The following is a 120,000-nucleotide window of genomic DNA, read 5'->3' as shown; positions in this document are numbered from 1 at the left end:
TCATTCAGAGACTGCCAACGTTACGAAGTGGCCCGCTAGAAGGTTCGTTCGGGTCGCACTCGAGGAGATCGAGGTTCTTTCGAAATAGGCAAACCTTGAATGGGTCTGGGGTTACGGTGACACCTGCGTTACCGCGCAAACTCGGCAACGAGGCGCCCTCAGGTAGCCTAAGATCGAATGTATGTAAGAGCGAACTGAAGAATAGGAAGAGTTCCATGCGCGCTAGCACGTCGCCGAGACACATCCGCCTACCGACACCAAACGGCATGAAATACTCCGGTTTACAGACCTTTCCTTCGGCGGAAAGGAAACGAGTAGGACGAAACTCCTCTGGTTCATTCCATAATTCCGGATCCATGTGTACTGCATGCAATAGTGGTACAACTTGAGAGCCAGCCGGTATCGTGTAACCATTCAATGTTACATCCCTGTAAGATAAATTTAACAAGGTGGGTGATTAAGAAGAGAAGAGAGTCTTTTGAATAAATAATATATATATATATATATATATATATATAAAACAAAACAAAAAACAGCAAACGAAAACAAAAGAAAAGGAAAAATAAACAAGTCGGTATATAATCGTCTAACGAGAGATTAATGGTGAGGCGTGATATCTTTGTCGTTTCTAATGGCGGACACGTGTACACTTAAGTAAGTTAATAATGTAGTTTCTCACTTTCGAGCAATGAAACACGACCGCACGATACGTCTCTTGGATTTCTTGGCTCCTTTGTTCGCGCACACGATGGAAACGGTGTCGTCGACCTCGAACCAACCAAGCCCGAGTAAAGGTGGGCCCGGCCGAAAAGCAGACAGGGGGCCACGCACCTTTGCTTTCACTTTTGCTTGCCGAATAATCGGCAATCGCGAACGAACGAGATTCCGACATTATAGCAGACTACACGCGGAACGCCTTCGTAGAAGGAAGACCGAGTGGTCAGTTGTGAAATCCCGATTCGAATTCCCGCCCAATCGAACGGACACGCCGATTAAACTTTTACTCTTCTTCTTCTTCTTTTTTTTTCCTTTCTTTCTCTCTCTCTCTCTCTCTCTCTCTCTCTTTCTTTTTTTTTTGTATCGATATCAAGACAAGACAATGAAAAAAAATGTTCTGAACTGTTCGCTCACCTTGTGGTAGCATGAGTCGTTCCCAACGGGACGATGCTCGATCTTCTTAAGACTTCGAGTATCGTTGCCTCGGTCACCGGAAGAAACGGTAGATCTTCCAATGCCGGCATTCTCGATCTTCCGACTACCTGATCCAATTCTTCCTGTACCGCTTTAGCAGCCTCGGGGTGGTGCAACATGAGAATCACTGCCCATTCCAATGTGGTCTTGACCGTTTCCATGCCGGCGGAGAAAAGATCCCCGAGAATCTGTTGCATTTGACGATCTGCGAAAGGGTAAATGAGAAACGGAGTTTTTAGAGGCAAAAAAATAAAAATAAAAATAAAAAAAACAAACAAACAAACAAAAAGAAAAGAAAAAGAAGAAACGAGTAAAACAGAACAATGAAAGCAGAACATGAAAGAAAAAAAAAAAAAAAAGAAGAAAAAAATTACACCGGAAATAATATGCATTGATTTTGTCTTTTCTTTATTTCTTCTTTATTTATTTTTTTTTCTCTTTTTCTTCTCTCTCTCTCTCTCTCTCTCTCTCTCTTTCTCTCTATCTTTTCAGAACAAACGATCTCGATTACTCACCGTGATTCTTGCCTTGAAACAGCAGTGCCTCGCGTCCTTCGGCCTTAGCCTTCTGGATTTCCAAGAGATAAGCGTCGACGAGATCGCGAATGTTGTTCTCGTCGAAGGTGACTCGATGCTGGTCGACCGTTTCTTGAAAGAAATCAGCCATTTCGGCACGATTCTGCGAGATCTTGTTTTGAACTTTTTGAAGACAAGGAAGATAACGCATAATCGGTATAAAATTAACAGCCGCTATACTGCCGAATAATTTGAATCCTTCTTCGATCAGATCCATGAACCTTTTGAATCTTGAATCACCGTGATGGAAGCGAACTCCCATGATGATCGAACAGATCACATTGCTGATCGACATACCGAGGGAAGGTGATACGTCCGTCGGTGCTCCTTGTCTCGACAATAAACCTTGGATAAAAGTATCGACCTCTCTCTGTAATCAAATCGCGATCGCGTTTCGTTCGTTATTTTAACATTTCACGGTCATCGACACCGATATATATATATATATATATATATATATATATATATATATATATGTATATAAAATTCGTTTCTTGCACGATCGAGATAACGATAATCAAAATGAAGAGAGGGGTGAAAAAAAAGAAAAGATAAAATGAATAATGGATAATGAAAATTTTGATCGATCGATAACTAAGACTCACCATAATTCTAGACTCCATGATCTTCTTTCCAGCACCCATGTAAGTCATTCCAAAACTACGAAGTTTCTCGTGGAGGAACCTTCTTTGATCCTTCCACATAGCGCCCTCGGTATTAATGACACCTATGAAAAAGAATAAAGAGATCCTAAGCCGTGCGAACTCACGTATGCGGTACACGCGGATACTCGTTTCGTTTTCGCGACATCAGTGCCGATCAGTCCGACCTATCGCGCGGACGATCGATTACAACATCGCATAGTACGAGTTAGCATTGACCGAGAAGTTGAAACGAGAGAGGTGTGGAAACGATGCGCTAAAATAGACTGTGATCGATCCATCGATCTATCGCGATCTATCGCGATCGATATTCGCGAAGTCTCAGAAGTAAGAGTAAGAAGTAAAAAAAAAAAAAAAAAAGAAAAGGAAAAATGGAAAAACAGAAAGAAAAAGAAAGAAAGAAAATAGAAAAGAAGAATTCAAAAGGACGATTTTTACGAAACTAACGAATGATATCTCGGATTAGTTAAAAACTTATCGATGATATATAATGATCGTTTGTACACTCACCGTATCCACCGAGGATGTTGATGAATTCTGTGTGCGGTCTACCGCTGAACTCCTCGCGACGGAAAGTATCGCGGATAACCCGATAATCGCTTAAAACAACGACGAGTTGTGTTCCGAGGCGTGCGCTAAACATCGAGCCGTACTTCTTTGCCAGCTCGCCGTACTGTAGGTGGACGTCCCCTTTGAGGAAAGGTAGGTAGCCAAAGACTGGCACGCCCCACGGGCCGGGCGGTAGGGTACGGATGTACCTCAGCCACTGAATGCACCTCACAATCAGGAGTACACCCAAGAACACGAGGAGGGTGTATAGAGCCTCGATCCTGGTGCCGCCCATCGCTTTCCAGATCCACTGTGCCGCGTGTTCCACCAACATATTGTCGAGTTCGTCTTTTTCTTGTCGATAAATAGATCCCGGTTGTAGTGTGAACGATAGTCGATAACTAATACTCGATACAATCGATCGGTACCGTAACGATATACACTCAAGTGTTTGTTGCTTCGCGGTATCACCAATTTTATATATATATATATATATGTTGTGTGTATATATATATATTTTTTATATATGTGTATATATATATATATATATATATATATGTATCTATATATATATCGTTGAATGGGGTAAGGGACCCCTCTCTTTTTCTCAAAGACGAATGAAGAGAAAAAAGAGAAAAAAGTAAAAAAAAGAAAAAAAAGCGAAAAAAAAAATAAGAAACAACAACAACAAAAAAGATAAGAAATGGAAAAGGCCGATTCCCGATATATCGCTCTAGCACGCGACTCTTCTCTCTTTCGGTCGATCCTCGAAAGCGTGCGCGTGCGTTTCGGAGGATCGCAATCCGTGATACTACTCTCTCAACTACCGATCCTCGTCGGCGGGCGACTCGCTCGCCACTCTCGCGTGAAACGATCAGGAGTACGCCAAACGAAAAGAGAGGATATATGGAGTTGGTTAAAAGGGAGGGGGAGAGAGCTCTTGATAGAGATTGATAGGAGCGAGCGAGAGAGACGGAGAGAGGAATAGGTGATATGAGACTAAGATTGAGAGAGAGAGAGAGAGAAAGAGAAAGAGATAGGAAGAGGGAAAAGAGAGGAGAAAAGGAAAAAGAGAGAAAGGGAGGAGAAGAAGAGATAGATAGATAGATAGAGAGAGAGAGAGAGAGAGAGAGAGAAAAAAGTCGGTCACAGCCGCAGCCGAATTCGCCGGCGCTCGTCACGTCGGGAGTCGTGCGAGCCACGGGAGGATTGAGTGTGTACTAACATACACCTTCTTGTCCTTGCCTGTCTTATATAGTGACTCATCAGGCAGCGGCCCCACGGCGGCCCCTCTGTGCGGCGGGGTGGGGGCGCCCCGTAGATCAGCGGCGGCAGCAGCAGCAGCAGCAGCAGCAGCAGCAGCAGCAGGAGCACAGAACGGCACAGCATAGCATAACACAGTACAACAGAACAGATCACAGAACAGTACGGCAAAGTACAGTACACATGGCACAATATACAATAGAAAAGTACGGCACGACGGAGAAGAGGCACGATAGAACGCAGAATACCTTAGCGTAGCATAGTACAAAAGTAACAGAAAGAGTAACAGTTACAACAGCAACAGCAGCAGCAACAGCAACGTTTGCAGTAGCACACGTTGAGAAGATCATTCGGACTTCGTCACCTCGTACAGTGGTGAGGGCTCAAAAGGGGAGGGGAGAAAGGGGCAGAGAGTACGATCGTCAGCCACGAGGGTGGTGGGCAGAACACGAGCGAGGGTGCGAGGGCGGACCAAACCCTCGGGCCCCCCGCAACGGACCCCGCAAAGTCCGGAGAGAGTCCCTCTGCTGAATGGTGGGGGTAAATGTGGCTTCTCGCCACGGAGAGCCGCTTCGAGCACTCAGACGGCGCGATGCGGCGCTAGTGAGCGCGTCGTCCGCTCCGATAATATTTTCGTATATTAAAATCCTCATGCCATATAATGGCAATATATCTTCCGCCTTTTTATTACGACGTTATTATCGCATATTTCTCGCATTTAATTATAGTGCGGATTGTCAAAAGGAAGTGTGCAAATTTTGAGTTCCATTTCTATTTCTATTATTGATTGTTATTTAACTCGAAAGAGGCGTCGACGATTGGTTCATCGGTAACGTCGAACGTCCTGATATCGAGCGATCGCTTCGTTCGTGTAATTTCGTAATCCCGATGTGTCAAATGTTTAATATTTCAACCAATGATCTCTCTCATGCACGTTTTATAACTTACGAAGTCAAATCATACGGTACGACACACGAGTACGTACGTACGTATGTTACGTATGTATATATATGTATGTATTAATATATGTATATATGTACGTAAAAAAAGAAAAAAAGAAAAAAAAATTTTTGTGCGGATACATTTATAAGTGTTGAGATAACGAAAATAATAATATTTTATTAAAGAAACGACGAACGTATTTAAAGATTTCCGTCGATCGTCGTTCTTAATCATCGTAGACGTTTTTTTTTTTTTCTTTCTTCTTTTCCTTTTTCTTTTTTATTTAATGATTTAGACGTGGTATCAACGCGTAAATAAACGATAACGAGGTATCACTTTAACGAATCGTAAAATACGAATGGACGAAAATTTTCGGTACTAACCATGCACGAGAGAAGCACGTTACGAAGAACGTCTGACCTATTTGTGTATATTTATTCGTCCGGTACGGTGCAACCTGTCCAAATAAGGGGAACCGCATTCGGACAAACGATACCGGCCTACAGGCCGTGCAAAATGCTCGTCCATCCTCGCCATAACTGGCGAAAAGCGCGCTCTCCTTCCGTTCCCTACCTGTTTCTCCTCTAAGGGTGAGTGAGTCACTTCGTTCGTGGATATTATGATTTAAAAAGAGAGAAAAGAAAAGGAAAAAAAAAAGAAGAAGAAGGAAAAAAAGAAAAAAGCACAGAAAAGGGAAGAAAGAAGAGGAACAAAAGAAATACAAAAAAAAAAAGAAAGAAAAGAAAAGAACAATAATAAATAATTAATTAACTCATTAATTGTTGTATCTATTCTCTCAATTAAATATACTGCTTTTTTTTTGAATTCTCTAAACGACGTTTAACCGGTAGCCACTCGATAAATCTCTCTCTCTCTCTCTCTCTCTCTCTCTGTCTCTGTCTCTGTCTTTGTCTCTGTCTCTCTCTCTCTCTCGGTCATTGGTGCCGTCGATAACCGATTTACATCGCATGCGACTTATCATTATCCTTCGTTTTACTCGGCACGTACTTACTTACTTACTTACTCGCGCTTCAACGAAAAAAAAAGAAAGAGAAAAAAAAAGAAGAAAAAAAGAAACATTTTATTGCGATTCGATAGCGATGTCGTCATCGCTACGGTCGTTCTGGACGTTCGTATACGTATGATCCTTGAAAGATTATTATTGCGATTGAGAAGAACGGCAATGATTTTATTCGGAGCAACGACACCTTCTTATCGGTGTTGTAACAGCAACGAGTGAGCGATGATGACCCGAAGGCCATTCGCTATTCTCGAAAACTTTTTATAATCCAGGAACCACCAGATTAATGTCCAAATTAATGCTCGAATTAATCTCCAATATAAGTTCTTGTTTACACGTGCTCATCTCTAAATGATTTGAACGAATTCATTCTAAATCTAATCCAATCATTTCCTGTTCTTCTACGATTGATCGATCGATCGATCGATCAATCAATCAATTTTTCAATGTTTATATATATATATATATATATATATTATGTATATATGTATGCATGTGTATACACACATATATGTATATAATATAATATAATCATTCCATCAGACACTCGAAACACCTACAGAATCGGATTACAATGGTATTCGTACGTTACGCAGAAAGTCGATTCTCGGACGGAAATCATTATAAAAAAAAAAAAAAAATGAGAGAGAGAGAGAGAGAGAGAGAGAAAGAGAAAAAAAGCAATGAAAAGAAAAAAAATCTGAGAAACGCGAACATATTCGAAATAATGGATCTAGGGATAATGCGCTTTTAACTTTAATCGTAGGCGTAGCCAAGCAAATAATCATGGCGATGGCGATACCAGAGCACACGAGCTTACTCTCTAAGAATGCAACACACGTTTTCGAGATTGCATTCCTCGGTCGTTGATCCAAAACGACGTCGACGTGACGATTCTTCTTCGTTGATACTTCATTGTCGTTTTCTTCGTCGATTTCTTCGTACCACGGGAAAGAGGTATCGATTCCTGGAAAAGGATCGTTCAAGACGAGAGGATGAGTGAAGGAAGAGGACACGCTCTCTCTCTCTCTCTCTCTCCCTCTCTTTCTCTTTCTTTCTCTCTCATTCTCATCTTAGCTATGATCATTTCAATCATCCTCAAGGAGCATACCGATACTTTGTATGCGTCAAACGAGATTAAAAAACGTCCGTTTGACGACGAATTAAAAAGTAAATTCTCATTGGTATTTAACAAACCAAAGCGAATGATTTTTAATTCGCACATGCATAATTAAGATTTCTACTTTTTCACGATATACGTTAGAAATATTTTTGCAGAAATATTTTTAATATAAATTAAATATATATATATATATATATATATATATATATATATATATATATATATATATATATATACCGTTCGCTTTGATTCACGTTGATCTTCTTTTATACAAATTTTTTCGATCATCCTGAATTATATCCAAGCGCCGTAGTTCTTTTCCTTTTTTCTTCTTTACTTTTTTCTTTTTTTTTCTTTTTTTCTTTTTACTTTTTCTACATCATTAAAGCTCGAAAATTAATTTGAAAGGAACCGCGATGATAACGAAAAGGTAATAATTTTTTACTTCCTTCGTGCGAGCCAACGGGGCAAGCTTAACACGACGAAAGAAACGAGGGAAAAAAGTTTTCCTTTTGAGAAAATTCTCAAAGTCGAAGTAAATCTCTCGTTGGTCTTTCGACTGATTTCATGATTGTGAAGCAAAGTGTGGACGTTTTAAGAAATAAAGAAAGAAAGAAAAAAAAACAAACAAACAAACAAACAAACAAACAAACAAACAAACAAACAAACAAGCAAACAAAAAAAGAAGAAAGAGAAGAAAAGAAAACAGCAGAACCGACTTACTCGCTGACGCGATACTTTTTCGTTAAAAATGAAAGGAAATATCGTGAAAAGGAGCGCGGTTTTGTTTTACTCGTGAAGGTAAAAAGTTGAATGAACTCTCCTTGTATATGAGAGCCCGTAGCCCGAAGCCCGAGCCCGGCGAGTGCGCGAACGCGAACACTATTACAAGTAAGAGCGCACGAGTACGATCGCGCGAGCGCGTTAGCGATAAGATCTCTTCTTCCTCCGGATCTTGCCTTTTTTTCTTTTATCTTTTTGCCTCCTTGGACGTGAATGAAAGCGGGGAGGAACGCGCTCGTTGAGTTACAATAGGAAAAATAGTATAGTCGTGAAACTTAAAGAAATAAAATAAGATGATTTGATCCATGGAAAGATTGAACGGGGTTGAGAAGGAGAAGGAGGAGGAGGAAGAGGAGGAGGAGGAGCATAGCTTCGTTTCTCTTGACATCAATCGTTGAAGATGAACGTAGATAAGGATGAATGGTAGATAAGATGAATAAGAAAGACGTAAAGAGGTAAAGTAAAAAATTTAAATAAGTAAGTGAATGAGTAAAGTACTTACGTGGAATGTAAATACGAAGAAATAGAGGTAGGAAGGAAACACGAGGGGTACAGAGAGAGAAAGAGAGAGAGAGAGAGAGAGGGGTGGGGGAAAAGAGAATATAAAAAAAGAAGAGGGAGACGAAGAAACGCGGTCTACGCTCCGTCTGTGATCGCTTCAAGGGTGAACGACCGTCCATGCGGAGGACGTGTTACTCTCTTCCAATCGAACGAGAAGAGTATGTGTCTTCTTTCTCGTACGAACGCTCTTCGGGCTTCCATCACGGTGTGAAACTATCGCGAAAGTCGCCTATACACTGGGAATCACCATTGTATTTACTCGATTTAATCTTTTAATTATCTATAGAAATGAAATTCTCCTGGAAATATGAAAAATGAAAAATAAAAATTGTAAAGGATATTAAACGATAGAAATTATAATTGAAAGGTTAATATACCGATAAAATATCTTTTTCATGGAATTAGATATTATTTATATTTAATAGAACCAATAGACGATATTCATATGCAATTGCATTAATTACGATATATACATATATATATATATATATATATATATATATATATATATATATATATATATATTAGTAATAGAAATTATCATTTTAAGGGGATTAACGAAGGAATGTATTTATTTATTTGTTCTTTGTTTTTAATATTTTTTTTTCCATTTAATTTAACAAATCTGTATTTTTTTTTAGAAACTACACATACGAGTATCACGTTTCACTCACGTTTCGCTCTATAACCTTCTATAACTAATATAATAAGAATTTCTTTGCGTTCTACAATTAACATTAAATGTAACATAATTTTGATCGAAATTAAAAAGAATTAAAAAATTAAAAATTAAAAAAAAAAAAAAAAAGAAAAAGAAGAAAAAGAGAAACGAACAAAAATTAATTGTTATCGTACATTCTTTTTCCTTTTTTTTCTTTTTTGAAAATTTATCCGAGCTTCCTTCGAGACTAACACACACACACACACTCACACACACACACACACTCACACACACACACACATACGCGCTCACATATACGCACGCACGTACGTATCTAATAACTTTTACATGATCTTATAGTAAATCGTGTCTGTTCGTTCAAACTGCGTCGTTTTTAAAGGGTTAACATGTCAATTAACGAAGCCTCTTGAATCTTTCGTACCGCAATCTTCGTTCCACCGTGTTCGTAAACGAACCAATTCGTAACCAAGTGTGTCTCCTTTTCGTTTATTAATTGAAACACAGGCTGGTCTCTTCCTCGTGGGGATACATAGTCGGAGCCGTTTGATCCAGAATCCTTCGTGTGCTCGTAAAAGGTCGGCGGTCGGTCAATGAACCCGACATACACGACAGGGTTCCTACATACGCGAAGTACCATAAGCGTCAAATTTAAAAGATCGAATATATATATATATATATATATATATATATATATATATATATATGCCGAGAATAGAACGATTAATTTTCTTCTTTCATTTATATTATCTTTTCTATTCTCTCTTTTCTCTTTTTCTTTTCTTTTTCAATTTTCCCTCTCCCGTTTTTATTATCTTTCATTTTTTTAACCTTTTTTTCTTTTCTTTTTTCTTTTTTTTTTTTAATTCCTTAATCTCTCTCATCCATCCCTATCACCAATTCAATCCAATCCAATCACCCGCCCCCTCCCCTCTCCCCACTCCGTCCTCCCGTCAGTCCGCGCCAGTCGCGATCTAATGGCAAGATTATATAAATTGACGGGATTTATATAATGAAATCATCGGTATATAACAATGGTGTATTATCACGCGAGAACGTCCTACGACACAACAATGGCATAATACATCGATCTCCTCGATTACGACGCACCTAAGCGATGTACAAACGTCATATTCCTGTCACGCATCGTCGGTTCACTCTGCATTCTTTCATAATGAATCCCGCGTCATTTCAATTCGATCCTCTCCTACTAACGCATCATATAAACGTATATATATATATATATATAGATATATGCATTTAGGTATAAATGTGTATGCGTATATATATATATATATATATATATATATATACCTACATATTGTACTTCGAAAGGCGTATCATTTCGAAATTGGGATACGTCGTACAAAGTAGGAGGACTTTTTACGCGAGAGATGTGATTCTCTCTCATTCTCTCTCATTCTCTCTCTCTCTCTCTCTCTCTCTCTCTCTCTCTCTCTCTCTCTCTCTCTCTCTCTCTCTCTTATCTTTTTCTTAGGTTTGCAGGCAGGCAGGCAAGCAGGCAGGCAGGCAAGCGGACGGACGGACGCAAAGGAGCGCAACGGAAGGAGAGCGCAGAACGTACGAACCGGTCTCTCAGCTTATATATCCATGCGGTAATGTAATTGCGCGTGTGCGATCGATCGTGTAAGTGCAGAGCTCATGCGTTCGCTTAACTTTACCTCGCGAAACCGGGGCTGCAATTTCTGATTGTTTACATGCGAGGGCATTGCCCGGATGCCGCCGCTTACCTTACACACATTCCAGGTATCCCACCTCCTTTCTTTCTTTCTTTCTTTCCTTCTTTCTTTCTTTCTTTCTCCCTTTCTTTTTGTCTTTCTTTCTTTCTTTCTTTCTTGCTTACTTACTTACTTACTTTCCTCCTCTCTCCTCCTATCCCCTCCCATCTTCTCACCACCACCATCTTCAACACCTCTATCACCTCCTCCTACGGTTCGACAACAGCAGGTCGAGTCTCGTGGTACCGAGCCGCGCCTCTCTAGTTGTTCATAGTCGTTCCTAGTCGTTCCGATATCACTCCTTCCTTCTTTACTCGCAGTTTCGTACCAATTGCCGCGAAAATCTACCTACGTATTTCTTCTCCTTTCCTCTCTCTCTCTCTATCTATCTATCTATCTCTATCTCTCTATCTCTTTCTTTTTCTTTTTCTCTCATTAGAGTTCGACGAACCGCCTTCTTTCGCGGTTATCATCGTCTTTGAAGTTGAACCTCGACGACAACGACGACGACGACGACGACGACGACGACGACGAAGACGACGACGACGACAATGATGACGATGACGGCGATGGTAACAGGAGAAATTTCATTATCTTGCTCCTCACTGAGAGACGCGCGGACGTGTCCCGAAATAGAAAAGAGCGAATGCGAGACTCTTTCGAATCGTGCCGATTGAGAAACTCCTCCGATGCCTTTTACTTACTCACTCCTCCTCCTCCTCCTCCACCTCCTTCTTGTTCTTCTCCTCCTCCTCCTTCTCCTCCTCCTCTTCCTCTTTGCCCTCCTCTTCTTCCCTTCCCTATAAACGACGTCGTGTTCATGTTGAAAAGAAAGAAAAAAAATGAAGAATGGAAAAAATGAAAAAAGCTCTCCTACGTCGATTTATCTTCTCACATCGTACAATAGACTCATTTCTCTTATCGAAATTACGATTTATATACTTTTGCGAAAAGTAATGTACGAGCTCGATCTATTATTGAAATATATATATATATATATATATATATATATATATATATATATATATATCTTATGAACGAAAATAAATGTATTGGTAGCATTGAATTATCGTATTACCTTTGAACTTCTACGTACGTATATTTAATTGACTAAAGAGATCGATATAATTTATTTGTTAGTTAATTGACGATTAAAAGACGGATGAATTATTAAGAAAACGAAAAAAAAAAAAAAGATTATTAACGTAATATCTACGTCATTCTCGTATTCCATTGAATCTTCCAATTTATATCGCTTTGTAGAAAAAAAAAAGAAAAAGAAAAAGAAAAAGAAAAATACGCTTTGATTATCGAAAAACACGAGGTTCTCTCTCGATCGATTTTCATCGTGCAACATCGTTCGCATGCAGATCTATACCTAGATCTTCGATTTAATTCAAAGTTCGAAAGATTTACTGACGCTCTCCTCTCACTCGAGTGGAGTTCTAGTTATCGTTAGTCTCCCACAGCCGGAGAGGACCTTCGGGGTCGTTGAACTCAAAGTCGTCGTTCACCCGTTGGGTGACGATCGACGATAAAGATCGATATCTTGATCATCGCATTTATCTTCACGTACGCCGAAAAATATAAGCTTTTATATACTTCAATATTCTTATCTTTTTCTTTTGCCTCTCTCTCTCTCTCTCTCTCTCTCTCTCTCTCTCTCTCTCTCTCTCTCTCTCATATGATCGATCATTTCGAGCGAATCGATCGTTTCTATTCTTTTTCTTTTCTTTTTTCTCCCCCCTCCCCTCTCCGTTTTCTCGTTCTATTTTATTTTTTCCAAATCGAGAACACCACGAAGGAAATTTAAAACATGAAGATCGTGAAGCCTAATTTCAATGTGATCGTTATAAATGTTAGAGAATGAAGGACAAGAAAGGTATAATAGGTTAGTCCTTTCTTACGAGAAAGGAAACGAAGCGAAACGAGCTCTCTCACGGATAGTACGGACGATGGTTCCAATTCGAAGTCATCGATCCGTGATATATTCACGATCTTCCGGCGTAGGAATGGCAAGTCGAATGGCGATAACGGATACGTTATTCCTTCTTTTCATCGATTGACGTCCTTCGATATTTCCTTCTGGTGAACGCGAGGGGAATCGTCGTCGGTCGATTTCTTTTTCATATATTTCTCTATTGAAGTTTATCCTTCGGAAGCGGAGAGGAACATTATTGCCGCTGTTGGCTGCATCTTGCTCGGCGAGCCGAGCCGAGCCGAAGAATCTGGGTCAGAGTGGGACCAGGTAAATGTAGCGGTACGCGCAGGGCACAATGACGACGATCTCGTCGTGGCCGAATCCTTAAACGGTTGACATCGTCAACCCACGCGAGACTCTCCTCCTTCTCCTCCTCCTCCTCTTTCTCCTCCTTCTTTTGAATATCCTTTTCTTGTTCCATTATTCTATTCCTATTGGTTGGTTCAAATAGATCGAACGAAAGAATTAGACAAAAAAAAAAAAAAAGAAAAGCAAGAATAAATAAAGAAAGAAATGGGGGAGGAGAAACAGGGCGAAACGATGAAATAAAAAAAAAAAAAAAAAAAAGAAAGAAAGAAAGAAAGAAAAAGAAGAAAAGAGGCGGAAGTGGTTGAGGCATCGATCGAATAAAAAAATAAAATAATAATAAAAACGTAGAGGAAGAAGAAAAGGTTCTTTTTTTCTTTTTTCTTTTCTTGTTTTTTTTTTTTCCTTCTTTTTTTCGGCGGCCGTGAGAGAGAAACTCGATTGGTCGAGTGGGACACGACTTGACGCCCAACTACGATCGGCCCATACGTATTTACGTTGTACGTACATAATTACGTATGTATGTACGTAAATACGTACGTAGAAGGCGAAAAACGAAGAAACGTGAGGTAAACTTCGAAGGATCCGCGCTATGGTTTCCAACAGGTTTCGTTTCTAACGGCTAATAACGGGGCCCAGGTGATTTTGGGAAGCCCGTTATTCCTCTCTCGTAGTGCCTCTCGACTCTCGACTGCGGTCGCCCGTTAGAAATCGGGTCGACCCTCGCTGATAACCTCCTTGCTTTCCTGCCACCATTACTACCGCCATTTCTCTCCACCGCCATTGTGCGCCTGAAACAGAGAAGAGCATAACGTAAACTATATCTATCTATTTATATATTCTATTATATCAATCTCTATAATAATATCTAATATATCTATTTATATCAATCTTTTCAATATCTATATATATATATATATATATATATATATATTTTTTTTTTTTTATATATATATATTTGTGTATATATATTTATCTTTTCAATAAAACATTTTCGGACATAAGTTTATGTAAACTTTTCTCAGTAATACGTAATAATAAATCTCAGTAATACGTAATATGACGTTTGATCCCATACTTTTTGGACTCCCTGTGTATATATATATATATATATATTTTTACTTATTATTTGCGAGAGAATTAAATGTCATGAAAAAGGTCATAACCAAGTAATTAAATCATGGAAAGAATTATATAAATAATTAATTAATTAATGAAAAAAATAATAAGCATGTAATTAAATAAATACGTGATTTTCTTAAAACGATCGATATGTACTCGCGATAAGTATACTCGAGAATACTAATATCGATAAATCGAATTACGTAGAATCTTAAATAAAATCGATCGTTCTTCCCAAAAATACAACCGGCTTTGGTTTGCTTATCTCGCGACGAATAATACGGACGATTCGAGGAATCGCGATCGGCAAGAATCGGCAAGATATTTGGCAGGCCGTCTGTTACGCTTTAATGACTTCTTTCGTCGGTAGGTTCAACGAACGATAACTGGAACGAGTTTGTCGCTATGTCTTCGAAGTGGCAAAGGTGCTTGCTACTCGTACTTGTTACTACGATACGATAATAAAACCGTATTGAAAGTCGATTAATCCACGATTTAATCTCGATGATCTTTGATCTCTTTCAAATTTTACTTAATTTTAAAGGAAGCATTACACCTTTATCTTTTATAACTTTTCAATGATATCTTAACTCAACGATCTTATGTATCGTTTTATGATAAATTCTAAATCGAGTATATTTATCGTTCGAAAGTACGAGTTTAATGAACCCTATAACAATCGATTTATTAGCGAAAATGAAATCTTATCGATCATAAATCTCTCTCTCTCTCTCTTTCTCTCTCTCCCTTCTCCCCCTCTCTATCCAAATGTCTTTAACGTCCTTTTACTTATTTCCTTTCTCGCATGGGTTTTAATCTTTAAATCGACTTGACTCTTCTATCGCGATGGACGATGAACCTGCACGATTTACCGAATCGCAATTAGAAAGTTGAGCGATTTCAGGTGTGCCTTTATCGCGAACGAGCCGGGACGGAAGATGATGCTCGAGAATGATTATCATGTTACGAGTATTCCTTTAGCCTCGTAGAAAACGATGAATAAGAAACATAACGTGACGATAGAGAACGAAAGAGAGAGAAAGAGATAGAGAGATAGACAGATGTCGTACTATAAATAGAGTTATATAATTTCTTCTTGACGTATCAAGAAAAATGACAAAAAGACCATTAGATAAAACGTGTTTCTTTTAATATACATCTCTCCTTAATAGTTCTACGACATTTTAATTCGATCACTCATTGTAAGATCGTTGACCCGAATCAATATTAATGATAATCTTACTTGACGCGATCGTTAATTTTATTTATAAGAACTAAATATTGCATCATAGCAAATGTTGATTATCGATCGATACAAATATTTTCAAACAAACACGTTTACTTACTTTTTCTTTCTCTCTCTCTCTCTCTCTTTCGTCATCGAAATTTATGCAATCTTTTTGAAGGAATACTTCTCTTCTTTCGGCGGATGGGAGGTCGGGGGCGGGGGCGGGTGCGACGGGAGAAGAAGGGGAAAGGAAAAAAAAGAAGAAAAAAAAGTAAAAAAGGGCATCGTATTTTTCTTTCTTTATTCTCGCTTTATTATGTGTTTGTCTCTCGATTTTAACGAATTTAACCTTTGAATTTGAAAAAAAATCGAAGCAGAACGGTCCGACAAGAAGAAGAGGAGGACCTGTCCGAGATAAGCCGAGACACGAGTTGAAATAATTCGCGCAATCGTTAGGTTGACTGGCCGATCAATTTTGTTGGGCTCCTCGTGCCGGCGGAAATAACAAACAAAATGGACAAAGAGCAAAAGCAAAGCCGCGCTCGACCCCTATCCAAGAGAAGGCCATCGCGATCAATGATCCTCCGACTCGAATTTAATCGATGAATTTCTCGATCATCGACTTCGTCTCGGATATTTACGCGTTTCGGTACACGTGCCGTACGCACACAGAATCAATCTTTTCGTTCGTCCAACTCCTCGTAATTTGCTTCTTTTTCTTTTTTCTTTTTCTTTTTCTTTTTTTTTCTTTTTTTTTTTTTTTCTTTTTTTCTTTTTACTTTCTTTTTTTTTCTTTTTTACTTTCTTTTCGTTCATTTCTTACGTCTGCTGACACGTCATCGATAATAAATGGTAATAACAAGAAATATATCAAAGGATACGTACACATATCTAATCATTTTCCTTTATCTTTTTTTATTGCCTCTTTTTTCCTTTTTTTTCTTCTTCTTCTTTCGAAAATAACCTATTATTGATTTACGTTATTATTAATTTATATCGGATACAACGATCCGTTGGACTCAATAATGCAAAACGCTTGGCTCGCTCGATTAATTCCAAGAAACAGAGAAATATCCGTTTTTCTTGTACCTCTCCCTCCCTTCCTCCCCGTACCTTCTAAGCTATTTCAGGAGAACGTTGTGTCGGGTGAACATTAAAATGATCGTTATAGTGAATGAATGATAATTGTCCAAATAGTTTGGCGCGATTACGACGAAGGAGAGATGTATCTTTTAATTGTTTTCTTTTTATTTATTTTTTCGTCTTTTTTTTCTTTTTTTTTCTTTTTTTAATTTTTATTTTCTTTGCGTTAATTCGCGCGCGCACGCACGCACACACACACATGCGCGCGCGCGCGCACTAGACATCCTGTCTTAATAATCGATAGAGGACGATAAAAAAAAAGAAAAAAGAAAACCAAACAAAACAAAAGACCGCGACATGGATTAGTTAACGGGTGGAGGGAGGATGGGAGGGGGTTCTCTGCTCTAACAATTAGACATCGGAATGGAAGTCAACACGTGCGACTTCAATACTACGTACCGTACGTATGCTTTCTATTCTCGATTAATATTATTAGTTGATTTTAGAGGCGTCATTTACTTTTTCTTTTTTCTTTTTTTTTGTTTTCTTTTTCCTCCGTAAAAGTATATATATATATATATATATATATATATATATATATATGTGTGTGTGTGTTGAAGATCAGTAGTAACCTTTTGAACCGTGTTTGGCCTTGCGTTTAAAAGTCGGATAAAATTTCCGAATGATATTGCGAAGCAACCGGACGATTCGAAAGGTGCTCTTCTTGCGGATCAATGGCTCGTGTGCTAATCGGTAGGCGGTGCGTTTCGATCGAAGTAACTGCAATTGCGATGCGCTCAACGTTCGAGGCTTTCCCCGGCGGAAAAACGGATTAGGTACGCTTTTCTTTCGAGGAGGACGTCGATCTCTCTCCCTCTTTCTTTCTCTCTTTCTTTCTCTCTTTCTCTCTCTCTCTCTCTATCTATCTTTTTTGCTCTCTCTCTCTCTCTCTCTCTCTCTCTTTCTCTGTTTCTCCGTCTCTCTGTCTCTCTCTCTCTCGTGCGCACGATGCGATATGATGCAAACGTAAATACGAATTTAGATATGATGATGCGCGTGATTGTTGCGCAAGGGGTCGTCGATCAGGTCGTCGATCAGGTCGTCGATCGTTTCGTTGACGAAACCGATTGCGATATCTCCAATTGGATTGGGAGGATGGAATTCAATGACTACAAAATAAATCGTTGAATAATCGTTGATATTTTCTGAAAATTCGATCAACGTTCAATGTTCTCTTTACAAATCAAAAAAATTTCTCACGATATCAATGGTTAACAACGAGGTACTTACTTAGTTAACTTACCTTATCCGTTATTTCAATTTATCAGCAAACATTAATTACACGACTCTACTATTAATCTTCCTTATACATATATATATATATACATATATATATATAATATATTAGAGTTATCTTTGACAAATATAAAAATGAGAGAAGTTTGTTCGTTATCGACAACTTAAATCCGTCAGTTAATCGTTCCTCGAGTACTTTTTGGACTAACTAAAAACTACCGATAACTATATTGTTGACTTGTTACCATGGGGTCAATGACCACGTTGTCGATATCTTTTTATTTTAGATCTATTATCGATCCTTATCTGAATTAATAATTCTTCAAACAATTGTCGTTGGCAGTAGTATAATAATAATAATAGTAATGGCAGTAACAGTAACAGTAGTAGTAGTAGTAGTAGTAGTAGTAGTAGTAGTAGTAGTAGTAATAATAATAGTAATAGTAGTAGTAGTAATAATAATAATAGTAATAGTAATAGTACTAGTAATAATAATAGTAATAGTAGTAATATCGTTGATAAAATGATTAGCTAACGATACTAAGTAATTATTTGCTCTCGATCGAAAGTATCTATATCACTGTGTAAAAATTTGTATAACGTATCGAGAAGGATAAAATAAAAAATGGAGAAATAGAGATAGAAAAAAGATTTCGAGAGAACGAACAAAGAAATAAACAAACAAAACAACGCAAAGAGAGAGAGAGAGAGAGAGAGAGAGAGAGAGAGAGAGAGAGAAGAGTGACTCGTTTGAATCGATCTTGAGTGGAGGATTTGACAAAGAGAAGAGAAAAGTATCGGAGAGAGCACTTACGATGCACCGGACGAGGTCTTCCCTGTAAACGAAGTGTATTTTCCTCGTGACTCTCGAGGCTCGCGCGACGATATATTGCGAGCACGTGTACTACGTGCGCGTACGTAACCGTCGGGATAATGGCGGGTGAAGGACCGAACGATGTGTCCGTACGGATGGACTGGTAGCCTGGTTGCTGCTCGCTCGCTTGCCCGTTACCATCACTGACCACTACCAACGGGTCAATGAACTCCGAGGTCTCCTTTGTAGCCGAAATTTTCGACGAGTCTTCTTGTTGGACCCGGCAAGCAACCCATCGCGAAGAAGAGAAAGAAAGAGAAAAAAAGAGAAAGAGAAAGAGAGAGAAAGAAAGAGAGAGAGAGAGAGAGGGTGTATGTTTTTCTCTCTTCTTCTCTCTCTCTCTCTCTCTCTCTCTCTCTCTTTCTTTTTCTTTCTCTTTCTGTATGTGTATATATATGAGAGAGGGAGAGAGAGAGGGAGAGAGAGAGAGAAAGAGTAACTCTTTCGAAGCCTCTCTCCAACGAGAGACGTCGACGACACGGAGGTCCCTTTCTCGTCTTTGGAACACCGATCACTGAACCCACGCTAATCGAAAACATCTTTTAAAATAGACATAGTCTTTCATAAATAAACTATATATATATATATATATATACTTGAGAGAATTAATTTACGTAATATTTGTGTTTCGTGAATATAAATATTTGATATAGATATATAAAAATCAATATTAAAAATACTATTGTATATCCTGATGTAAATCAATGAATCATGGTTGAAATAATAAATGCAATGTATGTAATTCGAAATTTGTTCTCGTCGATACGACAAATTGAATGACCCAGTGACGTTGATCGCGGGAATAATGCCGAATCGTCAGAAATATTCTCAATTACGTACTCGTAAGCCGTTCGCGATCGCTGACTCTTAAAAGCCATGTGCTTTTGGCGATCGATGGTGTCACAGAACCTCACTGTTAGAAATACACGTGGATATAAACAGGGTTAATACGTGATGAAGGACAAATCTCGATGGGGTATATACCGTCAATGAAATTATTCAATTTTCGAATCGTCCTCTCTATACAAACGGAAGCGTTCTATTTGCACGGTATAAAAAAAGGTCCTTTGTTTGTCTCTGTATTCGTAATTCGCGACAATAATATTCGCACGTAAACATTGCGTATAAATCGTTATATTCCTTAATCAAAATCCTTGAGGAACATTTTCAACGCCATTCTTTTCTTTTCTTTTTCTTTTTTTTTGTTTTTTTTTTTTGCCAAATAATTGTCATATACCTATTAAAGTATTTATTATGATTCTTCGATATAATTGTTCGAAATGTGTTTGAAGGAAATATATAATAGATCGATCATTGTTGGCTCGACAATATTATAATTTTACGTTTAACTCGTAAGCAAATAATACGTACGTTGTAGCTCGTAACGGATAAGTAATAGGTCAAATTATGCAACATGTACAAGGCTTAATCCGCATTATTATCGAGTAGTCGATCACAAAGCATCGGAGTCTTTCAATGGAAAGGATCGTCGGAATCGCTGAGTCGATTATTTTAAAGCAGCTTTACTAAGCAACGAACAAATCGCATTATTTGCATTCCTAAGGTCCGTCTTTAATTAAAACAGGGACGCGCAAATTGCGAAAATCGGCAAAGCCGACGTTAAATCTTTCTTTTCTTTTTTTTTTTTCCCCTCCTTATTTTCTTCTTTTCCTTTTTCATTCCTTCCTTATTTCATTCGTCGCTCACAATTGCCTATCGCAAATAAATAATTGTTTAAGACGATAAATAAAAATAATAATTAATTTATTAATATGACTTCGAAATCGATCATTCGATTTTCATCGAGTTTTCTTTGAAGATTATCTTCCCTCGTATGAATATAAAAAGAAAAGAAAAGAAAAGAAGAAAAATTGTTCGATCGTTCGGTCGTATATTTTTGTATCTTTGTACGAGGCATTCGATATAAACTGATATTACTTTAAAACAAGTAGACGAAGAAAACATTAAAGTGCAGTTTGACTGACTGCAGTCCGTTCCATAACTATACTATCTGATTAACGATCGATGTTCGTTGCGTCGAAAGTTCTTTTTCCTTTTTTTTTTAATTCTTTTCTTTCTTTCTTTCTTTCTTTAATTCATCCATTTATTTTTCTTTACATCAGCCGCGGGTGTTAACCCACATATTCGATAATGTCTATTCGAATAGACTTATCTCGATATAAGGAAGTAAAAACATTTTCTTTCCAAAACCATTTAATTTTACATAGTACATAGTTAATATACATATGTCTGTTAATATATATCAAAGTAAGGTGCTTCTTTGAAATCTGGAACGAGTCTCTTTTATCGCTGACACATCGACGTTCTAATTAAAACGATAACGTTGCTGCCATCGCCGTCACCGCTGCCGTCATTATCCGAACATTTGCTCGAAGGAACGATCGAACGTTTAAATACATAGTAATACTTAGAATGTAAAATATGTATATATATATTAACCCGGGGGGTACTATACGCCGTAATTACATTTGGCTACGTTTGCAATTAGAACGCAGCTGTTCGCATGAGATAATGTTTCTAACGCGGACTATCCACCGGTTAAAATCCTGTCTTACGTGTCACGCGATAACCTGGAAGAAACATAATCCAAAACTACGCATTAAAATCACGCGATAAATACGCGACAATAACGCGTATTTAGTATATACCTTACTAAATATCGTTGATTTATCTAGCAAAACGAATCGCGTGCACGAAGTTAACGTTGAAAATAGAGAATGCATTGCCAACACATATAACTCTCTTTCTCTCTCTCTCTCTCTCTATATATATATATATGTGTGTGTGTGTGTGTGTGTTTGTGTGTATGTAGTAAGTACCTATGCCCCTTAGGGAATTTGATTATCGGACGAAGATGAACGAATCGGGAGGTTCTTGTGAATAATTGCCAAAAAAATGATAGCCTCGTTGAGACTAATTTGGAAACATTTCGAAATATTTATTGGACACTTTTCAATTGTTAATTAGAAATTTTCAAAATGTTATCGAAGAAGTACGTCACCGTGTTACATATTCCATAATGAAATAATGACAATAATTAGAAACGTTCTTATGAAATTAAAATAAACGATGAATGAATGGGATGAGAACGCGATACGGAATACGTTCGTAGTCACGTTATATACGGCGTTTATATGTATTATTACTTCGAAATAAAATTTTCAAAGGAAAATTTGGCCGATGAGAAGATGAGATGGCGACGATGAGATCGAACGATGAGAACTCGCCTCTCGCGATACTGCGAAACGAGGCGAATAAGAGCGGCGCTTCGAGCGAACTCGACAAGCGAGGTGAATGACCGGCAAAGTGGCCTAAGTGCCGCACTCGGGAGTACCGTCTTTTTCGTCCCTACTTGTGACGATCGATGTTTTCGTCGATGATGACCCTTGCGTCAGAAGCTTAAACTTCATCTTCCTCTTCCTTCTTCTTCGTCTTTTTCTTTTACTTATGCTTCTAAATCTTCGTCCTCGTCCTTCATCCTCTTCTACAACAACAACTACAATAACTACTACTACTACTACTACTACTACTATTATGTTGAACTAACGAAACAACGTTGGCTCCCTTTTAGCCGACTGACCGAAAGCTCCGAATTCGTTTGACTTCGTGAACGGCAAGAACGACACGAGGAAGAGCAACAGCCAGTTGTCTTTAATTTGGGAGGTCATCGAACCCGTGGTTTAAAGGCCACACTCTTCTTCGACCTCCTCTTCGACCTCCCCTTCGACTTCGACTTCAACTTTTTCTTCTTTTTTTTTTTCTTTGCCCTGACTCGCATACGCTTCCGCGATTCGAACCTCGTGAGATCGATTCGACGAAGATTCAATGGTAATAGACTTTCGTCTCGGTCCATATGACCTATTGCTATCCATTCGATGATATTCCAATAGAGAGAAAGAGAGAGAGAAAGAGAGAGAGAGAGATTGAAGCGAAAACTTACTATAACGTAAAATTTAAATCGAACTAATAGTATTTTGAATATACGAAATCTCTGTAGATATCTATATATGTGTATGTATATATATATATATATATATATATATATATATATATATATATATTTCTTGTCAGACGAGAAATAACGAAAATATTTTTGTTTCATTTTCTAATCATCTAATAAAGATTTTTATCTTTAGTCTGCTTCTATCGAGACACGTTATACGAGCAAAGAACATCAATTATTAGAATCCTATGTTCTTCCAACTATGTAAATACTAAAAAGAGAGAAACAGAGAGAGAGAGAGAGAGAGAGAGAGAGACGGTAATCGAATAAATTTCAAATCGTATTTACATACACAGCATCTATAAGCTTCGATAGAACGCTCTCGGCGAATTTGACTACTCGACAGAGGTCATCGAACTCTAAACTCGCGGGTTGCGATCGATTGGTCGATATCGACGATATTATTAAAAATATGCTGCTCTTCTCCGTCTTTTACGATGAACTTTACGTGCACGCGTTTTGCAATATCCCATTTCCTTCTCTATGAGAACGTTCAACTTATAACAAGACAAGAAGAAATATCATAGGAATTCTTTATGATTACAATTTATTCTACGTTATTTTATCATTTAAAATTCGAAAGAAATTTATTTCTAAATTAGATAAGAGAATTAAGAAATGGAATATATTTGGAAAATAAAATTTATCGAATTTAACGCACTTGTGACTTTCCATAGACATTCAATATCTTCAATTCTATTCTAAATTATCTTCTATATATTTATATATACATACACAAACACACACACACACATATACATTTATATATATATATATATTATATATTACGTTTATATTATTATTATATATTGAATTGTCCCGAAAGTTTCTTTCATCTTTTTAAAATACTGTCAAATAAAACAGCTGCGTGCACGATAGCGAAAGAAATTTTCGGAACGATTCAATATATAAATATAAAAGAGGGGGAAAAAAAATACAGTAGAATAAAAGTAATCAATTTGATTAGAAGCTCCTCCTCCTCCTCCTCCCATCTTTTCCCAACGCTTCAATAATACGTACACACTTGATTCCTTTGATTTCTCATGGAGATTTCTCAAGAAGACGAAGACTAGCGTAACATTTTCCATATACTCTTAAGGATCTTGGCTGTGTTTATAAAAAGAAAAAAAGAAAAGAAAAATATTAACTATAATAATAATCAACAACAACAACAACAACGACAATAAATACCAACACCAACAACAACAACAATAATAATAATAATAATAATAATAAAATGAATAATTTCATTAAATACGAGTAAAATGGACAGTAAGAGTATCGAGCAAGTCACGTGGGTTTATTTTGTAAGTGCGAAATTCATCGTAGCCAAGAAGGCGGGAGGAGTCAGAAGGATCGGCGCGGAGATCGTCGCGGAAATCGGTGAGCACGATGGGTTCAAAGACCTCAAGAAACGTACCGGATGAACGGGGAAGTCTAAGGAGGACGCGAGGAGTACCGCGTCGCGCCGCGCCGGCTACGCGAGGAAGGCGTCAGCGTCCGCTCGTATATTTTGCGCGCGAACGCGCCTTATTACGTCACGATTCGCGCGGCCGATCGCACCTCTATCTCCTCTCCTTATATCCTCACGATTCCCTCGGCGCTTTCTCTCTTTCTCTCTCTTTTCTTATTCTTCTTCTTTCGATTAAACGCAAACGCTCTTCTAATCATATTAATGTTTCGGATATTGAAGATGGATATACATACATATATATATATATATATATATATATATATATATATGCATAATGCATGGTGACGTACGATTTAAGAAAAAAAAAAAGAAAAAGAAACAAGCAAAAATTATCCACTTACGTGAAGTCAATGAACAACAAGAAGAAGAAGACGAAGGAAACAAGAAAGGAACAAAATGAAATGTAAAGAAAGGAAAGAAAGAAAGATAAATAATCGAGAATCTAGTTAAGATCGAGATCGTATCGATATGTATATACGTACGTATTTATTTATATAAATACGTACCACACATGTAATGCATAATCGTTTAATACGATAATTGACGAACGATATACAATAAAAAAAAAAAAAAAAAGAAAAAAAAGAAAAAAAGAAAAAGGAGAAAAAAAACGAAATAAATTAAAAAATAAAGAATTATATGTATATAGGTTTCAACATTACAAAAGGAATAATTAAGGTTGTTCGATTGCATTACCCCGTTACAATCAACGTACACGAGATAATTATCTAAGGAAGCTACTAGTTAAAAAAAAAAAAAAAAAGAAAAAAAAGGAAAGAAGGATTGATCATAACTCGCATGTGTAATCGCATGCATACATATATACATATATATATATATATATATATATAAGCAAGCGTAACAAGTAAACGTAAACACCGTGCAAAGGAAACACAAAAAGATCGAGTTTTTCAATCGGTATTCAATTTGTCTCGGCAACTTGAGTGTCCGCAATAACCTGGGATAGTACAACGTCTGTAATTAACGACTCGTACTTCTAACAATCGCTTTTATTATGTATAACCACGAGAGAATATGATACTTAATTACCAAAGGATGGAAACATACGTATGTACGTACACGTTAAAAGAGGTGGGAGGTGAGTGGACGACAGATAAGTGGGAGGAGGATAAGAGGATTGGGGAGGAGGAAAGAAGAAGGAAAAAAGGATGGTGAGGGGAGGGATGGAGTGGGGTGTGGAGAGTAGGGAGAGAAAGACAAACGAAAGGTTCAGGTTTGTTGTTGAGACAAACGCGATCCGAGCATTCCAAAGGGGTGAGCAAGTTTCCTGCGAATTTCCCGTCGGTCTCTATCTTTCTCTATCTATCTATCTATTTATCTATCTATGTATATATATATATATATATATACATATATATATTTTTTTTTCTTTCTCTTTCTTTCTATTTCTATCTCATATTCTTTCTCCTTGTCAAACTCGAAGAAACAGGAATCGTTTTTCCACGGAGCGTGCTCGTGCGTAAAGTCACGTGCGCGCACGCGAACAGCCGTTTTGCGCAAAGAGCAAGAGACGGCGGCCAGAGCGCAAAGGGGGCGCGTACTCACGTACGAAATGTCGCTCGAGCTCGGGCTCGCGCCTTTCGCTCGGTATAGATAGAAGTGCAACAACATCGGCCAAGGGGGCAATGCACCTGCGACAATAACAACAACAACAACGTGGTAGGGAGACAGAGAGAGAGAGAGAGAGGAGATGAGAGGAGAAGGGAGGAGGAGAGTGCCGATGAAGGAGAACGTTTAAAACGTTTTAACGATCGGGTAAGAAAACGATCATCGGTTATGCCGTTCGCACCTAAATAAGCTACCCCATATAAAGCTCGATTTAGTTGTCAGGCTTACCCATGCGATTCTACGTGACTCCCTCCTAATGGCATCCATAGCGCGTCTTCACGATCCGCTTTACGATCGTAGATCGTCGATCGCGTTGCACCGTTCAAAGCCGTTGTTATATATTGCTTTTCTCTCTCTCTCTCTCTCTCTCTCTCTCTCTCTCTTTTTCTCTCTTTCTATCTGTTTGTCTTTATCTATCTATCTATCTGTCTGTCTATCTGTCTTAACTTCTGTTTACAATGGGTTATGCAAAACGAATGAATAGGAAGGACCGAGCACGTGTAACCGAGGAAACAAAAAGAGGATCTACGGAGTGTAATGCGCGAGCACGCTTGCCGCCATAGTAATGCACGTTGAATGGACGGGACGGACGGACGAGCGAGCAACAGAACGAGCGACAGAGCAAGCGAGCGGTCAATGCTCGAGTAACCCCAGTCAACAGTAAAAGTGACAAACGCTAATGTACCGTAGACGGAAAAAGAACGGACACGAATGAACTCGGGAGGGAGGGAACCCTTTTTTCAACCCTTCCGCTTTATTCCTTTTCTTTATTATTTTTTTTCTAAAAATCTACGAAACGAGACGAGAACCAAGACTCTCTCCCTCCCTCCCTCCCTCCCTCCCTCCCTCTCTCTCTCTCTCTCTCTCTCTCTCTCTCTCTCTCGCTCTTTTTGATCATTTCGAACGACGATCTAACTATCTTAAAAAAAAATCATTCAATATTCGATCTTATTCGATTTTATTTCTACGAACAATATCCGACGCCCATAAAATTATCCTGGATGATAATATTTTTCTATTATATAATAAAATAATAATGACAATAATAATTCATACCGTTCGTAACGATCTATAAAGATCGAGTATGAAAAACATATGTATATATGTAATGTATGTATATATATATATATATATATATATATATATATATATGTATCGATCGGCGAGAAAATGAAATCATTGAATTAATGGCGATCACACCGGCGAGGTCGCTTTTAACGAAACTAGAACAAGAGAACGCTAGTACAATCCCGTTCGCGGAAATTTATTGTAAGAGGGAGAGAGGACGATGAGGTCGGCAAACCACGGACGGCAAAGAATTACAAGCGCGCAGGGTGATTGGCAGGGATTGGCTCGCAACGAGATCGAAATGTCAACGCGAGTCTGTCTAACAGGAAACCTCGAGGAAACGTTCCCGTCTCTCCTCGCCTACCCCCCTACCCCCTTATCCCCTTACCACCCCTCTCCCGCCCGATCAGGAGCGTATTAACTCGACAACGAGTAAACGAGCCAAACAAGAAATCCGTCGTTATATTATCATTTTCATTCATTTTCATTCGTAGGTACGATAATCATTGATTTTTCCTCCCTCCTATACGTTTGATTTTATAAAATCTATCTGTAGATCATCAGATAAGCGTTTGTTTAATCGTTAGATTTCATTAAACGAATCGTGGCATTAATTTAAACGATTAAAAATCATGAAACTTACGATAGATACGTAAATAATACTCTTTGATATATCGTCGTACTATGAAAATATATATTTTTTCATCTTAGTTGGAAAAAATGATAAATAAAAAAAGTTACATTTGTAAGGGATCGATCCGTTCCTGTATGAGCAGTCGTTTGCACCGATAGATCGGTATGCGACGGTACTGCGCACTCGCTCTTATTACGATCCGAACCTTCGAAAGGACGTTGACCCGCAGGTACTCTACCGAGTCTATAGGCACGCACATATGTGTTTGGTAAGTGTTACTCTCTGACAGCGAGTAACCCACTACGTCGTACGATCTATTAAATCATTCGATCAGCCAAGTAATTATAATATCTAAGTAAGTACTTACTTAGGAAGATACTGGAGACCGATCTTAGATTAATACTAGATATCTTTTATTTCATCAAGATCGTATATTAGTATCTATGTTTGTATTTATGTATCCTACGTAAGTACTATTTAATTGAGTAGTAAGTTATCTAAAAAAAAAAAAAAAAAAATTCAAAATTACGTTGAAATCGTCAAACAGGAAATTATATTATGTGGTGTCTCCGAAATATGAAACCTCGTCCTCGACTGGATAAACAAAAGCGAGTGAATATTATCAAGGCACGGTTCCATTCACGCGATATGATGCGGTATAACATGCGGCTTGCCGCGTGCCAACAAATTACTTTTGTCTCTGTTATTATTTGCCGATCGGCGAACGGAACATATATATATATATATATATATATATGTATGTAAGTACTTACCGGTAATCCAAGGATTTTTCTATTCTCGAACGACACTTACGATCACTTTGCGCCGTTCCATCGGGACGGTTCCAATTTGTGATCGATGGAATTCGTGTAAAAAAAAAAAAAAAACAGGAAAAAAGAAAAGAATCCTTAATAAATTTAAATATGATTTTTACTTAACGAAGGATTACATTACTAACGCTATTCGAAGAATTATAAAATGATATCGCGGTTTATAGTGACGCGGATATCTCATAAAAAATATACTCGAGACTATCCGTGTTTTTTTTTTCTTTTCTTTTTTCTTTTTTCTTTTTTTTTCCTTTCTTTCCTTTTTTTTTTTTATTATCAGCTTCCATTTTCACGGTATTCCGATATTTTCGTCTACTTGATCCCATTTATGCATTTTGAAACAAAGAAGCTTTTATTTTCGTATCGTTCGCATGCATCGTAGTAATACCTCTACGATCATATAACTGCGAATAATACGAAAATAAATGGCCGTCATCGTATAGAATGGCGACGTAATGCGATACGAATAGGAAGTTAATGGAAACGCATGCGACTGTCTGAAAAAAAAAAGAAGGAATCCCTTCGATTTGAGTTTAACTTTCCGGTTTAACTATCCTTCGAATTGACTCGGATTCGATGCCGGAATTCGCATCATTGAAAATTAATACTCGGTATTTTTATATGCCGAGAGTTGTAGAGGATGGGCGGGGGAGGGGGTAGGAGGAGAAATCTGCAAAAAAGATGAACAAGAGACGCGCCATGGCTGACGCCGACGTATCGTCGAATTACGTTTTGTTTTTGCTTTCTTTCTTTCTCTTTCTTTCTTTTTCATTCTTTTCTGTTTTCTTTCAAAAAACAAAAAAAATCCAAAGATGCATTATTAAAAACGATCTATCTAATTAATGTCCAAATATACGAATTTTTCTTTTGACTTTTGGTTCATGGAATTATGATCAATATGAATTCTTAATGAATAAATTGACACGCCTAGTCGTTCAGTGTCCATTTTATGGATGGATATACCTCCATCGTGTCAATATATTAAAATTCTTTTCTGTTTAACATTTTCTTTGGCGGATGACGCAGATGCGTGAGATTATATTATTCGTAGAACTATTGCATTCGTGCGTCAATTCGCGAGTGGGCGGAAAAAAAAAGAAAAGGAATGATGAAGATAGAGAGAAAAAGAGAGAGAGATAGAGAGAGAGAGAGAGAGAGAGAGAATCGCATCCAGAGATGAGTGTCATAGGAAATAAGGTAATTTTCAAAAAAAAAAAGTTTTTACTGCTCGATATACAAATATAAATATATATGTATACATAGATATATAAATATATATGCATGCAATAAATGTATACAATAAAATGCAAATTACAATGTTTGAAGGTATAAGGTCGCGTCCGAGTAAAAAAAAAAAAGAAAAAAAAGAAGAGAGAAGCAAAAATGAAAAAGAACATATTTCTCATAAAGGATCTATGACCCGTATCAATCGATCGTACATATCTATGATAACTAAATGAACGTTTAATAAACTAACGAGATTTTGCGCTAATAGCAAATTAATAAATCTGAAAGAAAGAGAGAGAGAGAGAGACACGCGTTTAATATTTCGTAGAATCTTAATAAACCCGGTACGAGACATAGTAAAAAGAAAGAAGAAGAAAAAAGAAAGAAAAGAAAACAAAAAAAAAACAGTCGTTTCGATCCTTTGAGGAAGAAAGTGATTTAGCATTGGATGTCTTTGCTGTTTGTATACGAGCAAGTGTGTTCACAGGCATATATACGAGCGTATACAGAGACGTGTGACATCAAGATAGAAAGAGAAGGGGGATGACGAGGGTGGGAGTGGAGTGGAGAGGGGAGGGAGGGTAAACACGCACGTCGAAAAAGGAAAAGACAGACAAGAGGACGAAGAGAGAGAGAGAGAGAGAGAGAGAGAGAGAGAGAGAGAGAGAGAGAGAGATAGAAAGAGAGAAAGAGAGAGAGAGAGAGAGAGAGATAGAAAGAGAGAAAGAGAGAGATAGAAAGAGAGAGAGAGAGAGAGAGAGAGAGAGAGAAAGAGAGATTGTTAGACGTAGCGCGTTTACTACCGTTTACACTGAGAGCGACAGTGATTCTATATATGCTCCTCTATGTTGTCGTTAGTGACGCAATTACAATCGAAGCCCGTTGTACTATTTCGAAATAATCTTAGGATATTTCATTGAGATCTCTCGACGTCGCCATTATTGAAATAAACTCTTTGTATCCCTTATGAGGATCTCTTCGTTCTCTTTTTGAAAAAAAAAAAAAAAAAAAAAAAAAAAAAAAATAGGGAAAGAAGAAGAAAAAAAGGAAAAGAAAAGAAAAGAAAAATAGAGAGATATACTTGTTTGAATTAAAAAAAAAAAAAAAAAAAAGAAAAAGAAAAAAAAAAGAGAAAAGGAAAAAAAGAAAAAAAAGAAAAATAAAAAGGAACGAGTAAAATTTTATATCGCTATTCGTCCCGTTTTAATCGGGATTAATCGAGAAGCTTAGAACCAAGGTGTCAACGTTGTTAAACGTTTTATTGTTCGACGTGCGAATAAATGATTCAAAGCGTGCATGTATTACAATGATTACAAGAGAGTGATACGGTGAATTAGCAAAAGTGAGCGGCACCCTTTTTTCTTGTCCATGTGTAGTGTAAGCATGCACCTTCCTTTTCTTTTTCTTTTTTTTTGTTTCTCTCTCTCTCTCTCTCTCTCTCTCTCTTTCTTTTTATTTATTCTTTTTTTTCCTTATTTTTCTTTCCCCCTTCCTTCTTTCTTCCTTTTTTTTTTTTTTTGTTTCGATTGTTACGTAATTTCACGCGTGCGTTTGTATACGCATGAATAGCCGATGAAAACAGGAATGCACGTTGTATAATCCCAGGGTCGTCGTAATGCGCCCTGTTTTCTTTTTTCTTTTTTTTGTTTTGCTTTTTTTTCTTCTTTTTAAATTCTTTCTACCACAACACTTTGTGTATCAAAGGAAGTGGTTACAATCGTTCATGATATATATATATATATATATATATATATATATATATATATATATATATATATGTATTTAACAATGATATCTTTAACAATGATATCTTTTGATCGTTCGTACGTTTCTCTGCGTGTATGTTTTCTTTTGAGTACGACTTCCATAATTTATGTTTGACGATGAAAAAAAAAAAAAACATAATATAAACATTATATTTCTTAAAAACATTATAATTCGTTCTTCCTTCTTTCTCCCTCTCTACCCTCCTCTCTCTCTCTCTCTCCCTCTCTCTTTCATTTTATTTTCTCATGGCCGTCAATCCAATTGCCTCGTTTGCTATTTCATCGAGCACAGTAACTCGTTGGGTTAAGCTCGTAATACAGGAAATGATGTTACACATCTACATTCCAATATCGTCCAAAGATTCAAATTTCCCTAACGTTTTCATTCCCACCCTATATATATATCATCGGTGAAGCCGTAATAATAGTAGTAGTAGTAGCAGTAGTAACAGTAGCGGCGTCGTTTAGAGTCAGACAATCGATGATACGTTTTACATTGTATGTTTATGCATTTATTGTCGCGTATGTCGATAAACAAAACACTCAAGCGATTTAACATTATTATTACGTTTGAGACGCATTAACGATTAGCATACTGGATCGACCATGCGGGGCCGCGTACTAGTTGCGGTTTTAAAAATACACACCAGACTGGCTGCTATTCATTCTTTTAAACGAGGAGATATCTATTTAATTATACATATATACGATATACAGAGACGGGAAATAAATGCGAAGTAACGAAATGAAGGACGGCATTCTTAATGTTGAGAAAAATATTATTACTTATTATTGCGTCTTTAATAATTAATATCATCTATCCCACCTATCTTTTCGTCGTTGATAATCTATACGATATAATATATATATATATATATATATATATATATATATATATAAAAATTATACAAATATATTTCCTTTCGATTTCGATGATAATTCTTTTAAATTTTCGAAACGATTCGTCGATCGTTCGATATAAATCATTGTTTACAAAGAAAATATTTTGCGGACTTCGAAAAATTTTATTCCTAGCTTTCATCTAATGGCCAATTATGTTTTTGTTTAATGAATACAACAAAAAAAAAGGTTTTACATAAATTTTAAAGACACGTTCAATTAAAATTAAATACCCATTACATTTTAAAATCATTTATTACATATTCTTACGAACTAATATATACATATATATATATATATATATATATATATATATATATATATATATATATGAGAATTCTCCACACGTGATTGACCACAAGCTCTGAAATGAAAATCACGAGAATTATCGTGGAACCGTCCGCAATGCGTTAAGTTGTTCGATTAAACTAATTATCAAATAAAAAAAAAAAGCTATTTACGAACGACCTTTCCATGCATTCTCCTTATCTATTTTCCCCTTAAAATTACTTATTTCACGGAAATTCATTTAAAACGGTTCTAACTGCGGAACAAATTCCACGTTCTATCTCGCACGATATCTCAGGATAATAAAACTTTAAACGCTCCCACGTGCGAACGAGATCTTACATGTATATACATATACACTCACATTATTCGCACATGCGTACAAACAAACAAACACACACACCACACACACACATACACAACATATACATATCTTTTCTCTATTTGTGCATGTATGTTCGTTCGGGTCAAGTATCTCGCAGGACCGATAGCTCCCTCTGAAGTGGTCACGAGGACCTACCCGTGCAGCCGGTCAACGCGGCACGTTTCCGCCACGTGTGGCGTGCGAGATTGGTAATGGTTATCTGTCCGGTGGAACGAGATGGCGAATAAAATATATTTTACGGGGCTTATAATCCTTGATCCGATCTAGCGCGCTCACGTTTTCGTGCGAGACGTTAACTCAAGTCTAGCGGAGGGCAATGAACGCGGAAAACGCGCCCAGCGTACTACGGCGAACGTACTTGCGGCTTTTATAACGCATATACACAACACCATATACTAGAAACCTATATATACGTATTCCTATCTATGCACGTGTGTAATCGTGTCTATCGTCTACCGTGAATGTAATTCCGCATCGTATATACACGTGCTTCTATGAACGTATATATATGGATATATATATATATGTATATATATATATATATATATATATATATATATACACTTCCATCATGGACATAGCCCCTTACTTTGCTTCGGTATAATTAAGGAGCGCCAATCCGGAAACTCCTTTCTCTTTTCCTAAAAATTATCTCTCCTAACATGATTGGAGGGAGTCGAGAAGAGAGGGAGGGGAATTAAGGAAGGTAGTAAACGAAAGTAAGTCGAATGACAAATACGATAGTTTTCGTACGATACATTACCATGAAACAACGAGATAATACTGATAGTTCGCGTTTTTCCGCATAAAGTAAAGAAATGAAAGAGGTCTTACGTTATTATTACGTATATTGTAGGACAAACGTAATCGTCAAGGTAAGAGAAAAAGTACGAACAAAAAAGGAAAGTTCAAAAGTTCGTCGTAATCCATTGGTAAGTGGTCTCGATTTGAGACAAAGATGATCGTACAATTAAATATGTAAAAGTTATTTATTTGGCCCTTTTGATTCCTTTGACTCCCACGTAAGTTTTTCAATATCGATCAGAGTTCCTGATCAAACGAACGAACGAACGAACGAACGAACAAACAAACGAACAAACAAACAAACAAAAAAAGAACTAGATAAATACGGATGATATGATCGGAACGAATTATCATTTACTTATTTTTCTTTCTTTTTCTTTCATTTTTTTTTTTTTTTTGTATCAAGGACCCTATTGTTCATGCATTCGTGATGGACATGAACGAAGCGCGGAGAGTCGAAAGTCCTCAAAGAATCAAGATTCAAAAGTATATATATATATGTGTGTGTGTATATATATATATATATATATATCTATTGGTCCTCGCTGGTAAACAAGGGTTAAGGTCGCGTCGACGCGTCCAAGCTCTCTCGAAGGCGATTTCGCTCTCAAGGACAACTACGAACGGCGAATAAGACGCAATATCTTAGGACACGTGGTGACCGATGCGCACGTCTCCAACCAGTCTGAGAACCGATACGGAATCCCAAAGAGAGAAGCGCCGTTGGCTTGTGCGTGAGCTCCACAACACGTAAGTAAGTATCTATCAGCCCCGAGACTTCTAAGAAATTTATCCTCTCACTGGAATGGATGATGCAACCTTCTTACCTTGTTTCTGTCTTGCAAGCTTCCACGCGTAGGATATTCCTCTTCCTTCGATTGACGGGCATCACTTAATCACTCTCAAATATGACTCAAAAGAGACAACGAAGGAGGAGAGAGAGAGAGAGAGAGAGAGAGAAGGAAAAAAAATGAAGAAAAGAAACAGACAACGTTTCAATAGGCGCCTAAGGATTATACCAGGATTTAGCCTTAGGCCTGAATCTTGGTTGCGCTGCTAGCTGCAAGTAAAAAAAAAAGAAGAAAAAAATAACAAGAAACGAAGGGAGGAAAAAAAGGATCGAGTTTTCGGGTTTCGACAAGTGGATTCGACAAGAGCGTCGTTCGAATCAATTTTACGCCTATCGAAATGTTAATTTAATTATCTCGGCACTCCAAAATATATATATATATATATGTGTATGTATATATATGTTCCGTATAAACTGAACACTAAAGTTATGGAAATTTATTTAAAAGTCATCCTCCGATTTGTATTATCCTATACAGGTACAATGTACATATATACGTCATTATGATCGTCGCGCGAACCTTTTTTTCTTTTTCTTTTACTTTTTTTCTTTCTTTCTTTTTTTTTTCCTTACTTCTTTCAACGTGCATCCCTGACGTAACGATATAGAATCACCTTTTAAAATAGTTCGACGTCTGTGAAACTTGGCAAAAGGTGATCCTGATTCATGCAAACCCCATACCCTTCCATCCTTGGGATGACGCGCTAATGCGTCATCCGTAGAGATAGAGAGAGAGAGATAGAGAGAGAGAGAGAGAAAGGAGGGGAGTCACCTTCCTATCCCTTGAATCCCTACACGGGATTCACGTGGCGCATTGCCATAGGTTGATTCGTACTCGGCTCGCATTTTTGCAGTGATGCGAGGGAGACTGTGTATCGATCGGAAGGGATGAACAGTCCCCGGATGATACGGAAGAAACGTTTGCTCGTGTAAATTTGAAAACGACTTTCTTTTCTTTTCTTTTTTTTTTCTTTGTAAAAAAAAAAAAAATACTTTCCACGATATGGAATATAGAAAAGAAAAAGAAAGAAAGAAAAAAAAAAGAGGAAAGAAAAAGAAAGAGTCTCAACGAGATGCGTCTGGGGCGGACGACGCGGGGGTCTAAGGGGATATGGATCTAGACGGATCTCGTTCGACGATGCAGGAATTCGAATTTGAAAAGGAAAAAAAAAAAAAAGAAAGAAATGAAAAAAGAACAAGTTGCGACATTGCAATACGATGATTTTTTTTTCTTCCTTTCTATCTCTCTCTCTCTCTCTCTCTCTCTCTCTCTCTCTCTCTCTCTCTCTCTCTTTATCTCTCTCTCCATCTCTCTCTTCCTTCCTTTTATCTATCTCTTCGAGATCTATTTGAACTAGTATCTCGTTTGAGAGCTCTCATCATCATCATCATGATTTACGTTTCCTTTTCTCATACGCCTCTGTACTTTTCCATTCCAGATCGTTCGACTCGATACTTATATACCTCTCTATTCTACCTACCTATCTATCTACCTACCTACCTACCTACCTACCTACCTACCTACCTACCTACCTACCTACCTACCTACCTACCTACCTGTGTACAAATGCACCTTGGACTTTTAACCTTGGATGTGATCGGAAAAAATGTTCGATGGTATAGTCCGGCGATGCTTTCGTGAGAGAAGGTTCTCGAAAATACGACGAACAAATGCGATCATTGTCCGATTGACTAGCTAAAGTTCTTTCCTTTTATCAAACAACACGCGAACCGTATTAAAAATCGATCTTATGACGAACTTATTAGGTTATTACGTCGAGACACGCTCATTCTTCTCTCTCTCTCTCTCTCTCTCTCTCTCTCTCTCTCTCTCTCTCTCTCTCTTTCGTTTTTTTCCTGTGTCGCATTAATCCGTTTTTATTCGGTCTTTATCAACAAAAACCGCGTCATTATATTTTATCGTTGTTTCTCCACGTGCCGCGTTTCTCTCAATGGAAAAAATAAAAACAAAAAAGAAAAAAAAGAAAAGAAAAAAAGAAACGAAAGAAAAAGATTACGACATGTTTCGTGGAAAAAAGGAAAAAAAGGAAGAAAAGAGAAAAGAGAGAAAGAAAAAGAAAATACAAAAGAAAAAAGAACTGAATTGTTACTATACGTAAGTAAGTAATTTACTCGGTATGTAATAACACCGGCGCGTGTATCCTCGAGGTTTACTACTTTATATAGCAAATATTCGAGATGAACGTTTCCTTCGGATCCTTCAGAATGGAATTAAGCTATGAGATGGCGAGAATCGATTAAAAGAAATCGATCTTCTCCCTAAGGTATAAAACAACTTCCGACGATTTCTCCGAAGGATTCTCTCTATCTCGATACATTCGTACACGAATGATTGTTCCTGTTTTATCAATATTTTAATATGTTAAATATATAACGTCATAAAAATATTATTTTCTTTATTTCACTTTGATTTATGATTTTTCATTCAATATATTTCACGATATAGAATTTTTTATATAGATCAATTCCAACGAAAAGATACAGGGGGAAAAATAAGAAAGAATATGCTAATAAATTCTTACGTCTTATTCATTAACAAAAACAGATAGATAATTATTTTAAGCGTTACATCTAAAACGTCATAAAAATATTATTATCATTTGTACGCAATTATTTTCTTTGCTATATCGAACGCCATTAAAAAAGAAAAAAAAAAAGAAAATAAATAAATAAATAAATAAATAAATAAAAAATGAAACTTTTTGATATAGATTGGTCAATTATGACGGAGAGATATAGCGAAATAAGAAAGAATAAGCGTATGTGATTAAATATTCCTACGTTTTATTCATTAAGAAAAAGACAGAGAGAGAAAGATATAGACCTCGCGCCCTCTATTTTATCTTTCACTCTCGTTCGTAATCAATAAATTCGTAATCCAACGATTTCTTCGAAATATATTGTATCTCAATACGTTCGATCTTCGATCGAATTACTTGTTATTATCCTAATATTTTAAATATTAGATTTAATTTAATAAACATATTTTTATCGTCGTACGCGATAATTTTCTTTGCTTTCATTTTGTACAATATTATATAGAAAATATTTTTCGATAGTGATTGTTATATCAATTATGACGAAAAGATACTGCGATGTATAAATAAATAACAACCGTATACGATTAATATTCTTGAGTTTTATTCATTAAGAAGAATAAAAAGAGAAATAGGAAAAGAGAGAAAGAAAGAAAGAAAGAAAGAAAGAAAGAAAGAAAGAAAGAAAGAAAGAAAGAAAGTGAGACCTTGCGCCCTCTGTTTTATCTTTTCTTCTCGTTCGTAATCAATAATACGACTTTAGATTTTATTTCTTCGAATTAGATTGTATAATCTCGACTTACATTCGATACTTCTCGATTTTTCTTATCACTTTATTTTAAGTGCCTTAGCATAAAGAAAAATATATATATATATATATATATATATATATATATAACTTTTATTTTCTTTGTTTTGATCAGCACGTTTTTATTGAAAGTCCTTTTCTTATATATCAATTGGTACATCAATGTGACGAAATGATAATGAGAAATAAGAGAAGAATGCTTGTATGCGAATAAACTCGCACGTTTTATTCATTAAGAAGAACAGAGAGGGAGAAAGAGAAAGACAGAAAGAGAGAGAGAGAGAGAGAGAGAGAGAGAAGCTCGCGCGCATTTTTAACTTCGCTCTTTTATCTTCCCCTCGCGTTTGCAATCTCCTTTTTAAAAAGTACGACTCAGCATTACGATGTTTTTACGCGATGAGATTACGCGCTGTGTCGGTTCTATTATGTACACAACGCACGACGAACGAGAAACGATTCATTATTATACTATACTTAAATGACGAATAATTTTCTTTTACCAATTAAGATCAGGATAATGATTCGACGATTTATTATTAACAGATCATTTTCTTATATATTATTCTTAAGAAAAAAAATTTAGATTCAGAATACAGATTTGTCCTGATTCGTTCAATCATCGTAAATAAAAACGTATCCATTATGGTTGAAAATTATTCAACATTAATGTATAACATATATATATATATATAAGTATTATATAATTAAATATTATTATAAATGAAATATTTTTGATATATAATACATAAGTATTATAGCACAATTTTAAAGATATGAAATTGAATTTAATCGAATTAAATGTAAAAGTATAACTAAAGATATATATATATATATAGAGAGAGAGAGAGAAAGAGAAAAAGAGAAAGAAAGAGAAAAAGAGAGAGAAAGAGAGAGAGAGAGAGAGAGAAACAAAAGAAGAAAATTATTATATATATATATATAAAAAAAGAAAAACAAGAAAAATGTTACAGTTACATCCATATAATTTTCTTATTGTTATTGGATAAAACTTGAATTCGATTAAACGAGAATATATGTAGTCTATAACGAATCAACAACGTCATTTCCGATCGAACTATTATTAGAACATGATACCAATTAATCGCGTTTAACATAACACAGATTTCGCATATTATAAAGGGGAAAATATCCCGATCTTAGTCATCCATTTGCGCGACATTGAAAAGACCTCGCGTCTCTATTATCTTTGAAAATTTATCACTTTGAAAGTGGAATTTGTATATTACGAACGTTAAAAGCGTATTATTGATAAGTGAATCATAAACTGTACGTGCATACGTAATAAAAAAATAGAATGATGCGTATCGTTTTTAAAGAAGAGAATGTAATCTCAGCGTTTCGCTGAATCGTTGAAAAAAAAAATCGGTGAAAGTCCGTGTGCCAGTAAGTAGAAGACAAGAAGGAAAAGAAGAAGAAGAAGAAGGAAGAGAGGGAGAAGAGAGAGAGAGAGATAGAGAGAGTGAGAGTGAGGGGAGGCTTGTGTGAATTGTGGAGCGATAAAAAAAAAAAGAAAAAAAGAGGAAAGAAAAAGGTCAAAAAAAAAGAAAAAGAAAAAGGAAAGAAAAAGGTCAAAAAAAAAAAAAGAAGAAAGAGAAGGGAAAAAAGGGACAAAGAAAAAGACTCTTCTCCGGTGCGCTCGATATGAATGGCCGAAGCCTCGAAGAGGAGAACCACTCGACGAATTCTTCTCGATAACCATTTCCTCTCTGTTCTTCCCACGTTCCTTGTCGTCGTAGTTTTCTCTCTTACTCTCACTCTCTCCCTATCTATATATATATATATCGGATCTCCTTCGTTTTTCCATTCTCACCCGAGTGGCATTCTCCACGTCTCCCTCCCTTTTTCCATCGCTATCCGCAATCCACCTTTCCTTTCTTTTTCTTTTGAAATATGCGCGAATTTGCCATCGTCTTCATCGTCTTCATCGTCTTCATCGTCTTCATCGTCTTCATCGTCGTCGTCGTCGTCGTCGTCGTCGTCGTCGTCGTCGTCGTCGTCGTCGTTGTCGTACGTTCCAAGAGAGACGTAGAATCGCGTGACGCACACGTTGGAATCTTACAAGGAGACCTCGAGCGCGGCCAGCGACACCGGCGATTAGCAAGAAGCTCGTCATCCTGGAACGTCGACGAAGAGAAGACGAAGAAGAAAAAGAAAAAGAAAAAGAAGAAAAAAAGAGAAGAAGAAGAAGAAGAAGAAGAAGAAGTAGTAGTAGTAGTAATAATAATAGTAGTAATAGTAGTAGTAGTTGTAGTAGTAGTAGTAGGAGAAGAAGAAGAAGAAAAAGAAAAAGCAAAAGAGAAGACAAGAGGAGCGTGCGCGTGCGTTCGCGCGAACGCACGCGTCCTATCTCATTCCCGTACTTGTACACGGAAAGAGGAAGATCGTTAACCCTTTCGCCTTTCGCTGAGTATTCTCTTAACGGAGGACACCTGCGTCGCTTCCGATAAGACGACGTGCGTCGCACTACTACGTTCTCTATCCTTTTCTATCTCTTTTTTTTTTGTTATCCCTTCGTATACACCTCCACCACCATTATCATCATCATCATCATCATCTCCACCTCTTTCACCTTTTCCATCTTCTCCTTTTTCTTCCTCTTTTTCTTTTTCTTCTTCTTCTTCTTCTTCTTCTACTTCTTTTTATTCTTATTATTATTCTTATTCTTCTTCTCTTTGTCATTACGTATCGTATCACGTTCGTTTCATTTTCATTAAAGTGGAAGCGATCTTTCTGTTCTTCTTCATCATTATCTATTTACTTCGTCATTATCTCTTTCACCATTTTCATTTTCTTATTCCGTTTATTGTTATATTATAATTCCAAGAGAAAAGTCAAAAAAAAAAAAAATAAAGGGGGAAAAGAAAAAAACAATCAGAAGAAATAGAAAGAAAGAAATACACGAAACGTCGCTGGGCAACGAACTTTCAGATATATCCTGGGGTATTTATACACGTACTATAGAATGTGTTCAGCAGTTTGACAGGCGTTTGAACTTGCTTTCTAGAAGTTGTTTACGCCGGAACCAAGGTTACCTATGATGTAACAAACCTATAGAGTTTTTCTTCTACGATGCTTCTTATACGATCACTTTATTCCTAAGTATATAAAGTGAGTATGTACATATATATATATATATATGTATATATGTATTCATCACGATATATTCGGATGTTACTTTTCTACGATGTCATAGGACGAAAAGTCAATCGATCCTATATTAATTCACGATCGATTAAATCGATATTGGTTAACGACATTCAATATGATCTATCTAACGTAACGATGAATTTTAAGAAAATGACCTTGAGACTTGTATACTGTAACGAAAGTTAATGCCTGATGATGGTGATCGTAGTGGGATGGTCCTTTCGCAAGCAAAGGAGATTCGTTGCTAGACATATACATAGCTCGTGCCCAATCGTCCGATATAATTGTATGTATTTGGGTTTTTGGGCAGTCTCCATTTGGTAACCTTGGGCCCGTTTCCATACACCACCCGCGATCAACGTCCTCTCATGTGCCGTTTCGCTGGGGTCCATCCGATGACGCGCGTTCTAAATTTGTTCAACGATTCCTTATGCAATCGTTAACTCATTTTTCTTTCTTGTGTCCTACGCAAAAATTTCTCACATTTACTCACGGAATTTCAAAAAGCCTAATTATTCATATTACAAGCTAAAAATAATCGATGATACGGAATGAACGTGTGGATTTTAATGAAAACGAAATGAAACCAAAACGAAAATAAAATTGTACGAATTAACGTAATATTTACACACACACATATATATATATATATATATATATATATATATATATATATATATAAATTGAGAAAATATGAAGTGCGAAGAAAAAAAAATTATTGTCAGCTTTGTATGTTTCTCGCTAATCTTCGGACATATCGAATTGATAATTGTCGATGACGTTCGAGGGGATTACCGAGAAATCTGTTCCTATCATTCGTCGCTAAGAACAAATTCCGTACAGTCTCTCTCTCTCTCTCCCTCTCTCTTTCTCTCTCTCTTTCTCTCTTTCTCTCTCTCTCTCTCTCAAAGTGTATTTCTGGAAAGGCGTGTTCGTCATAATGAACGTAACCACCCCTTCGAACGTCATTGTGATATAAACGCTATAATCGCAGGAAATGGTTCGAAGACGATTCAACGTGCGTCGCATAATTAGCTCCTTAGCTTTTTCTTTCCAAGTATCCCATTATATGCGTGCTTGATTATGTATCGTATAGATTCCGAACAGGAAATTCACCTTTACGGATAAAAATTAATAAAGTATCGACCGTAAAAGGAAGCTAGGAACATTTATTCATTGCGACCGCACGCGCGTTCGTTGAAAATAGAAATCATTACGATATTTAAATGGCTCTCTGAACGTCAAGTTTTCTTTTCTTTCTTTTTTTTTTTTTTTATTATTTTTCTTTTTTCTTCCCTTTCTTTCGTTCTCTCTTTATTTTTGTTTTTCTTTTTTCTTTTTCTTTTTGTTTGTTCTTTCACATTTCTCAGAATTCTTTTCTCGTTTTAACGTCCAACTGAAAATACGTAGTCGTACAATATTATGTATTTACGTATATAATGTATATATGTATTTATGGTTTTGTTGTTGTTTGTTTAAAAACTTTCGACAGTTCCTCCAAAGTTTCGCAAGTTTTGACCGGCGTCCGTTCGGATTCGAGTAAATTCGAGAACGTCGGTTTTACAAAGAGGAAAAAACGGACGACGAAGAAAGAGAGAGGAAAAGTCGTCCCCGTCGTGGAATCTGTGTTTCGGTGTTTCGGAGCCAAGGTCTCGTTGCGGATACCTCCGAATATCGCAGCACAAGCGATGCCACGTTAATGCAGGTCAGGTTCTGCGGGTTCGTCGCAATCTCTCGAGGTCGCCCTGCGCGCTCTGATATTTTCGCGTAAACAAAAAACGCGAGATGATGCCAGAGCGAGTCGAACTTGAGAGAAATCGATACGTTTCACTCCGTAAAACCAATTCCGTTTCATAAGCCAACCGAGCGGCACCATTCGCCGACATTATAATCAACATTTTTAACATCTTTGATATATGAAAATTTTGTCAAAATGTTCAATTGAAATATGTCTACGTTTGTTCGAAGAAAAAAACATCGAATAGATTAATCCGTATAAATTCTAAAATTTTTAAACGATAGACAATGGTATGTCAAAAAAGGAACGATCTATGTTTCTTAACCTTACTAACTGTTTTTCCTTTTTTCTTTTTTTTTTTTCGAGATATCGATCTTCATTAAATCATGATAAATTCTTTCATTTCGATTTAGTCCTGTCAACCATGTTCTGGATGTCCAATGAGACCATGCCCTCCTGAAAGATCTTGTCCACCAAAATACATATGTCCACCGAGTTCTCCTTATAAAATTTGCATAATTCCACCGATACCACAAAAACCAAGTTGGAAACCTTGCTGTATACGCACTTACGGTATACCGTGCAACAGACATTGTCGTCCAGAAAGATATATAAAATTTAATAATTTTGATCTCTTATCTCAATGGTAAATATCTATAATTCAAAATATAAACTGAGAGAAAACGTGAAAGAGAAAGAGAATAAGAAAGAAAGAAAGAGAGAAAAAAAGAGAAAGTGAGAGAAAGAGAGAGAGAGAGAGAGAGAGAGAGAGAGAGAATCAAAAGGACGATAACAAGTCAAAAAGTTCAAGACGTATTAAATCGTGAAAATTTTTCCATAATCTATAATAAACTTCATTAAGAAAAAATTTCAAAAGTTCGAAAAATATAGACCCTTACGAAACGGTAAATAAATATCGAATAAGTCCTTGAAAATCGATGATTCGTCTTGTCAAAATAAAATAATTCTCAATATCTAAAGATTTATTCGATTATTTTGATTTCTAGATTCCTTACGTACATTTTCTATCTAATAGATCGATCAATAAAAAAAAAAAAAAAAAAAAAAAAAAAAAAAAAATAAGAAAAATATCATTCAATCCAAACCAAACCGAAAGAGATGAAGGTCAACGTAGAAAGCATACTGATGGCCATGGAAATGATATTACGTATGTTCATAATATTTACCGGACGTGGACTCTTGCTCTTTTTAAAGTTCAATTGATATATGTTGTCAACAGATTTAACGATCGGACAAATAGAATAACATAATATATTTATGCTTTATACGTATGTATGTATGTATGTATGTATGTATGTATGTATGTATGTATGTATGTATGTATGTATATATTGAAAATTCCTTCCTCGGTCGTTAAGATAAAAATAATAATGAAGATCGTCGACAATATTACCAAATCATATATATATATATATATATATATATATATATATATATATGTAAGATAGAATGCTTAATATCTCCTCTGGTCGTTCTAACTTTCGTCACTCTAATCTCTTATTACATCTTTCGTTTGTAGTTTTCGATTACGACTAGACGACTAGACGTTTCATTTAACAAGACGAAAAGGAGAATCGTCGAGGATACTCGAAAAATTTCTGCAACAATGGAGTCGTTTGCTACGAAAAGAGCTTGCTTGCGTAGATGCGTGAACGTGCGTAAGCATTCTCTTTCACGAATAAGAGAGAATAAAAGAAAAAAAGAGAGAGAGAGAGAGAGAGAGAGAGAGAGAGAATGAAAAAGATAAAGAGATAAAGAGATAAAAAATAAAAAAAAAACGGAAACGACTGATAGTTGATGGTAGGTCTACAAATGGTGGATCCTGTGGATCGTATTTAATCGAAAGACGATACCTCCTTTCCTCTTTTCTCGTTTCTCGTCTAAACGAATGAGAGAAGGAATGAACGAACTCACGCACATATTCACGCGTGCACGCAATGCAAAAGAATTTCTTTTTTTTTTTTTTTTTTTACACAGCAGAAACGAGAAGACGGACGTGTCCTTGTTCAAGGGCTCTCCCTCCATGCCGTTCCTTCTCTTTGCTCTTCTCTTCCCTCGCCCGATCGAACACTCAGCGTCAGGGAGGGTCTTTGACATCGAGAATGAATTTGACATCGAACGAAATTTCCTTATTTCACTATCGAGAGTGAAAAATGAAAAAGCATCGTATTAATAGTAATCATGTAATTTACATCCCTTCCTTGTTTTTCATCCCTCCCTCCCTCCCTTCCTTCCTCCCTTCCTTTCAGCTCGTACAATATCGCAAAGACAATTTTATTAAAAAGATTAAATCCATTAAGCGCTATCGCATTAACAACATCATCCTCAGCAACCTTCCACCCTTATCCACGTATCTTCTTAAGTCTCGTATATTCCACGAAAGTTCTCTCTTTGTATATTTTTCTTTTTTCTTTTCTTCCTCTTCCTCTTCCTTCCCCCCTCCCACCCTCATCAACCTCTTACTATAATTTCTGAATTAATTTCTTTCGAACGATTCGATAATCCTTAGCTCAACGATTTCTCTCTCTCTCTCTCTCTCTCTCTTTCTCTCTCTCTCTCTCTTGCAGATCCTAATTCTTTTTTTTTCGCTACTCGTGAATCGATATAATCGGGATATCGTGTAATAAGACTTTCGATCCTTTGAAATAACTTCTTGGGATATTTCTTGGAATCGTTGACGTAAAGGAAAAAGGAACAAAAAAAAAAAAAGAAAAGAAAAAAGAAAAAGAAAGGAAAAAGGAAAGAAAGAAATAAAGAAACAAAGAAAAAGGAACGTCGAAGAGAGACTGACTTTCGATTCATTTCTCCGCCCGTGAAACGAAATCGAGAGACCTCCAGGAAGGTAGAAAACTACAGCTCCCTTTCTTTTCTCTCTCTGTCTTTCTCTCTCTCTCTCTCTCTCTCTCTCTCTCTTTCTCTTTCTCTCTCTCTTTATCTATCTCTTTCTCTTTTCCTCTCTTTGCACTCGCAGGTGGCCTTTATTCGACGAAACGCACAACCGCGTTCTACTCCCACCCCCTTCAGTCCCCAAGTCCCACAGTCTCGCCTTCCCCCCACCCCCACCCTCAGCCCCCACCATTCTTCTGCGAAACTCTCCTTACCTGAACCTAACGTTAACGTCTGTTACTCCCTAGGATAGAAAATTTATCGCATTTTCATTTATCTTCGTCGAGACTAGTTAAAAGAAAACAATATATTCGAAGGTACCTGTCAAAAGAATTCGGCGTTTCCACGAATTATCGAGGACGAATCCTGAAAGAGGATCAAGATGGATCGGAGTAAGAGAGCTCTTCCTCCGAACCTGGCAGACCACTTTTCCTTTCGTTCGACGCGTCATGGATCTTTTATTTTTTGTTTCTTTTCTTTTTTTTTTTTTCCTTTTTTTTCTTTCTTTCTTTCTTTCTTTCTATAGAACGAACGAACAAACGAACGACGTTACGCGCACGAACAAAACGGAAAGGAACGAACAACGGTCCATTTATTTTAAAACCTATATATAACAATCTTTCTCTTTCTCTCTCTCTCTCTCTCTCTCTCTCTCTCTCCATTGGACTTTAATTGACAGATCAAACCTACAAAAGGATTTATAACTTACGAGATTATTATATATACTCTTGTTGATTCTGAATTGATTCGCGAGTATCATTGAAAATTTTTTGAGATATCGATTATGCAAAGATCACGTTCGACGTGTGACATCATCGTTCTCTTCCTGAAAAAACGAAAAAAAAAAAAAAGAAAGAAAAAGAAAGAAGAAAATAAAAAGGAAAAAAGAAAATGAGAAAAATCGGCGATCCTGTTAACGTCTTCCGTGCATAAGTTCGATGACCCTGGAGCATCGTTTATGATGGTGCGAAGAAGGGGAGAAAGGTAGAAAAGAAAAGAAAATAAAGAGAGAGAGAGAGAGAGAAGGAGAAAGGGAGACGTCGATGAGTAATCCAAGGCCAGACACCGGCACTTTACTGGTCGGAACGCGTCGGCGGACCCTTCTCGAAATCCTCACGGCCGGTGTCTGCACCCTCGTTAATCAAAACCATTTTCGAGCCTTTCCTTACGAGCCCTCCTCTTAGCCCTTTCTTGCAACAATGACGTTCGCACGACCTTTCTGCATTCCTTCCCTCTCTTTATCTATCCCTTTTTCTCTCTCTCTCTTTCTCTCTGAGAGAAAGAGAAAACTTTGAACAGTTCTAAAATATCTCTTCGTAAGGGCCTTTAAAGGTTAATCTAGTTGAGTCATATCCTTAGACATGGCCAATTTGAGGATGTTCTGAAAAAAGAAAAAAAAAAAAAAAAAAAAGAAGAAAAAAAGAAAAAAAAGGGAAAAAGAAAAAAAAAATTTGCAAATCGCTCAATCATCCATCCGCACATATAATGACATTCGTCAAGCTTTAACTCGTTTAGAGGCGTTAAAAAAAAAAAAGGAAAAGAAAAAAAAAGTGATTTTTTTTAACTACATATACGTTCGATAGTTATTTAAACGTAAACTTTTGAAATAAATAATATATACTTTTTGAAATTGATATATTCTTCGCTTTAAAGGCTTGGCAGTATATAACGTACACCATATAAATCTTCAGACTTTCTCGTCTGATTGATTCTTCGATTACCATGAGCTTTGTGAAAACATTATTTATCGTGAAAGCGATAAAACTTTGGGATAGTCACAGATTAAAGAACGATCCATTTCTGAAGTTATCGTGGATATTCGAACTCTCTAAACCACCAAGAGAGACGACTAGTTCTATTACGTGTCGAGAGTAAAATTGTGGTTCGGGAATGTTCACGGTCGAGAGATTGAAGATATATACATATATATGTGTGTGTGTGTGTATATATATATATATATAAAATAAGTACATCTACATACATAAGTCGACTTACTGAAAGCTACGAGAGATACATTTCACAGTCGATTTTTTTTTTATCTTTGCACACTATTGTTTCGAGTTTCGTGACATTAAAAGGGCGTGTCAAAGTAATTATACGAGCTTTCGTAGTCATTCTTTGTATAACGTCGTCATATTTATTTTGATCACTGACGAAAAATCCTCTCGACCTATTTTTTTTTCCTCTCGTGATAAACGCATCAAAGTGCAAGGATTAAACGCAATTCTTTTTTCTTTCTTTCTTTCTTTTTAATTTTTTTTTATTATTCGCGATAAAAAAAAAAAAAAAAAAAAAAGAAAAGAATTTGTAAAAGACGTCGAACGATCGGAAGAGAAAAGAATTGGTACAATGAAAGAAATCTTCGATTTTATGACTCCTTCTTCAGACTCTTGAATATCTAATCAATTCGATTTGAACGTTTCTTCCGGTGAACTTTGACACGTTCCCGATGGATCCTACTACATAGAATAAACTGCACCTGCGACTTTATATACATATATATATATATATATATATATATATATATATATATATATATATATATAAAGAGAAGACTGGTATGCAAAGAGAAATGAAATAATACCTAAGATGGATTTAAACATAAAAGTATATAAGGAAAGAAGATAAAATTTGATTCATCGTATTCAAGAGACCCATAAAATAGATACAAATTGTCAATTAGCTTTTTTCTACGATAGAATATTAATTTGCTGCATGGCAATTGACGAAGAACTAATGAAAATCTATAAAGTTTCTGTCAGAGCGTGAGATTCACTTTAACGTTCGCTTTAGACGAGCTTAGAGATTAACGATGCTTTTCGAGGATCTCCTAAGATCCGACGGATCGGCCATTACAAATTGGTCAGGTCCACGCCCCTTTGCTTAATATATTAGTTATAAGTTAAAAAAAAAAAAAAAAAAAAAAAATATACAGTTTAACCTCTGCCAAGAGATTTTGACTCCTGTGAGAATATTCGTTTAGAATTCTAATGCTTTTAAATTACTTTATTCCGTTACAGTTAAAACTTGTTGGTACGGTCAAACGAGAAAAAAATGTTCCTTAATTTTGACCCTATTGGGATAATTGAAATATTATCGATTGATAACTTATCTGTGAATAATCGTAACATATAGTTGTATTTTGATGATTACAAACGAAAAGGGAAAAATTAAAATGAAATAAAATAAATTATAATCCGTATTTACGTATCTATAGACATATCTATAGAAAGATCAAAAAAAGAAAAAGGAAAGAAAATAAAAGGGGACATACATATATAAATTAATTGTAGTGTAACACGTTCGAGCATCGATCGAAATGTCGTGGAAATGTCGCGGTGTACACGTGAACGAAGCCGTTAATCTTTCGCGATACGTTATCGTTAAAGTCTGATGATGAATTTTTTCTTTTTTTTTTTTTCTATTCTTTTCTTTTCTTTTCTTTTCAATAGTCACAATGCCACTAGTAAAAAAAATTAAAATGGATTGTGCTTTTGTCATCGTACTTACCGTACGTATACTTTTTCGACAAATCATTTCTCGATAACGTTATAGTAAATAAACAGGTCTTTACGTCATACGTGAAATCTTTCCGTGAAATAATCATCTTTTTACGTTTCTTTTGCGCAAATAGAGGAAGAGAAAAACATGTAAGAGGTTGTTTCTTATTACGTAGTCAAGGCGAGAGGTCGTTTCAAGACGATTGTTTGCAAGTGGTAGGTCGATATCGTCGGGTGACCTTGACCGATTGCAACAGAAACAACACGTGCCTTATGACACGTCAAAGGCTTCTTTAACTGCGTCCTCCCGTCCCTCTTCTCCCTTTCTACTCCTACTCCTCCCATTTTCAACCTCCCACATAGTCTTCTATCCCTCTTGTTATTGGTTTCTCTTTCTCGACATGCACATATATATATATTATATATATATATATATGTATCTATCAATACATCCTTGACTATCGACAAGTATTTATCGATTCTAACGGAAGTATAAGCACGCATATATACATCCCACCTCATCCCATCCTATCCCATCCCATTCCATCCCATCTTCATTCTGACATTTCGTGACAGCTTGGTATGAAATAGATTAGAAATAATATTCCATGATTCGCGTGCATCCGCATAATATCGCATTGATGGCTCCGGGAAATCCGATAATGCAAATTGTTAGCCGTGTTAAATGAGAAAGAACAAACAAGGCAATAAGGACAAAATAATGTTGATCTAGACGGTTATATATGTATCTATATAAGAGAAAAAGTATGTTATGTATTTACTTAAATATATATATATGTTTATGTATATGTATATATATTTATTATTTACACGAACAATCTGTTCGTTACGTAAATAAAAATAATCTATAATGTATAATAGAAGTATATGTATGTATTAACATTCTGTTTATATTTCTGTTTACATTCTCTTATATATCTCTTTTTTTAATACCATGAAGATAGGGGTCAAACAAATTAATCACTCTCTATCTCTCTCTTTCCCTCTCTCTCTCTCTCTTTCTCTCTCTATCTATCTATCTATTTATTTCATTCTCTTTCTCTCAAAGAATTTTCACCTTCGTTTTCGAACGTGAAAGTCGTTGAGTACAACTAGAAACGCTTTGATGATGCATTAGTGACGATTAAACGAATCTCGAGTACATTCTTTATTCGCGAACAAAGTGCTAAGTGAGAGAGGATCGGTGAAATAGGAGAGGAGGGATGGATAACTAAGTTGCAAAGATTAATACCAACCAGTAGTATTCGTGGAAATGGTGAAAGCAAAACGCTGTGAAGAGGCCCGCAGTGTAGGCGTCAGGATGCCTGGCGCCTATGTATTGAACGAAACCCTATATATATATATATATATATATATATATATATATATATACGCTCAGATCCGTCGCTCTTCTTCTTGCTTCGTAGCGACACCAACGATGCAAATTGTATTAACGTTGGTTAAAAAAAAAAAAACCACTAAGGACAGAAAGAAAAACGAGAGGGAGAGAGAGAGAGAGAGAAAGAGAGAAGTAAAAAATTAAATTCTTATAATTAATACATTTGTTGGCATTGATCTCATCATTTCTTTCGATTTTATTTGTTAAAGATAAAATATTTACATCGAAATATTTTAAAAATTTCTTCGATTCATCTATATCTGATATTATGTAAATATAAAATTGTAATCGAGTGTACGTAAGTATAAGAAAAAAAAAAAAAAAAATAATAATAATAATAATAATAATAATGGCGGAAAAAAAGAAAGCTCAAGTAGAAAAAAAAAAGGGAAAATAATGTGATTATCAAAATTGTCTCGCTATCTTGTAACTAATAATGGAATTATCAAAAGACATTAGACGGATTTACATTGAATGATATATATATATATTGTGAGCGCGTTAATAAGAACTTTAGCTTTAATATTATCGATCCGTCGGTATGTGAAAACACAGCTCACGTAGGCGCTTTTCTCGACCTGACATTTTTTTTTCCAAGTACATATCGAATGACATTGCTCTTCCTCGAAACGATTCGAAAAAAAGAAATAAGAAAGAAATAAAAATGTGAAAACGAAAAGATGAACAAAAAAATAAATGAGAAAAAAAAAAATTAAAAGAAAAAAAAAGTAAAAAAGAAAAAGAAAAAGGATAAAGGAGGAATTTTTATCAAGGAAAAATCGAACTGCGGTCGTAAAGTGGTGTGCACAATTGATCGGGGCATATTTAATCGCTCGTGTTACCTTCCTGACCTCATTTTCATTGTACAACGAGCTGTTTCATCGAATATTAGAAATATTCTAAGTGTTCTCTCATTGTCATTATTCCAGATAATTTTTATCGAGAACATATTGATTTCTACGTCATACGATGACAATTCTTTTTCAATATTTTTTTTTCTTCTCCCGATTGATAGGAAACAACGCGCCTATGCCATTGGAATCGATCAATTGCGAGAAAACGAATCAAAGCGCTTTGACACTTTGACATTAAAATGCGTTGAAAAGGTTGCGTTGCGTTGAATTTCCGGCTAAAAACTCATGCGTATATATTCAAGGTTATCCTCTTGCGATAACTTCATACTTATGCGTCTTTCGCAGAAAAAAGGAAATAAAAAAAAAAAAAAAAAAAGAAAAAAAACACTGAAGAAGAAGAGGAAAAAACAGAGGAAGAAACGAGAAAAGAAAAAAAAAAAAGAAGGAATAACTCTAAAAAGGATGGTTAAAAATGGGTATCCGCATTGTCACGTCATCGGATTTGCGAATTACGTAACGATTGAATATTTTTAATGCGAATTGGAAGCGTCCTTTTGGTTTCTTTTTCTTTTTCTTTTTCTTCTCTTTTTTCCTTGCACATTATTTTTAGTAGATTTTTAATAGCGTTTAACGAACATCAAGAGCGCGCCATTGACACTAAAGCTTTAAATAAAGTCAAAGATTGCGTTTAAAATAATAGTAGGAATGAAAAAAAAGAAAAAAAAGAAAGAAAAAGGAAGAAAAAATTAAAAAAAGAAAAAAATAACGATATCGTTGCGCGTTTCTTTTTTTGTTCATTATTATTTTGTTTTCTTTCTTTTTTCTTTTTTTTTTTTTTTTTAATTTGTTTTTTTTGTTAATTTAAAAAATTTTTCATTGTAATTCAAATGGAAGATAATTATCTCGAGTACATTAAAAGCGAATATATCTTTCTGGTTGGTGAACACCTATTTTACTTATCGTTGGTCATTAATTGGTTAAATAAATGACTTCCAAAGTGATTACAGCGGTATGCCTTATCGAAATCTCATCGGTTCTAGATAGTTCGCTATACGATGAATGGAAAGTCGATTTTCTAAGTACAAGTCACAAGTATAGGAAAAAGAGAAATCTTTAACGATCCGAAGTCGCTCTATTAAACGAGCGAGAACCGGAGTGTGTTAGACACGTCAATTCGTGCCATCTTGATAGACCTCGCGCGAAGGCATGTCTCTACGAGGCAACTTATAATTTTGGCTTCGATAACAACGACTTTAGATTACGATTAAAAAAAACGACGAAGAAGAAATGTATCATCAATAGGATGAATCTCTCTCTCTCTCTCTCTCTCTCTCTCTCTCTTAAAATACTTCTTTACTTTATTTCTTTCGTCCTTTATCTTCGATTAATTGAACCGCGAATCGCGATAACCTATCGTATCTCTTTCTGAACAACTCTCTACCGCGATCGGATTTACGATAATTTTACGAGAAGAGGAAAACTGAAATTGGATCACCGTGTAAACTTTTTTTTTTCTATATATATATATATATATATAATCGAAGATATACTCTTTCGTACAAGGACTTGCAGAAAGATTTCAACTGATCTATGTTTGATCAGACAATACTCGATATCTATGTTTTCTTTTTTTCATCGAACAGTATTACAGTTAGATAGATAGATAGATAAAGAAAGAAAGAGAGAGAGAGAGAGAGAGAGAGAGAGAGAGAGAATAAAAACGAACGTGCGTAAAGCAAACGAAAAAGATTTTTGAGGATTTTTGTAAGTAAAAAGGGAAAGAGCGAAAAGGAAGAAAGAGAAAGAAAGAAAAAGAGTGAGAAAAAGCACAAGAGAAAGAGAAAGAGAAAGAGAGAAAGAGAGAGAGAGTAATGGTATGAAGGTCATACTGGCTCGAATATGAAATTATGAAGAAATTCCTGTAATTCTGTTGGGAACAAGGTGATGGTAGAGGAAGGAAGCAAGGCGCTAACAAGTAAGCGGGCTTCGTAATAATCGGCTTTAGTGGCTTTGAGAGAGGCCAGCCCAATGAAGAGAACAGGTGCGCGCCGTTAACGCCGGTTTTCTTCGCTCTTCTTGCGCCACCGGCACTATAATGTATTCAAGGCCAGCTAAGGCTTATTCATAAATCAGATCTCACTTTCATTCATGTGCTCGACGCGACACACTCGACGCGACGCCAACCTATCTTTCTCTTCTCTTCTCTCTCCTCCTTCTCCTTCTCTATACTCTACCCTTTCCTTCCCTTCTCTTCTCTTCTCCTTCATCCTCCTCTTCCCGCATTATATATTTTAATTCGAGGTTTCGAGTTCAGGCTTGAAATTAACCGATGTGGTTGTTGAACGCGTGAAAAGTGTCTCGGTTGCCACACGTAAGCGCCACCCAGCCACGTTTTCATTCAATACCATCGAATAAAAACACTACACTTCCTCATTTTGTCCATATTATTATTATAAATTTAATTCTCTTCTTTCCTTGTTTCGTACTCTTAAAAAGAAATCTTTAATTCGAACGTCATATACACCGATCCATAACTATGATATACCTATCGGTAACTGTCGCTTGACTTTCGTGTTTCGTATTTGTTCTACTTTGTTTATAAGCCTCTCTCTCTCTCTCTCTCTCTCTCTCTCTCTCTCTCTCTCTCTCTCTCTCTCTCTCTCTATCTCTCACTCTCTCCTTCTCTTATAAGATAATTGTTGAGTATCTGTAAATCGAAGTAAATATTTACATTTCTTTTCGTTCGTTTCCTTTCTTCGATTTAAGATTTAAGAAGAACAATGATACATTTACACTTTATCGCGATTTATCGAAATGATTTATCTAATCCTTTGGATACGATGAAAAGGATCATCTGTCGTATATTAAAGATAGATTTTCTACGATCTATGAGGGGAGAAAGAGAAGCGGTGGGAGGCGAGTGTTTGAGAAAGACAAAGAAAAAAAAAGGATGTTCGTGACTGAATTTTGTTCCCCCCATCATCTCGGTTATTCGGCGTTGCACCTACGATCGATTACGTAAGTCCTTAAAGTTAGTACTCGTGGGACCGGACTCACTTTCAGCATGTCAAGGACATCGACGACAGGTCCTCACGGCCTAATTCTTTACGATGAGCTCTCACCATTAAATTGTATTAACATTGACTATCAAATCTCTCTCTCTCTCTCCCTCTCTCTCTCTCTCTCTCCCTCTCTCTCTCTCTCTCTTACTCTCGCTTTTTCTATCTAACGGCAGTCATGTGAGAAACTTGCTCTAAACATCAACGAGCTTCACGTCACGTATACACATGGGACACATATGCACGCACTCACATACATACACACACATATGCAAACATACATACATACGTATATATGTACATGCATACATACATTCATACATACATACATAAGTACACATCGACCAGCGGTATTATATTTAAACCAACAACTATCGCTTTCAACGTTTCCTCATCTTACTTTCTAGAATCGAAGGTCCTTAAAAATGATTCTTTAATTTTCGTAAAATTGCAGTCGAAAATTTGGACGGACGGAATTTGAACGAACGACCAACCGACCGATTCCGTCTAACCGAGGAAAAAAAAGCTCGAAGGTAAAAACGAGAAAATAACTTAAAAGTTACTTTCCCCGATATATCTACGACGTATGTATGTACGATATCGTAAATAATAGATTATAATTTATATCTATGGTGTACGCAAACCCTATATATATATATATATATATATAATTCTTCCTCGTTCCTACTGACTTTTATGCATGTCTCTCAAGGCTGCAGTAAAACCTTTAAAATTCAATACGCGGTAGACCATCTAAAACTAGGATTATTTACTTCCCTTTTTCGAGAGAACGGAGCTCTCTAGTTCAAATTGACCTATTTTCTTTTATAACTTACGTTTCTTTCTTTACGTGCATCACGTTCGCGTCCAAGTCCCTCTTCCCCCCCCCCACTCTCTCTCTCTCTCTCTCTTCTTTACCTTTCTTATTTTCTCTCGTTTCTCGTGCAAATTGATTTAGCGCCTTGCAAGAGTAAGACAATCCCCCAGCCAAATTTATATTATAAAAACGTTTCTACTTCGAAAGTTGCTTTTCTTTTTTTTTTTTTTACATATATATATATATATATATATATATATATATATATATATAAAACATTGTTATAGAATAATAAAGGTCGTTTAGAAACGAAGTTTCGGGCATTTAAAATATCGGGCAACGAGAAATTTTTCGTTTCGTTTTCTCCACGCTGAACGTTTCCACATAAATGCGCTTTATCGCCGAAAGATTATCGAGACGATATTTCAAACGTTGGCCAAGGCAACGCCAAGGAATATAATCGCTTTGCCGACAATTCGTTCAATCTGTATCGATCACCTTTTCTATCGCGGAAGATCATAACAATGATAGAAAAAGGTTACTTTCAATAATATCACTTTGTCCGATATCTATCCATGGTATACATATGTACACCATATTCTTTAAAAGAATGGAATTTTTTTTTCATTTCTTTTTTTTTTTTCATTTATAAAAACTCTCAATGATATTCATTCTCAAAGTAAGATATTATTATCATCTAAATAATCTCCAATATTTAATTAAATATTTAACATTGTTCAAAAGGATAGATAAATAAAGATAGAAAATAATTAAATGAGAGCAATGGAAAAAATAATGTTAGAAATTATATTGTAATATGCAATGGACATGCCTGTCCATTTTATCGAGATAATTTGTGATGTCATCTTGCACAACCATGCACGTCCGTCGCCAATGGGAAGAGGAGCCGATTTTCGTGCCTCTTAGGAAAGCATGCGAGAATAGACGCGTTGTCCTTGACACGCCGTGAGTCGACTGGATCCGCCGAAGGAATTTAATTCTTCGGGCGCCGAAAGTGAAACACACGGGCCCATTTGGCTTATCGAAGAAGACGACAAACGAACGAACGAACGAAAGAACGACGATGACGACGTGACTCGAAATTCTTTGCTGGATCGGCTTTTTGTAAATCGATTGTTAAAACTATTACAGAACATTATGAGATAATTCATGATAATCTATCAATAATTATCACATTTTTTAATTAATATGAAGTATATTTAAGATATGCTATCTTAATGGACATTCCTTTTCTATTGTTATCAATACCAAATATATATATATATATATATATATATATATATATTTTCTCATTTTATAATCAAGCAAGTGGTATCAATCAACCGTTCGAATAAATGCAATCAAATTGCATTTTTTATGTATTTGCCATACGATAAATATGATTATTTCCATGAATTCGTGAGAACAAATAAATAAAAAGAAAATAAATAAACGAATAAACAAAAATAAAACGAAAGAGAGGGGGAAAAAAGAAAAAAGAAAAAAAAAGAAAAGAAACAAGTCGAATCGATCGCCGTAAGGCATAACGAATCGTAATTCAATTCGTTGTAATTACGACATCCCTTGGGTGGGTTCACGAAACAATTCTAAAGTTAGAACGCACAGCTTTAGAATGCCAGCTATCGGCCCGTGTCGCGTCGGTCCCGTTCGTTTTCCTTTTCTAAAACAATTCCATGCGTCCTAAAGCAGTGGGTCTTTATATAACGTACGACTTAGGGCGACAATAGAAGTCACGTATCTTCTCGTCGTTCGAATTTCGTTATCAAGATTATCGAATGTCGAAAAAGTTGCTACGTTTTATTATTGTTGTTATTATTATTATTATTATTATTATTATGATTTATGATGATACGCTGTTTACGAAGTGCGGTCGATGTTTTGTAAAAGAATAAAACATGAAAAAAGAAAAAAATGAATCGTAAGACGCCAATGTCGTTATCAGAGTCCATTTAGATTTACCAAATGGCTCTTTACGCAATATGCAATATCGAACCTTAGACTTAAAATTCTTCTTAATTTACGAAAACTTTCGTATTGCTTCTCTAATTGAGAAACGCAGTTTTATATTTTTCGATTGTGAATTACGATATATATATATATATATATATATATATATATATATATATATATATATATATTATATCTATAATTATGTTTATCTTTATTATTAAATAAATTTTAATTAGTCAATTATATATTTATATACTGTTAGGATTACGTTAAATATATTTTTAATATAAATAAATAATTAATTTAAAATTTAACTTATTACAATACAATTTAAATTATTGGGCTAAACAAATCCATAACTTTTTATAATAATTTATCATTACATATTTATCTACTTTAATGAACAGTTAAATATACAATCAAAGAATAAATATTAACACTAAAATTATTCAATTAACCCAATTAATATATATATTTTTTTTTTCTTCTTTTATTCACAAATAAGATGAATCGTTCAAGAATTTAATAAAAATCGTTTTATAGATTTTTAGATTTCCTTTTGTTAAGACAATTTATATTTTTCCATAGACGTAATATTTTTCTTTTTTCATTTTCTGATAAGACTTCCATACACCTGGTTACTTCAACCGTATTCCACGAAAAGAAGTCTCCTACGAGCTGAGATATACGAACGACAACGAAGACGACGACGACGACGACGACGTTCTTTAACGTAATCGACGAAGACAAATATTTAACGACGCTCTCTCTAAACAATCATCAGCGAAACGGTTTTCACTCTCGTTCTTTGCCAGGATATATGTTATGCACAAAACGAGATAAACTGGTTGATATTAGATTTAACGTAAGGAATTGGTAGGCTAGGATGAGTGACTAGGTGAGAGATAGGATAGAGAGAGAGAGAGAGAGAGAGAGAGGAGAGAGGAGAGAATTTAAACCGATGAATAAATAAATATTTCGACGAATTTTTCGGCATAAATCATAATAAGGTGCGTCGTATAGAGCGCGCACGAGTTCGAAAAAAACAAAATGAAAAGAGATATACATACATACATCGTGTGTACCGTACGACTCGTTATACACGTTTTCGGTGAAAGAAGAAAAAAAGAAAAAAGAAAAAAAAAAGAAAAAAAAAAGAAAAAGAAAAAAAAAGTAAAAAAAAAAAGAAGACACTCGAATCATAAACTTGGTCGACTATGCTAATTATTGATTTGCAGTCATAAATTATGGTAAAATCTGCCGGGTTCGACGAACTCGAATTTTCGATCTCCTTGAACGATCTCTCTCGGATAATGTTTCTTCATCGTCTCTCTCTCTCTCTCTCTCTTTCTCTCTCTCTCTCTCTCTCTCTCTCTTTCTTTCTCTTTCTTTCTCTTTTTTTTATATACGTGTCGCCATCAATGCCAGAATCGTTTCAAAATGATCCCGACCATGTCGTAACGCCATGCTACTCGATCTCGAGCCCACTTCTTTTCCCTCCCGACCCTCCCTCCCTCCCATTCACCCCTCCTGCTCTTTCTTCTCTTATTTCGAATTCGGCAAGAATTCCGCGCGTGATTCCGCGCGAGGGGAATTTCGTCGGCGGAACGTACGACGACGACGACGACGCAACCGCTAATAGATATATAAACGTTAGGTAACACCGAACATAATCGCTTGGGCAACGATTTCAAATTAATCCCGTGTTCTTCTTTTCTCTCTCTCTCTCTCTCTCTCTCTCTCTCTCTCTCTCTTTCTCTCTCTTAGTCTCTTACAGAGTTACAAAACAATTATCAGAAAAAAAGAAAAAAGAAAAAAGAAGAAGAAAGAAAGAAGAAAAAAAAGAGAAAGAAAAAAAAGAAAGAAATGATAAAGTTGTTTATCTTCATAGAACGATCATCGAGAACTAGGGGAAAATTTTTATTCTATGGTGATGGTTTATTCCGTTCCTTCAAGTTGAACGGTAGATCGTTCGTATCCATTGGGAACTGGATCGACGAGTATCTCGTGGTTTGCGGATTTAGTTCACTCGCGAGCACGCATACATATCTATCTTACATGTATCTCGATTAACCACAAAGTCCTGACAATGAACTAGATAACGAATGTCCGTAGTGTGTCTAGGTTAGTAGTGACAACTTTTGTGTATATATATATATATTATATATATGTACATATCCATGTGACAGATAAAACGTGAATATCAGATCTGAAGAATCTCTATTTTCTTTTGAACACATTCTAAACGAGTTTACCATTTTCATTTTATTTTCTACATATCATGCAAAATGGATAAGAATGAAAAAGAAAAGCGAAAAGATAAAGGAACGAAGATAATGAAGGAAATATGATCGTTAATATATCAGTTTTTTGATCTCGAAGAAAAAGATTTTGCGTTTTAGTCGAGTTAGAATGTATGATCGGTCGCGTGAGAACCCCTGGTCGATCGCCATTTTCTAAAGTAGCATATTTATTGTTCAAAGGAGCAACGGCATTGATCCACATATTGCTTCGCATTGAAAAGTCACGACTACGTCCATTATACAGAACGATCAAAATCGAAATTACCTTACTCGCCTTCGCTTGGAAATAGACGAGATATCGAACGTCCCCCTACCTGCTCCATCCCTCCTCCCCGCCACCCCCCTACTCCTTCCACATTCATTTTTACACGATAAATCATCGAGTTTTACGAAAAATCAATTATCAATATCGTTCGTATTAATAATAATATACCGACAAAGATTTATCGAACTTAATCGAAACATATTTGGTCGATCATCGATCATCGAATTATCTTACAAAAAAAGAAAAAGAAAACATAAACCTACGATACCGTGTTGTTTAATTAATTAATTGAAAAGAAGAAAAAGAAAAAAAAAAAGAAAAAGAAAAGAGAAAAGAAAAGAAAAGAAAAAAAAAAGATAAAAGAAAAGAGAAAAGAAAAGAAAAGAAAAGAAAAAAGAAACAGATAAGTCTTACGTGGAAAAAAAAACGTGTTGAAACTTATTTGAAGCAGGAAAACTCGAAATCGATTATCGCGGATCGATCGGTGCATTACGATCTTACGTAGTTCTCTTTTCGATCGGGCAGGACGAAGAGAGGGCCTATAAATAAATCGCGAGATCGCAAACGTAATCGGCGCAGCTCGTTCGTTGTTTTTCTGTTTTCACGATCAAGTTTGCCGAGAGGGGCTGACTAGCCGAGCCGCTGACACTGGCATTGGCCTACTCTCTCCGGCGTCATTCACTCTCCTGCTTCGCCTTCATGTTCTCACTCTCTTTCGTTCTTTACAAACACGGTCCGAACTGTTGGCTCTCGTTATACTCCTTTCTTTTCTATTAGAGATTTCCCTTTAATCATTTAAGAACGAATATTCTTTGATCCGATCAAAATGCATATGAAAAATGTCCATTCTACTGAATGAATACGTATATATATATATACATATATACATATATACATATATATGTACATTTAAACGTAAAAATTAAATTGATTCATTAGAGAAATAATAAATCATGTATGTGCGTATGTGTGTGTGCGTGTGTGTGTGTGTCCGCCCTCCATTTCTCCTTCGCTTCTCCCCCTCATGTTAATGATTAATTCATGTCATCTTTCTTCTCTCTGAACACTATCTTCGTCAACCATCTTCTGGACAATAGTACAATGGTAAAGAGTTTTTCCAACATCGTCGAATGCATTCGTAGGATTTAATATGAATCGAATGAAACGACGCGACGAAATGACGACAAAGTTTTCTCATACATCAGATAAAGAAGGTTCAAAGGGAAACCATCCATCAAACAACGAAGACTACGACGACGACGATGACGACAACAATAACAACAACAACAACAACACGATGATGATAAAAAAGTCAAAGACGAAGAAGAGGAAGACGACCTGGTTTCCAAGCGAGAAAAGTCGTTCGTTTCTTATTCAGAGATCGGAGAGTCAACGAAGATACCATGAACTAAGCGAAGGAGGGACACGCTCTTCCCGATTCTGGACCCTGGAAAGCACTTCTTCGCCTCCCTTTCTCTCGTTGCATATATGCGTTGCACACATAAACATAAACACATATATACCTCTCTCTCTCTCTCTCTCTCTTTCTTTTTCTTTCTCGTTCTTACATTGGTTTGGCTGCTCTCTCCCTCGTTTCTGTTATGAAAGTGCTGCAAGTGGAGCGCGCCGTGCGACAAACAAAGCTGTGTACTTTTATTTACGAGTGACCGACTTGCATCAAGGAGAGGAGAGACCGACCGGCTTTAGCGATAGAAGACGAACCATCATCACGGCTCGTCCACACCTTCCGCTTTTCCTCCTCCGAGCCACGTGGGCTATGTGTTGTAGGGATTGGCAGAGAAAGAGATGGAGAGAGAGAGAGAGAGAGAGAGAGAGAGAAAGAGAAAGAAAGAGAGAAAAATATGTACATACTTACATCGGATGCAAAGAGAGAGTGGAAAAATAAAGGCAAACCGAGAGAGTGGCTCGAGTCGGCTACGAAACGTCGTCGGCCGAGAAAAATCATCGCATACGATGATCCTCATTCGCGAGAGAGCTTGGATTCTTTAACGCCGGACGGAAGGATTCCTTTTCCTTTTTCGAGAGAGAGCAACAAACGCGCACACTCCTTCGGAAGTTCGAGAACCGCAGAGTTTCCATTAAAAGTTGGCCGATATCTTCTCGATATTTTCTCTCTCTCTCTCTCTTTCTCTTTCTATTTATTTATCTATTTATCTATCTATCTTACTCTCTCTCTCTCTCTCTCTCTCTCTCTCTCTCTTTCTCTCTCATTCTGTTAATGGAAGAAAGAAACGAACGGAAGGAATCGAAAGGAAGATCGACTCGGTAAAGAATCGAGAGCGAGCCTCCTCGCAAGAGAAGCGCACACGGTCAATCTTATTAGGGAATTGCACTTTCTTTCGTGCTCGCTCGTTAGTAGTTGTGTTCTCTCGACCGTTCATTTCCCTCCGCGTGCTCTGCGCGAGATCGCCGAGCGCTGTCTTCGAGGACGGCCGAAGGTGAGAAGAACGAGGAAACCGAGCTGCCTCTCCGAGGTGCAACGACCTCCGCTTACAAAGTGGGTCGATTGTGGGCGCACGCAATCGTCGCAACGATTTTGAAAAATAGCCGACCCACATTTGCAAGGGAGTACTTTCACGGTCGCTAACCCCGCGATGAGAAGATCGTACCGCGCTGCGCAACGCAGCGCAACGCCGTTGCGCTACGAAGACTATCCTCTTCTTTTCTTTTTTCTTTTCTTTTCTTTTCCTTTCCTTTCCTTTCCTTTCCTTTCCTTTCTTTTCTTTTCTCTTCTTTTCTTTTCTTTTTTCTACTTTTTCTTTTTATTCAATCGGTCGGTCGGTCGGTCGGTCGGTCGGTTCGTCTCGCGCCACGTGAAAATCGCACGGAACTCTCTAAGCCAAGTCGTTACGGTGAAGACCACTCTTACCGCTTGGCATGAATCAAAAGTGCCTTCTTCCTCCGATAGCGACAGAGGAAAAAGAAAAAGAAGAAGGAAAAAAAAAAACAAACGACCAAAGAAAGAGAAAAGATCGATACAAAATCGAACGTTTCTTTTTAACGATTACCGTTAAAAAAAAAAAGAAGCCATAAGAAGATAACGAAAGAATTGTTATCTAACGAAACTAATTCTCTTTTTTCTATTTCTTTTTCTTTTTTTTTTTTTTTTTTTTAGATCTACGATCGAATTTTGAACGAATTCGATATCGTGACGGTGTTACATACGATTTTCCCTAAATAAGGAAAACTTTCGCCAAGAGCGAAGTGTTTTGAAAGATATACGAATTTTGTCCTAAATAAAAATTCGATATGAAGATTATCTTTGAAAGGGAATTTATTTTATTTATCTTTCGCTTTTTCACAAAACCATATCAATTAGATTACGATATTCGTCATTTATATTTATGAGAGATTCTGATTATTCTACGATTGGCTTTTCTCGTTGATATCGCGAAAACACGACTTTTAATTATTTGATATAATTTTCAAGAAAACATATGTTAAATCTATTAATGTTAATAACGTTAACGACGTTAAATTTACCAGAAAATATCGAATAAATAAACGATCGTTAAATATATATATATATATCCAACGATTAAGCTCGATTATCTCGATCCTTTTTTCGATCCATCTTTAGTTTTTCCACAAAGAATACAAAAAAAAGAAAAAAAAAAAAAAAGAAAAAAGAAGAGAAAAGAAAATAAAAAAAAAAAAGAACAATGGGGAAAAAAGGAAAGAAGACTCTTCCTCTAAAAAGTTATCGTAAAGGCAATCGTTCTCTACGTTCACATCAAGAATATCAACTAGCGATGCCTAGTATTTTTCGTCCTACACGCGATTGGATTTCCCCTTGATTTCTCAACTTTTACCCTCGTGCGAAGCGCCGCGCGTTACCGAAGGAGCCCCACTTTTCACCACAGATTCTCACGATATCGTGCTCGGAAAGTAGCGAAAACGTGCTGGAGGATTTCTTCCCCCCTTTCGCGTCCCCTGTCCCCGGTTGGTACACTCGAGAGGATCGCCGGTCGGTTCGCTTTTGCACGGTTCGCCATGCACAGAGGATAAAACTGTCATCTCGAAAGTTGGCCTACTATCTCCTCGAACGCGATAATAGCACCACAGTCACGATCTCTCTCTTTCTCTTTCTCTCTCTCTCTCTCTCTCTCTCTCTCTCTCTCTCTCTCTCTCTCTCTCTACTTTCCACCCTCACCTTCTTTTTGTTTTTATCTCGATCGGATTTCTTATCGGGCGTTCTAATCGCTTTAACGAGTAAAGCTAAAACAAATTTAAGCTAACTCGCGATATATATATATATATATATATATATATATATATGTATGTGTGTATGTATATGTATATACGCTTAAGCTTATTCTCTCATTAAGAGAAATAATATCTGTTTAATAAAGATCTAACATAAATACGTAAAATAATAAATCGTTTGATTCTTACTTTAATCTAGTTTTATTCAATTTAAGTGGAAAACGTTAAATCAATAATGACGCACCGAAATATTATACCTAGGATATGGTAAAGAGCCAAGAACAATTTATCAAAAGTACAGCCTCTCCTTAGATCAGACACATGCATGCGGTATTACGTGGACCAATCGCGATTCGAGGTTGAAACGATGCAGAGTTTTTTCATATATCATTTGATTAAAATAAATACAGAAATTAGATAAACTCGAAAAGATTTTCATATTCGTTTTTTTTTTTTTTCATGGACATGATCGTTCTTTTTTTTCTCTCTCTCTCTCTCTCTCTCTCTCTCTCAAATTAACGTCCAAATGTAATTTATAAAAATTCTGACGTACGAAAATACAATACGCTAACTCGTTTTCCATAGTTAGACTATATCATATTATGTGTCAATATGTTATATGTAAATATTAAATATTTACACGTTAAAGAGATATCCAAGTTATTCAAGAACATTTCGGGGGGAGGGAGGGAAAGGAAAGATCAATAATCCCGTGGCTTACGCATTGCGTCTACCCATAGATAGTGCTCGTCTCGTAACGTTCGTAGTAGTATCCGTTCTCGAAATCAATAGAATTAACTAATAAACCTTCTAATAAAGATACGAAGTTAATATATTCTAATCGACTGTTATCGATAATGAATAACTATTAGGTTATCTGCTTTAATCGTATATATATATATGTATATTATACTTTTATGAATAATATAATTGATAAATTTTAGAAACGAGTTAATTTCCGAGAAAACGGTGTTCCGAATTCATGAAATTCCTTGGCTCCTTTCCTTCTTCCAATTTAATTTCAACGATTGAACTCTAATCATGTTCTATCGAGTGATTTATAACAAATCAACCTCGGGAATTTTATCTCTCTTACCTCGTCTCGATGTATCGTTAATTATCTCTCTCTCTCTCTCTCTCTCTTTCTCTATCTTTTTCTTTCTCTCTTTTTCTTTCTCTCTCTCTCTCTCTCTCTCTCTCTCTCTCTCTCTCTCTCTCTCTTTCTTTCTTTCTTTCTCTCTCTTTCTGTGTCTATTTTTCTCCTTCATTGCAATTGTGTAGAAGATCAGATGCAAATGCGTGCAGGTCGTGCCACGCTACACCTGCCGCGTATTCTGGACGAGCGCTACTATGTGCCTCTTCGTACGACCTTGACACGCTTGACTGAGAAGTACAGAAGAAGTCTCCGACCGTTGGGTACCAAATCGTAAGTTGGCACACGCAGAGCACTAGAAAGTAAAATACCTAAGTATATATGTATATATGTATATATGTACGTATATACGTAGATTTATAGAGAAAGAAAAAGGACAAATAAAAAAAAAAAAAAAAAGAAAAAAATAGAAAGAAAGAAAAAACTAAGCAAACTCTCCTATAGATAAAAAAACTATGACATTATTGTTATTCCCCTTTTATTCTTCGTTTTCTTTCAACGAGTATCAGGTATATACGCTTACTGTTAGAAAATATTATATATATATATATATATATATATATATATATATATATATATATATATCTTAGACATATTTAAATTCGACGATCGTTTAACTTTCGACGATGTAAATTTATTGTAATGCGATTTAGTCGTCGATGAGTTAGAAATATTCGTTGCTCATTAGGGTTCTTTGAGTCATTCGATTCAAGATTCCTGAGATATCTATCTATCTATCTATCTATTTCGTATCGAGAAGAAACGTATAGATTCTTTCGCGCTCGGTTTAAAATATATGCAAGTAGCGTATCTGGGACGAGTGACCTGATTAGAGCGCATTATCTTGAATGTACTTATACGCCGGTGAACTCCAGCAGCACGGAAGTCACTCACGAGTTCTCTCAGAAAACGAATGTTTGAACATGCAAATTGAATTTCTCCCGGCCCCTCCCTTCTCTCTCTCTCTCTCTCTCTCTCTCTCTCTCTCTCTCTCTCTCTCTCTCTCTATCTGCTCCCTTCGCCGCTACGAAAATTCGCAAGTTAAAAGTTTGACCGACCACGATGCAAAAACCTAATGATATGCCCTGGCATGGGTGGTACGCGTTTAGGGGTGTCACAATCGATCCTTTTGGCCCAACTAGTCGAAGGAAGGCCACCGCATTGGCGAAACGCTTCCAAACGATACGCGTACTTCATCCTTATCCTTTATTTTCTTTTCTTTTTTAGATCGCTCTTTTTATTACAAAAAAAGAATGAAAAAAAAAGAAAAAAAAAAAAAAGAAACGAAATATTTCACGGAAACGACGATGACGAAGCATTTTGATAGATAAATTATAAGAGATAAAATACCATATATGCAAGCTTCTAAATCGAAACGGAAACCGATAAATCAACGAAGGACGAAGGACAAACGAGATTAATCACACGTTCGGAATGCCAATCGTGATTGCCACTTAACAGCGATATAACGTAGAATTCGATAAACTTGCATCCCTATTCCCCAATCCTCTTTACACGTCCCATCGTCATTTTTCACGAAATCAATCGTACTACAATCTCGTAATTGCTTCACGATGGAAATTGTATTTACGACGTTACCGATCCTAATAACATTGAACTAAGAAGAAACCTTTAACGTCGATTATAAATTATAATTGAAAGTTTCTTATCAAATGATCGTACGATCATTAAGGGAATAATATCGTGGCATCGCGAAAGAAAACTTTGAGTTGGCCTTCCTCTAACGAATCGACGTCATTATCTTCATATGGCACGTTAAAAGGATAAGTTAGTACTAACTATATATATATATATATATATATATATATATATATATAGATCGCTATTCTCTCAGCCAAGTTTCAATACCTACAAGGTTTCCTCATGAGCACACTCGAATCAAGAGCTATAGGCAAGAAAAATAAAATGATAGAACATTTTGGCAGAAGGGTAAAGATAAATTCTTACGCGGATTCCGGCTTTTTTCCCTAGACTCACCCACACCTACCCTTCTACCCCAGTAGACATCGACAATTGTCAGGTGTTTACATAGGGGGTAGAACACGCGGTAACGTCTATAAGGCGTAGACGCACTACGATAAAGTTTTTGCATGGGGTGATCGAAGACGGTTGATTGTAATGGTGATAGCGATGATGATGATGATGATGATGATGATGATGATGATGATGATGATGATAATGATGATGGTAGTGGTAGTGGTGGTAGTGGTAGTCGCTTAATAGGCCTGTATTAAAGAGGGTGGCTGGCGCGAGTGCGGGTGCGCGACTGCATGCGCCGCTGCAGCGACGCCGTAGTACCGGCGCCCGCCGTCTTTCTACGCCTCGGCGCCACAGTCTCTCTCTCCGCATGTCCGGAGCCGGCTGAATCCTCCGCTCCTTATCGCCGCAAGTCCACCTATCGTCTCGTTACGTGTACAAAATGGTAAGTCAATCGACGTTATTTTCAAAGTGAATCAAGGAAGACAAAGGGGAAAGAAAGTACATTTTCAAATGTCTTTAAATAATCATATTTTCTTCGTAAATGTTCATTTTCTTTTCTTTTTTTTTTTCTTTTTTTTTTTGTTTCTTTTGCCCGATTAATTTTCAATGTTTCGAGGAGCACCCGACGATGTTATGTTCTATTCGTATACTCTCTATCACTCTCTCTCTCTCTCTCTCTCTCTTTCTCTCTCTCTCTCTCTCTTTCTCTCTCTCTCTCTCTCTTCATGTATAAGTTGGACGAGTAAAAAAAATTATGGACTTTCGATCGCGCGGGGAAATGACGTGTATGAGTGCGGATTTGAAAACTCACGGCTAATTTTCGTTATTTCTTCCTTCTCCTCCTCCTCTTCTTCCTCCTCTTACTACTACTACTACTACTACTACTACTACTACTACTACTACTGACTGCTGCGACTCCTACTACTCTTACTTCATTCCTCCTCCCCTCCCCCCTTAACCCCCATCCACTTATTTTCCGTACGACTTTGAAATAATCGAGTACGCTAGTTTGCCGCGATTTTTCTCATAGAAATGGGCGCCTTCGTGGACGGAAAATCTGGGTCAAGGAAAGAGCACCGTGTGACCACAGTACTACGCGCCTAAACGAACTCTCGAAGCAACGTGCTCTTCCGTTTGACACTTCACGCGTTGCGTCGTTAACGACCGGAAGAGTGAATAGAGAGGAAAACCTTCTGACGTGTGTTCAACGTCGAAGCGGCTCATTATTTCGCCGCAAGGTAGCAGCACCTCGCGGTCCTAATCCATCGAGACGCTCGCTCTTTTTTTCTTCTTTTTTTTATTTTTTTTTTTTTTTTTTTTTTTTAATTTTAAAATTGTACGTGACGCCGAATGAGAGATTCTTTTCTCGAGTCATGCGGTTCGCGTGAAAGTGCGCAATAAAAAAAAGAAGTATTTTATAACGACCTGAACGGATGGCACGTTTCCAGCATTGCATACATTTTCTTACATGGATTATCTATTTTCATCGTTTTATTTGAAATGAAAAGATAAAAAAGAAAGAAAAACAAAATGGTACGACATCTTGATGGACGCTTAAAAAGATCGTAATGGAAATGTTGTTTCCTTTGTAAAAAAAGAAAAAAAAAAAAAAAAAGAAAAAGAAAAAAAAGACAGAAAGAAAAAAAGAAGTAACTGTGTTGTGAAATAATCGTAGTCACGAGAATCCAAGTATCGATCTGTTTTCCCTAACTCTTGCATTCTAATTCGATTAGGAGAGCGGGAGAGTTCCACGGTAATACATATATGTGCAAACGTTGAACGATGTTTCGTGACATTCTGCAATGATGAACTTCATCTTTCTACGTCATCTTATTTGAAAGATTATCGCAATAGTTTATTCGCATGTAACGCGAGCAGATAACGGCGCAAGTAGTCCCGTCGATTTCAAACGAAACTATTAACTTTCTAACACGAACTCGGAAAAGTTTTCAAATCCCTGTAAGAACGGTAAGAACATTAAAATCAAACGTTTAACGGTACTAAATTATCTAAAGTAATTTTCTTACTCTTTAAAAATGCGACAGCGTTGTTTTCCGCGCTGACTCATGTCCTTGCCCTTCCACCAAAAACGAAAGCGAGATCTATACTCAGGGTCGCATTCTTTTCTGCAGAGTCCTGCGCACGAAGGCAAACACACCCACGAAATTAAATGCAATTTATCCGACGTTTAAAATCCAATAAATTCTAAAGTTAATTAACAATTATTACGAAAATAGAATAGATTAATACACTTGTATCATTAACGATACTAATGCTGATGATAAAACTGTTGTTTTGCGTTTAAAATTTGTTGCTGAGAGAAGAGATAAAAGAAAAAAAAAAAAAGAAAGAAAGAAAGAAAAAAAGAAAAAATAGTAACAAAAATCTTCTCATAGGTGCTTGCGGATGCGACGCTGACGGATAATCATCACCGTCAGCGAGGATTCGCGACAAATGGCAACCCGGAAGGCATCACTGTATGTAATCTGATAGACGGAGAGACTCTGACCTATAGTTTGGCCCTTATACGCGGTCGGACACCATTGGCGTGTAATTATATCACGGTTAGGGCTCAAAAAAATGTGACATCGGAATGGCCAGTGGTCGGGGGCGAATTTCGCGCGTTAGTTGATCTTACGCGCGGATCCAATAAGCTGGAACTCGAGGCCGGAGGACACAAACGACGATTAACTCTTTTGCATGAACCGAGAACAACTAGGCTACGAGTGACACCGGTATATGTGGTATGCGCGGGACACGATGGCTATTTCCAAGGACCACGAAGAGAGGATAGATCACCGGAAAGCGCGGCAACCAGAATAGGTTTGGGTGCTAGACTCTTGCAAACTCTAACAGCGGAAAAATTGAGGGAAGCTGGACACGGAAAGAAGACGTTTCAATTGGAACGCGATCTGGACGGTCCAGAGTGCTTGGTGATGCACAGTATGCTTCACGTCGACAGAGCACGAGCTATGTCACAACGAGAATTATGGGAATTGATCGCACGCGAATTGATGACCGGTCCGTTAGCATCGAAGGACCGGAAATATCTAGCTTTCTTATCTTGCACGAGGTATCGCGGTGCGCCGAGTCCCCGTACTCACGAAGATACCTTAGCGAGAACGCAAGGTCATGCTGCTTTGGGTGGCGGTGGTTTAGCTCTTTTCGGCTCAGCTTGCTTGCATACGTGGCCTACCTGCATGGCTCAAGTACTGCCCCGATTTTTAGACACCACGGTCGTTGACACCGAACAACTGATGGACGACAGCAATTATCGAGGTACCCATGGTGGCTGTTTAGCGACTACTCTTGGATCGGTTTTACATGAGCTCGGGCACACGTTCGATCTTGGACACACGAGGGAAGGTATTATGGGACGTGGTTTTGATTACGTCGACAGGGTCTTTGTTGGAGCGGCTGGAATCGATTTCAATCGTAATCCCATCAGGAGAGATCCACAACATACGACTGTTGCTCTCAGTAGACCTCTCAGCGTCACAGTTACAGTACAAGAACCGGTATTGTCTAGCCCCCGGAGAGGACGACTTTTATCTGAGACATCCAGGCCATCACCATCGGCGAATGCGAGACAGCTTCCTGGCAGACTATCCGCTCCTGCTAGTCCCGAACTTAACAGGTCTTTCTCTAAGACTTTAAACGCGGCCGAACTACCCTCCCAACCGGATAGAACTTTCTGGGGACCTTCTTGTGCCGCGTTGCTCGCTTATCATCGATGGTTCAACACTGAAGCTGATAATCATTCCAACAGACGTCATAATGACATAGAATACGATGGTAAAAGGTATAATTAAAATCGTAAAATATCTATGTTTCTATTAAAAATTTTCTATCATCTAAATTATTCTCTATTTTATTGATTTCGCAGGAACGTGGCACGTTCTCGATATGGTGTTAGAGTGATCGAACTTAGAGAAACTTCCGGTGGTATGGTCGTTGGTTCTCGTCAATTTCCTGGTACTCGGCCACCTTTAGAAGCATTGGTACCACCACCTCCACCTCACTGCCTGGCAGCTTTAACTTTAGTCGCTGAGGATTCCACGGGGAACATACTCAAACATGAGCTTCCAACTGCCTTCTGAAGGTCGTTGGAATCGTTACGACCGACCGAACCATTTTTCCTTGCCTTACCAGCCAAAGAGAATGAACAAAAAATTCTTTAACATACCTAGAATTCATTTTGAACCGCCGGTCGGTCCCAACAATGCGGTAACCGCGGCGAAAAATGCTTCGTAGTTCAAGCAGGTTTTGTTCGCGGCTATTAGACATCTTATTATTCTAATAATCTAATACGTACTTTACTCGAACACTTGTACTCTCGCTCTCTCTCTCTCTCTTTTTCTCTCTTTTTTGAATAATATAAGTTCTTTTTTAAAGCACAAAAGTCTTCGATTCATGTTAAACATAATATCGTACTGCCATCTTACACTTTCATCATTTTCATCGCTTTCGAGGATATTCTCTAATCGTGTATTAAACGCGATACCTGAAAATATATCGTTCTTATATTAGAAGGGGTGTCGGTTAATTGGCGAAAAAGTGCTAAAATTTAGGAATCTAAATAATTATTTAATTTCGAAAAATATACCGATACTTCGAAAAAAAAATGTGCTTCTATAATTCAATATAAAGAAGAAAAAAAAAAACAAAAATCAAAAAAAAAGGAAATAAAAGAAAATGAAGGAAAAAATACCTGTAATAAACATGATCACGAACATTTCTAATCGTAAATTATTAGACAACAGGGATTTTATACCATCGAAATAAAATTCCATTTCTAGTCGATCAACAGGGCATAGATCTCGTTCACGTGCGATACATCTTATCTCCGTGGTTTTTTTTTTTTCTTTTTTTTTTTTAGTAAGCAAAATATATACGATACCTGAAAGAACTTCGTTTCATTCGTTCACTTTGCCTGGAGTGTGTAAAAAAGAAAAGTAGAAAAGAAAAAAGAAAAAAAAAAAAAGAAAGAAAAAAGAAAAGGAAAGAGAAGAAAAGCAATTATCACTTTTCTCAGACTATCATGATATATTACACACATGCCGTGCACAAAAATTAAAAAAAAGAAAGGCACGTAAGTTCGCGGTAATGCAAATGTAAAACCTGTAACAATATAGTAATGAAACGTCGTTCATAATGCGAAAAAGTAAGTACGTATGCGCTAAAATGTAGTAACAGCGTATAATCTTTTAACATTACGAAAAAATATACAATAGTTGTATATTGTTACGTATGTATATGTATAATATTATTCCTTAAATTATTTTAATAATATAGATTAATCGGGTATGACAGTTATACAGATGACAATATTGTAACGCGGACTTCGGCAGATTTAAAAAAAAAAGGAGCATCAATCATTTGATTAAAGAGATGAGAAAATATTTACGAAATATTTTAGGCAAGAAACCCCATTTATCGATAAAGCATTAAGCTAGTCAGTAAGAATACAAACAAACAAACAAACAAACAAACAAATAAACAAACAAAAAAAGAAAGAAAGAAAGAAAAAAGAAAATTTTATTATTTAAACGCTTCAAAAATAATGTAAGAAAAATTATATTTAATTATATCTAGATATTAAGCCTGTGCTTTGGAGAATTAATATTAAAAAAAAAATATTATGTTCCTATATTATTAATCATGACACTTATTCCCTTTCATATATAATTATTATTACTTCTATCGTAATATAGATATATTTTCAATCAGACTAGATAGAACGATTTAAGAAGAATCATCATTATTCCATTCAAATTGATAAAATAGAATAATAATGTGTTAATCAAATGAAAGATTTTGATCATAAAGAGTTTCTATTAAGAAACTTGAATTTTTTAAACCTAATAAAAGTAAAAAAATGAGATTGTTATCAAAGAATGAGAATACTCATTTTTCTTTTTTTCTTTTTTTTTTCTTTTTTTTTTCTTTTTTTTTTTTGTGGAAAAATTTTTTACTCTCATTCTGGACGTTGCTCAATTCACTTTTATTCGCAATTTTATTGCCTTTCAAGAAATATCCGTTATAAAATTAATTGTAAAATACAGCTATCTGATTGTTCGTATTTGTTTTTCGTTATGTAAAACATTTTTTTATTGTTGAAACTGGTATTATATATAACCTTACATGTAAAATATATAACCTACCATAACCTAGCAACGTGTGTTGTTGATTATCGTAATAGTATTTGACGTTAATTTTAACCATATCATGGCATTACCATCGGAGGAAACAGTTCCAAAAATATTGTGTATAAATGCAATATATTTTCCGGACATTGTCGATGATAAAATATCTACGGAAAATTTTTTACATGCTTCTCGTGGTGTTGTAGTAATAGTTGGTAAATAATTACTATGTTTAAAAATTGATAAAATGACATTTCGTTAATGTAATATAAATATAGAAATTAATTTTCTTTGATGACATTTGAAAATTATATATTTAATATTTCAGAAAAATTTGGAAAATTATTTGCACCAGTTAAACATGATATGGAAGGTAACATAGAGGTTAATAAAATATATATTATTTAGATATATGAATCTATTTGAATGATATAAATCTATAAAGAGATTTTATATTTTAGAAATTAAATAATAAATATTCTATAGACAAAGAAAAACACAAAACTTTACAGGATATGATACTATTGGAAAAAGAAAAAGGTGAAACTATAATTGCTACTGATGCTTTGATGTGGTTAAAAAGGTATATATATATATATATATAAATTTGTTTAATGATTATAATTTAATAGCTTCTTTTTTATGCTTTATAAATGTATAAATTTTGTTTTAGAAGCTTATACATGATTCTATTATTTTTTGAAAAACTTATTGAAGATCATAATGCCGGTAAGGCAACAGATGATCTAGTAGCATTTTTAAAGGAAGCATATAAAATATCTTTAGAACCATATCACGGTTGGATGTTACAGCAGCTTTTTGGTGTAAGCATTATGTGTATTTAGTTTGCTTTGTAATTGTATACTATATACATTTAAGAATGAAGTAATTTTAATTTTATAATTATCAATCTAATATTTTATAATTATTTTAATAGTTGCTGTCACGTACGGTACCTTCTCGTAAACAGCTTTTACAAACAATTGTAGATGGAAAAGACTTTACGGATGAAATCATTTTACGTGATATGGAAATATATACAAAAAATCTTAGATTAAATATTGAAAATCTACAAATATTTTATAAAAAGTATGAACTTGAAAAAAATCTTTAAATATGACAATTATTTACACACACATATATATATATATATATATATATAGTCAACATGAAAATATGTTTCAAATGTTTATTTATATGTTTTGATCAAAATTACTGTGAATATCTAAAATACTATTTAACTAAAATTATTAATCTATATTACTGATCTCCAATTAATATATCGATATGTATAAATATGCATGATATGCTGTAACTTGCAATATAAAATTATCTTGTAAAAAATTTTATTTAAATTTTATCAAGCGATAAAATGAATATAAATATTAATTGAATTGAATATTAAATTATTATTTTTAATTTAACCTATCCTCTATTCCATATAATTGAGCTATATAAAATCTTTTAGCATGATGATTGGCTGAATTCTTTAATGCTATAGTCCCTGAAATTATTTCTATACTAAGAAAAAATATCATTAAACTATTAACAATTTGTTCGCTAAACTTAAGCATAGTTCTATTATCAAGAAGAAGAAATAATTCTAATGGAAATTGTATTAATGTGGATATAAGCCAAAAGCTTGCTAGTTCTGGAATCTAATATAACAAAATAATTATTATATATTTTCTTTTTTATTTTTATTATCTATCCAAAATGATATTACCTTTTCAGCTAAATTACCAAGATATCCTAGGTATAATCTCGTACATTCTAATACCGAAATAAGTAAGAATAACGCAACTGTTATAAATTTGTACACATCCGTTAACTGTAAATACTGTAATATAAAATATAATCTACATTAAAATAATGTTTTTATTAAATTTTCCAAATATATTTACCTTAGAGTCCAAACTTATTATACTTATAAAAAACCAAATTGGCAAAAGCCACACATTAAAGTATAAAGCCATTTGTAACGGTAAACTAGATTGTATTTGATTACCTGTAAAATAAATATTAAATAAATGAGCTAGTAATAATTATTAAATAAATTAAATATTCTATTGTAAAGATCATATAAATTATTTCTATTTAAATCAATCATTTTATAATAATATTAATGTATCGAAATAAATATTTTAAATAAATTATTGTAAAAGAATAACGTTAAAAAAAAATATATGTAAAAATATATTATACCTATGTCATAAAATTCTTTCTTACGATCATGATATGCTAAACCAGGAAATATATGATCTGAAGCATTTACTATCGATGATTTCCACATTTATTTATCCAGACTAAGGATAAATTTGTCAAATTTAATAAAGATTTTGATCTACAAATATCTATAGAAATATTATAATAAAGATTTGTAATACTTATATTTTAATGTTAGTTAAAATAAAAAATAAATTTTGAATCTGTACGACGTGAATCAAATATTAAATGGGATAAACTTAAATCTGGACCACTTTTATCTTCTTACTTCCGTTCTCTCAACGATTCTCCAATAGCGTGTAATATCTATCGAATAATTGGTTAGTCAAAATCGATACAAAAAGAAATATACATATATATATATATATATATGTATAAATAACCAAACTTATTTTCCATGTAGTATAAAAAAAAGTAAGACGAAATACTCCAACAGGATAATAAAAACATAGTGTATATTAAATTTTTGTCCACGATTATTATCCTCTTTAATTTCTATTGGTTTCTATATGATACACGTTACCAATAGTTTAATATATTATGGCACTAAAGTTTCGAGAATATGATTAAAATTTTTATAATATATTAGAACATTAATAATATATTAATGTAGATATTTAAGAATCTATTTGAAATTATAAAAATATAAAATGTAATAAAATAAAAAATCTTTTAAATGTTTATCATCTTGAAAATAATCAGTTAAATCCATTGAATGAGATATGCTTCGTAGATATTATACTTATTTTACTCGATAATAAATAAATGACGATAAATATTGAAATAAAAATGCACGACATGCGCATGACGTTGTGCGCATATCAGTCTTTTGTTTTTTTGTATCTAACAATGTAAAATTTTATATTAATAATACAAATATATTAAATCTGTGTATATATATATGTATATATGCACGTCTCTGTGTGTGTGTGTTAGATGTGATTATGTATGTATGTATGTATATATATATATATATATGTATGTAATTTTGACAAGTTCTGACATGTTTTAATACAAAAGCTTAACAACAAATTTTAACTCGGTTCATAGAAACCTAGACGGCGCAGTAATACATCGATATGAAACCTACCGTGAATGAGTCATGCTTTTGTATCAGTGATAGTTTAAGGGTTTTCAAGAACGTCATTTCTTTGTATAATATATTACCATTCTATTCGTTTATATAGGATAAATAATAATAATTAGCAATTTTTTTCTTCTATTTTTTTAAATGTAATATTAAATATTCAATGATTTTAGAATATATATTTTACAATGAATCAAGAACATCGTAAAAGGATTGATTTATATTGTGATATCATAGTACCTAAAATAAACATAATGAAGTTATGGCCTAAGTTATTAGAAAATGAGATTTTTAACATTGACGATATTAATATATCAACGTGGAAAGTAAATATTTTCAATTAATTCATTGATATATTAGTTTATTAAATTATTTTTTTTTTTTTTTTTTTTTTTTTTTTTTTTAACCATTTAAGAAAAATAAAACAAACAAAGGAACAAAAATTATTAAAGACATTTAATTAAAAGTTAACATTTATTGTTATAATTTATTGATAATTTACAGAAGAACTTTGAGAAGGAAGAAACTATCAAAAGTATTTTGTTAACGATTAAAACTAGAGGACCTTTTGCATTTCAAAATCTGCTTTTAAGTTTACAACAGACTGATCATGAAGAATTGGCAGAAATCTTGGATAAACAGACAGTTATTTTTAATAATGAAAATGAAGAAATAAGTGACAATTATTTTTCTCAAATAAGGGATGCTGTGGAACCTTTACAAATTAAAGTGAGAAAAGCTGAAGAATTTTCAAGTGGTCCAATTGGCAGTCTCATTGAAACTTATCAAATGAGAAGTAATCCTCGTGGATTGGTTTTAATAATTACTAATATTGATTATGATCCTAATGTACAGAAACCTAGAAAATCAGCAATACATGATAAAGAGAATCTTGAAAAATTGTTTAAGGATATGGGATTTTCTGTTGAAACGCATTGCAATTTGACAGGAAAGGTATATTAATAAATAATAATTAAAAATATTACAAGAAAGAGAGAGAGAGAGAGAGAGAGAGAGAAAGAGATAGTATAATAAAAAATAATGCAATAATATTAAAATAATATATTTTAGCATTATTATCTAATTATGCTTTTATAGAGATCATAAGTTTTATTTTATTATATATAAAGTTATGAATTTCTTTAATTAAAATGAAAATATATAAACTAAACTAAATTAAAATCTTTTACAGGGTATTATAGAACGTGTTAAAACATTTTCACAGCGTAAAGATTTACAAAATGTTGACTCGTGCTTTGTAATTATTAGTAGTCATGGTAAAAAAGGTGAAGAGAATTATACAGAAATAGAAGGTGTAGATTATTATACTGGACATAAATGTACGAAAGTCTTTTGTTCAGATATCATAGATTGTTTCACATCAGAAGCTTGTCCTTATTTAGCAGGAAAACCAAAAGTATTTATTTTTCAATTATGTCGGTATGTAACGATAAATATATTTTATTTAAAAGATTATTAAATATTAATTTATAATTTAAAAAATAAAATTATATTACTGAGAGAATTTTTTTTAGAGGTAACAAAAGACAAACTATTACAAATATACCTAAACATGTAACAGATTCATGTGGCAATCATACAGTTATGAACAGTGCCAGTGACATTTTTAAAAACAATCCAACTAGAAATTATTCCGATTTCTTAGTTGCATATGCTACCCTACCAGGACATGTTGCCTTTCGAAATAATATAACTGGTAGTTGGTTTATACAAATATTTTGTGATGTATTTATGAATCATGCTTATAAATATCATCTATGTGATTTATTAACATTAGTAAGTATTAAATATTTAAATGATTATATATACATATTTATGTAATTTAAATATAAGTAAATTACCAAAAATTTATTATGTTATTTTATAGGTAGATTCGAGACTGAAAGAAGTGATATATTCAGGTGATTGTCAAACAGTAATGGTTGAAATGAGAGGCTTTCATAAATTCTGTTACCTCAATCCTGGTTTCTTTGAGAATGAAAAAAAAAGCAATAATAATTAAAAATTAATAGCAATATATTTTAATGTTAAGTTGTAATGAACGCAACAAAGAAATTATTTAAATAATGTTATCTGTAACAAACACTTATATATATATATATATATTTTATACGAATTTGTGATATAATGCAAAAAAAAAAAAAAAAGAAATAAATACTTTATATCTATATATAAATACTTTATATATATATATATGAAATAGTTCTATCAATATTACAAATATCCAAGCCAATTCATATTATTATTTAGAAGTTAAAATCGTGCGTGGATAACCATATGTTTTTATTTACATATTTATTTCATACAGTGATTACATTTAACTGTCACGTTCTTATGCATGACGAATTCTTGATTATAATTTTAATAAAGAAACTTTATTACGATGTTTTATACGACTTAACGACGTACCGCGAATAAAATCGAACTGGCAAATTGGCATATCGGTAGTTAAGCATAGAATCAAATCAACATGAACACACGTCCTCTTAAAATGGCACACGCATTAATTTATAATATACGTTTCTTTTTTTTTTTTTTTCACAATAATTCCAATGATATTGTTCAATTGTGATCGTTATTATATTAAGTATAACATCGAATATTTTTATTGTAATATTGTATATTAAAATGAAATTAATTTTCATTGAGTATGAATTTTGGATTATTATTAATTTATTTCAATATAGGGAATCAATATGATATTTTTACATGGAACACTATAGTGTTCGTAAAGTATAATAAAATGAAATGAAATGGTTATTAAACCGTGTAAATTTTGTTACGGTACGTTCGAATTGAAGGTGCGATTTCAAAGACATAGTCACGATGTAAAATTCAAATAAGTTACTTGAGGTGATCGATTCGGAGCGGTACTTTTCGATATGCGGAATTTTTTCTCTTCTTTTATTTTTCTTCCCGTGATTTTTTCAATTATTTGCTTATCTAATAACATAAAAACACTTGCAAGTTATGATCGTTGGAATACGATAAGGCGAAGTCTAAAATCAAACACGACTCAAACATCTATCAGTTATAAACGTGAGTAATATGAAAAATATAATACATATATATATATATATATATATATATATATATATATATAATAATAATTTTATATATATATATATATATATATATATATATATATTTATAAAATTTTTATTTATATATGTAAAATAAAAATTATTATTTTTATTTTTATATATATCAGCCGTTTATTTTGAAAGTGGCCTAACTCCATTTATCAAATCGAGATATTTAAGGGTTTGCGTTTCAATGAATAAAAAATATACGTATAGGATACTAATGAGTTATACTATTTAAGTGTATCTAAGGGTGTTAAATTTATAGTTCCTATTAAAATAGTGGCAATTATTAAGTAAATAATATGCGTTTTCTTATCAAGAATGGAGTTAGGCCACTTTCAAAATTAACAATCAGATTCATTATAAAATTTGAAAGTGCCCAAGTCCATTCAACATAATTTAAGATGCTTCAAATTGAAAAAAACAATACTCAATTTATTTTACATATCTTTAAAACACTTCGAAAACATAATTTATGCGATTCAAAACATTCTTTAACTACATGACGTACAAAATTACAAAAATAAATTTATTACAAAACAATTTACTACTCATCTAGATTTTGTGTGTGTGAAAGGTATTTGAAGAAATCATGATGTTCCAGTGGTATATATCATAATAGGTCAATTATGTCCTTCAATTTTGCTGTTGTAATTTGTCTGATATTTTTATACAGTGGTGTCAATACAATATTTTTGAACTTTCTTGGTCTACCTCGACGTGGTAATAAATTCAGGACTTTAAAATTTTCATTTTCATTCATTGATTTAAGTATAAATGGAGTTAGGCCACTTTCAAAATAAACGGTTTAATTATTGAACTAACTCTTAAAACTTATGTGTCAAGAATTATGGTATTTGCTCGGAATATAAGCTACGTGAAATGCTTTATTGATAAATAAGATAATGTTGTACATGTAATTATAGCAATCGGAAAAATTGACAAATGGAGTTAGGCCACTTTCAAAATAAATGGCTCATATAAATATAATTTTATATTTTATTTTTTATTATTATTATTATATTTTATTATTTTTATATTTCATATTTATAAATATAAAAATAAAAATAATAATTTTATATATATATATATTTATAAAATTATATTTATATATATAAAAATAAAAATAATAATTATATATATATATATATATATATATATATATATATATATATAATTTTATATATTTATATAAAATCATAAAATAAATTTTAATTATTTTCTAAGTTGATACTTGGTCAAAATATGACAATCCTGAGGAAGGTACGCATCATCAAGGAGATATTCAAATATCAAATACTCGAAAAACAATCACATCATTCAAAGAGCTATTGTGGCCAAATGGAATTGTATATTATACTATAGATAAAGCTATTGGTAAATTACTTTTCTATATATCTATTATTATTTATTTATAATCTTGTATAAATTAAAAACATTCTTGTCTTATTTAATAGACATAATTTTCATGACATTTATTTTTTATTACAGAAAACAGTCCACAACAATTATCTATTCTGCAAAAGGCAATGACGATACTAATGGAAAAAACGTGTATTCAATTTCAGCAAATTTATCCGAATGAAAATGGACAATATTCAGTTGAAAGTTGGGTTAATATTGTAGGAAACAAAAGTGGATGTTATTCTGATTTAGGACGTAATTCATTTGGCGGACCGAGTGTTCTAAACTTAAATGTAAATTTATGTTTTGATATAATAGGTCATGCTCTCCATGAAATGTTACATACATTAGGTGCTTATCATGAACATATGAGACCAGATCGTGATCAATATATTTATATATTGTGGGAAAACATTAGAGCAGGTAATTATGATTACGATAACTTCAACATTGATTTTTAATTCATAGATATTGTAAATAGTACAAAATAACTGATATTTTTATTAGATAAGTATATATATATATTTAATTTCTTTTCTATTCCCAGGAAGTAAATATAATTTTGAACTGTTAGATGTTAATACAATAACTGATTATGGTTTGCCATATGATTATGATAGTATAATGCATTATTCAATGACAGCTTTTTCTAAAGGTAAATCTTTAGCAACAATAATACCTAAGGTACATATATATATATATTTTTTTTTTCACTTTACTGTTCTTTTTTTTTTATATTTCTATTAACAATTGTCATATAGATAAATGGCATTGAAATTGGTCAAAGAGAGAGATTATCTTATTATGATGTTAAAAAATTATTAATAACATATGAATGCAGTGAGATATATTACTATAAAAATGAAAGACTGTATATGGACGAATATAATGGAATTGAACTTCAGGTCAAATGAATAATACAACTGTAGTATTAGATGGAACAACAAATAATAATATAAATCCTGTTACAAAAGTAGGATTAATTATAAGTCCTAAATAAATACGTGAAACATTAAATAGAAGTGATAATGTAAACTTGTAAACTAGTAATCATTCATAATCAAAATATCACTCAAAGGATGAAGAATATTATTCTATAGATTCAAACTTTGCCATTGTTAATTATCCAATTCATAATTTTTACCATTATGAATAATCTTTTAAAGGTATAAAGAAAATTAGAAATATTTTCTGAGTATTGTATAATAATTTTAATGAATTGTAATTTCATATTCTACACCAATGGATAACAGACTTTTTTTTTTTTTTTTAAATATACTTCGAATTATTATAAATAAATTACATGATGTATATTATTATAAATACCTATCGACCTTTTGTGTAATATGAATCCTTTGTTCTAATATCACTGTATTTTGAATGGCCTCTTTCTTGTGATGATTTATCATGATTTCTAGATTTATGTTTTTTCTTTACGTGTCTATCTTTTGATTTATGTTTATGTTTTTTATGAGACTTGTAATCTCTAGAACGAGATCTATGCCTATGTTCACTTCGTTTAGTCTTTTTTGATCTTTCCTTTGTATCTGATAAACGTTTCTCATATTTCTTATATTGCATAGATTCAGAATAATTTTTATTTATTGTACTTTCTTGTCGTCGATCATATATTGTATTTGTACGTTGATGCCCATTTTTTTCAATCTGTGAGAAGTGAGAGGATGCTGATGGCTTTTCGTAACAATTAGTTACAATTAATTTCTGTTTTTCTGAATATGTATTTAAATCTTGTTCAGAATTATATGTGGTTCTTGTTGCAGTAGGATCTTTTTGTTCTGAAATATATTCTGTATATATTTCCATTTGTTGATTTATAACTTCTCTAAGAATTTCTATATGAGATTTTTTATTAGTGTGTACACCTCTGTGCTTAGCTCTACGCCTTTTCAAATTGCGTTCTTGTACAAGCATTTCCAAAAGGGACATTTCTTTGTTATCTTTATCTTGTGGTTTTCTAAAAAGATAAATGCATAATAGTTTAATATAGAGTAATAAAATAAAAATGTTTATATATTTTTTGCCTTTTTAAAAAAACTTACGGTTTATTTATATCAGCAATATCACGACCTATATCAGGTTTAACAGTATGAGCAATCACATATTCGTACAGTGCCTTCCTCTCATCGCTAGTAAAATCTGAGGTGAGTCTGTCAGATGTATGTGGAATTAATCGTTGACCCAAACCTAGTATAAGTGTCAAGAAAAATTATATAGAAGATAACTGTGATCAATTGAAAAGTATAACGATGTTATTATATACAAGATAAAGAATAATTAATCAAATTGATATTAATTAAATTTTAATAATGGAAAGTATGATCTAATATCGATATATGTACATTCAGCAAAGGATATGAAAAAGGATATATATAGAGTCCGTGCCAAGTATAACATTCATAATCTTCTGGAAAAGATCAAACGATTTAAGATACAAAAAAGCATTGATCTTTGTTTACTTGATCTAAGACCAACCTGTTTTCATCTCTGGATTTTGTTCTTTTGCGTGTCGTAAGATTTCATCCTGTAATTCTTCGTCTATAACATATAATACGCAAGTAATTTTAATTAATAGACAATTACATTCTGATTGACAGATAATCGATATTGTAAACAATTAGAAATACTTTATATACTAACCCAATTGGAGACTCGATGGAGCATTTGGTGATAAAGCTGATTCTGGAAATGGAATGTTAAATTTTCCATAACCTTCCGCTTTCCATTGACAGGCAGATAGATGTGCATCGAGACATTCTTCTGTAATTCGATGTGATGGATCGTAGGGACACGTTAAGAAATTTTTATTCTATACAAAAACAATGATCGATTTATATTACTTATATCCTATAAATAAATGAAAAATAGAATAATCGTTATCATACATACATCTTGTGATATACTCTCTACTGTCCATCCTAAAGTAGAGGTTATATTGGCGATTTCTTGATTGATATTTTTATTGAAATCGTTTAATTCTACCAACTGTTTTTTTCTCTCGTTCAATGTAACTTCCAACATTATAAATTAATATAAATTATTTTAATTCTACGAATATAGTTAAAATTATCAAATCGAAAAATATCATTCAAATTGACTAACTTAATCTGATGTCAAACTATATAATAATTCCCATATAGATGGCGTCCTTGTATTCGCTTGATTTGCGTAGTAATTCAAATGTTTTATTGTAGAAATTTTATAATACGTTGGAACTTTCAAATTCTCTCGTTAGTTTGTCATTTTGTCTTACTTTTTATCTATTAATTAATAATTGTTAAGTCATGCGGGGAAAAGGGAAAGAAAAAAAGAAAAAAGAAAAAAAGAAACAAGGAATTAATCTTAAGCAATACATTCATCGGAAAACCTTAGAGAAATTGTAAAATTATGTGAAGTAAAGATAATAATCTAATTACGTGATATTTGAAGGTTACGTAATATTTCGAGAACTTAGAAACCGTTAGAAGGTAATTTACGTACGATATATATCGAAAGATATTATTTTGCATTTAATATGATTCATTAAGTTTTGCGATTTAAATATTTCATTATTACAATGAAATTAATTTCTAATATTTTATTTATTATCAGATCAATTGCTATGGCTCGATATACGTATTATGCAACGATTTTCAAGCGAAGACATGAAAATAAACGTAAGTATTAAAAATTTCAATTTTTCATAATAGTTCGGAGAGATGAGGCACTCTTATTACTTATAATTTAAATAAATAATTCGTAAATAGATTCGTGAGCCTAAAGACTTTTTGATAGAATATCGTTAATGGTTCAAAAGTTCGTTCGTTCGGATTTGAATCTTAGTCCAGAGAATTAGCCTCGAGAATTCAATTTTTTTTTTCGCGAATTCTATAATAATGCAGACGATCAAGTTATTCCAGTTTTCTCATTCCTTGATCAATGCTTGAGATTTTTGAGAGTTTCGATTGACTTTAAGTTTTAATGACATTGGTGTTTGGATTTAGATATGATCGAAGATCTATTCACGATCATTGAAAATATGCAATCGTTGACGAACAGTCGATGATTTTCGTACTATTTTTTTTTTTTTTTTTGTTTTTTTTTCTCCCCCCAGTATACTTAACCTTACGGCGAAATTGTTTTCTATTATTAAAACGATGAATTAAATAGTTTAAATGTCTTTTCGTTAATCGTAAAGTATGAAAATAATTTTTGATAATTTTTGTACGTGGAAGCTGCGATTGTATACGAAGATTGTCATATAGGATTCACTTGGTGAACGTTGTAACGACCTATGTAATTAACAGCGTGGACTAAGACGAAATGTTTCTGATCTGATTGTAAGTCGAGTCTATTTAACTTTCTCTCGATAACCTTGTGACGGTGTTGTTGGCCATTCAGTTCTCGAAAATTGTACGAAAAACATTGAAAACAAGGTAAATAACGTGGCCTACTTACTCATGTACGTTTCCTTTCATACAAGTCAAGTCAAGTCAATTGGCTTGGATAGTTCTTCGTTAGATGTTCACGAAGGAGGAACATTTAAGATCTCGTTAACGCGTGTGATTTTATTCTTTCTTCAGATTTTCAACGTTGCGTTTATTTATTAACTTTAGACATGTATCGGAGAATTAAAAATTACGTTATGCGCTATTTTAATTCAATAATAATAATAATAATAATAATAATAATAATAATAATAATAAATGATCAAAGGATCTGATTGGGAAGTTGGATTTTGTTTTTTTTTTTTTCTTAAGCAAAGTAAGAATTCAATTTATTTTAATTGCTTTGGTGATTTATAATGAATGATGATTATTATATAATTTAACAAAATGAAACGAATTATTTATCATTATGAAAAACGTTGGAATGAGTTGTGCACTGTGACCAGGTCGGTTCGCTGGTGATCACTAAATTCAAGGGAATATACGAGCGAATACGTACTTGTTCGTAGTAAACAGTAAAAACTCGGACGACTCTCTGGTCGCCATGATCACTGAAATACATTTAATTAAATGCAGGCGTTCGTATTACGAGCAACTTTTCTTGAAGATTGGACACTGGCAAATGGTAGTCTTCAAGGTGTCTGCCAAGGTGACTGTTTTCATTGGTTGTACATAAATCCGTCACTAACGTGAGACCATAAGTTACGATATTGACAAATTCGAGTCACCAAGTTTGATCGCCTGCTTTTTTTCTTTTTTTTTTTTTTTTGGTCTTTCATCGATCTCCTCGCAGTTGACTGATCGATAGTGCGCAACGAGCCTTAAATTGGACTTTTTAGTTTGGTGCTGTTACACGTCGAAGCTCTTTTAGATCTACTAAATTCACACCACCCCCGTTTTACTTAGCACAGGTAAGATGCATTTTTAGACATTTAGTAGAGGGGACACGTCGAGGTAACCAAATGGCTGGCTATGTGACGATTGATTAGGTGACGCATAACTTCGACTCTATTTCCTTGTTTTTTTTTTTTTTTTTAATGGATTTATCGCCTATTTGGACTTCTAAGAATTGAAATTCTTAATCTGCAAGTTTCGAAGAGTAAATGATCTTTTCAAAAATGTTCTGAACAATGATTTTCTTATTTATCTCGTGTAATACATAAGTAATTCATTGAACATTTTCATATATATATAAAGAAGAAATATATATATATATATTATTATTATTTATATATTTTTATATATATTATATCATTTGAAACAAATAAATTCTCGTAAAGAGTCGGGAATACGAAAAGCGGGAGCTACCTGTATTAAAACTATATCTTCCGCTCTAAACACAAATAAAGCGATGAGCGGATAAAACGATAGAGCGTTCTATCTTTTCTGATAGTATACAGTGCATTGGATATGCGCAGCTTTGGATGTCACGATGATTTATCGGGCCGGAAACGAATTCATGTCCAATTATACGACCAACGAATATCGCGCACAGATCGCTGCGCTCGCTTTGCCATTTATTTTCGCGAATTGTTCAATACACACCGCCATGGTTTGCTAAAGTTTTTTGTGCAGCGATCGCGTGTAATCGTTTTTTTTTTTCATGCGTGTTCTTTTTTTGCTTTTTTATTTTTTTTTTGTTCGTTTTGCCTTTTTTGCTTTTTTTTTTGTTTCTTTTTTTCTCCATATAACAGGTCGCCGATAAAATTTCACGATTTGCACCACTGATTGACAATCATACGGTATTCTACTACTCGGTCGGCGGACTCGACAGTTCTAGTGTGAATTTTTTTTTTTTTTTTTTTTTTTTTTTTTTTTTTTTTTTTTTTTGGAATTTCGACGAGTGTCGAGGAAAACTTTTTTTGTACGATCGATATGTTTTCGTCGTCGATTGACTGTTAGCCTCTTATTCGATTTTAAGCTTTTTATGAAAGTTGTCTCGAACGTTCAATCGGTTCGATCTAGATGGGTTTTCCGCACCTAACGTTAATTAGGCTTGTACTATTCGACGAGTCATATATGCCGAGAACTACAAATAATTATTATTGTCACGTCGGACGTGCATCATTCGTAAAACCGGTTAATCCGGTTAACGCGAAGCCTCCCGGCGATCGAGAGGCGCTCTCGGTAAAAGGCCATCGCGATAAACATGTCCAATTTTTACTTAAGTTACCCGCAGCGCTCTTGGATTAAGTTCGCTTCGTACGTTACATCGCAAATAATTTTATTTAAGGTCCCCTCACGGCCGTTTCTCAAAGTGTTCTCTCACGCGTTTCTCCGTTATTAAAAATGAGACAAAATGATGCTGGATGTCGAGCCAGTAGGATTTGTCCGATCATCGAAGGTTCTTTTCGTTCCACCTAACAAGATATCTCTTTTTTGGCTTTATTACGAGCAAAAGCGATCAGTAAAATCGAAAAGTCGATGGCGAAGTTAACGAGTTTGCAGAAAGTTTATATATCTACATTGTCAACGCTTTAAATATAAGTATACATACACAAACACATATACTTATAGATAGACCTAGGCATATATATATATATATATATATATATATATATTATAAATATATATACCACCTATATGTGTATATATATATAGATACATGCATAAATACATAAGTCACGCTAGCGAGGGGAAGAAAGGCTAAGAACACGATAAGCTTCTCCGACTTAACTAGTTAACGATAAAAGGAGCGAAAAGACTAATCGGCACGCGTCGCCTGGTCCATGAATCAGAGGTAACGTCGGCATTGAAAAACAAGACAGAGTGATTTCTTTTTTACGCGCGAAGAAGAAGAGTGACGAGTGGAGGGGGTGATGGAGCTAAGGGGGGTGGGAGGGAGGGAGGAATGAATGGATGGAACTCGCGTGCGAATCACGAATACGTCCTTTTCGTTGCGGTAAATGCGAGTAGACGAGAGAGGAGAGATAGATAGATAGAGATAGAGATAGAGAGAGAGAGAGAGAGAGAGAGAGAGAGAGAGAGAGTGGGGCAAAAGAGATAGAGAGAGAAAGATAGATAGGCAAAAGATAGAGAGAGAGAGAGAGAGAGAGATATGGGAGAGGGAAGAGAACGAAATGGCTCTCGGCTGCCGCTACCAGACAAAGAAGCCCGTCAAGCACGATGATGGACGCCTTCATGAACGACCCTACGGAGCCCCGTACATCACTTTTATTACCGCCGTCCTCATTTTCATATTTCATATTTACATTTCTAGACCGCCGTAAATCAGCGAATTTATGGGTAATTAGGCCTTTGTGCCGCGTGGACCCACCGAGTCAGTCGTAGAGAAATCGGGGGTGGAGCGAACCACCCCCTTCCCTTTCTCCTCTTCTTTCTCCTCCTCCACCTCTTTCTCTTCCTCCTCTTCCCCCCTTCCCACCGCAGAGAGCGTCGCTTATCGAACGATATGGTACTCTCTCTTTCTCTGTCTCTCTCTCTTTCTCTCTTTCTCTCCTCCTGGCTTATTTCGCGACTCGAAACTACCCTTCCGCTCTCTTCTCACGGCCAACCTCATCCCCTTTCTTTATATTACTACCATCTCCCTTTCGAAATCAGAAACAAGGAAAATGACTCTCTTTCTTCCTTTTCTTTCTCGAGAGAGGATTTCAAAGTTCGGACTTGGAGTCTATCTTTGGGAAACCTGGATCTAAAGAAGATTGGACCGGTAGATTCGGATTTATTTAGCCCTAGTACTTTGTGTAGAAGTTTTGTCTAACGAGGAATTCTTTTACAGTTTTCTCTATGTGGATTTTCAGGTGATGGTGACTAACTATGTAGAGTGGTAATTTCTTCTTTTGAAAACATTCTTTATCCATTCGAAAGTCTTAATGGTATTTTATTTATTTTCAAGTAGACATAAGCATATTGTAAAATTTATATCGTTCGTAGAACCCAACTGGTCTTTTGACTTTCCAATGGATTAAGTGGAGAGGAAAAATGGAAAATGATAATACCACCTAGATGTTATACGAGATGCGTTGGACGCGTTTAGCCCTCCATGTCATAAAGATCCTCGTTGATACTTAACAGTGCGTTTTAATGGGGCACGCAGGTGCGAGTACATCTTGTCGTCTACTTTCCATTCTTGTCGCGTACGTTAAGTATCTGATAATGATGGTTTACAATGAAATGGCCAAGTTCCCTTCTTCCATCCATTACTAGTTACTTTCCCATACCTATTACTTCCTCTTCACAAGAACGTTCATCCTAAGTGTTGATCGTTAACAATGTCGGATGCAGACGTTCAAAGTCGATATACCATAAAATTATTTTGTTCTTCGCACGATAATAATCGTACAGCAATTTAATAAGATTATTAGGGGAAAGTTTTTTTTTTTTCTTTTTTTTTTTTTTTAAATATAGTAACAAGCTCGCCGTTCAGCTTAATTATCTTAATCCGTCGACTCCGGTTTGTATCGCTTTATTAACTAATTTTGATTCTTCGCTCTATTCATGTTTATCTTAACAGAGAAGAAGAAGAAGAAGAAGAAGAAGAAGAATAAGAGTAAGAAGAATAAGAAGAGGAAGAACATCTTTTAATATCATTTTGAAAATTTCCATTTGTAGTATACCTACTAACTTCTGTGTCTGAAAACAAGAGAGGAGCAAAGAGAAATATTCTCTTATCTTTATTGTCTTATAGTTTGGGACAAGTTACTTTCAAGAACAGAAGTATCGAAAGTCTGAGCGTAGCAACCATGTACTACACTTTAGCAGCGGAAGTTTAAAATTTTCTTTGATTTTATTCTCAAGCGGTATAGCATTTCGAGGATTCCCAATGGTTGTAAATAATATAAACTAGAAATCTTTTCTTTTTTTTTTTCCTCTCTTCAAATGTGATATTAAAGTACGATAGATGCTAAATAATAATTTTTGCGAGAATAAAGAATTTTATTTCAATGGCAATTAAAGAAAAAAAAATATATATATATATATATATATATATATATATATATATATAAACACTGTTAATGGCATATCGTAGAAACTCATTAAGTTAGTTTAATTTTAATGAAATCGAAATATGTTGAGGTTATTATAACCTAGTTTCTGCGAGTCATAAGGCGATCCGTCCCTGCTTTGTAGTTTATAGAACTTGCAGTGAAATGGTACGTGCACGACAAGCCGGCGACTGGTGGAAGCTGTTAGTTCGCTTCATATCTTAATGAGACCAGCTTGTCGTTTAAACTCTACCTACCCGAAAGGGTGCCTGAGACGTGCAAATCAGAGGAGAGATTCTCCCTAAACCCTTTAATTAGTGCTCATAAATTGTGACGATATAAGTCGATAATGCTCTTTGTGGTTAATTTATGTTATCTTATTACAAACATACATAGCTAGAGGAATTTCTGAATTATTTCAAATCATCGATGTTTTTCTTCAAGCATTTATAGTATTGAATCGCTAAAATCTTTTCAAATAGATATCATATAAACTCGATTAGATATTTTCTATGGAATAGGGGATAAATAATAAACGTATAAAATGAATATTTATTTTTCAAGGAGTATTAGTCTTTCGTGACTTAACATTAGAGAGTTTTCATAATTTAAGAAAGTGGAATTAAAATGGGGGAAAAAAAAAAAAAAAATAAAAAAAAAAATAAAAGAAAAAAAGAGAAAAGGAAAAAAGAAAAAAAGGAAATGAAAGAAAGGAATATAGGATTATTTGAAAAAATCAAAGTGCGTAAAGATGGTGAAACATTTCTAAGGAGTAGACGTAATGTGCGTATATTTACTTTAGTACCCACCTGTTGCGGTAACCCAGTTTCTTACGCACACTTACGGCAAACTTTTTAAACTTGCCGGCAATCCTTTTAAGTTCTTCAACATTATATGATATTTAAAAGGATTGAGTTATAATGCAGAGCGTGAACATTTGTTTTCCCTTTTTCTCTTTTTCTTCGTTTCCTTCCTCTTAGATTCTAAATAATTTGTAATATTTTAAAATTTTACATGCCTATACGTAATTACGTTTATTAAGAAGATCTTTTTTCTTATTTCTTCTTAATATTTCTCCCTTGTAAAATCGATAATTCCTTTCCTCATTTTTTGAATATCTTGATCAACGAGAAAAAAAGCTAGTATCGTTTTTATTTTAATTTAAAAGATCGACGAGTTTTTCAATATTTGCTTTTTCTATTGAGCGTTATAACGCAGTCAATTTATTTCCGTCATATACCTTTTACGAGTAAAATAAAATTTATATTGTTTAATATTTTTATTTCGACGAAATTGATTTTAATTTGTAAATATAATTGTATCGACAGAAACGATGAACGAAAAAATTTCATAGAATTCTCAATAGATGGCCTTCCGATGCAACGCTGCATTCACAGAACTTTGTCCATCGTTGAATTTAGGAAATATATATACATACATACATACATACATATATATATATATATATATTTATTTATTTATTTATTTATTTATTTATTTATTTATTTATTTCTTTATTTATTTCTTTTTCTTCATTGTAATTTAATAATCAAATAATACAGTGACGATAATAGAAGAGATCTAAAATTCGATCTGTCTATCAAAATATTTAATTTCCATAGCCATGTTATATTTACGTATAAAATTATGAATAATAATTTATCGAATTTAATATCAATATAAAAAGAATATATATATATATATATATATATATATATTCCAAGATATATATATATATATATATATGTATATCTTGGAATAATTATTAGAAATTCACTTTTCATTCTCGTTCGTATCGTATCTCAAATCTCTTTCGGACTGATTCACCCATAACAGAATTCGAACAAGTTAGCAAAGTAGCGGAGACATAAACAAGAGAGGATATCGGCTTCGTATTTCCTCGAAGTAGAAACCACCGAGTCCGATCGAATTCGCAGCTTGCATTAGCATACAATCGCCAGTTGCATTCGATCTCGCGCTCTGCATCTGCGTTGCACGCATTTCCTTCCGTCCCTTTCGTTCCTCCTGTCCCTACTCTTAATGGCGGGGGAACACGTTAATTCATTGTATGTTTAATATGGAAGTGACCGTTCCGAGAGCACGATTCGTTCAATTTCTTTTTCTTCCTTTTTTTTCCCCTTTTTTTCTTTTCTTTTTCCTTTTTCTCTTTTTTCTCCTCTGTTTTTTTTTTTCTTTTTTTTCTTTTTCCTTTTTTTCTATTGGTTACAACGAAGGAAAGACGAATGACAGAAAAATAGAGAGAAAATGGGCGAGCGAGAGAGAAAGAATGAGTCAAGGGTAGAGAAGAGAGACAGACAGAGAGAGGGAGAGAGATAGAGAGTGAGAGAACCAGAGGGAAAGAGAGAGAGAGAGAGAGAGAGAGAGAGAGAGAGAGAGAGAGAGAGAGATAAAGTAACGAGACAACACAGACATGGCGCGACGCGTCATAGCACGTGCACGTGCATTGATACCGATATTTATGTTCGCCAGTTAATCATGTCAAAATCGTTTGATTTGTCGTTGGCTTTTATGGAGGGGAATTAAAACGTTCATTTCGCCACAGACACTCGCCAACAGTGACCGTTCCGTTGGTGTCGCTCGTTCTACGTTACTATCGTAACGTGAGTTATTCTCTCGACAGTTTTCACGGTAGCGAAGAGAGGGATCGTGCCGTTTTTGATAGCGAAAGGAGCTTTTTGGAAAATTAGCCTTCCTCCACCGACCAATCGCACGCCCATCCGCCGGCCTGCCTCGTCCTCCAACGTCCACGCCAATCACGAACGTGTAATTAAACTATTTTCTTTCGTTTTTTTCTTTTTATTTCTCTCTTTTTTTTTTCTTTTTTTTTCTTTTTTTTTGGGCACCTCTCTCTCCCGTTTTCTTTTTTATTTTATTTATTTTTCTTTACTTTGCGCTAACTCTGTCTATCCATAATTTATATCAATGAAAAAGGTTTGCTTTTTATGTAACAAACATAAAGCTTTTTGTTTTATACGTATATATATATATATATATTTTTTTTTTTTTTTTTTCTTTTCATAACAAGAATGCACTTATTTTTAATTTGTATATAACAAGAATTATGTTTTTTGTTAAGAAAAAAAAAACAAAAAAAAAAAAAAGAAAATTAAAAGAAATAAGGTTTCAAAGTTTTATACATTAAGAAAAATAATTTCTTTTTTGTTTTTTGTTTTTTTTTTTTTGTAATATAAGTACGTACGTATATCGGATGCATACCAAATCGACAAAGAATTTCTTTCAATCTACTATTTCTTATACAAGACCTCTTTTATTTCTTCTTATCTCGATGAGGTTCCGAGGAGAGAAATACTTTGATGAAAGACTCACGTACAGACGGTATTGTCGTCCTGGGTTCAGTAATATACATAAAGCTTTATTGCCATCGTTTCTGGAAACTTCGCTGATTGTATTACCGAACGAGAATCGTATCTGTTGTGTCATGGCAATTCTCAAGGAGGTGACCTGATCTATCCCTGTCTCCTTGTTCTATTATATTTTTCCTTTGCACTATTCCTAGATCAGCGCTTTATTTTTTCTTCTTTTCTTTTTTTTTCTTCTTCTTATTCTTCTTCTTTTTTTTTCTTTTTTTTCTTTTTTTTATAATTTCCAAAAAATCATCGCTTCATGATATATCCTTTGAAAACGTTCATGTTCGTAGAAACTTTAAAAGGAAATAACGTGATGGGAGTATTAGAAGATGAGAGTTTTATTTTATAATGAGGGAAAAGGTGAAATTTAACTATTTAGATCACGTCGAGTCCTTCTTATTCGTTCTTCCTTTGGCACAGTAAGATACATAGGTAGTCAACTAATTAATTGACGTCTATTGCCTTTGTAGACGAGACGTCAGAAACTCGAAGACGGACGCCGCGAGGTTGGCGTTTGCGGCTATGTTGCGGAAAGGGAGAACCTTTGTCGTATCGAATCTTACCTTCTCTAAGCTCTTAGAAGAAGATCACTTTGACGTTCAAAGCTTAACACGACTACGTCGATCTTCAACTTTCGTTAATAGACATCAGGATATACTTTTGTCATGCGTCTAAGTGCTGCCAAATTAATAATCAAAGTCTTCCTTTGTTAAATAGACATTTGAAGTGATTATTGATGGAGAATTAATAACGAGAAAGTAACGAGAAGGAACGATTAATAGTAACGATAAAAATAATAGGATCTAATTCGATTAGATAATCACGATGGATAAATACGAAGAGAAATAAGAAAAGAACTCGAAACTAAAGAGTCCTTTAGTCGTCGTGGACTGAATGGTGCACCTGTCAAGGAAGTATTCGACCGAGGAAGATCAACGCGCGAATTCTCACGACGAGGACAAAGTTAGTCGGTGGACAGTAAGGAGGGTCCCTGGTGGATCGACAGGCGTCCATCAAGGTGCTTGCTGGTACGTAAGAAGAACATTCAAAGAGAAGGATGAGGTAATGGTAAGAAGAAGAGGGAGAGCGAAAGAGAGAGAGAGAGAGAGAGATTGAAAGAGAAAGAGAGAGAAGGGAAAAAGACGGAGGAAGTTGTAGTTCGAAAAGGAAGGAGACGGAAGGCTGACGAGCTGCTTGGCTCTTCTTCTTTACCCTAGGGACCGAAGAGAGATAGAGATAAAGAGAAAGAAAAAGAAAAAGAGAAGGAGAATGGAGAAAGAGAAAGAAAAAGAGAGGAGGATTGATGGAAAGAGAGGAGAACAAAGAAGGAAATGAGGGAGATAGAGAAGCACCGGAAAGGAGTGAAAAGGGAACAGAGAGAGAGAGAGAGAGAGAAAAGGTGGGGAGCCCGAGAAAGGGATGGAAGAGCGAAGGCGGCGGAGGCAGAAGCAGCCGGCATCAGCTCGGTCCGCGCGCTTCTATCACGTCGGGCGAACGGGCGGACAGCTCGGAGGCGATTTGTCTTTCATTTCGGGCTAATTTATTGCGCCCAGGCAGCTTTCTTTCTCTGTCCTTCCTTCTTTCTTCCTCTCGTCCTGCGCTGAGCGTCTCCCTTTCCCCATCTCTCTCTCTCTCTTTCTCTCTCTCTCTCTCTCTCTCTCTCTCTCTCTCTCTTTTTCTCTTTCTCTCTTTCTCTCTTTCTCTCTCTAGCGCTATTCTCGACTCCGCACCATTCAGCCACGCCCCACCCAACTAATGTCCCACATAAAACTTGGTATCAGCGATCCTCAAACGGGGATTTACAATCCCTTCAAGCGCCGCTGTCACGATAAATCCTCGAGGGCGACGTCGATATATCTCGCGCGCGAATACTTCTGTCCCTAATGGATACCCCCTTGGTACCATACAAGCTCGTCGTTGGAGTCGAAACCAGTCGGGATCCTTCGTATATCCGTAACCGAGTCGAAAACCCCTACGTGTCCCTCCACGACGATCGACGGACGACGACGAATGCATCCTAACGATCTCTCTCTCTCTCTTTCTCTCTCTCTCTCTCTCTCTCTTTCTCTCTCTCTCTCTATCTCTTCGTCTTCGTTTCCTTCTTATTCTTTTGCTTCTTCTCTTGATTTCTGTCCCGCGTAAATGACTCTCCCTTTTTCTCATCTCTCTTATCAATTCTCGATTTAATTTCCAAATAATTTCGTTCGAAGTAGTCCGGTACAATCGATGATACAGATAAAAGGGGACATCGTATGTTATCGTTCATGTTACGTTCTGCCGATAGCTTTCGCATAGATAAAGAATAGATATAAATATATACATATATACATTTATATATATATATATATATATATATATATATATATATATATATATATAAAACAAGAAGAAAAAGAAAAAAATGGAAATCCAAAGGAGAAGACCTACGTGGAAAACGCATTATCGAGGTTATAACAGCATCCTATTAGACCACTCGTCGCAGACAGTTAATAAGGGTAAAAGCGCGCGTTCGCGCAATTAAGAGCGGTAATAAGCGCCTTAAAGCCAATAAGATGTTTCCTAATGGGACAAGGTAACAGCGTAGGACCAATTATCCGAGGTCGTATTAAAATGCGCGTAAAGAAGGAACGAACATATATAGGTAGACTTTTAACATCGTCGCGGCATCTACTCTCGTATACGCCCAACCGATTTTCTAGATGATCTCGATTACGCGAGTATCAGGAGAAAAAGAGAGAGAGAGAGAGAGAGAAAGAAAGGTATAAGGCATCGATACTTAAGGAAAAAGAAAAAGATATTCTTGCCGCTAGGCTATATCTCGAAGCGTTTAAGCACCGCTAATCCTCAAACGATGCTGGTTTCATACCTCGTGCGTATACGTACCTTTCGATTCCATTAAAACGAAGGGCGCTCTAGAGTAGCCCACCACTATACTTTCTCTTTCTTTTTCTTTTTCTCTCTTTCTTTTTTTTTTTCTCTGAGAGGTCACCATCTTTAGAGAGGGAGAGAAAGGGAGAGAGAGAGGGAGAGGGAGAGAAAAAAAAAGGGATCACGGAACTCTCATTTCTCGTGGTTCGTTTATGCGACCCGTTTACGCGTTAGACTTTACTTCTTTTCTCTTTTCTTTCTTTTTTCTTTTTTTTTTGTTCCTCTCTTTCGTTGTTCGAACGACGACAATATGAATATGGAAGAGAGAGCGCCTCTATAATGCCACTCTCTTGTTTCGCGATCGTCTTTAAACAACGAAGAGGTGTAGGGAAGGATGGCATAAGAGTCAGAAAGAGAAAGAGGGGTGAGAAAGACCGAGAGAGAGAGAGAGAGAGAGAAAGAGAGAGAAAGTGTGTATAACGAAGATGGGGGATATAACGAAAGAGAAAAGGGGGAAGGAGAGAGAGAAAGGGTGGCTTCTTGTCGGAGGCTTTTGGCATAAGTCCTCGTTATGATTCAACGCGCCTTAAGCCGGTCTTCGCGTCGAGTCCGCGGGGTACCTCCTTTGCCTACTCTTACCCTTTCTTCTCTTATTCTCTCTCTCTCTCTCTCTCTCTCTCTCTCTCTCTCTCTTTCTCTTTCTCTTTCTCCCTTTGCTAATTCCGGTCCGCAACTTCCACCTTCTCCTCTTCCTCGCGTCTATTTTCAAAGCACGACGTCAAGGAATATTACGCGGGCGCTTACGAGTCGGCATTTTGCGTGCTACTGGCGTTGGTACATGCCAACGGGCAACGAAGCAGCCAACGAACGACACACCACCGGGATCACGGAGTTACAACGTGCATTCGCTACGGATCTTCGAGTCTACCGGCATTAACTTATCGCGCGTATCTGCGCACTGAACCGCGCGGTCCAATAGACGATGTCGTTTATTTTCCTGCTTACGATCTACCAGGAAGGTTAAGTCGTTTGACGATGCATTCTCCTTAACCGTGATAGGCTCGATTGCTCTCGAATTAAATCAAAGAGAAAAAGTAAGAAGTTCACCGAAGACATTAGAATGCGTTATCGTTTTTTAATCGAGCTTCTACGTCATTAAATCTAGCAAATCGTAGAAATGCTTCTATATTTCTCTTTCTCTTTCTCTCTCTCTCTCTCTCTTTCTCTTTCTCTCTCTTTCTGTAGGCAAAACATCACGTGGAATTCTTCGGCTTACGGTTTATCGGACACGATTCTCACTGTGGTGTACGCTCACCGCATCGCGCGTTTCCCTTTCCCTCGTAGTTCTTCGGCAGGACGTAATACTCTTGGGATATGTGTGTTTGTGGATATGCGTGCACGCCTAACGAAGCGTGCAGCCTCTACCGGACCCACCGGCTCCTGGAACGTTACGGCATCGGTCGTAACAATTATTAACCTGATTGCACCTGATCATATACGCGGAATAACACGCGCGAATCTTCTCTGTACCAGTGTGCGTACGTGTGCCTGTTAAACGTAGGACGCCACGTAGTAGAGGAGAAGTTTTCCAGATAGTGCGGTAAAGAAGGGTAACATTGGTGATACGTGCATGTGAGCGTTGTTGCACGCATTGAAAGGACAACGTTGATGTTACCGAGAGAGGGAGGGAGACCAGGCTAAAGCTTGCGTTTAATCCTGTCGCGGATTCGAGTTTCGGGATTTGGCTACTCGAAGTTACGTTGGAGGGGAGTTTCGAAATGAGAGAAAGAGAAAGATGGAGAAAGAGAAGCGCGGAGAGGAGCTACGCGCTCGTGTATAACGAATCAATTCTGTTTATCTCTCTCTCTCTCTCTCTCTCTCTCTCTCTCTCTCTCTCTCTCTCTCTCTCTCTCTCTCTCTCTCTTTCTCTTTCTCGATTGCGTATAGATAGGGTCGCATTGGTGCGGCACACGTGGCCGGTTGCTCCGTTGCACGTAGGACGCAGTTGCGCGTAGTAGAGAGCTTCGACGAGCCGTCGCTGTTTTACTGTAAGGGGTTAATTGCATTGCCAATAACAGATAATGCAACAATCAATGATTTAGGCGGATGAACGGTAGAGGCGAAGAGGCAGGGGTTGGAGCTCGAGTACGGAACCTCTTCTCTCTCTCTCTCTTTCTCTCTCTCTCTCTCTCTCTCTCTCTCTCTGTGTCTCTATCCCTATCTTTCTCTCTTCCTCTTCCACCTTCATACCCCTTCCTCAGCAACCCCCGTTACGGTAGGCAGCAGCGGTATACGGCCTATATACGTTCCTATGATGTTTGCAGCCGCGGCACTCCCACCCTCTCACTAATTTAAACAGTCCCAGCAGGCTCGCGGCAGATTATCCTAACAATAATTGGCCGCGCTTCCTAAACCGTTCGGGTGTTGAGCACGCAGCTGGAGGACGCGCGATTAGGCGGTGAGAAAATGGAGGCCGGAATGGCTATGCGACAGCGTGAAATGCGACTTTGAAAGGAATCGGTGGCGAGAATCGAGGGTGTGGGAGAAAGAGAGAGAGAGAGGGAGAGAGAGAGGGAGAGAGTGAGAGAGAGAGAGAATGAGAGAGAAAGGGGTGGTAGGATGTAGGTATAGCGCGAATATTACCGTAAGCGATAGAATCTTCCAACGATTCCGCGTTACATCGGGGGCTCGTTTTGAGCGTTGGTGATCGTGCTATTTGGAAAAGCGAGAAATTATCTTGCATTTCAACACGTAAAGGTTGAGTTAGAGATGTTAGTTCTCTATCTTTGAGATATTTTTGAATTTTGATGTTTTTCATATTCTATAACGGCTACATATCATCTAACGTGTATTATGATATGACAAAAATGATACAATCGGGAAGATGAAGGGACGTTAGATTTTATTTTGATAGTCGAAGTAGTTGGATATCTTGTTTGAACGAAGCTCTTGTGACAACAAGCTTCTTCGTTTTGAAAAGAGAAACCGGAAAGACGAAGAAAGGAGACGAGGGGTGGGGTTGGTTCTAAGTGCGTACGTAATACGAGACCCCGTATTTCGTCGGGGCGACGTTTTCATCGCGCAATTTTTCCCGAGTTACCGTCCATATACCGAGAGTTATGTCTGTCAGGGAATTAATATAGGCAAGATTTGTTGTTATTACTGGGCTGGCGCGGCGAGGAGACGGGGCCGCAGCGGCGACGTTGGCGACGGCGCTCGCGGAGGCTTTCTCAGGGCGCGCAGAGTGAAGCCATTACTTACTATAACTGCCGGCAGGGTAGGACGCTTGCGTTCCTGTCAGGCATCCATCATCGCGACTAATGGTTCCACTCTGCTGCCAATAACATCCGGCCATACACTTCCAGCCGGAAACCTCGACGGTGTTACTCCCATTTGGTGTGGCCTTAGTTCCAATCTTCACGAATAAGAGGATGGCTCGGAATCTTTTTCGCACGTTAAACCTTTCGAGCTGGCTATTAGTAATCCTTTTTTTTTTCTTTCTTTCTTTTTTCCTTCCTTCCAGAGACAACACTTGCCGTTTGTAGAAATGTTCCTTTTTATTGGAGAAATTCACGCCAAAACTTTTTGACGAGGTCAACGTTTTTTCCATGGAATTTGTCTTATACTTCGAAGAGAGTCATTTGGTATCGTTAGCCAGAAAGAATTTTGGCGTGTGGTATGTTTGGAATTCTTTGAGTTTCATTTTGTATCACGACGAGATAATGCCGACTTAACCATTTCTTTTTCTTTTTTTTTCTTTTTTGTTATTTTTTTTCTTTTTTCTTTATCCTTTTTTTTCGTTAAGGTCGGCCTGCTGGTGAACGTTCATCGAGACGTTTTTACGGTTGTTACGTTCTGCTTTCAAGTACGGTGCCGCGTGGTCACCGTGTTGCCGGTATTAATTTCTCGTGTTTCCACCGTTTCGCGAAAATGTACTGGTTGCTCGGGCGTTAATTTATACACTTGTGCGAAATGTAAAACGCTCGTGCGTATTGCCGTCTGGTTCTTGAATCCTTTGTAACAACATTAAAGATTCTTTCGTTCATTCATTAAATCGTATTATGTTACACAGGGAATGTGACGCATTTCTATTTCATCCTTTCGTTTTATATATATATATATATATATATATATATATATATATATATAAAACATATATACATATATAGAGAGTTTTATATATATATATAGAGCTATACTTCTTCGTTCCGTCCGTCACGATGCGATGCTTTCAGACAAATGTCATTAAATTTTTAAACGAGAATAACTATCGCGCGTAGAATGTATAATTTGAAATATCAGTGCACTCACATGTTCGGGATATGTCCAGTAGAATGGAAGAGATCTACTTCTGGTATAAATACGCACGTTACAATGAAAATTTTACAATTATACGTTTAATGGTAAAAGAAAAATCTCTCGTACAATGCTGTTTCCACCTTTAATCACAGAAATTAAATTTTAGTGTCATGTTACATGCGAGTGAGTCCAGAGACAGACGTAATAATTTATTTTCATAATTAAATTTCATATTGGACCGCAAATTACTTTTGGATTATGTAATTAATTGCCCATTCCTCGGAACATACTTCTGTAATTTGTATTTTGTTTGGTCATCGATTGTAAAAACACCCTCGCCCGCCAATTTCCGATAATGCCCGAAAAATAATCCGCTGTATCGGTGCACTCGTTCGCATTAAAAGAATTAAATAATTATTACGGATATAATAAATAAATAGTAATCTCTCGGCAGTACTCGTTTTTTATCATGGAGTATCCATTTTCTTCCTCATCGATATTCGTACGATTCGAAATTCGCTACAAATCGGTGCGCGTTCTTTCGCGTTTTTGCTGCCGGTGGGAAACAAACAACTACGTAGACGTTGGCGACCGTTAATGCGTGATAGAAATCAATCATCTAGTGGGAGTGCAACGAGTATTCGAACGGGTGTCCCGGCAGCGAACGTGGAATTTCGATGATCAGCCTTGAACAGTGGTTGCCAGTGCGGCTAGCCGGGAGTGGTTCAGGAATGGAGACGCTTTGATTGCCGGTAAGCCAGGCTCATGTGGACCAGGCTCCGTAGGAAGAGGGGAGAGTGCGTAACAGCAACGGTCAGATAGTTATTGCTGAGCGATTTGATAGGTGGATAATGACGAGTAATGACACACCGCGGTGGGAATCGAAACTACCACCCACACGGCGACCGTATTCTCGTTGCCCATTGCAACTCACCCTCTCTTCCTCTTCCTCATTCATTCTCTCTCTCTCTCTCTCTCTCTCTCTCTCTTGTTCTCTCGCTTGCTCTCTCTTTCTCTGTCTCTTCCCTTCTCCTCTTGTTTCTCCTCGGCATGTGCGTAGCTCGAAACAGTGGCATAACGCGGGACGCGGATGTGGATATGAGATTGCATCATGCATATGCAGCTGCATTTGGCATCGGACTATGCCGGGCCAATCACTGCCGTGAAACTTGATTGTCGCCGATTATCCCCGGTCGATCGACCTAATAAAACGCGAATATTTTGCGACATTACTGCACCGCAGAGCCGCCTTCCCCCATTCTCTGATTTCGATCTTGCGTTTTATGGAGAACGATGGCGCACGATCGATATTGCTCTGCTCGCGTGAATCCACCGATACGAGCTATTTCGACGGCACGGACTTTATGAGCTTTGGCTAAATTTTTTGATATTCCGCTTGGTTGACCGTTACTTAAACAGGACTTTTTGTTTTTCTTTTTTCTTTTTCTTTTTTTGTTATATATGTATATATATGTGTGTATGTGTGTATGTGTGTGCGTGTGTATGTGTGTATATGTTATATATGTATATGTAAAGATGAACTAATCCGAACATTTTTCGGATTTGATCATAGGCAGACGTGTATCTGTTGGTATAAGATTACGTCGAGTTGAGCTGAATCAGGATGGCTCAAAGTAAACTCGTCTGTTTTGAGGAGACTTGGTCGGTTCGTTTTATATACGCTGAGTCGCACTTTGGTCGGCACGTAGCGACATTTAGTATACGGTATAAACGGTCATAAGTATGTGAAGGAGCAGGAAAGGTATGGCTTTTGTTATGCATACGAATTATGGTCGATGTTGGCGATTCGTATTCATTAAATCTAGGTTTACCGTATCTCGTGGGACACGTATACGTATACATACATATACGTAAAGAGAAGGGATGCTGCAAAACACGGTCCGTGTACATTTTTTTGTTTTTTTCTTGTTTCTTTTTTTTTTTTTTTTCCTTCACAGCGCGTACATTTGGTTATATCTTGGAAAAGAAAATTGTCGGTGAAGCAGCCAAGATCGCGGATCCTGGGCGATGATGGCACTCAAGAAAGTCGTGAAGAGTCAGCAGGAGTCGTTATAGAAGCTTACAAGTGGAAAGCAATACCTGTTGCATACGTCAGTGATTTTTCTTACGAAGACTTTCGAAAATGATGGGAACGCCTTGTTACTACTAGGAAGCTAATTCCTCTTTTACGGTTCAGAAATAATGAAAATTTTCTATCGCGAATGTACGAATTTCTTGTTCGTGGAACACGGTGAAACATAATTATCGTCCGGTATCGATATCATCGCAATAACGTGCGCGTACAAATATCGTGACAAATCCACACATTCGTGCGTAACATAGACGGGATTGCATTAGCGTAATGCGTGCCAGGTAATTTTAGTATCGCGAAATAACGAGGGTCCTTTTGACGCGATAATAAATTTCGTCGAGAGCCATTGTTTCCCATTGGATCGCGTTTCGTTTACATTGAACGATATTTCCGGATAAGTGATTTCCTTCGGTTGACACCGATGCAAAAGCGTAACATAGTAACGTATTAACAATGAGTGAATTTAGACGTAACGGGGGAATGGGCACGCCCATTAGAAAAATAATTTATAAAATGAACTCTTAGAGATAATTTTACGCGTACGTAAGACTCGCGAGACGAAAGGAGACATCTCGGGGAAGGAGTTGGCGACGGTGGCCGACGTCGAAGTAGCGGTTATCTAGGCAATTAATATGATTGAGGAGACATCTCTCACGTCTCCGTAATATCCAGCAATGGCCCAAGTTCTGATTGCTTTCCCCGTTCCACTCACGCTTTGCCTTGCTATCTCGAGTGCCATAACCCTTGCGCGCTTCCTTGCTCTTCCCACGAACTCGAAGTTAACGAAACTGAGTTACGGCACCGATGCTCGAGCTATACCAACCTTTTTAACTCATTTTTCTATGTACGAGAGAACGTTCTCGATTCGGTAGCGACAAAAATCAAAGTCAACTTTCTCAGGAGTCCTTTTTAATCGTATCTAACTACTAATAACCTTTTTTTCTTTTTTTCTTTCTTTTCCTTTTCTTTTATTTCCTTTTATATTCTTTTTTTTTCTTCCTCTTACATCCGTTTGATATCTCTAAAAAAAACACACACAATTCTCGCTTCCTTTTCTTACCACTTCTCCCAGACGATAAAAATGGTAAATCGTTAAATGATATGGCATAGACGACGTTATTATCAAGGAAAGGGAAACGTCGTAAGAAGCGACGTCGGAGACCTGTACCTTTTGCGAAGGACGATACTTAAAAGGGTTAGAGACATGGTGGTAGGACGTTTGACGGAAATGCTAGGACGAAGATCCGATTCTTGGCTATGGGGCTCGTATATTGAACGGGGGAGGATTGGTGTAAGGGGTTGGAAGAGCAGCGTGGGTGTCGAATAGATGGAGTCGATGCGTAGTTAGGCATTGGTGTTAGTATGTCCGTGTGCAAGAGAATTGGTGGAAGAGATGAAGAAGAAGAAGAAGAGAGAGAGAGAGAGAGAGAGAGAGAGAGAGAGAGAGAGAGAGAGAGAGAGAGAGAGAGAGAGAGGGTAAAGAGGGTGGAGGGAAAAGAGAAAGAGAAGAGATAGGAGTAGGAGTAGGAGTAGAACAACCATCACACTCAAAGCGCTACGTGACACACCAGCTACGGTTCTTATCTGTCGCCCCCGTTTTCCGCTCCCGTTTTCCGTCCCCGCGGTGCCACGGATTCCAACGGGGTTCTCGCGATAATCCGAACATTCCGTCCTCCCTCCACGTTCACCCTCCACTACTACCACCTCCACCACCATCACTTCCACCACTACCATCATTGACTCTATCTCCTTCTCCTCGAAGCTTCTCCGTCCGCTTCTCCGTCGTTTCTCCGGTTATATCTAGAAATAGAAAGAGAGAGAGAGAGAGAGAGAGAAAGAGTGTACGTGAGAGAGAGAGAGAGAGAGAGAGAGAGAGAGAGAGAGAGAGAGAGAGAGCAAGCCTCCGGGCGTCGGCTTGTATACCTTACAACCGGTATGTGACGTTATAATCGCGCGCGTGTGTTCCCTCCCACTTCTCTTCTCTTCTCTTCTCTTCTCTTCTCTTCTCTTCTCTTCTCTTCTCTTCTCTTCTCTAGAAGCTCCACCAGCCAGTCTCGTGCGCTCGCGAGAGTACGCGAGTCCTCTCTTCTTCCGCTCTATCTACCTACGTATGCAAGCACCGCAGTTTGCGACTACGTCACGGCTGGATCGTAAACTCGGCAGCTCGGAATCAAACGCCCTCGCCCTCGTCGTACCGCGAAACTATGTACCTATATCGCATAGCGAACCAACCACCGAGAAGCTCTCTTCTGTCTTTCTCTTTCTTTCTTTCTCTCTCTCTCTCTCTCTCTCTCTCTCTCTCTCTTTCTCAATCTTCCTCTCTTTCTCTGTCTTTTGAACATGTACTAGAGATGAGCCGTTAGAGACGTTACTAGAGTTTCGTCTCTCTCTCTCTCTCTCTCTCTCTCTCTCTCTCTCTCTTTGTCTCTGTTCTGTCTCTGTTTCTCTCGCGTGCGCGAAGGTTTTCTTCCTATCCACGATACTTTTTACGCGTATACACTACTTTCTGCTTTCTTTTCGATATCTTATTCTTTCGTAATCTCAAACTCTGTGTATATACGTACATAGATACGTACGTACCCATATACTTACTTATATACATGTATATCTATGTATGTATGTATGTATGTAGGTGCTTATCGATCGATGAGAATTCAAGGGAATTTGAAGGATTATTTTGACGCGAATGTAGGACAAACCCGGTCGTAGTTTTTCCTTGGCTCTGGGCCAATCTTGTTCCTTTGCGAAATGGAAGGTTTAAGTTCACGCTGTTTTGTAGGATTAGCCGTAGTACCATTGCAAGGAGAACGGAGCGACCACGTAAGTCGTTTCGAAGCGCTGCTACCAGGCTTGAGAAACGTTGGAAATCGAATGGCAGAAGTCGTTGTCGTTAACTACGTCATGGGTAACAATGGGCCCTTAATGCCAATTGGAGAAGCAACCTCAAATACCAGAAAGATCTTAGAGCCGGTCTTAAACGGTTAACTCGTCCTTTTTCGAAGGAATCATGGTATTATTTCAGTAAGTCGTGGAAAACTCATGGGAATATAGAATTACCTTATTTACAGATTGAAATTATCCTTTGACGATAGGTACGAGGAAGTTTGAGATAAAGAGAAATTTTATTGCGGTGCGTATAGTTTTGCATTAAGAACGACGTTTCATTTCAATTTTATCATTTCTCTTTCGCGGTATAGTGAAAATTGTGTAATAATTGTTGGAAATATTTTCATTGGTTGTAGAAGAGAAAAAAAAAGAGAAAGAAAGAAAGAAAGAAAGAGAGAAAAAAAAGACAAAAAAAGAACAAACTCTTTCTAACGTTTACGAATCCATATCATATAAATGAAACGACGCGAATTAATTTCTATAATTAGTATCTAATTATCTGTTGGATCATTTCATTGCATTCGCATGTTTTGTCGGGTGATTACACAAAGAACGTGTCGTTTCGACGAAACCCCGTCGCTATCGGCTTATTTCATTGTAAATCGGTACCGTAAATCGCTCGAAATTATAATGGAATTCTCGTACCCGTTAACGGTATACATACATACATATATATATATATATATATATATATATATATATATATATATATATATATAGCTAACGTTAACGTAGATTCGAACGATAACGGAGATTTGAATCACGCTTTATTTACTTTATCTGATAAAATTCTGACGACCTTGTGCCGTCAAAAGGGATGGTAGAGGAGGAGACGTGGAGAGGGGAAAACGATAATCCGAATTTTCAATAGACATGTTATTACCAGAGCCAGAGAATATTTAGTCTCGGTCGAAGGCATGTTGCGCGGTAAAAGTGGGAGAAGGGATTGGGTATGGTGGGGTGGGGTGGGTGGTCGTTGGTGAAGTACGGAAGATGTCTTTAATGTGTCTACGTGACACGAGGAGGATGAAGAGAGAGAGAGAGAGAGAGAGAGAGAGAGAGAGAGAGAGAGAGAGAGAGAGAGAGAGAAAGAGAGAGGGAGAGGGAGAGAGAGATAGAGATAGAGATAGAGAAAGAAAAAAAGAGGAAAAAAAAAGGTCTCTCGTCCGGTAGCGGGACGAAGTCGCGCTATTCCCGTTTCTTTCATTACCCTTGCGAAAGACCGAAGTCAAAGACGCGCAAGAAGGAGCTTTTGAGCCCGGAGGGGGCGAACCGGCCGAGACGTAAGGCTCTTTTCTTTCGTATCTCGAATTGCAAATTTTGCCGCGGGTATACGGGACCATGGAAAAGAAACGGAAAGGACGTTAGGAGTAGTATAGCGTACACCCGAGGCACGCGACGACTTCTAAGAGATTCGCGCGCTCTCTTTTTTACTTTACCATGCATAACGTCTCAACTTCCGTTTTCTTCGTTCTTCTCATCGTCGTCGTCGTCGTCGTCGTCGTCGTCGTCGTCGTCGTCGTCTCCTCTTCATCCTTATTTTTTCTTACTTTCTTTTTTTCTTTCTATCTTTCTCTCTACCGTTTCTTACTTTATTTTGCTCTTTTTTTTCCTTCCCCCCCTTTCTTTTTACATTCTTCCCTTCTTTCTTTCTTTCTTCCTTTTTTTTTTTTTTTTTTTTTCTTACTTTTCTCTTTAATTATCAAACAAAAAAAAAAAACAAAAAAGGAACGTCTTGCGCTAGGTCTCGTTCTGATTAACGAAGAAGAATACGTAACTTTTCAGTAGATATCCAGTTGAAACACTGTTTCGACGCACGCACGACGACCGTGAACGGTTTACGCGCGCGTGCTATGCCAGCAAAACTTGCCCGACGGGTGTATAAAACGATAAATAGCCGCGTCACGAGCGCGATAGGGGCTAAAAGGGGTGGTAGCGGAGCGGGGTAGGAGGGGAGGGAGTTGGAGGTGGGATGGGATGGGGTGAAGGAGGGAGGTACGGGGAGAGTGAGGTTCCGTTGGGTGGGGGTGCGGGCAAGTTGTGGAAGAACGACCGACGAGTCCATATAGAAGGATGAGTGTGAACGAGAGAGAAAGAGAGAGAAAAAGAGAGAGAGAGAGAGAGAGAGAGCGAAAAACGGAGAGAGTGAGAAAGATAAAGAGGTGAAACTCGTGGAAAAGAGAGAGCGAGAGGACGAACACATGTCCGTGTCACCGCCGTCTCTCCTGCCTGGATCCCGGAATTTATGCCGGCCAGTGAATCACGTCAAAATTTGATTTGTCGATGGCTTTTATAGCGGCAAGTTATTGCGAGCGTTATGTACAAATTCGGCGCGGTATACGCCGAAGGCTCTCTCTCTCTCTCTTTCTCTCTCTCTCTCTTTCTCTTTCTCTCTCTCTCTCTCACTCTCTGTCCCTCTCTTTCTCTCTCTCAATCTTTCTCGTATCGAACATTTCCACTTTGTCGGCCTCGTAATGTTTTCGAAAACAGAAAAACGGCGAACGAATAATACCGATACGAAGGCGCGCGCGAGAGAGAGAGAGAGAGAGAGAGAGAGAGAGAGAGAACTATCGAAAAAGAAAGAGACAGATAGAGAAAGGGAGAATGACGTACAGTTATCGCGTTACTTTTATCGCGCGGTCGACGGACTTGATCTTTTTGACGGAACGAAACGATCGTCGTTCTCGACGTTCGCGGTCGTTGCGCGGAGAAAAAAAATGCGTTTGGATTTCGCCGGGTGATTCGGAACGTCAACGACAAAGCACCGCTGGAGAGAACCTGTTAATGAACATGACGTTTGATACAAGCGTATGCGTTTGAAAGCTCGTTTGGTATAGCGGATATGGTGACGATGAGTTGAAACAGATTCAGATTATGATTACGCGATCCTCCGAAAACGGGTTCATTATTCGATGCGAGCCCGATAATGAGAGATCGTGAGATCAGTATGATGAGCCGATATATATATATATATATATATATATATATGTATACATATGTATATATACGTATAAATATATATCCATATCGATTCAAAATTTGCGGAAAAATATTTTTTTTATCTTTCCGTAGAAGAGCGGTTAATAAATCAACGAGGGAAATTCGATAGAGCTCGACGATCTTTTACGAATCGTGCCGCGGTCGAAATACTTTTTAAAATCTCCACATATTTATCCGCAAAGTATGAGCGAAATTTTCAAAAGCACCGGCGCAACGGCAGTTAGGTGAAACCAACGAGAGATATACATATATCAAGCGAGCTCAACGAATATATCATTCATAATTTGTTCGGAACGGTTGATTTGTAGCCCGCGACGTGCGGCGTCGAGCTATCCTCTTCCCGTTCCTCCCTCACCACTTTCCCCACTGTCTCTCTTTCTCTCTATCTGCGTCGGTCCACGTCACGCGCCATTCTATCCCTCGCAAGCGTAGATTGAAATTAATACCCAATAATGCTTGTAAATCATTAGGGAAATGCACGAGCCGTGTTAAAACCGTGCTTCCATCCGCCGGTAACGGTGGTCACTCCATATTTGTATAGCGACGCTTTTGCCGACGGAGAGGGTTCATGCGTCGAAGGTCCGAGTTTGCTCGCGATCGCGTTAATCATTTCGTATTATATTCGTTTCAGTTGGGAAAAAAATCCTCGAACGCCGTATAAATTAGGAAAGACGAAATTTTCGATCCCCGTCCAATGAAACGAACTAATGAAATCTAAATGTTTTACTTATCTTAACCGGTGCAATAATAATATCAATAGCAACATGATTATTAAAACATATAATACATAGGTAAAAAACGAAAATGGAAAAAACGAAAAGAGAAAAGGATAGGTTGGGGTCGCGTTTATCCGGTTAAATCGGAGAAAGAGTTGTTCGAGGTGATCGGTAATAACAGGATCGTGGAAACCGCAGGATGGTTCCTCGGAAATCCTTAACGCCTATCGAGAATTCACCGTGACGAGGCTTTTATTCGCGCTGGCTTTTGGAAAGTCCAGCTCGTTTGGAAGCTGCATGCGACGGTCCTCTGTATAGTATTTTCTCGTGTGTGAGGGTGTATCGGTGTTCGGCGCGCACGTTCGCAGTGGGTCGTCGTCTACGTGTGTATCAACGATAGTATCAACGGTATTCCAGTAGCGCCAGGGAGTACCTAATCTCGTGCTTCCTAATGGTAAACCGGGGGTGCTTGCAGGGTTGCTTAGGTGGCCGACACTTGGGGCCGAGTATATTACACTTACTACCGTAGAAGTGATACCGAGCCAATGGGCAAACACAAGTAAATCAAGATTGCCAGTGATTTGTGGTGGCCTGAGTGCCCCGGTGAGTTCGGCCCGTGAGTTTCGTCGTTCCCTGATACCGGAAACGGCCGTTTCGGCCGGCAGATAAAGGTGTTTCCACCGGTTCTACGGTTGTAGGAACGTCGCCGCCGGTAACCGCTATGTTTGCCGTGTCGTCGCTACCTCTAAGGTGTTCCCAGGTGCACGCTTAATCGCACCGAATAGATCCTGGAGCGTAGACGCAACCGACGCCGTGGAGAATTATTTCCGGGCTTTGCTAAGGGTTTACTAGGATACACGAGAAGGGAAGTTCTTAACCAAGAACGTTTGCCGATCGTCGTTTCCTTTATCAGATTTTTAATGTCGATCGATCTGACACACCTAAATATATCTTTATCTTATTCGTAACGTCTTTGTATTTATAAATCAAAGAAAAAGCGATACGAAGGAATCAGGAAATAGAGTTCATTCAGGAACCATCTTGATATCGATGGTCGACACACTTCTTCCGTCCGAATGCAAAGTCTAAAAGTTCGACAAGGAGACGCGCGTACGTGCAACAGGTGGCCCATAAAGCGTGCACATCCGTTTATCAAGGACGAACGAGTGCATTCGTATTGACTGATGGGTGTTAAGGTCCATTGTAATGGTGACAGGATCCGTGCGCATCAGCCTTAAATCCGTACGACAATCTACCGATTGCTCGAATTCGTATCGACCTTCGTACGTGTATCGAACGGATGAAAGAATATATCGACTTTATAATCTCTTTTTATCTAGAAGATTTAAAGTACTATCGAAAAGTGATAATAATCGTTTTAATGTAATAATTATTAGAAAAAAGTGACATGTCTGTATGACATGTCTTTATGCATGTCCGTTCGAAATATTATGAATAAAAATATCATAGGATTTAATTTATGTCAAAAACTTTTCCGGTCCATATCATTCGTCAGTAGAATCGAATATACATTTTCTCAGATATATGAACGGTAACATCGGTAGATCGTAATATCTAAATTATTCTACGGTTTACGGTTGAAATTCTCTCGGTTCTCCCAGCTATGAGACATAAATTTGAAAGAAAGCGAGAAGGGGCCGTAGGTCGGCCGATCTGGTTGGCGTTAACGAGAAAGAGAAAAGAAACTTTTATTAGCGAAGTGTCTAATTAGGTACGTTTCATAGCGGTGTTTGGGGAAACGCAGAAGCACCACCTTTTCGTGGAGGCGGAAACGTTGCCGAGTCAAAGAACGGAGGTTACACCTCAGCGAATTTGCAGACAAGGTGGGCCCAGCGAGGCTCTGTATCATGGCCCCCGTGGCTTGCCCCACGACGATAGTAAAAACTTTTACAGTCCTTATAATTATGGGTAATTCACGGTAATTAACGAGGCTGGACGGAGTCACGCCGGCAATTTTCTGAGTAATATTTCTACGACGATAATATCGCGCTTTCCTACGGTAACGGTGCCCTCGCAAACACCCGCGCGCCATTACCTTCGTCCTCGCTCGCTAGCCATCCCCTCTCCTCTTCTCCTCCCCCCGTATCTCTAACCACCCTCTATAACCGCGAGTATCAGGATTAAGAGTTCTCGTTCTTTGTCCTTCGGGGATTCTTCGATCGAACGATGCTTGTACGACTGCCTCCCTTCCCCGATCTACCATCAAAGAAGTTCGCCAAAACTTTCTTGCGGTACCGATGAAAACGGGGAACGACGTTATCATGATTTATTGGATTTTTCGTCTGTTATCTCTAATATTCGAAATATCTTTTGCTACTTTCGAGATCGGGTGTGTTTCTTTGATACAGCCAGAATATATGTTGAAAAACATGGCAACCGGAGAGGATCTCCACGGGTTTTGTGGGAATGCCGACGTCGTTAGTCGAGAAGAAAGAAACGTAATTCTAAGCACGAATAGGAATTATACATACGTCGTTATAAATACAAAGGAACTCCTTAATTTGCCACGACTGCATCTCCATTGCACAGAGGACTAGATATCAGTCCGTAAGTGCATGCCTCGTACCGAGATTACCCAAGATATTCAAATAAATTCTCTATCTCTCTTTCTCTCTCTTTCTCTCTCTCTTTCTCTCTCTTTCTCTCTTTCTCTCTCTCTCTCTCTCTCTCTCTCTCTCTGTCTCATACCCTCGTACGATCGCGAATAGGAGGAGGTATGCTCCGGCAGATTTGCGAGGGACTTCGGCGAACTCTTTGGACGCACGAGCGGCAATCTGCAAGGATCTCATCTTCGAATTTATTTTATCGTTTCTCCTGGAAATGACGTTCCATAACGAGACATAAATTCAAAAAGTCGGGGTAAACAGGACCGTACGTAATGCGCTCGCGTCGCTTCCTCCGCGAATACTACGTCCGTTCGAGTTTACAGACCTTACCCGGACAAATCGATGACGTGGACCCGTGCACCCCTTTTTAATCGTATTAGTTTCCTGTTTATGACTATGTTAATACATTTCTTTGGTAAACTTCTCAACTAGATCGATCGCATTTTCTTCGAACGTATTTTATTTTGTTTTTCTCTTTTTTTTCCTTATCCTTTTATTTTTTTTTCTTCCTTTTACGTTTCTGAAGAGGAGGAACATTTTAACAAATCGAAGATTATCGCGTTAAGCATTGTAAGTAATGGAATCGCCATGGTTGGCAAACGCATGAAACTTTTACATCGACGATAAAACGTCAGCTCTTTTTCGCGCAATTTTGAACGGAACGTTACGAATAAACTACCTTGCTTTTTCATGAGAAGTCTGGGCCCGGTAATTCGATCGTTCGTATTCTCTGGCCAACCCCAGGGTTTCTCGACATCGGGCGATTGCGATTTCGTAACAGTCGCGACAACGATTCACGACGATATTCTAGAGATCGAAGAGATTCTAAGGCTCTTTAATTTCGACGAGGGATTACTGTTGGAAGATTTCGTATTACATCGGTTTTTAACTTGTATACCTCTAACCGATCATCACTTGTATAAATCAACTCAAGCTCATCGATGAAATCTTTTTACAACGACTATCATATCTATTTTCTTTCTTTCTTTTCTTTTCCTTTTTTTCTTTTCTTTTTTTTTTTTCTTTTTTCTTCAATATTAAATCTATCAAATCACGTTATATGATTTAGGAAAAAGGATAAATATTCACGAGGATGTTTTAACGATTAATTCGTCGGTATTGACGATGGCTGTTCATAAGGATCGAAACATCAAAGATAGCAGGATGCAACTGTGCTAGAAACGGTCATCGAATTTCTAATGTTTTCTCTTTGGAATCAGTGCGAGTATTTCTGCGATTTCACGGATGGTAAGACTAAGGGTGGTAATTCGATCGTTCGTATTCTCTTGCCGGTCAACGGGCGACAACAAGAACGCGCGAGCGCGCTCCTGCAACAACTACCGTTTCGACCGGGCATTTGACGATATGTCCTAGATGGTTCGACAGCCTTTTCCCTTCCGTTGAACCCATATTCCCCTTCTTTTTCTTCTTCACATACATATCAGAAGAGTACACGGTCTTAGTCGTACGGCGAGCTGAACTCAGCCCTCGTGGGGCTCGAGTCGGACTCTGTCTCTTTCTCTCCACGAGTACTCGAGGGGTTTGGAAAGAGTGAGAGCGAGAGAGAGAGAGAGAGAGAGAGAGAGAGAGAGAGAGAGAGGGAGGGAGGAGGGGATGGGGTTAGCTGCCAGTGGCGCTGCCACCGCTACTACTCCTACTGCTACTGCCTCATGCTGCTGCTGCTGCTGCTGCCGCTGCTGCCGCTGCTGCTGCTACTGCTACTGCTACTGCTTCTACTGCTACTGCTGCTGCTCGGTATAAGCCAGTGCGCGTCAATAACCGTCCATCAGATGTAATAGCTCCCCGAGACACATCGGTTGCATTTAAATGGCTGCTTAGCCGACTCTGTCTCGACGCCGACGTGGATCTATGGAATTCCATCAAGCTCCACGGGATCCCTTATCGTTCTAACCGGGTCGTCGCGTCTCGGTCCAAGCATCCCCTCGCTACTCTTCCATCCGTACCTACCCTTCCTCGGTGGCAGCACTATTTTCTTTGCCGTTCGCAAGGAGCACACTCTCGCGGTTACTTTTTTATCCTTTTTCCTCGGGAACTGAGCTAGGACTTCGCGTTTCTTTTCTCGACCTTCATTCTTATTTCTTTTTTCCTTTTCTTTTTTCTTTTCCTTTTTCTTTTATTCTTTTTCCTTTCTCTTTTTGCCTCGTAGAAATCCTTTTAACCTACCACCCTATAGACGAACGTGTGAACGCGCGGGCGTCCAATCTTTCGATAAGATTATCGTGATACCTCGAATGAAAATTAGATTAGAATTTTTCTTTATTTTCGTGAAATAAATAGTCACCCGATTAAATATATTAACGTACAAATATGTATTTTCGATTGGATTTATTTTTCTTTCTTTTCTTTTTTCATTGATTTTTTTTTCTTTTTTTTTTTTTTTTTTTTTTTTTTTTTTTTCAAATTGGATTTAAAATTACAAAGGAAGAACAGTTTACTCTGGTCTACGGCTTTTAAAAGCTTTAGTTTTAATTCTTCACGTTCCGCTTATTGTACGGGAACATCGTTCGATTCTTGGTCCCTTTTTACTCCGAGAGATCGAAGAGTCACGAAGCAGAGGGTTGGAGTCAGGGTAACAACCGACGGCACGGGGTAAACTCGCTGACTGCGAGGTTCCTTGATTGGCTCCATCCGCAGACCTACGTGCTCGTCACAACAGTTCATTCTGGGGGTCCCATGCTCTCCACGCTGCCTTTACCTCCCGTCCACGTACTCTCTTTGACTCCCTCTCCCTCCCTTCCTCCCTCTCCCTCCCTTCCTCCCCCTCTCTTTCTCTCTCTATCTTTATCTCTTTCTGTCTCTCTCTCTCTCTCTCTCTCTCTCTCTCTCTCTCTCTCTCTCTCTCTCTCTCTCTCTATATTCGGCCTTCGAAATATCAAACTTACCAGGCAAAACGTTTCCCGCACCCTACTACCCTAAGCTTTCCCTATTCACCAACTGCGGGAATTCGAGTCGCTAACTAACCCCTTAACGCGAAAACGAGTCGAGTTAATTGCTACCGGCAGCGAACATTGATTATGCAATTAATCTTCTTCCTTCAGCAATTACAAGATCAAGGATCCTTCATTAGAAGGTAATTTCAAACACGTAAAATGTTGTTCTCCCATTTTACCGTAGCAAAATCTAAGAGGGAGGGAAGGGGGGAGGGGAAGCCGAAGAGGTGATAGGGACATTGTTTTATTAAATTAAGATAAAACCGATGGGCGAGGAAGAATAATATCACGGTAGTTGATCGAGATCTATCGTGTAATCGCGTATCGAGCGTACCTTAACTTTTCCGTTATTGCACGATGTATAATAATTTGGTGGTGGTTCACGATGGGCAAGCCTCTCCTTCCAATTCTACCATTTTCTCATCCAGAGGTTGGGACTTAATCCCTCATGGACGACGGCGACGAGGTTGCAGGGGTTAGGCGTGCCCATTTTACCCATGGCATAGCCGTACGGATAGTCGAGAGAGAAAGAGAGAGAGAGAGAGAGAGAGAGGGAAAGCGAGAGAGAGAAAGAGAGGAAGGAATAGAAGTAAAGAGAGAAGATAGGAGAGAAGGTAGGTGGATGAGAAAGAGAGAGAGAGGGAGAGAGAGAGAGAGAGGACGAGAGAGAAAGGGTAGCTACAGGCAAAAGGATCTGCATGGCGGCTCCACCGCGTCGCAAATCACTTAAACTGCGGCTGGAGGTACGCGAGGGCGAGCTTGGCTCTAGGAGGGGGAGGGTTCTGTGGATGGTCGAGAGACTGGAGGAGGAGAAAGGAGGAGGAGGAGGAGGAGGAGGAGGGTGATTATAAGACCGCTCGGGGTTGCTGGCTAGCGAGGTAGTACCATCCGTTATGACTATAAATCTAAGATAACAATAACGTCCCCCTCACCTCCTCTGCCTCGTTCCATCCACCCACGTTCTCTCTCGCGCACAACCTCTCCCTATCCCTCTCCTCATGCTCTGGGTGCAGCTTCGCCACCCACCGCTCTGACCTCTCCTTCTCTCTATCTCCTTCTCTCTCTCTCTCTCTCTCTCTTTCTCTCTCTGTCTCTCTCTCTCTCTCTTTCTCTCTGTTTCGCTCTCTCGAGCTTGTTCTCTTGCCTCCGCGCGAGACCGTTTGTCCGGCAGAGGCATTAATGCCCGCCTGCGCCGAGCTACTCACCGGCCATTTGATGCACGTGGCCTAGCTGCCCGCTCGTGCAGCACACACGTCATCGTATCGACATTAACGCCTCGGCATGTCTATCGCCGTTGACGAAGCTAACGACGATATAAATGAGACGATATTGAAAATAGGATCGTTCTGTTTGGATTAGAATTTAGAATTTCGAGAATATCCGTACAACGACTTTCTATCTCTCTATTTTTCTCTTTTTTTATATATATATATATCTCTCTATCTCTCTCTCTCTCTTTCTCTTTCTATCTTTTTTTTTTCTAGATGATCGAGATTAACAGTTCGATACATTTACAGTTTCTTAATAAAGCTGTCTCTTCGTGTTAAGTATATTTGAGAGAGAAAGAGAGAGAGAGAGAGAGAGAGAGAGAGAGAGAGAGAGAGAGAGAGAGAGAGAGAAAAGGAAAAGAAAAGAAAATAAGTAGTTTTGTCTTTGGACCAGTTTCTTCTGTTTATCTTGCTTCTCGATGTAATTATACGATGATCTTCTAGCTAGGTTGTTTCAACTCGAATCTCGCCGCGGAGAGACTTAAATCGGACTAACTTTCTGGGAAATATAATCCTCGGGATGGTCGTTTTATTTGTTTCTCGCGCAAATGTATCGACTACTATGAACCGCGCAGCTGCCCGCTCGAAATGGACCAAACATAAAATATACATATTTCCTGCACTCGGCGAATAAGAGAAAAGGAAGAGAGAGGAAAATTACTGCTTTTGGCAAGAAAATACGAATACCATGCATTTAAATTCATAAAATTTACACGGGGTCTCGTTTGTTCAATTTAAATCGAAACGCGTTCTTTCTTATCACAATGTCCAATAATCGTGCTAACGCACTTGCTTTCTCGCGATAAAAGTCGATCAAGGATGTCAACAAATTAAATCTCCCAATGGTTTTACGAAAGATTAAAGAACTTGCTTGAATTGTTACTACGAATCGCTACTTCCGTCGAATCCCGGCCTTGGGAGTTTGGTTGATTCGCGACAAGGTTAAAGCTCGAACGCGTAGCGACGCTTTTAATTGGGCTTAATGCCGTAAACAGGGAGGGCGTTAATGAAAAGTACCTCGACGCGACATTACTATTCGGTACATTAAGTCGGCAAATGAAATTCACAATCGATGACCGCTCTGTATCGTCGGCGAAAGAGTAATAATGTATTGCGATAAATATGTATACGAGTTTATCGTAATAATGAGTTCACTGATTCCTGGTGGAGAGGAGGAGGTTGGGGGAGGGGGTCGAGATGGGTGGATGGTCGTTCGGCGGGGGCGGTACGTCGGACTTCGTTGAGGGTGGCGCGGATGTAGGGGGTGAAGAGGTAGGAGGCACCGAAGTTGGTTATTTTATCGGATATTTTGGGTAGAGTCGCCATTCGAAATTGTGAATCGCGCCGGTTCGCTCGATTTCAAAGGTAAATTAATATCGCGCCATGAACACGTGCCCATCCGATGCACTGATGAGCTTAATGAGAACCGAAGTAAAGAGCCGTGGATAAATGTTACTTTGATCAAGCTCTAATTGAGCTCGGGGGCAAAATTCTAATTGTCTATAAGCTCGAAACCCACGACGTGGATATTTCGTTCAATCGATTTCGATGCGAGCAATTTCTCGTAATTTCAATCGACGATTCGTCGCGGTCGGCTTGTTACGAAAAGAGAGCCGGAGCTAGACTTTTCGCGGTAGATCTCTCGGCGTTACGGCTTTTCACAATGCGTCCATCCAGTAATAAGGGAAATCTAGGAATGAAGAGGCGTTTGGGTACATCTGCCGCTGCATCGTCCATCACGCGCTCTACCGGGCCCAGCTAATACACGTATAATTACTCCTTTCTAAGATTTATTTTAATTAGCCCCTATATCTTCTCCTAACGACCAGTGCTCTGATTTAGCACAAACTGTTTCATCCCTACCTAACAATGTTGGAGCAACGTCTCGATTCTCTCTCTCTCTTTCTCTTGGAACCCTTTTACGACTGGAATATCCCTCTCACGGGGGTTAAATCGCAGATCTTATTGTGCGAGGCAGTATTTTAAGGGTGGCTATAATATTCGTGGAAGGATGAAGAGGGATAAAGACGACACGTTACGGAATTAAAACATAATTCAACCTTACGATACGACTCGAGTCTGCGATATTCTTATTAATTCGGCGAAATAAGTTCTGACCCAATGGATAGAATGAAAATATTATTGAACGTGTAAGTTCAAAGAGAACGAAAATTAAAAATATACATCCATGGAATTGATCAAACGTGTTAATCAATTTCGAATAAGGCCTAGGTTGCAGCTGCGTTTTCTCCGAAAGATTTCACTAAATCAGCATCGGGTGGATTCGAGCCTTGTTACAAGCCGGAAGGTTTCCATCGTTAACATTGTTATCATTAGTGATTAGCTGTGGTTGTTCGTAGCAACGACGGTAGTAGAGTTAAGGACGAGAAAACGTAGGAAGGGTGAAATCGCGTGGAGGGCCTCCTTCGTTAGGAAAGCCAGTATTCTCGACAGTAGAGTGCAGCTAGCTAGCTAGCTCGTTCGCTCGCTCCATTAACTTGTTCATAGGCGATCTAGTCGTCGTGGCATCGTCTCACACTTCCCCTTCTCTCTAAGCCGGTACTAAATCACCCTCTTGCGCCTCCCACGCGCGCCCTCCGGCCTACACATACTCTCTCTTTCTCTCTCTCTCTCTCTCCCTCTCTCTCTCTTACTCTCGTAAAGAGACGGATACGGTGAGAGACACTAATAGAGAAGAGAGAGAGAGAGAGAGAGAGATGGGGAATAGTAGCGGCAAACCCGAAACTCAAGCCAAACATACGAACAACCGTCGCTTCCGTAGAGGGAAATGGTAAGATCGCCTGCGAATCCGTAATCGCCGTAAACCTAAGGACTTAGGAGGCTGGAACCGCGGATTCGCTATCTCCGCATGCACACGTACACACTGTTGATACGTCGGAAACGTGCAGGATCCACCATTCGGAAGTTGTGTGCACGTATGAGAGTACAAGAGAGAGA

The 120,000-nt window shown here is 36.7% G+C and overlaps 7 protein-coding genes and 2 long non-coding RNA genes across 12 annotated transcripts in view; 4 read left to right on the top strand and 5 right to left on the bottom strand.

Moving 5' to 3' along the window:
- LOC124432336 (cytochrome P450 18a1) overlaps positions 1-3,458 on the bottom strand; it is a 4,719-nt gene extending 1,261 nt beyond the window's left edge. The window contains exons 1-5 of the mRNA XM_046981243.1: positions 2,939-3,458; positions 2,372-2,493; positions 1,707-2,136; positions 1,132-1,396; positions 1-428 (exon numbers count right to left, since the gene is read on the bottom strand). The exon at positions 1-428 is cut by the window's left edge and continues 1,261 nt beyond it. Of these exons, the coding sequence (XP_046837199.1) occupies positions 5-428; positions 1,132-1,396; positions 1,707-2,136; positions 2,372-2,493; positions 2,939-3,311 (1,614 nt within the window). The 5' untranslated portion in view covers positions 3,312-3,458 and the 3' untranslated portion in view covers positions 1-4. The remainder of the gene's footprint in view (positions 429-1,131; positions 1,397-1,706; positions 2,137-2,371; positions 2,494-2,938) is intronic.
- A 5,803-nt stretch (positions 3,459-9,261) lies between these two features.
- On the bottom strand, positions 9,262-34,958 carry LOC124432340. The gene is made up of 3 exons (XR_006944232.1): positions 34,835-34,958; positions 13,916-14,166; positions 9,262-11,888 (listed from the first exon to the last, which is right to left on the bottom strand). It is a non-coding gene; the product is annotated as an uncharacterized LOC124432340 (long non-coding RNA).
- Positions 34,959-39,112: 4,154 nt separating this feature from the next.
- LOC124432339 lies at positions 39,113-68,733 on the bottom strand. Its single transcript, XR_006944231.1, has 3 exons — positions 68,397-68,733; positions 67,904-68,000; positions 39,113-41,855 (listed from the first exon to the last, which is right to left on the bottom strand). It is a non-coding gene; the product is annotated as an uncharacterized LOC124432339 (long non-coding RNA).
- On the top strand, positions 67,504-73,235 carry LOC124432335 (putative zinc metalloproteinase YIL108W). Of its 2 annotated transcripts, none has more exons than XM_046981240.1 (3): positions 67,504-68,027; positions 69,982-71,387; positions 71,472-73,235. In XM_046981240.1, the coding sequence occupies exons 1-3, from the start codon at positions 68,025-68,027 to the stop codon at positions 71,683-71,685; spliced, it is 1,623 nt and encodes a 540-aa protein (XP_046837196.1). In that variant the 5' UTR covers positions 67,504-68,024; the 3' UTR covers positions 71,686-73,235. The 2 variants fall into 2 exon arrangements, with proteins under 2 accessions (XP_046837196.1, XP_046837198.1); XM_046981242.1 differs by lacking the exon at positions 67,504-68,027 and adding an exon at positions 68,868-69,118.
- A 334-nt stretch (positions 73,236-73,569) lies between these two features.
- LOC124432337 (pleckstrin homology domain-containing family A member 8) lies at positions 73,570-74,859 on the top strand. Of its 2 annotated transcripts, none has more exons than XM_046981245.1 (5): positions 73,570-73,946; positions 74,060-74,115; positions 74,193-74,314; positions 74,408-74,555; positions 74,669-74,859. In XM_046981245.1, the coding sequence occupies exons 1-5, from the start codon at positions 73,814-73,816 to the stop codon at positions 74,843-74,845; spliced, it is 636 nt and encodes a 211-aa protein (XP_046837201.1). In that variant the 5' UTR covers positions 73,570-73,813; the 3' UTR covers positions 74,846-74,859. The 2 variants fall into 2 exon arrangements, with proteins under 2 accessions (XP_046837201.1, XP_046837200.1); XM_046981244.1 differs by having other exon boundaries at positions 73,576-73,946; positions 74,405-74,555.
- Positions 74,860-75,093: 234 nt separating this feature from the next.
- On the bottom strand, positions 75,094-76,345 carry LOC124432338 (transmembrane protein 17B-like). The gene is made up of 5 exons (XM_046981246.1): positions 76,226-76,345; positions 75,937-76,085; positions 75,636-75,739; positions 75,458-75,571; positions 75,094-75,389 (listed from the first exon to the last, which is right to left on the bottom strand). The coding sequence occupies exons 2-5, from the start codon at positions 76,022-76,024 to the stop codon at positions 75,147-75,149; spliced, it is 549 nt and encodes a 182-aa protein (XP_046837202.1). The 5' UTR covers positions 76,025-76,085; positions 76,226-76,345; the 3' UTR covers positions 75,094-75,146.
- A 654-nt stretch (positions 76,346-76,999) lies between these two features.
- Positions 77,000-79,158, top strand: LOC124432161 (caspase-3-like). Its single transcript, XM_046980803.1, has 5 exons — positions 77,000-77,370; positions 77,549-77,998; positions 78,237-78,484; positions 78,580-78,841; positions 78,933-79,158. The coding sequence occupies exons 1-5, from the start codon at positions 77,233-77,235 to the stop codon at positions 79,065-79,067; spliced, it is 1,233 nt and encodes a 410-aa protein (XP_046836759.1). The 5' UTR covers positions 77,000-77,232; the 3' UTR covers positions 79,068-79,158.
- Positions 79,159-79,250: 92 nt separating this feature from the next.
- Positions 79,251-82,600, top strand: LOC124432226 (astacin-like metalloprotease toxin 5). 2 transcript variants are annotated; one of them, XM_046980949.1, is made up of 5 exons: positions 79,251-80,104; positions 81,379-81,528; positions 81,643-81,978; positions 82,103-82,239; positions 82,317-82,600. In XM_046980949.1, the coding sequence occupies exons 1-5, from the start codon at positions 79,948-79,950 to the stop codon at positions 82,467-82,469; spliced, it is 933 nt and encodes a 310-aa protein (XP_046836905.1). In that variant the 5' UTR covers positions 79,251-79,947; the 3' UTR covers positions 82,470-82,600. The 2 variants fall into 2 exon arrangements, with proteins under 2 accessions (XP_046836905.1, XP_046836906.1); XM_046980950.1 differs by having other exon boundaries at positions 82,103-82,210; positions 82,317-82,479.
- A 151-nt stretch (positions 82,601-82,751) lies between these two features.
- On the bottom strand, positions 82,752-84,708 carry LOC124432225 (U11/U12 small nuclear ribonucleoprotein 48 kDa protein-like). Its single transcript, XM_046980947.1, has 5 exons — positions 84,463-84,708; positions 84,214-84,382; positions 84,049-84,111; positions 83,616-83,760; positions 82,752-83,530 (listed from the first exon to the last, which is right to left on the bottom strand). Exons 1-5 carry the CDS (start codon positions 84,592-84,594, stop codon positions 82,882-82,884), a joined length of 1,158 nt encoding a protein of 385 aa, XP_046836903.1. The 5' UTR covers positions 84,595-84,708; the 3' UTR covers positions 82,752-82,881.
- Between the last annotated feature and the right edge of the window lie 35,292 nt (positions 84,709-120,000).

The sequence above is a fragment of the Vespa crabro genome, chromosome 24, assembly GCF_910589235.1.
Source record: "Vespa crabro chromosome 24, iyVesCrab1.2, whole genome shotgun sequence".
Classification (NCBI taxonomy): Eukaryota; Metazoa; Arthropoda; class Insecta; order Hymenoptera; family Vespidae; genus Vespa; species Vespa crabro.
The sequence above is the reverse complement of the archived record's forward strand: the minus strand, read 5'-3'. Positions and strand labels throughout refer to the sequence as shown.

What these genes read in the sequence shown, in the direction of transcription:
- LOC124432225 (XM_046980947.1), bottom strand. Translation starts at nt 84,594, where the DNA reads ATGTTGGAAGTTACATTGAACGAGAGAAAAAAACAGTTGGTAGAATTA. An exon ending in AAATCCAGAGATGAAAACAG is followed by an intron (nt 83,761 to 84,048) that starts GTTGGTCTTAGA and finishes CACTTATACTAG; the next exon opens with GTTTGGGTCAACGATTAATT. An exon ending in ATTGCTGATATAAATAAACC is followed by an intron (nt 83,531 to 83,615) that starts GTAAGTTTTTTT and finishes TTATCTTTTTAG; the next exon opens with AAAACCACAAGATAAAGATA.
- LOC124432338 (XM_046981246.1), bottom strand. Translation starts at nt 76,024, where the DNA reads ATGTGGAAATCATCGATAGTAAATGCTTCAGATCATATATTTCCTGGT. An exon ending in GAAAGAATTTTATGACATAG is followed by an intron (nt 75,740 to 75,936) that starts GTATAATATATT and finishes TTTATTTTACAG; the next exon opens with GTAATCAAATACAATCTAGT. An exon ending in TTGGTAATTTAGCTGAAAAG is followed by an intron (nt 75,390 to 75,457) that starts GTAATATCATTT and finishes TTGTTATATTAG; the next exon opens with ATTCCAGAACTAGCAAGCTT.
- LOC124432335 (XM_046981240.1), top strand. An exon ending in ATAGAATACGATGGTAAAAG is followed by an intron (nt 71,388 to 71,471) that starts GTATAATTAAAA and finishes TTGATTTCGCAG; the next exon opens with GAACGTGGCACGTTCTCGAT.
- LOC124432161 (XM_046980803.1), top strand. Translation starts at nt 77,233, where the DNA reads ATGAATCAAGAACATCGTAAAAGGATTGATTTATATTGTGATATCATA. An exon ending in TTAATATATCAACGTGGAAA is followed by an intron (nt 77,371 to 77,548) that starts GTAAATATTTTC and finishes GATAATTTACAG; the next exon opens with AAGAACTTTGAGAAGGAAGA. An exon ending in TATGTGATTTATTAACATTA is followed by an intron (nt 78,842 to 78,932) that starts GTAAGTATTAAA and finishes GTTATTTTATAG; the next exon opens with GTAGATTCGAGACTGAAAGA.
- LOC124432337 (XM_046981244.1), top strand. Translation starts at nt 73,814, where the DNA reads ATGGCATTACCATCGGAGGAAACAGTTCCAAAAATATTGTGTATAAAT. An exon ending in TGGTGTTGTAGTAATAGTTG is followed by an intron (nt 73,947 to 74,059) that starts GTAAATAATTAC and finishes TTAATATTTCAG; the next exon opens with AAAAATTTGGAAAATTATTT. An exon ending in GCTTTGATGTGGTTAAAAAG is followed by an intron (nt 74,315 to 74,404) that starts GTATATATATAT and finishes ATTTTGTTTTAG; the next exon opens with AAGCTTATACATGATTCTAT.
- LOC124432226 (XM_046980949.1), top strand. Translation starts at nt 79,948, where the DNA reads ATGCGGAATTTTTTCTCTTCTTTTATTTTTCTTCCCGTGATTTTTTCA. An exon ending in AACATCTATCAGTTATAAAC is followed by an intron (nt 80,105 to 81,378) that starts GTGAGTAATATG and finishes TTATTTTCTAAG; the next exon opens with TTGATACTTGGTCAAAATAT. An exon ending in TACTATAGATAAAGCTATTG is followed by an intron (nt 81,529 to 81,642) that starts GTAAATTACTTT and finishes TTTTTATTACAG; the next exon opens with AAAACAGTCCACAACAATTA.